This window comes from Symphalangus syndactylus, chromosome 2, assembly GCF_028878055.3.
Source record: "Symphalangus syndactylus isolate Jambi chromosome 2, NHGRI_mSymSyn1-v2.1_pri, whole genome shotgun sequence".
Classification (NCBI taxonomy): domain Eukaryota; kingdom Metazoa; phylum Chordata; class Mammalia; order Primates; family Hylobatidae; genus Symphalangus; species Symphalangus syndactylus.
Window position 1 is genome coordinate 19,677,361 of NC_072424.2, and position 144,179 is coordinate 19,821,539.

Sequence of the window (144,179 nt, forward strand, 5' to 3'; positions counted from 1 at the left end):
CCTCGATGCATACAGTGGTGGTTGGGGTCTGATCACTTAGCTCTGAGAACCAGGTTTCTCATCATGGTGGCAGCTGTGTGCCTAGTGGGCCCTGCTGGATTGGGAAGAGGTCACCAATGGAGGTCGTTAGGAGTAAAAGACGCAAACCAGGAGCTGGCTGCTTCCAGCGCCAGTACCTAGGAGGAGAGCCAGGCTGTGCTCCAGCTTGGGCTCAATGAGACCTAATTGATGCCAGTTGCAGTCCCTGGGACCCAGGTGGTGCCCATTATGCAAAGGAACAAAGCCAGCTCAGTAGACAGTCTGTGCTAGGCAGGGCTTCTGCAGCCAATAGCTTTCCCTGGTAGCATTCTGTGTACGGCCTTCTGTCTGTCCGTCCTGACCTGCATCCATCTTCAGATGGACAGAAGCAGCGCAGATTGGATTGGCTGCGTAGGGTCTACGTACAGGGTGCATGCTGGGCCACTTGGGCTTTGTTTACAGTAGGCCCCAGTCTGAAGGGAGCAGGTCTGGCAGCTTCTAGAAGAGGACTCTCACGCAACTGGCTAGTGTGCTCAGAGCTTTACATAAGGTTATTCTTTCAGTCCTTGAAGGGAATGAGCTCCCAGTTCCAAGTGTTTTCATGCTGTTATTCTCCATTACAGTATACTATTTGCTGTGTTGATTTTGTGTATTTATTTGCTTTCTTTCTCATCTCTTCCCCATTGGGCTTCAAGCTCCATGAAGGTCAAAGTCTTACCTGTCTTTTTCTCCATATCTTCAGCATAATATCATGCAAATAGCAGATGTATAATGAAAAATTTGTTTGGTGTTTTTTGAGATAGAGTCTCATTTTGTCACCCAGGCTTGAGTGCAGTGGTGCAATCTCGGCTCACTGCAAACTCCACCTCCCAGTGTCAAGTGATTCTCCCGCCTCAGCTCCCACAGTAGCTGGGATTACAGCGCGTGCCACCAAGCCCCGCTAATTTTTGTGTTTTTAGTAGAGATGGGGTTTCACCATGTTGGCCAGGCTGGACTCAAACTCCTGACCTCAAGTGATCTGCCTGCCTCTGTCTCCCAAAGTGCTGGGATTATAGGTTTGAGCCACCGTGCCTGGCCTTGTTTGATAAATTCTTGAAGAAAGACATTTTAATTTTTATTTAATAAAGCAAAACTAAAGTTTAGGAATGTTGGGTAACTTACTCATGGTTATACAGCAGTAAATCTTAGAAACTAAATTCTAACTTGGGTTCAACTGACTTTGAAACCTGTGAGGTTTTTCTAAAGCGTGAGGTAGGTACCACCTGTGGTAGGAGAGATAATTTAAGTCATGCACAAGCACATTTAAAAAATATTAAATTATAATGCAAAAGTCATTTCCTTTCCACTTATCTTTCAGTTCTGATTATTTCAAGAAAATACTTTTTCCAAAAAGGAGCAGGCCTCAAGCTCAAGAGCCAGGCTAGCAGATGAGGTTTGGCTGTGAGAGGCAGAAAGCTTAAAAAGAGTGGTATAATAAGATAAAGTATGTTTCTTTCTCGTGTAAATGAACCAGAGGCAGGCAGCCTAGGGTTGGAAAAGCAGTTCTATGATTGTCAGAAACTCCTTCTACTACACTGCTCTGGCACCCATATTAGAATCTACTTTATAGCCCAAGATAGTTGCTGCAGCTCCTGCCATCATGTCTACCTTGTAGCCATAAGGAAGAAGGGGAAATTCCTGCCTTCTTCCTTCAGGACCACTTCCTGGAAGTCATATGCAACAATTCAGTTTATAGTCCTTTAGCCACTAGGAGAATTGAAAACAGAAGGAATGGAGGGAGGAGGAAGGAATGGAGGGAAGAGGAAACAATAATTATGTTCCTATTGCTGTATTAGGAGCCTGGCTTGCACAAGGCCCATGGGCTTGTTGTACTTGGCAGAGTCTCTAGAAGATCAAGAAGTGCTTGGTTGTTGGACCGCCTGTACACTGGGACTTGCCCTGTGGTTCTGGGTCCAAGACTGATGAAGAGAGGAAGTCACTGTACTGGGCCTTGTGGGAGAGGGGCAATTTCCTTTTCTCCCCAGGGTGTATATGTGGGAGGAAGGGCTGCTCCCCTCATTATGCCTCTAAGCCCAGTGAAGGGGGAAGATTGCAAAAGAATCCCTATAGGGCTCAGGTGTACCCTCAGGAAGCAGAGCCTGGTACTCCATCCCAGTCAGATAATGCCCAGGCCCTGGACGTGCTGATCTCTGGATGCGCCGACCTCTGGATGGGCCTCACTGAGCAGGGGAGAAGAGGGCAGAGAGCAGGCTGGGACAGGCACCTGTCCACCCATGTGTGGCCCTGAACATCCATATGTGTGAGTTTCCCAGGTGTCCAAGGTACATGGTGGAAGGTGGCTGCCTCCAGGCAAAAGGACCCCCAAGCAGCAAGAGGTTGTGGGTGTAACTGCCAGTGAAGATAGCTCAGGTGTGTGGTGGAGTGGAGCCAGACTGCTCATGTTAGGGAATTAGGCAATGGAAGGCCCGCCTTGGATCTAGGTGAACTCATGTCTGCATCCCGCAAGGCACCAGCCTCTGGAAGCTGCCCCCAGTAAGGGTTAGCCCTGCAAGCAGCACCCACCAACCCCGAGAAGACTGCAATGTGACAGCTACACTAGGAGACTGCTGTCCTTTATCCTGAATTTCTAGCTCCCAGCTCCTACTCCTAAGAAGCTGGAGAAGAGAAGGAGAGGGTTTTCCCAGAGACAGACCAAGCTTCCCTCCAACCCTAGAGGAGGAAGACAGGAAGGCAGATTGCTTGACCTCGTGCAAAACCCTGTAGCTGCAAGCCCAACTGTGGTGGGGAGGGGGTCACCTTGGAGTCAGATAAGAGATTAGAGTTCTAAACCAGACGGGGCTGAGCTTCAATAAGGAAAAGGATCCGAAAGCTCTGAAATCTGCCCAAGATCTTGTGAAGTGATAGGAAAGCAAGGGTTAACAGAGGCTGGTTCATTCTTTTATTTGCCAAATGTACTTGCCACATACTATGTGTTAGGCACTGCCAGGGGCACAGGTCTCCGCCCTCATCCAGCAGTGGGAGAGACAGATGATGAAAAATAAACACACACTCCAGGGTCAGGGAGTGAAAAGTGCAATGAGGGACTAGGAAGGGCATGGAGGGAGACAGCCACCTTCCCAGGAAGCGATACTGAGCAAGGACTTGAGTGAGCGATACTGAGGGGGGAATTCTTGTGACTGCCTGCAGAAAGACCCAACTGAGGTGGACATCGGCACTTTCTCCCGATTTCCCACTGGAGGTGGCCCACCCAGCCTAGTAGAGTCTCCCTGAGTGTGTCAAAGCTGGCTGGTAATAAGGATCTCAGACTCCCAAACCCGACCCTGGGATTCTGACCCAGTTGCAGGTGTCAAAGCTGGCTGATAATTAGAATCTCAGATTCCCAAATCTAACTCTGGGATTCTGACCCAGTTGCATAGAGGGAAGAGGCAGGAACCTTTCCCCAAACTCCTCATCTGAGTCTGATCATCTGAAAGTCTAAGAACCACTGACTGACTCAATCATCACATCTGCTACTCACTAAGCCCCTGCTAGACCGAGGAGGGAGTTGGAACCATTGGTACTGGGAGCTCTTACTGTGTATCGGGTACTCTATTAAGCACGTTACCTGCATTATCTTTAAAAAAATAAAATCCTTGTGAGAACAGTGAGTACCATTATTCTACCCATTTTTATTTTTATTTTTTAAAAACACAATTAGTACATTGATTATTCTATGCATTTTATAGATGAGGAAACCGAGGCTCAGAGATATTAAATAACTTGTTTGAGATCACAAGCTGGCATATGGTGGAGCCAGGTTCTGACCTGGGCATCAAACTGTGGCCCTGCCCTGTGCCCTGAGATGAGACAGGCATGCACTAAGGAAGGAACCAGCCACCAAGGCAATAAATTCTAGGTGACAAATAGGAGTGGAGCATGCACAACTTAAGATTTCAGAGGACAGAAAGAAGCCGGTGAGGTCTGGATGTTCAGATGTAAGGGCTGGGTCATCTCCAGTGGGGAGCAGAGTGCAGGAAAGGAGAAGCAGACAGAAGATGATGGTCTAGATCCAGAATGTGGAACAGTTGCAGGAGAGAAGCAGAGACCAGAGACCACGTGGGCCCTGGATGGGGAGGTGGAGATAGGGAAACCGACCCAACGTCCCATAGATCATTTTTAAAAAAAAAATATATATATATATATACACACATGGAAATGGACCCTTCTGGTCTTAAAACTTGAAACTTGCATTTGTTTTATCTGAGTTCCTTCCTCAGGAAATGACCTTCAGGCCTCTCAAAAAAAGTATCAGGCCAGGCGCGGTGGCTCACGCCTACAATCCTGGCACTTTGGGAGGCCGAGGCAGGTGGATCACTTGAGGTCAGGAGTTCAAGACCAGCCTGGCCAACATGGTGAAACCCCGTCTCTACTAAAAATACAAAAAAATTAGCCAGGTGTGGTGGCGGGCGCCTGCAATCCAAACTACTCGGGAGGCTGAGGCAGAAGAATAGCTTAAATCCAGAAGGCAGAGGTTGCAGTGAGCCGAGATTGTGCCACTGCACTCCAGCCTGGGCAACAGAGTGAGACTCTGTCTCAAAAAAAAAAAAAAAAGTATCAAAGAACTGAAACTCACCAGATCACCCCATCCAGACAAAAAGACTCCAGGCCCTTCATTCATCATGATTGCTTCCTTCCCCACCTAGTTCCTGTTTTCTTACACATTGTTACATTTATTCCTTGCTGTATAAACCCCTAGTTTTGGTTGGTCTGGGAGATGGATTTGGGCCTGAGCTCCTATCTCCTGGGCTGCAGCACCGGATTAAAGCCTTCTGTCATCTCAATGATTGGCTTTCTGTGTGGCAAGCTACAGGACCTAGACTGAGCCCCTGGTATTTCTGTAACAGTAGTACTTGCTTTGGCTCCCTATGGTAAGAGATAAGGATCCTTGTCCTAGGGTGGAGAGATAAATGGAGTCCGGGGACCAAAATTTTCCTGGAAGCTAATACGAAACACCTAACAAACCAGAGGTTTCATGTTCAACATAGCTAAAGATAGGAACTCAATGCAAAAACCAAAATGGTGAAAGTTCGCTGCCTCTATCTTTGTGGCATCCCCATTGACTGGCACTCAGGGACATGCATCTTCTCTGCCCCCCACCTCCCTTTGCTATGTCTCTGATGATTTGCAGGAGGCTTGGAGGTATGTTTTTCTACCTCCAGCATTCATGAGATCTTGGTAGTCTTATAGTAAACCCTGCTTTCTGCTTCAGTTAGTTTGAATGGTTCTGATCCTTGCAACCAACATATCCCTGTCTAGAACAGAAATAATGGGGGAAAAAGAATAGAAACGACAAATACGGTTTCTGATAGAGGCAAGTTGAGATGCAGGAATGGACTGTATTTGTGGAACTCTACCAGGAAGCTGGGAATTGAGCGATGGTTCTTGAGTGATGCATTAGTTAAGATAACACCATTTGCTGTGGCAGAGAAAGCCTGAAAACCTCAGTGGCTTAACACATGTTTATTTCTTGTTTGTACCACAAACGTGACTATTTGTGTTCAGGCAGCCTTCATCCAGGAAGCACATCTTCCCTTCTTGTGGCTCCTCCCTCCTGTATAACCTTGGAGTCCTCTGCAGTCAACTATGCCTAGGCCAGGCCTGTGGGAAGCATCGTGCCCCAATGTGACAAAGATCCCCTCCACTCACTTGCAATTGACAGTAACAGGTTTTCAGTCACATGATCCCACCAAAATCCAAGGGAGCTGATGCTGTGGAAAATAGTACGGCTATTCCTCAAAAAATTCAATAGAATTACCATCCCAACAATTCTATTTCTAGGTTTCCATCCCCAAAGAATTGAAGACAGGTGTTCAAACAAGTACTTGTACACAAATATGTTTGACATTAGTCACAACAGCTCAAAGATGAAAAGAGCTCAAGTATCCATCAGTGGATGAATGGATAGACAAATTGTGGTCTAGCCATGCAATGGAATATTATTTAGCCATAAAAAGGAATGAAGTGCTGATATATGCTACAACGTGGATAAACCTGGAAAATACGTTAAGTGAAAGAAATCAGGCACAAAAGGCCACATATTGAACAATTTCTTTTATAAGAAATATCCAGAATAGGTCAATCCATACAGACAAAGCAGTTTGGTGGTTGTTAGGGCTTGGGGGGAGGGAGGAATAGGGAGTGATTACTTAATAGGTACAGGCTTTTCAAATCTTGGAGTGATGAAAGTGTTTTGGAAGTTGATATAGGGAGTGGCTGCACAACACTGTGAATATTCTAAATGCCACTGGATGGCCCAATTTAAAATGGCTAATTTCATCTCAATTATTTTTTATTTTTTTATTTTTTGAGACGGAGTCTCACTCTGTTGCCAGGCTGGAGTGCAGTGGCGTGGTCTCGGCTCACTGCAACCTCTGCCTCCCAGGTTCAAGTGATTCTCCTGCTTCAGCCTCCTGAGTAGCTGAGACTACAAGCGTGTGCCACCATGCCCAGCTAATTTTTGCATTTTTAGAGATGCGGTTTCACCATGTTGGCCAGGACGGTCTTGATCTCTTGACCTCATGATCCCCCCGCCTCAGCCTCCCAAAGTGCTGGGATTACAGACGTGAGCCATCCACACCCAGCCTTTTTTTTTTTTTTTTTTTTTTTCCTTTTTGAGATGGAGTTTCACTCTTGTCGTCCAGGCTGGAGTGCAACGGCACGATCTTGGCTGACTACAACCTCCACCTCCCGGGTTCAGGCGATTCTCCTGCCTCAGCCTCCCAAGTGGCTGGGATTACAGGTGCCTGCCACCAGGCCTGGCTAATTTTTTGTATTTTTTTTTTTCTTTTGAGACAGAGTTTCACTCTTGTTGCCCAGGCTGGAGTGCAATGGTGCAATCTCGGCTCACCACAACCTCCGCCTCCCAGATTCAGGCGATTCTCCTGCCTCAGCCTCCTGAGTAGCTGGGAATACAGGCATGTGCCACCAGGCTTGGCTAATTTTGCATTTTTAGTAGAGACAGGGTTTCTCCACGTTGGTCAGGCTGGTCTCGCACTCCCGACCTCAGGTGATCTGCCCTCCTCAGCCTCCCAAAGTGCTAGGATTACAGGTGTGAGCCACCACGCCTGGCAATTTTTTGTATTTTTAGTAGAGACAGGGTTCTGCCATGTCGGCCGGGCTGGTCTTGAACTCCTGACCTCAGGTGATCCACCTGTCTTGGCATCCCAGAGTGCTGGGATTACAGGCATGAGCCACTGCGCCCGGCCAATCTGAATTTTTAAAAATGTTATCCCTGGCTGGACAGCTGCTGTTTCCTAATGATAACCCCACAATCCAGAAGAGGGTCATGTATCTTTGGTGACCAGCTAAATACCTGTATGCACATATCTGCCTCACACTGTCCCCAGAATACAAACCTTCTCCCCAAAGGAAATATCTCAAAGACCTCTTAGGTCATATCCAGCTCAAAGCTGAGGATATGCAGTCCTCTGTTGAGTTTGGATGTGGCTTCTCTTGCTTTGGTGACACATAAACTAAAAGCACAAGTTATCCAAATGACTCCCCACCGCCCCCACCTCCACACCCAGCATACAGAGGCAGAGTAGAAACAGCATGATGGCCCAGCACGGTGGCTCACGCCTGTAATCCCTAAACTTTGGGAGGCCGAGGCAGGCGGGTCACCTGAGGTCAGGAGTTTGAGACCAGCCTGGCCAACATGATGAAACCCTGTCTCTAATAAAAATTCCAAAAATTAGTTGGGCGTGCTGGTGGGCACCTGTAATCCCAGCTACTCAGAAGGCTGAGGCAGAAGAATTGCTTGAACCTGGGAGGCAGAAGTTGCAGTGAGCCGAGACCATGCCACTGCACTCCAGCCTGGGCAACATGAGCAAAACCCTGTCTCAAAAAAAAAAAAAAAGAGAGAGAGAAAGGAAGGAAGGAACAGCATGACTACTGGCTGGGCGCAGTGGCTCATGCCTGTAATCCCAACACTTTGGGAAGCTGAGGCGGATGGATCACTTGAAGTCAGGAGTTCAAGACCAGCCTGGCCAACATTAAGAACCCTGTCTCTACTAAAAATACAAAAATTAGCTGGGTGTGGTGGTGCACACCTGTAGTCCCAGCTACTCGGGAGGCAGAGGCACGAGAATCACTTGAACGGGAGATGGAGTTTGCAGTGAGCCAAGATCGTGCCACTGCACTCCAACTCCAGCCTGGGGGACAGAGTGAGACTCCATCTCAAAAAAAAAAAAAAAAAAAAGAAAAAGAAAAAAGGAAGAGCATGACTACAATACACACTTGAATTCAGAAAGGGAAGAATGGCAGACTGACAGCAGCCCCCGGCTATGGCAATTGTGAGATCCTGCAAGGGCAGGCACTGGGGAGGTGAGACCACTGATGGAGTCCCTCCATTAGACCCCATTCTGATTCCTAGGAGAAGCACCCTGATCCATTGTTCTTGGTGGCACTGACCCCACCCTTTGGGAGATTCCTCCTTGATCATTATTTCTTGGGCCACATCTAAAGTGAGTGCTGGGGAGTTTGCCCCACTTAGAGAGAGCCAACTTCAAGCCTGTGCAATCCATGGGGCCCAAGGATTGTTTAATGCTTGAACAGTCAAAACCTTTCCTAGTTTTGGCTTGTCTTTTCTTTGGCAATGAATTGCCCTCAATAATACAGTGGGCTTCTTACCACACACAAAAAATACATACTGTATTATTTTAGTTATGTTCAAGAATGAGCAAAATTAATCAAAGGTGACATTTTGTGCAATGCCAAGCCCTTTCCCAGAAAGAATCCCTTTGATTGGAATCTTATAGATAAGAAGAGAGAGGCCAGGCGTGGTGGCTTAAGCCTGTAATCTCAGCACTTTCGGAGGCCGAGGTGGGTGGATCACCTGAGGTCAGGAGTTCGAGACCAGCCTCACCAAAATGGTGAAATCCCATCTCTACTAAAAAATACAAAAAATTAGCCTGGCGTGGTGGTGGGTGCCTGTAATCCCAGCTACTCGGGAGGCTGAGGCAGGAGAATTGCTTGAACCTGGGAGGTGGATGTTGCAGTGAACCGAGGTTGCGCCATTGCACTCCTGCCTGGACAACAAGAGTAAAACTCTGTCTCAAAAAAAAAAAAAGAGAGAGAGAGAGAGATTCAGAGGGACTAAGTGACTTGCCTAAAGTCACATAGCCAGTTTGAGCAGAGGCAGAACTGGAACCCACATCTCCATATTTACAGCCCAGGGCGTTCTTTCACTCTTGGCTGTAGCAGGGAGTGTATAGACACAGGAGTTACCAAATGCAGCTTTTTCTTTTAGTGCTTTTAATTAGCGCATATGAAATACACTGCCAATCTAATTTAATTATAATTAGGTAACCAGAAGGCTGATTATGTTGTAAATTTAGATTAAAGAGCTGTTGTTTTCAATTAGGCTTGATTGTAAAGTGCTTTGACACTTTTCCCAGCCTCAAGGAAAGTTCATAATTTCCCACTTATTTACTTTGATTTTGCCCAGGTCTGGGGTGGTAATAACTGGACTCAAGTTCCCAGGGCATCACTAGTGTGGTACAGATTTAGACCTGGTACATATCTTGGTGGCAGGGGTCCCCAGATGCTGCTGGGCTGTTTGGTCAGGTGTTTTCAGCTGCCTGTAATGGAGGATCCAACTGAAAATGGCTCAGTCCTCGAGAGGACTTAACATCTAACATAATAAGAAGCATGGAGATAAGGGAGTTCCAGGGTTGGTTAACCTGCATTCATAATGTCCTTAAGGACCTGGACTCATTCCATCTTCCTGCTCTGCCAACTTCGGCATGTTGGCTTCTATCCTCACACTAGTTGCTGACTGGTCGTATGATGGTTCCTGCAGCCCCAAGCTTTCCCGTCCCCACAAGAAGAGAACATTCCTTCTTGTACCCCTTCAGCTTCTGGTAGACTTCTCATGACTCTTTGGCCACGATTGCAGCACAGACCTGTTCTTAAGTCAATCACTCTGCCTAAGGAATCACCATGATTGGCTTGAGCAAATCAAGATTCATCTTGTAGAGTCTTTCCTGGAGATCATGGTTGCCTGATGCCTGCCAGCAAATCCACAGGGGCCATAGGGACAGGGAGTAGCTGTTGCTAGGCTGCCAACTGTCCACACCTGGAACTAGTGTGGCCACATCCTCAGCAGGTCTGAGTGAGCCAAGCCCAAGTCTGCAATATAATCAGAGAAATCCAGCTGCAAATAATTGCTTCTTAACTCTCCATCAGATATCTGCCATCTCTATGCTTCATACGGCTGTTGGCAAGAAAGCCAAAGTCTGTAAAATATTTGAAGAGATTTATTCTGAGCCAGGTGTAAGGACCATGACTCATAACATAGTCTTAGAGGTCTTGAGAACATGCGTCCAAAGCAGTTGGGTTATAGCTTGGTTTTATACCCTTTAGGGAGACATAAGACATCATCAATCAATACATGTAAGGTATACATTGGTTCTGCCAAGAAAGGTGGGACAACGCAAAGTTGGGGGTTTACAGGTGGATTCAAAGATTTTCTGATTGGCTTGAGAGAGCTATGTTATTATCTAAAGACTTGGAATCAATAGAAAGTAGTTTCTGGGTTAAGATAAACGGTTGTGGAGACCAAGGTTCTTATTATGTAGATGAAGTCTCATAGGTGGCAGCCCTTAGAGGGAATAGATGGCAAGAGTTTTCTATTCAGACCCTTAAAAGGTGCTGGCCTCTCAGCCAGTCTCTTTGGGATCAGAAGAAGTCCTGAAAAGGGAAGGGGACTCTCTATAGAAAGTAAATTTTTCCCACAAGACAGATATTTGCCAGGCTGTATCAGATTATGTCAAATACATATATTTTGGGGTAAAATACTTTGAATTTTTTCAGGGCCTGCTATCTGTAATGCGATGCTGTACTGGAGTCAGGTGGGGATTTGGTATCTTATTGCTACAGTCTGTTCTGACTGTCTTCAGATCTCTGTTTTAATGTTAATGCTGGTCAGTTGTGCCTGATATGCCAAGGGGAGGAGAGTATAATGAGGCATGTTCAACTCCCTGTTCCCAACATGGCCGAACTAGTTTTTCAGGTTTCTTTGAAATCCCCTTGGCTGAGAGGAGGGGTCCATTCAATTTGGTTGTGGGGCTTAGAATTGTATTTTCGGTTTACAGGGATAAGCTTTAGCATTGCTTTCAGGTAGTGTTGGCAGTATAAGCCATAGTTAGGTGGGGAAAAAGGATGGTAAAAAGAGGAGAAAGAGAGGAACTTCTAAAGATGAAGAAGGAGGTTAGCTGATGGGAAGAAGAGAGAAGTACAAATGGCTAGGGAGTGGCCAAGCCCTCCCACACCCACCTCCATTGTCTCTGGGGAATATTGAGAGAGGTGCCTCTCGGAAAGAGGGTATCAGGAAGAAGGAGACAGGCCCTCAGCACCTCAGAGAACTCTCCCAGTAGTTCTCAGAGGTAAGTGTTATCTGTCTGACCTAAATGCTATTGTCCTATTGCCCCAGGCTGGCTCCGGAACTGACCATCCTCCTGCTGGCCAGCCATCTTCGTTTCTCCAGGGCATGTGCATCCCTCTGGGCCATCTGTGGACACCTCCAGAATGGAGTGTGGGGGACACCTACTTACATTCCAGCTCCTCCTACCTCTCACCGTGGGACTTTCCTTATGCTCTCTTAGCCTTAGCTTCCTCAGCTGTAAAATCTCTACCCCATAGGGTTCTAGTGAGGATTAAATAAGATAATCCATAGAAAATGCTTAGCGCAGTGTCTCACATGCAGTTGTTAGAAAAAAATTTTTGGTGCCACCAAAGAAATAGTGCTCGAACATAAATTTAATTTTCTTAGCAAGGCAATTTTTACTTCTATAGAAGGGTGTGACTTGCGGATGGAGCAATGGCGAGAGCATGCCTGAACAATGGAGGGGAAGGGGTTCTTATTCCTGATGCAGGTAGCCCCTACTGCTGTGTCGTTCCCCTCTTGGCTAGGGTTGGACCACACAGTCTAAGCTAATTCCGACTGGCTATTTTAAAGAGAGTAGGGGTACAAGTCTGAGTGATGGGGTGAGTAGCTTTGGCGGGAAAGACGGTTAGGGAACAGGTAACTAAAGGTGACTTAGGTCAGACAGGTGACCAGGGGTGACTCAGGTGAAAGCAGGTGACCAGGCTGGGTGCAGTGGCTCACACCTGTAATCCTAGCACTTTGGGAGGCCGAGGCAGGCGGATCACGAGGTCAGGAGATAGAGACCATCCTGGCTAACACGGTGAAACCCCGTCTCTACTAAAAATACACAAAATTAGCTGGGCGTGGTAGCGGGCACCTGCAGTCCAAGCTACTTGGGAGACTGAGGCAGGAGAATGGTGTGAACCTGGGAGGCGGAGCTTGCAGTGAGCTGAGATGGGGCCACTGCACTCCAGCCTGGGTGACAGAGTGAGACTCCATCTCAAAAAAAAAAAAAAAAAAAAAGCAGGTGACCAGGATGAGTCAGGACGGAGCAGGTGACCAGGGGAACAGATGTGAACTACTGATTAAAACTGGTGGAAAAAGTTGTTTACTGAAACTATGAGGAAGTTAAACTTTAAAATGAAGGACAAAGAACAGGGGAGCTGAGCATACTGATACATTAGTTCCTTGGAGAGGATCTCGGAACTCATTGTACTTAACAATTTACAGGCTAAACCCTTTGAAGAGGAATTTATTATATCCTACACAGTTAACATGCAGTGAATGTTTGCCATTATTATCACTGTTAGTAGTAGCCTTAATATTACTGATATAGTCATGCACCACATAAAGGATGTTTTGGTCCACAATGGACCACGTGTGATGGGAGTCTCAAAAGATTATAATGGAGCTGAAAAATTCCTGTCACCTGATGTCTTCATGATCCTGACCCTGTGTAGGCCCAGCTAATGTGTGTTTGTGTCTTAGTTTTTAACAAAGTTTAAAAAGTAAAAAATAAATAATTTTCAAAATAGAAAAAAGCTTATAGGATATAAGGAAGGAAAATATTTTTGTATAGCTGGACAACGTGTGTTTTAAGCTAAGTGTTATTACAAAAGAGTCAAAAAGTTAAAAAATTAAAAAGCTTAGAAAGTAGAAAAGTTAAAGTAAGCTAAGGTTAACTTATTGGAGAAAGAAATGTTTAAAAATAAATTTAGTGTAAGTGTACTGTGTTTGTAAAGTCTACAGTAGTGCACTGCAGTGTCCTAGGCCTTCACAGTCACTCACCACTCACTCACCGACTCACCCAGAGCAACTTCCAGCCCTGTAAGCTCCATTCATGGTAAGTGCCCTTTGCAAGTATACCATTTTTATCTTTTATACCATATTTTTTTGCTGTACCTTTTCAATGTTTAGATATGTTTAGATCCACAACATGTTCCAATTGCCTACAGTACTCAGTACAGTCACATGCTGTGCAGGTTTGTTGCCTGGGAGCAACAGGCTATGCCATATAGCCTAGGTTTGTAGTAGGCTGTGCCGTTGAGGTTTGTATAAATACACTCTGTGATGTTCCCACAACAACAACATTGCCTAACAACCCGTTTCTCAGAATGCATTACCATCATTAAGCAACGCATGACTGTATTATTAGGCATGGTGCTCTTTTCCACATGGAAAAGCTGTATAATGCTGTCGCCATCCTCACCCTCAGGCTCCTCAGTGTTGGTTTGAAGGGGAGCTCTAGTCTAGAGGAAAGGCAGCCCAGGCTGGATGCAAAAGCCCCTGGTATGGGCCAGGCACCCAGTAGCTGTACAACAGCTATCAGATGCCTTCCCTGACTTAGCATTATACAACCATGTCAATGACCATCCCATTTTCAAACCTTGAGGATGATGCTTAAACTCTCACCTCGGAGATATTGAATCTCTGATGACTGCACAGGAAGGCCTCTGTTTCCTTACAAAACATGCCTCTCAAAATGTTGGGACAACTGAACGGTTCTCATAAAGCTAAAAATATTATAAAATCCTCAATTACAATTGTCTTTTCCAACAGTCCTTGATAGTACTTTGTTGCCTTTTGAACTTAATTTTGTTCTTTACTTTGCAATTAAACACATGAATGAATGGCTGAAGTCCCGTGAATGACAGATAGAGATTAGAATGCCTGCTTGCCTCCTCCTAATGGTTTCTATCTGTGTCTAAATTGGATTAACTTTATAGCTTTTTTTCCTTAATCACTGTTATCAGATCATCCAGTTTTCCATTTTCTACTCATTTTTATAAAGTAATGAGGCAAAACATGCAATTTTTATAAACATATAATATTGACCAGATATAGAGAGGGTTGCTGCCAAAACTGACTTGTGGACTAGCAGGAAGCACCTCCATGCTAAAGCTGATGTTTGGATTTGGAGTATGAAAGGCAATTAGAGGTATGATGTATGAAATAGCTGATTGTGCGTGAAACAAGTGAAGTGGAGACTCATTTGTATCTGCTGCCTCTTAAATATGACAAGATAGATACCAACTCCTCCTGGATGATTATTGTGGCCTTCAAAAGGCACCCTGGCCTCTACCCAGGGTTAATCCATTGAGAGTGTTGGTGCCAAGATCGAAGAACCAGGTGTCTTGTTGCTCACAGCTGCCAACCTCAGATCTGCGTATGGCACCTGGCAGTGATGGCTGACAGTGGAGATCCAATCCTGCATTTCAGTGCCAGGAAGGGCCCCCCTTGCAGGCCACAGCTAAACTGTGTTAGGCCCAGGTACCCTCTTCCTCTAAGACTCCATTGGGATTGGACACCCTGGACCACTCAATGATGTTTCATCACCCAAAGTACAAGCAATGACTTTTTTTTTTGAGACGGAGTCTCGCTCTGTCGCCCAGGCTGGAGTGCAGTGGCGCAATCTCAGCTCACTGCAAGCTCCGCCTCCCTAGTTCACGCCATTCTCTTGCCTCAGCCTCTCCGAGTAGCTGGGACTACAGGCGCCCGCCACCACGCCTGGCTAATTTTTTGTATTTTTAGTAGAGACGGGGTTTCACCGTGGTCTCGATCTCCTGACCTCATGATCCGCCCGCCTCAGCCTCCCAAAGTGCTGGGATTACAAGCGTGAGCCACCGCGCCCGGCTGAAGCAGTGACTTTTAATACACTTCTGGTTTTTTTTTTTTTCCTGAGATGAACTTTCCCTCTTGTCGCCCAGCCTGGAGTGCAATGGCGTGATCTCCGCTCATTGCAACCTCTGCCTCCCGGGTTCAAGCAATTCTCCTGCCTCAGCTTCCCAAGTAGCTGGGATTACAGGCATTTGCCACCATACCCAGCTAATTTTTGTATTTTTGGTGGAGACAGGGTTTCACCATGTTGGTCAGGCTGGTCTTGAACTCCTGACCTCAGGTGATCCACCTGCCTCGGCCTCGCAAAGTGCTGGAATTACAGGCATGAGCCACTGCGCCTGGCAGCACATTCTTTGATGTATTTTTCGCTTGAAATATTCCCTGCGGGTTCTTGCCTTAACTTGAGCTATTCTCTGAGCACTGCGTCCCTTGTGACCTCTGAAGGGCACACTGTTTTCTCAAGTCCTATATTCCTCTGATAGGGAGGTGGTGTTGGTGTCTTCCTTGTTCCCACACTGCTTCCATTTCAATCCTTCCCTTCCCTCTCCACTGAGGCTCCCACCATTGAAGTTTTCCACCTCACCTCCTCATGGGAACAATCTCCTCGTCATTATCAACCGCCTCCCCCCTTTTTTTTTTCAGATAGAGTCTCACTCCGTCTCCTGGGCTAGAGTGCAGTGGTGCGATCTCAGCCCACTGCAACCTCTGCCTCCAGTATTCAGACGATTCTCCTGCCTCAACCTCATGAGTAGCTGGGATTACAGGCGTGCGCCATCGCGCCCAGCTAGTTTTTGTATTTTTTGGTAGGTATGGGTTTTCGCCATGTTGGCCAGGCTGGTCTCAAACTCCTGATCTGAAGTAATCTGCTCACCGTGGCCTCCCAAAGTGTGAGATTACAGGCATGAGCCACCGCGCCCAGCCAACCTCCTCTCTTTTGTTCCTGGATGGCCTTAATCTCCATGCCAAATCCTGCCATCATTCATTCTCTTGAAGGAAACGTTAACATCCCCATGGACGGCCCTTCCAGTCCTCTGGCCTCTTGCCTCCCTGGCCTCCTCACCAGGCCTAATTCTAACATTTGCAGCAAGAGTGCAAAATGACTCATTTGTATGTCTAAATATTTAAATGTTATTCATACAGCTAACTGCTAAGTACCACACTTCCTATCCTCCTTCCTTGACAAACATACCTTCAGATGATAACAAAATAAAAAATGCATGTAAAGCTATGGTAAAATAACAAGGATGACTGAATGGAACTATTATTATGTATGTCTGGGTGTTCTTTTGATGGACTGGCAACATGTGGATGAGTAATAAAAAACACACATAACTCATAAATTATATGTATTTTATGAAAGTTAATTTTCTTGCCTTCTTTTAAGTAAGTTACCAATTATGTTGTTATAATCAAGACTTTTACATAATTTGTGTTCTATGGAGAGTAATGACAAATTAGGCAACCTTTCTGGGGACATTATGGTTCTTAGGGTGTTTTTCATTAATTTGAAAATGCAGAAACTATGTTCTGCTGAGGTCAGAGCAACTGGAATTGTCAATTAAGTTCTTAAAGCCATACTTAGATGGGAAATGAACTATAAATTTAATGTATCATGCTCAAACATTTTAATGGGGTTAGGATGTATATAATCAATCACTGTCACAGAAAATAGTACAAAATATTCTAATTTCATTATATAAATTTCTTTTTTTTTTTTTTTTGAGATGAAGTCTCGCTCTGTTGCCCAGGCTGGAGTGCAGTGGCGCAATCTCGGCTCACTGCAAGCTCTGCCTCCTGGGTTCACGCCATTCTCCTGCCTCAGCCTCCCGAGTAGCTGGGACTACAGGCGCCCGCCATCACGCCTGGCTAATTTTTTGTATTTTTAGTAGAGACGGGGTTTCACCATGTTAGCCAGGATGGTCTCGATCTCCTGACCTTGTGATCCGCCTGTCTTGGCCTCCCAAAGTGCTGGGTTTACAGACGTGAGCCACCGTGCCCGGCCTCATTATATGAATTTCTATCACTAATATGAGTTTCACTATCTCCAAGCAACATCAAGATCAGTACAGTACTTTTAAGTATTTTCCTTTCAAATTCTTTAATGCTGGGATGTAATAAGAAAATTGACACAGCAGCATGTTATTCAATTTATTAAAATCTTTTCCCAGATTGTATCCTGATCTAAAATGGCCAAAAATAATCTCCAAAGAAATTAAAGGAAATTTTTGGAAAATCATACATTAATTTTCTTCATGGTCATACAAACATGTTTGTTTCCTTTTGAATTTTCTTTAAAAATTAAAAAAAATCATTCAAAAAGTAAAATAGACAAACTTAACTCTAGTTTTCTATGGTAAGTGACAGTTCGCACCAAGTAACTGTGGATAGTGCAAATACGAAAGTAATTTCATTTTCCACTGAAGACCACAATTCACTCATATTTGAACATCATTTATTGTTTCACTGAACTCTTCCAGTACGTCTCATCTCTCTTGTCTAAATTAAATTGCTTTAACACAGCGAGTAGCTCCAGGACCCTGCATGAGAACACAAAAATGGTCACTTGGTGCAACTGGGAAATGATATTTTGCTGTGCAAGAATCTATTGCATCAATGCCAACTGGAAAGGATTTGAGAAGTTAATTAGTTTTCTCTCTCAGTTAAGTGCTTCTGTTGTTCAGATCCTCTCTGCACTCTGAAGCAGTTTCTCTCATTTGTATGACACCACCCAGAAACCTTCACGGCCTCCAGATGTGGTTGCTTTCTGATCTGAGGACCAAGAGTGCAGAGAAGCACTTAATGGGAGTTGCGTGTCGTGAGGCACGAGAGTGAATGTGTAGAGTGTGGTTACACTGTGCCAGCTCTGAGCACAGAATACCAATGCCTGTATGCCCTTGGTAAATTTACTGTGTGTAGCATGCAAAGGGCACATACAGAGTCCTTTAAAATGTGGGGCCCATGGCAGTGGCCTCTTTTGAGGTGAGGTCTCCTCCCACCCAGGGACTTTCGCTTCCACTGCATCTTGGCCAACCACTCCCAAGGTCCCACTATACCTGTCTATGTTTCTGGTTGCAAACAACAGAAACCAATGCCAGTTAACTAAAGTAGAAGAGGAATTTATTGGAAGGACGTCGAGTAGCGCACAGAATCAACAAGAAGTTTGAGGAAACTGGCCTAGAACACAGACAGAAAGCAAGGAAAGCTGGGCAGTTGAGAATACAGCTGAGGTCACGCCAGAGGGGCAGCTTGGTTAACACATTGCCTCTAGTCCTGCCCTTACTGTGAAACCTGTACTCTGCAGATGTCATGAATCATTTCCAGTGATTCCCATGGTTTTGTGTTACTCTCTTCAGACTCAAATACCTTGGCAGAAAGATCTGGTTGGCTGAGCACAGCATGTGTGCCCTTGCTCTTGATAGTGGCGTATGGGGAGAGGGAATGTCTGGCACCCTTTAGCTTCCTGCACCATAGTAGGTGGGGACTTGCCTCTCACCAAAGCAAACAAATGTGAATGTGTACAAACAGGAAGCAAATCAGGCACTTGACAGCCAAACAAAAACAAAGGTCAATGTCTGCTATTCCCACTGTAGGTCTTGTCACCAGCAGCAACTGCATTACCTTTGAAATCATGAATTCAGCCTACTGTTGGGTTATGACCCATCCTGCTAGTTTCTTGCTTAAGGACAGATGTCCCTTGCAATAGCTCTTCAACCCCATGGACACCTCTCATCCATGAAAAACTCTACCTTCTCTCTACCCATCTGCTCCATCTGTCTTTACTTTCTTATTCAGCTTGGAGTCCATGGCTGATTCATCATTTCCATTGCTCACTGAACTTTCCTTCCCTTACATGCATCTGATAAATTCCCAGCTTTGAATAGAATGTGATGCTCTATCCTGGTGTATACCAGAGTGAGGCATCTTTGAAACCTTTCTTTCCCTGGTCCTCAATGTCGAATCCACCATCAAGAACTGTCCATTCTAATGTCAAAATCTGTAGCCTACTGGTTCTCTCTATATCCACTGCCATCCTTCTAGTCCAAGCCACCATCATCTCTTGCCTGAAATATTTCCACAATTCTCCAGTTAGTCTCTGTTTTCACTCTTTTCTTTCCTACAGGCCACTCTCCTCAAGGCAGTTAGATGTCCTTATCAAATGTAAGTCACATCCTATGCCACTTCTCTACCTCCTTTCCATTCAAACAGAAACACTAAATTCTCAACATGCCTTACGAGGACCTGCATAACCCAGCCATGTCCTGCCTTTCCGCGTATGCCATTCCCATCCACTCCCTTTCACGCTACTGCAGTCTCATTGCCTTTCTTTCAGTTTAGAGATGATGTCAAACATCTTCCTTGTGTTCTCACTTCTGCCTGGAATGCTCTCTTCCTAACTTGTCTGGCTCTCTTCTACCCATCCTTTCATCTTAGCAGAAATACTCTTTTTCAGAGAGGTTCTCCTTGATCCCCCAAAGTAAAAGAATTCTCTCTGTAATGGCCAGTCATGGCATTCTTTCCTAGCCTTTGTCATGCTTTGGCTCATGTGGTTGTTCAGTGCTTGATACCCCCATGGAATGGAAACTCCATGAGGAGCAGAGTGCTTTTTGTTTGTTTATTTATTTATTTATTTATTTATTAATTTTTTTTTTTTGAGACAGGTCTCACTCTGTCACCCAGGCTGGAGTGCAGTGGTGTGATCTTGGCTCACTGCAGCCTCCCCCTCTGAACTCAAGTGATTCTCCCACCTCAGTCTCCTGAGTAGCTGGGACTACAGGAGCACTCCACCATGCCCAGCTAATTTTTATATTTTTCATAGAGACAGGGTTTCACCATGTTGCCCAAGCTGGTCTTGAACTCCTGGGCTCAAGTGATTCTCCTGCCTCAGGCTCTCAAAGTGTCAGGTTTATAGGTGTGAGCCATGCACCCAGCTATCTATTTACTCTTATAGCCCCTGCACAGTACCTGAACACAGAAATATTGGTGAATGACTGAGTGAAAGGGACAGGACTGCAATGAAGTGTCAACATAACTCCCCGTCTCTTGCCTGCTTATTTTCCCCCAACCTCCTTCAGCCTCAAGTCATTTCCTTCAGCTCCTAAATTCATCAGGTTTATGAGAGAATCTGCATCGTTTCCTCTGTTTCCCTGCTAGGATGGAATTTAGAATTCACATGTTAAGACGTAAAAGGAAGGAATAAAATCGAACATGGAAAGAAATACTGAATACAGAATACTCCCCCGAGTGGCTACCCATCTTCACTGTAATCAGTAATCTCAGTGTGCAACTGTTGGGGCTTGAGTTTACACGGCAATAATCCTCTTACCTCTTATCAAGATCATTCCAATAGCTTTGCAGCTAGACTTCCAACTGCATTATGCATTCACAAATTATTTCTTTGTCAATGCTGTATTGGTACAATTCTAATCTCCTAGGGATTAAACACAAGTATTCATTCTTCTTTATCCTAATATAGTTTATCTCCATCAAAGTTGAGTTTTTATGTTTTCCATGCTAATTCCTTTGTGTAATTAATAGTCCATTTAAAATGAATAGCAATTAAGAGAAAACACCTATATGTCTGTATGTTGTCTACTACAGTCTTTTCTGATTCAATGAGTTCTTGACTACTTAGAAGAGGCATGTATAATTTTTGGATTTTTCTCATATATTTTTTCTCCTCTTCTTTCCTCTTATTCACTTCTAAGCAATTTCATCCTTTACTAACAATGCCACAAATGCCAGGCTGGTATGATAGATGAAAAGATGTAAAAACTGCAATAATACTTTCTCTTAGGGACAAATGTATCACATAGTACATGCTATGCTGTCAGAGTTGACTAAAGAAAAAAAGTCTTTTCAGCCAGGCACCATGGGCCACACCTGTAATACCAGCACTTTGAGAGGACAAGGTGAGCCCAGGAGTTTGAGACCACCCTGGGCAACGTGATGAAACTTCATCTCTACAAAAATTACAAAACTTAGCTGGGCATGGTGGTGCACACCTGTAGTCCCAGCTACTTGAGAGGCTGTGGTGGGAGGATTGCTTGAGCTTGGGGGGTCAAAACTGCAGTGAGCCATGATCATGCCACTGCACTCCAGCCTGGGCAACAGAGCAAGACCTTATCTCAAAAATAGAAACGTCTTTTGATATAAAATAGGATTTCAAGTAGATTTAAGTTAGTCATACACTTATTCATTAAAAAGTATTGAACAATTACAAATAAATATTGTTTGGGAAAGTGACAATGTATTTAAAGCAATACAAAGACTAATTCTTAGTGACCAAGTCTCTGTACCCCCACCCCCCATGTTTTAACTATTTTAGACAATTGGCCACGTGGCATTTCATAATTAAACAAACATGGATTATGTCTTTCTTATTTTTATTTTTATTTTTTTTTAAGATGGAGTATCACTGTCTCCCAGGCTGGAGTGCAGCAGCATGATCTCGGCTTACTGCAACCTCTGTCTCCCAGGTTCAAGTGATTCTTCTGCCTCAGCCTCCCAAGTAGCTGGTGAGAGGTGACAGCGTGCTGGCAGCCCTCACAGCTCTCACTCGCTCTTGGTGCATCCTCTGCCTGGGCTCCCACTTTGGCGGCACTTGAGGAGCCCTTCAGCCCACTGCTGCACTGTGGGAGTCCCCTTCCTGGGCTGGCCAAGGCCGGAGCTGGCTTCCTCAGCTTGCGGGGAGGTGTGGAGGGGGAGGCGTGGGCGGGAACCGGGGCTGCATGCGGTGCTTGTGGGCCAGAGCGAGTTCTGGGTAGGTGTGGGCTTGGTGGGCCCCGCACTCAGAGCGGCCAGCCGGCCCTGCTGGCCCCAGGCAGTGAGGGCTTAGCACCTGGGCCAGCGGCGGTGGAGGGTGTGCTGGGTCCCCTAGCAGTGCCGGCCCACGGGCGCTGCGCTCGATTTCTCGCCAGGCCTTAGGTGCCTTCCCAGGGCAGGGCTCGGGACCTGCAGCCCGCCATGCCTGAGCCTCCCCCGCCCACCCCGCCACCTCCATGGGCTCCTGTGCAGCCCCAGCCTCCCTGATGAGCACCGCCCCCTGCTCCACAGCTCCCAGTCCCATTGACCACCCAAGGGGCTGAGGAGTGTGGGCACAGGGCGCGGGACTGGCAGGCAGCTCCACCTGCAGCCCCGGTGCGGGATCCACTGGGTGAAGCCAGCTGGGCCCCTGAGTCTGGTGGGGACTTGGAGAACCTTTATGTCTAGCTAAGGGATTGTAAATACACCAATCAGCACCCTGTGTCTAGCTCAGGGTTTGTGAATGCACCAATCGACACTCTGTATCTAGCTAGTCTGGTGGGGACTTGGAGAACCTTTATGTCTAGCTAAGGGATTATAAATACACCAGTCGGCACTCTGTATCTAGCTCAAGGTTTGTAAACACACCAATCAGCACCCTGTATCTAGCTCAGGGTTTGTGAATGCACCAATTGACACTCTGTGTCTAGCTCATCTGGTGGGGACTTGGAGAGCCTTTGTGTTGACACTCTGTATCTAGCTAACCTACTGGGGACAGGGAGAACCTTTGTGTCTAGCTCAGGGATTGTAAACACACCAATCAGCACCCTGTCAAAACAGACCACTCAGCTCTCTGTAAAATGGACCAATCAGCAGGATGTGGGTAGGGCCAGATAAGAAAATAAAAGCAGGCTGCTGGAGCCAGCAGTGGCAAACCGTTCGGGTCCCCTTCCACACTGTGGAAGCTTTGTTCTTTCACTCTTTGCAATATATCTTGCAGCTGCTCACTCTTTGGGTCCACACTGCCTTTATGAGCTGTAACACTCAGCGTGAAGGTCTGCAGCTTCACTCCTGAGCCAGCGAGACCACGAACCCACCAGAAGGAAGAAACTCTGAACACATCCAAACATCAGAAGGAACAAACTCCAGACGCGCCACCTTAAGAGCTGTAACACTCACTGCGAGGGTCCGTGGCTTCATTCTTGAAGTCAGTGAGACCAAGAACCTACCAATTCCAGACACACTGGGATTACAGGTATGTGCCGCCACGTCCAGCTATTTTTTGTATTTTTAGTAGAGACAGGGTTTCACCATGTTGGCCAGGCTGGTTTTGAACTCCTGACCTCAGGTGATCCGCCTTGGCCTCCCAAAGTGCTGGGATTACAGATATGAGACACTGTGCCTGGCCGGTTATGTCTTTCTTGATTCTAATCAGTACATACATAATTTTGCATAGACATATTGATTAGGGAGGCATTTATGAAGGGCAGGTAGTGGAGAGGCTGGGGTAAGGTTAGGTAATAGGAGTTCTAGGGGATTCCATACTTCAGCTTATAATGGAATTGTAGCCTACCCAGCACTTATTTAAACCTTCCCGATTGACTCCAATATTTGTTCTTCTATCCACTCCTTCCCCTCTCAGCCAATGTACTTAGGGAGAAGCTGATCCCATGCTGAGTTCCAGGAATGGGCCTCATTTTCCAGTAAAGGGCTCTGGAATCCAGGTCTAAGTGCCATGTGATTGGTTTAGGAATGGACCAATGAGACACTGTGAGGAACTTTCCTGAGGGCTTCTGGGAATTTTCTCATAATAGAAAGCTACCAGAATTCACAGGCCCTTTTCATCTTGACTTTCTTGTCCATAGACATGAGGCCAGGGGCTGTGGCAGGCATTTTGTAGGCAGCCTAAGGGTGAAGCATGCACAAGACAGAACAGGACAAAGAACACCACAGAGAAGGAGAGCTCAGTAATGGCTGAGCCCTGCCTCACCTCCACCATTCCTAGACCTTCTCAGTCTCTTAGCCAATGAACAGCCTTGATTTTAAAGCAATTTTTATTTGAGTTTTTGCTTCTGGAAGCCAAAACAAACATTTTAACCTATGGAATCCCAATTTATACTTCCATAACGTTTTTATTTGTTAATCTCTAAGTTTCAGAATTCTTTTCTGATTATAAAAATAATACGTACTTATTGTAGAGAACCGAGAAAACATTGAAAGATATAAAGAACATTAAGACCATCCATAAGCTCATTATCCCTAGATAACTGCTATTGAGTTTTGAGTTAGTTTCCTCTTTATGTATCCAAACTTACACAGGAATTTTACACATACATTTATCCTGCTTTAATGAAATTCACAGCCTAGTGGGAAATAGAAACAAACAAACAAAAACCAAACAAATAGATGAATATCTGCGACTATGGAAGGTCATAGTAACTACTAACCTGTGTTCACTGTTTTTCGGTAAATGTTGCTAATAATGTTATACCCCATCTCCACAACCCAGAACAAATCAAAGGTTTTATGTTAATAACTATTAAAATATAATACGCTCTAAAGTATAACAATGTCTCATAATGCCACAAAATCAACCAGTTACCAATATGTTCATTTGGTTTCCCTTCAGTAGGATTTCTTATAGAAAACTGTCCCGTCAGTGACTGGTTTCGCTCAACTGTCATTAGGTCTTGTCACAGTAGTTTAATTACAGCAAAAATGAGTGTCTTATATTGATCATTTTGACAACACACACACAAAAGGTTCAGTATTCATCAGTGTGCCGGATAAAAACCCTTGGAGCAGGGCCCTCAAGAGGATGGAAGTTATATTGCTATGATAGTACCAAGCCCATCAGTTCTAAATGTTTTCTACTTTCTATTATGATTTTATGACCCATGAGTTAATTGGAATAGTGGGAATATGGGGCTTACCAGTTACCTTTTGGTTATTGATTTTTAACTTACCTATATAGTGACCAGAAAATGTGGTTACTATGATATAAATCCTTAGATATGTAGAGACTTGCTTTATGACACAGTATGTTCAATTTTTGTAAATGTTTAGCATATTCTTGAAAGGAGTGTGTATTCTATGGTCATTAAGGCAATATTCTACACGTATATATTAGATTAAGCTTGGTAATTGTGTTATTCAACTTTTCCAGTCCCTTAAAGATTTTTTTGGTCCCCTCGATCTATGTATTAGTTTCCTGTAATCAGCTGCTTAACAAATTATCACAATACGTGGCTTAAAAAAACCGACATGAATTCTCAGTTCTGGAATCTAGAAGTCTGAAATCAAGATGTTGGCAGGGTCACACTCTCTCCAGAGGCTCAAGAGGAAAATTTGTCTCTTCCAGCTTTGGGTGCTGTCAGCATTCCTTGACTTGGGAATTCCATCACTCCAATCTCTGCTTCTGTGGTTACATTACCTCCTCTTCTTCTCCTCTTCTACCTCTCTTTTATAAGGACACCTGTCATTGGATTGATGGCCTACCTGGATAATCCAGGATGATCTTCTCATCTCAAGAACTTTAAGTACATCTGCAAACGCCCTTTTTCCAAATAAGGTCATACTCGCAAGTTCTAGGAATTAGGATATGGACATATCTTGTGGGAGGCCGTATTCAACTCACTGCAATTAGGGAGTGAAAAATCACCTACTCTGATGGTAGATTTCTCTGTCTTCTTATACTTCTGTTCATTTTTGCTTCATATATTTTGTGGCCATATAGTCGCTATGATATAAATCCTTAGATATGTAAAGACTTGCTTTATGACACAGTATGTTAGAGACACTTTTTTGACTCTATCTTCCCTGTATATTGGACTTTTTTTTTTTAATGTAAAGACCCTTCTTTATCTCATCGCACTCACCCACCCATCTACTTAGAGTCTGTTGATGATAAACCATTAGTTGTTTGTCTGAAACGGAATTTTCCTTCCTTCTGCCTCTCTTTTGCCACACAAGTAATTCTAAGGTTTTATGTTCTCCCCTTCAGCATACCACTTAATTCTCTTTTCCTTTTTTTTTTGGAGACAGTCTCACTCTGTCACCCAGGCTGGAGTGCAGTGGTGCGATCTCGGCTCACTGCGACCTTGACCTCCAGGGCTCAAGTGATCCACCTCAGCCTCCAGAGTAGCTGGCACCACAGGCACACACCACCATGCCAGGCTAATTTTGCTTTTAGAGGCGGGGTCTTGTTATGTTGGTCTGGCTGGTCTCAAATTCCTGGGCCCAAGCGGGCCTCCCATCTCAGTCTCCTCAAGTGGTGGAATTACAGACGTTAGCCACTGCGCCCAGCTCGCGTTTTTTTTTTTTTTTTTTTGAGATGGAGTCTTGCTCTGTTGCCCAGGCTGGAGTGCAGTGGCGCGATTTCGGCTCACTGCAACCTCTTCCTCCCGGGTTCAAGCAATTCTGCCTCAGCCTCCCGAGTAGCTAGCTGGGACAACAGGCACGTGCCACCACGCCCGGCTAACTTTTTTGTATTTTTAGTAGAAACGGGGTTTCCCGTGTTAGCCAGGATGGTGTCGATTTCCTGACCTCGTGATCCGCCCGCCTGGGCCTCCCGAAGTGCTGGGATTACAGGCGTGAGCCACCGCGCCCGGCCTGAGCCGGCATTTTTAAAAATTGGGTTGCTGGCCTTAGTGCATACAAGCGTAAAGGAATTTTAAAAACACGCATGAATAACTCAAACGCATTTCTTTTTTGCGCCATCCTGCTATGTGTGATTCGGTTTTTATTCTCGGTTTTGTGCGTTTGTGTCGCGACGGCTGGAGACCGACCCAAGAGCAGTCGGACCACGGGCCGCCCAGGCCGGTCTCATCGGTTTACAACCTGCGACCCCGGGGCCTCTTGTGGTCTCGTATCTCCGTCCCAAGCAAAAGCCGGGGCTCTCAGAAGTGCGAAGGCCCGGTAGACTTGGAGGATGCGAGAAAAACACCTCCAATAACTCTGGCCAGTCTACAGCTACTGCCAAGACTGCTCCGCGCGCGTCTTCAGGAGCCGGCGAGCTCCTCGTCGTCATGGTAACCAGATTGCGAACGCGCGTGCGCAAGACAAACGCCTTTGTCACGTGAGGCCGGGCCGGGGGCGGGGCCGGCGAATGCCCGTCCGGACCCGTCGCGCCTCCCTTGTCAGCTCCCTGCCAGCCGAGGCGGGGCGAACCTCTGCCCTGTTGCGTGGGAGTGACTCACAGCTCCCGCCCCTTTTGGCTCCGCTTTCTCGCGGCCGGTCTCTCGCACCACGTGCCCTCCTGGCCGCGCCCCCAGCTGCCCTTTCCAACTGCCTGTTGGAAGCCGCGGTAAAATGTCGTGAGGAGCGCCGCTGCTTTACGGCTGCCTCTCCCAGACTAGAGCCCCGGAGCGCCCACCGCCGTCAGCCGCGTCTCCTAGCTAGTCGGCCCCGCGGAGAGCGAGGGACCCTGCTTACCGCAGCCCTCTCCGTTGCGCCCATTCCTGCCCCCGGCGATGTAAGCTCGGGGAGGCAGCGGTGCCCGCTGGCCCGGGGTTGAGACGGGCGGCAGGTGCCTGTGAGGCGGGCGGGTGCCGGGGACCAGCAGGATGGAGGAAAGCATGGAAGAGGAGGAGGGGGGCAGCTACGAGGCGATGATGGACGATCAGAACCACAACAACTGGGAGGCTGCGGTGGACGGCTTCCGGCAGCCCCTGCCACCTCCGCCGCCCCCCTCGTCGATCCCGGCCCCTGCCCGAGAGCCTCCAGGGGGGCAGCTGCTGGCGGTGCCCGCGGTCTCCGTGGACAGGAAAGGCCCCAAGGAGGGGCTCCCGATGGGGCCGCCGCCACCGCCGGAGGCTAATGGGGTCATCATGATGTTGAAGAGCTGCGACGCGGCCGCCGCCGTGGCCAAGGCGGCCCCCGCCCCCACCGCCAGCTCCACCATCAACATCAACACCTCCACCTCCAAGTTCTGTGAGTCCAGCCTTTCCCTGCAGCCTTGGCTTTTCTCCACCTCACTCGGACGCCGAATCCACCCCCTCTTGGAGAAAGCTCCGCTTCCTTTGTTTCAGGCCTCGGTCTTTCCTCTTCTCCCCGTCCGCCTTCGCCTCCCTGCCTCCCTCCCCCTCACCGTCCCCTCCCCCTCATTTGGTGTCTGCGGCCAGCGCCTGAGCGGCCCTGGCTTCTTGTATTACCTGGCCTAGAGAGGCAGCCTGGTACACACGGAGCCCCAAGTTCTGTCAACGCGATCCCTATCACAACTGGCAGTCTCTCAACATTGGGAAGCTCTTTTCGCACCCGTCTTCTCTTGAAGTTTCACCCTCAAAGTGAGGGGAAAATAAGGCTGCCTGAGTCTCCTTAGGGAAAGGCCTTCAGTCTTTTGCAGCCACAGAGAGAAAAGAAATCTGGCAACTTGTGTTCTTGTGCTTTTGGCCAGGCTGTGTTAAACAAATAAGGAATTTGAAAGTTGACCTGTATCTACACCTTGTTCCTCCTCTTCTGTGTTACACTTTTGCATCCTGCTAGGGAAATGATGAGTTGCTTTCCGATGCAGTGGCAGCTCCGACATCGTCTTGAAGCTAATAATGCATAAAATCACTTTTCAGCGCTCACACTCATAAGAATAAGCCTTTCAGGATGGGTTATGTCTTGTGTCCAAACCCAAGATTGGGTTACATGTTGAACTTTATGTTAGTGGTCTGTCTTAACGCTCAATTGCACGCATTAAGATTTAAGACCAAAATCTGTTTCGTAATCCGAAACTGCCTCTGACCAGGATGTATGTATGCTTCCATAGCTAGGAAAAGAATGTGCTTTTACTTTGGTTTGTGTGTGTGTGTGTGTGTGTGTGTGTGGTGGTGGTGGTGATAGGATGTTGAAAATGAATGTGACCATCACAGCCCAGGTTTTTCTCTCCTATTATTAACTGCAAGTTTTGAATGGCATCTGGTAAAGCAACTGGAGAGTTCATTTCTAGCTACTAATTTTATCAAGCTGTACTTGTCCAGTTAGCTGTGCAGAGAAAATATTTGCCTTGATGCAGCTAGTCGGAATCTTACACACTGTATGTGGGAACAGCGCGTAATTTTATTTGCCTCAAGATATTGCCTTAGTCAAAGACATTGATATGTAGGTTTGGTAAGATTATATACGCTTTTTCTCCTTATGCATGATAATCATGTTTATATTGTATAGTTTGTGTGTTGAAGGCTGTGTTGTGGAACCAGACCTTCTGTAGAGTGGCAGAATGACTTCACCTGAGTCATGAAGGAAGATTGCCTTAGTAAAGTTCATTTGAAGAGTTCAAAAAAAAAAAGCATAAAGTTAGAAACAGAAATCAGTAAAATTGAGAACAAAAGGATTTGTCACACCAAAAGATTATTTTTGTGGAAAGATTAGTAAGCTAGGCAGACTTCTGATCTAATCGACAAGAAAAAAAGATGCAAATAAATGAAAAATGGAAAATAACTACAAATATCAGATTAAAAAGAGAACGTTATGAACTTAGGCTGATGAATTTGAAAGCCTAAATGAAAAATATAGTTCTTAGAAAACTAGTAAATGTGAAAATTGGTATCAGAAGAAATATCTTGAACTAATAAACTGAAATGGTAAAGATCTTCCTTTTTAGAAGCTCTGGATCCAGATACGCTGATGAGTTCCATCATACTTTAACACTGAATTCTGTTTGCAAGTTGCCCTGGAAAATAGTGAGAAAAAATACCAAGTTCATTTTATGAGGCTTGTGAAATCTTGATTCTAAAACAGATAAGGGCGTGTAAGAAGAGAAAATTATAGGTCTGTTTTACTTAGCATAGAAATGAAAATACTGCAGAAAAAATACTCGCTCATCAAATCCAACAGTGTGTTATAGAGTCCTGATCCATAGAGTTAGTCCTAGAGATGTAAGCATGGTTTAACATCCACTTATCTAATTTAGCTCATTAATAGACTAAAGGAAAAAAATTACGATTATCTCAATTGGTGCCATGAAATCATTCAACTAGATCCAGCAGCTATTTATGATAAAAACTCTTGGTAACCTAGGAGTACAAGATAACTAGATAAAGGTTATTACCAAAAACCTTCAGTAAATAATAATACTTAATGGAGAAATTTTAGATACATATACTTTAAGATCCGTAACAAGATAAGGATGCTCCTGTCATCACTACTGTTTAGAATTGTAGGAAGGTCCTGGCTAACATTATAAGGAGCAAAAAAAAAAGGTATAAAGATTGTAAGGGAAGCAATAAAGGTTATTATTTGCAGATAATATGATCACCTACCTAGATGAACCATTAAAATCCAGAGAAAACTTAGAACTAGTAAGAGTTTAGCAGGATTGCTGGATTTAAGATAAACTTATAAAAATTTGATAGCATTTACTTAACTAGTGATAACTAGTAAAGATAATCAAAAGTAAATACTATATGCAATAATAGCAACAAAACTCTAAAATCTCTAGGAATTAACCCGTGAATACGCAAGATCTTTAAAAAGGAAACTTTAAAACGTGAAAAAGAAACTAGAGGATAATCTAAATAAATGGTACTATTTTCCTTGCTCTTGGATCAAATTACTTATAAGAATACTAATTTTCTGCATTTTATAAATTCAGTTTAAAGGACGTCAAAATTACATTTGGTTTGACAAACTCAATAGCCTAAGTCTAAAATTTATATGGTGGGTGGGATAAAGTTTGTGAATAACTAAATCAATCTTAAAGATTTGTTAGGGGATGGGAGGCTTGCCTTATTAGAAGTTAAGATGTCAAGGCTGTAGTAAAGTGGTGTAAGTACGAGAACAGAAAAATAGACCAAGGAAACAAATTGGAGGGCAGAGACTTACCTAGATACATGTATAAAAGTTGGGAACTTTTTAAGTGGCGTCATAAACCACTGGAGAAAGGAGTCATATGTTGTTAGGGAGAGTGACTCACTATATAGAGAAAAAATAAATTTAATATCATAAATGGATAGACTCTAAATGAATTAAAGACCTAAATGTGAAAAGAAAAACTAAAGTTAATATTATTGAAAATGTTAAGCTCTTTCCCTAGGGACAGGGAAGTACTTTTTAAAGCTTCAAAAGCTTATAAAGGTGAAAAATTAATTATTTTGATTGTATGAAAATTATTCATTTGGCAAAAGATGAAAGAATGAGAGAAGATATTTACAGTGCCTAAAATTAACAAGGGATGATGATCTGACTAGACAAGGGACTACTTACTATACATCAACAACAAGAGGGCAGCAACTTCTGTAGAAAAATACGCAAAGGATATTAATAAGTAGCTTATAGAATAGGAAACCCTAACAAGCATAAGAGATGAATTTATTAATATTCAGAGACATGCATATTAAAATAGTAATGGAAAAGAGTATAATTGGATTATTTGTAAAACAAAAGATAAATGCTTGAGGTGATGGTACCGCATTTACCCTGATGGGATTATTACACATTGTATGCCTGTATCAAAATATCCCATATACCTCATAAAAATATATGCCTACTATATACCCGAAAAATTAAAGAATAAAATAGTAACGGAATGTCTTTTTCCACCTGTTAGGTTGACAAAAATTAGAAAGCTGAATGAATAGTGCCAAGTGCAGTGGGGATATGGTAATATAGGAAAACTTATACTTGCTTGTGGGAATAACAGTGTAGTGGACTTGTGAGATGTTGAGATGCCCGAAGTCTCTGTGGACCAGATAATGAAAGATAGCTGCTGTATTAGTGTATCCCTCAGCTATGGCAGTGAAGGTATACTTTAGACTGTAAGGTGAAAACAGCTTCTGTTGGTTTCTAGTTTTGGGACAGAGATAAAAAGCATTTGTTATCTTGATGGATACATGGTAGGTGCCAGGGATGGTGTTGATTTGTCACAGTGAAGAGACCATGTCTGGAACAGCAACTAAAATTGGAGTCACTCTGGATTTGATTGATGATAATCCACAGTCATGCTCCAAGACTCATCTCTTTTGCTCTGGCCAAACAGGCCCATGAAATCGGAATGTCATAATTATCACCATTCCTTTTTTTTTTTTTTTTAAAGACAGAGTCTCGCTCTGTCGCCAGGCTGGAGTGCCGTGGCGCAGTCTCAGCTCACTGCAACCTCTGCCTCTCGGATTCAAGCAATTCTCCTGCCTCAGCCTCCTGAGTATCTGGGATTACAGGGGTGTGCCACCACACCCGGCTAATTTTTGTATTTTTAGTAGAGATGGGTTTCACCATGTTGGTCAGGCTGATCTCAAACTCCTGACCTCAGGTCATCCACCTGCCTTGGCCTCCCAAAGTGCTGGGATTACAGGCGTGAGCCACCACGCCTGGCCCTCCGTTCTTAAAGTCTTTGACATTGATAGTGTTTTCTGTAGTTCCCACAGAGATGTGTTGTTTGTTGCTTCGAGTTTATTACTTTGGTAGGAAAGGGTGCATCTAGCCCTTCCTATGTTGATATTCCTGACTTCACAGGTTAGGGAACTATGAACTAGTGTTCAGAACTGGGGGAGTTACAGTGTTACTACGGGTCCACCAGCCCTACTGTGAGATGGATTGAGGCCAAAACACCATTTATGTGACGTCCATAAGCCCCTGATCTGCCTGGTTTACCATAGTGACATTCCTGTCTCTTAGGGTTCGTATTGGCTTAGATCCAGTGTTTATTAATCCTTGAAAAGTCTCAGTGATTTCCATTTCCCAAATGTACTATCTCCCTAATGAATACCTGCATGTTCTATTGGAAAAGGCTAGGAGGAAGACTTTAATTATTCCGGGTTCTTCCTCAGTGGAACTCATCCTCTTCTTTATCCCAGCATTTCTGTGTCTGTGAATAGGCTCATTATGGGTTTTAGGTGAGGTTACATGGCTCTCCATTATGCCACTTAAGTGAGACCTCTGTTTAATATACCTAGAGTTTTTCTTTTCTGTCCATTATAACAGATCAAGTAATACCCCAGTATATTGCCTTTGTTTTCCTAAGGATGTCATGGTTAGCCACCATGAGGGAGATCCAAGCCACCAGAAATCCAAGCCATTCTGCTAATCACTCTGGCCCTGCTGCCTCTTTAGATAATCCTGCCCACTTTATATCTGGAAGTTATTTCTACTTTGTCACTCTGGAAGTAGAACTATTCCACTGAAATCAGGGAACCTCTTTTAATGGCAATATTGCCCATCTTTAACCCAGAATTACAAGGGACAACCACCACAGCATTTTTTTCAGTAATTATATTTAATTATTTATATATTTCTCGGTTGGTGAAGGACCTTCTCAGAGCACAGTTTAGGGAGTAAGAATGGGTTAGAACATGACAAATTTATATTCCTTTCTTCATATGTCTGGACTCATTTCTCCATGTTCTAAGGAATTTCTGTTCTGACTGCCTCCTCCCTCCTCCTAACTCTTCTTCCTTTTCCTTTCCTCCTTTTTCTCTGTGTCCATTTTCTTCCTCCACACCTCTTCTCCTCCTCCTCCATTCAATATAGTATACCCATTTTAGGTGTGCAGTTTGATGCATTTTAACCCATGTCACCGTCTGGTGTGGAATTTGATTTTACCCTACTAATAGCTAAAAGGTAGCCTATTACTATTACAGGTTGACTATCCTTCATCCGAAATGCTTGGGACCACAAGTGTTTTGGATTTCAGAATTTTTTTGGATTTTGGAATATTTGCATTATACCAAATGATTAAGCATCCCAAATCCAAAAATTCAAAATCCAAAATTTTCCAATGAACATTTCCTTTAAGCATCATATTGGTGCTGAAAAAGTTTCAGATTTTGGATTTTTGGATTTAGGATTCTCAACTTGTATTACCGGGTACTGACATAAGCTGGGGGACTCCTGGGTGAGAGATGAAGGAATTTATTTTTCTTATCATAGCACACAGCATGAGAATTGCTATATTTACATAGTTTCCCCTTCCCCCAAGTCCCAAGAGGGTGACATACTATGGCCAAGATGGATGCTCTCAGTGGTTTTGTGTTGCAGCTGAAGAACATCAATCTTGGGGAATCCACTACTTATATAGAAAGCAGTGATCAAGCCTGCTCTTTGTCTAGAGGGAGATGTTATCTCGTCTTTCAAGGTTACCAGGTACAGAATGGCCCAGGTTCAAGAGTGATTGGTCATGGCCTTGCATTCCTGGCACACTCAGTAAGACATGTCGGAGTGCGTGAGGCCCCACGGAGGACTGTCTGTCCAGCGGTAACCACCACAACAACCAAGAGAACATTTCTGTCACCCTGAAATACTTCCCTATGTCTCTCTCTCTCTCTTTTTTTTTTTTGGAGACAGGATCTCACTCTGTTGCCTGGGCTGGAGTGCAGTGGCACGATGTCGGCTCATTGCAACATCTGGCTCCCGGGTTCAAGTGATTCTCCCACCTCAGCCTCCCGAGCAGCTGGGATTACAGGCACACACCACCACGCCTAGCTAATTTTTGTGTTTTTAGTAGGGATGGGGTTTCACCATGTTGGCCAAGCTGGTCTTGAACTCCTGGCCTCAAGTGATCTATCTGCCTCGGACTCCGAGTGCTGGGATTACAGTTGTAAACTACCATGCTCCGCCTTCCCTGTGTCTCTTTGCAGTCAGTTAACCCTGCCTGCTTCCTCCAGCCCCAAGCATTCCTACTGATCTGCTTTCTGTCACTGTATGATTTCATTTATATGAAATCATACAGTGTGTATTGTTTTGTGCTTGGCTTGTTTCTTCTTATTCTGTTCTTGAGATTCTTCCATGTTCTCACATATATCAGTTACTTATTCTTTTTTCTGGCTGAGGAGTAGTTTTTTGTTTTTTTTTTTTTTGATATCCAAAGTAGTCTTTTTTTTTTTTATTTACCAAAAAATCATTAATTTGTTGGTCATTAGGTTGATCATTTAGGTGGTCTCCGGTTTTGGCTGTTATGAACCCAGCTGCTGTAAACAACCATGTACAAGGTTTGGTGTGGGTAAAGGTTTCATACAAGTGGAATTCCTTGCTTATATATTATTGACATGTTTATGAGAAACTGCCAAACAATTCTTTAGGGTGGTTGCACCATTTTACACTCCCATCAGCTGTATATGACAGCTCCAGTTGCTCCACTTACTTAATTGGTGCTTGTATTGGTTAGGCGCTGCATTCTTGGTATCATCAGTCTTTTAAAGTTTAGCCTTTCTAGAGCATCGGTCCCCACCAGGGACCAGTTGCGTGGAAGAGACAATTTTTCTGTGGACTAGGGGATGGTTTTGGGATGAAATTGTTCCACCTCGGATCATCAGGTCTTAGAGTCTCGCAACCTAGCTCCCTTGCGTTATAGGGTTGGTGCTCCTTTGAGAATCTAATTCCTGCGCTGATCTGACAGGAGGTGGAGCTCAGGTGGTAATGCTCACTGGCCCACTGCTCACCTCCTGCGGTGTGGCCTGGTTCCTTACAGGCCACCTACCGGTTCCTGCTGCCTGGGGTTGGGGACCCCTGGTCTAGAGGATAAGTAGTATCTCTTTGTGTATTTATTTTGCATTCCTCTTTTACATGTGCCTTTGGCTTTTTCATGTGATCATTTGCTTGCCTTATAATTTTGTTTGTGATAATCCGCTCACATCTTTTCCTCATTTCTTTTGTTGTTTGTCTTAATATGTTTAAAGAATTCACTGTAAATTTTGGATACAAGTTTTGTCAGACAACTATTATTACTGTTTTCTCTCTCTGGCTTGTCTTTTTTTTCCCTAACGGTGTCTTCTGAAGAGTAGATGTTTTTCAGTTGTGATGATGTCTAAACTGTTAGTTTTTTCTTCTCTGGCTGTTTTTTTTTGTATCCTAAGAAATATTTGCCTACCCCAAAGTCAAGATATTATCTGTATTTTTTCATAGCAGTTTTATGGTTTTAGCTTTTACGTTTAGGTCTGTGATCTGAATTATGAGTTGATGTCTGCATAGTGTGAGATAAGGATCGAGGCTCCTTTTATTCCATATGGATATCCAATTGTGTTGGCACTATTTGTTGAAAAGACTGTCCTTTTCTTACTGAGTTACTTTGGCAACTTTGTCAGAAATAACTGACCATGTATGTATATGGGCATCAGTTCTATTTCATTAATCTTATTTAGTCCATCAGATTTAGCATTGTTGCATATCTTCTTGATGAATTGACTGTTTATCATGATGGAATGTCTGTCTTTATCCTTGTTAATATTGCTTACCCTAAAGATTCCTTTTTTTTTTTTTTTTTTTGAGACAGTATCTCGCTCTGTTGCCCAGGCTGGAGTGCAAGTGGCGCAATCTCGGCTCACTGCAAGCTCCGCCTCCTGGGTTCACACCATTCTCCTGCCTCAGCCTCCTGAGTAGCTGGGACTACAGGCGCCTGCCACCATGCCCAGCTAATTTTTTTTTCTTTTGTATTTTTTTAGTAGAGACAGGGTTTCACCGTATTAGCAAGGATGGTCTCGATCTCCTGACCTTGTGATCCACTCACCTCGGCCTCCCAAAGTGCTGGGATTACAGGCATGAGCCACCATTCCCAGCCAAGACTACTTTTACTTGTAGGCATTCCCCGTTTTTTTTTAAGGATTATTGTTTGCATAATGTATCTTTTACCATCATTTTACGTTTAACTTATTTGTGTAAAGTACATTTCTTGTAGATAGCATATGGTTGGATCTTGCTTTTTTAAAATCCAGTCTGACAACCTCTGCTACCATTGTGTTTAATGTAGTTACCAATATGGTAGGGTTTAAATCATATTGTCTTGCACTTTTGTTTACTCTTTGTCCATCTGTTATTTAAAAAATATTCCTCTTTTCCTGTCTTCTTTTTTTTTTTTTTGAGACGGAGTCTCTCTCTGTCACCCAGGCTGGAGTGCAGTGGCATGATCTCAGCTCATTGCAACCTCCGCCTCCCAGGTTCAAGTGATTCCCTTCCTCAGCCTCCTGAGTAGCTGGGATTACAGTCATGCACCACCACACCCAATTAATTTTTGTATTTTTAGTAGAGATGAGGTTTCTCCATGTTGGCCAGGCTGGTCTTGAACTCCTGACCTCAGGTGATCCGCCTGCCTCGGCCTCCCAAAGTGCTAGGATTACAGGCGTGAGCCACTGTGCCCAGCCCTTTTCCTGTCTTCTTTTTTGGTATTTTTATGATTCAGTTTTGTCTCCAGTTTGGCTTATTAGCATGGTTGTTTTGCTCTTTGGGGGTTACTCTAGGATTTATGATTATGAAAGTTTAACTTATAACAGTTTACCTTCAAATAGTATTGGACTACTTTACTTATAATGTAAAAATCTAATAGCAGTATACTTCCATTTATCCACTCCTGTCCTTTATGCTATTGTTGTACATTTTACTTTGATATATGTCATAATTCCCCAAATACACTGTCATTAATTTTGCTCAAAACAGTCACTTATCTTTTTTAAAAGTTGGAATGAGCTGGGCGTGGTGGCTCATGCCTGCAATCCCAGCACTTTGGGAGGCTGAGGTGGGTGAATCACGAGGTCAGTAGTTTGAGACCAGCCTGGCCAACGTGGTGAAACCCCGTCCGCACTAAAAATACAAAAATTAGCCGGGTGTAGTGCTGTGCACCTATAATCCCAGCTACTCAGGAGGGTGAGGCAGGAGAATTGCTTGAACCCGGGAGGTGGTGGTTGCAGTGAGCTGAGATCGCACCATTGCACTCCAAGCTGGGTGACATGACGAGAATCTGTTCCCGCCCTGGCCCCCCAAAAAAACTTGGAATGAAATTTATGTAACACACAATTAACTATTTTAAAGTGAATAATTCAGTGGCATTTAGTACATGCCTTGTGTTGTGCAACTACCTCTCTCTATCTAGTTCCAAAACATTTTCATCAACCCAAAATAACATTCCATACCCATTAAGCAATTAGTCCCATTTCCTCACTTCTCCCTGCCCCTGGCATCCACCAATTTGCTTTCTGTCTCTATGGGTTTGCCTATTCCAGATCTTTGTTTTTTTTTTGTTTGTTTTTGTTTTTGTTTTGAGATGGAGTTTTGTTCTTGTTGCCCAGGCTGGAGTGCAATGGTGCGATCTCAGCTCACCGCACCCTCCACCTTCCGGGCTCAAGCGATTCTCCTGCCCCAGCCTCCTGAGTAGCTGGAACTACAAGCATGCGCCACCATGCCCAGCTAACTTTGTATTTTTAGTAGAGACGGGGTTTCTGCCATGTTGGCCAGGGTGGTCTCGAACTCCTGACCTCAGGTGATCCACCCTCCTTGGCCTCCCAAAGTGCTAGGATTACAGGTGTGAGCCACAGCGCCCGGCCTCCTGATCTTTCATATGAATGGAATCATACTGAGATTTCTTTGAAATAATAATAAACTGGAATGTAAGTCTTTTGGATTTACCCAGATAGTTACCATTTCTGTCCCTCTTCTTTCCTTTGTGTAGATGGAAGTTTCCACCTCTTATTTTTCTTCCCTCTTTAGAACTTCCTTTAATATTTCTTATAATGTAGTTCTGTTGGCCTTCAATTTGTTCAGCTTTTGTCTGCAGAAATCTTTATCTTCATTTTCTAAGGATATTTGCTGGATATAGAATTCTAGATATACAGCCTTTTTTTTTCTTCTATAAGCACTTTAAAGAGTGTTTCCATTGTCTTCTGACCTGCATTGTTTCTTTTTTCTTTTTTTTTGGAGAGAGAGTTTCGCTCTTGTTGCCCAGGCTGGAGTACAGTGGCGCAATCTCAGCTCACTGCAACCTCCACCTCCTGGGTTCAAGCGATTCTCCTGCCTCAGCCTCCCGAATAGCTAGGACTACAGGCATACGCCACCATGGCCGGCTAATTTTTGTATTTTTAGTAGCGACAGGGTTTCACCATGTTGGCCAGGCTGGTCTCGAACTCCTGACCTTGGGTGAGCCACTGCATCTGCCTTATTGTTTCTTTAATAAATGTTGTCTGTATAGTCTTATCTTTGTTTCTCTCTACATAATATGTCCCTTTTTTTTTTCTGGATACTTTCAAAATTTTTACTTTATCTTAAGTTTTCAGCAATTTTTTACGTTCTTTTTTAGTGTTTATTTTTTGGATTTGTGGGGTTTTAGAATTTGTCGAATTTGGAAAATTATTCATTATTTTTTGTCAGAACCGCTCTGCCACTAGTTACACATATGTTATAACACTTGTTATTGTACCATGAGTCACTGAGGTTCTGTTCATTTTCTTAAAGATTTTTTTTTTTTTTTTTTTACTCTCCGTGCTTTAGTTTGGAAAAGTTTTAATGCTATATCTTCACGCTCACTAATGTTTTCTTTTTTGGTATCTAAGCTGCTGTTAATCCTGCTCTTAAATCAGGCTGACAGTCCAGGTTTCAGTTAACCAAGCCAACTGTTAGAACTGTACCCAGTTTCTTGAAGTAGTATAGTGAATAAAGAATCTCTAGTAAGTGTATTCCTTTTAATGACTTGTTGCGTCGAAAGTTCTTTCTTCATTATTCAGCACCCTCACAATCCATGCCCACCTGTATTCCCAGGTTTCTGCCAGTATAGTGTATTAAAAGTCTTATAGTTCTTCTGGAATGTAAGCTGTCTCCTATTTATTTAGGTTTGGTACTTGTTCCCTTGGGAAATCTGATTCTAGTTAGAGATCTAGAGACAGTGAGTTCTGCTTAGAGAGAATCTTTTTTGTGAGGTTTCAGGTAATATCATGGCAGGGTCTTCAGTCAAGTAAAGTTAGTCTCATGTTGGGAGGAGGGATGTGTAAGCAGGGTTTCGTGAGGTCAGGGTTTTCAGATTGATCATACTCCACCAAACTGGCCCCATTTGTGCTGGGATTACAGGAGTGAGCCACTGTTCCTGGCCAAACTTCAGTATCTTATTGGGGATCTTGTCTTGCTATTTTTTGACCTGCATCATATAAAATGACGTTGATCAAACTGTAAGAGAAAGGCATTTTAATGTTTACTTAAGGCCCAGTCCCAAATCTCTAAAGAAAATGAATATGGTTTATTTACTGTAAACTCTGTAGACCATATGTATTCATATTGTAAACTGTTAAGCACTATATAGAAGTTGATTGTTAATATCCTTTTATGGTATGTCTTGACAGGGCAAACTGGCTTTCCATTTTTCTTCCTGCTTTTGTGGACATTTGGTTATTAAACTCTATAGATAAAGTTGAATAGATCTGTAATATGTAGTTGCAGGTATGCTGATTCATCATCTGAATGGCATTTTATTAAGTGTTTATTGTATGCCAAAGTAATATTTTAGCCTCTGGTAATGAAGAGACACAGTTTAATGTGGGAGATGATAGAAAGATAATTATGATACATTATGATTAAATGCTATAATAAAGTTATGTATTTAGTAGCATTCAGGAAAGAGAGTCTTTATAAAAATGAATTGAAGTTGGCCAGGAGGCTGGGGGTGGGGATGGGGAAGCTGGACTGGAAGAGACTTCCTTGCAGAGGGGCGGCCTCTGCCAGAGACCCAGAATTGAAATTATTTTTGGAATACAGAGTGTGAGGAGAGAGTGGCACAAATTAAACATGGATAGATACAAAAGGCTAGATAGTGAAGGACCATGTTAGAGGAAGGATTTTCTTCTGTAGTAATGGGAGGTTTTAAGGGAGACATTTGTCTTAGTGTGTTAATTTAGAGCGGAGAGAGAATGGAGGCCTAGAGGTCAGTTAGGGTGTTAGAATTTCTGTAGTCTAGACAAGAGATGGAGACTTGAACAAATAAAAATTTAAAAGGAGGTTTCAATTTGGAGATAGTTAGGGACTAGAATCTACAAAATTTGGGGGGTGAGGGAAGGAAGATGAAGATTAAAGATTGCTGGTTTGGATGATGGGTAGCTGTCAGTGCCTTTGACCCAGATGTGGAAGGAGTAAAGGTGTGAAGTGAGGGTGTGTGTGTGTGTGTGTGTGTGTGTCTGTCTGTCTGTCTGTCTCTTTTAAGGTGTCTATGAAACAGTCAGGTAGAGAGGTCCAGAGGCAGTTGGTAAATTCTGAATTTTCTCATTTCATATGACTTAGAATATTGGAGATACTCTGAAACAAAATTTTACCCTGAAACAAAAATTTAATTTCAATAGATTTGCTTTTCCATTTCTGAGGATTTGAGATGCACCAAACTCTTTGTACTTAAAAAACAAAAACAGTACTTTGTTCTTATTAAAATAATACAGGTTTAAAATTTTAAAACTCAAATTATGCAAAAAGACACATAATGAAAATCAGTGGTTCCTTTCCCTACCCCTTCCCATTCCTGGACCCGTTACTCAAAGTCAGTCATTTAATTACGATTCATTCAGCTGTTTCCTCTGGTATTAGCCACACATTTCAATGTGGTGATATTGCTACTGCTTAATTTATCATTTTTATATTACCTATTGACTTCCAGGATTTAGTTCTCTTATACCTCTAACATACCTTACCTTTCTAATTCTTTTACTGTCACAGTTTTGTTTCTTTGTTTTGTTTTGTTTTTTTGAGATGGAATCTTGCACTGTCACCCAGGCTGGAGTGCAGTGGTGTGATCTCGGATCACTGCAACCTCCTCCTCCCGAGTTCAAGCGATCCTCCCACCTCAGTCTCCTGAGTAGCTGGGATTATAGGTGCATGCTACCACACCAGCTAATTTTTTTGTATTTTTAGTAGAGACGGGGTTTCACCATGTTGGCCAGGTTGGTCTCTTAACTCCTGACCTTAGGTGATCGACCTGCCTCGGCTTCCGAAAGCACTGGGATTATAGGCATGAGCCACAGTACCCAGCCGAACTTACTCTTAAAACTTTTCAACAGTTTTGTTAGATTTGCCATGTACCTGTCACTGGTGTTTTTGAAATGCTCAAACAAATCAGGTTTTGTTTTTGTCTATCTTTGAAGGTGTTAGTCCTCTTGTTTCTGTTTATTGCTTAGGGCCAGTGCATAGTTGCCACTCAGGGACTTCCCAGATACTTGGAATGATTGCTTCTTTGTCTTCCTTTTTATTGATGAATTTCTGAGTATGTATATAGAGCATATCTTCTAGTCATTTTCAGAGAGTGTGTGGATAAAATTTCAGGTCTTGGCATATCTAAAAGTGCTGCTTTCACACTTGATTGATAGTTTGGATATAGAATTCTTAACGGAAAATAACTTTTCCTTGGCATTTTAAAAGTATTGCTTCATTAACTTTAAGCACGCTTATTACAATGGAGAAGTCAGGTGCCATTCGTTTTTTCCCCTTGAGAAAATTTCTTAGTTTTTTTTTTTTATATTAATGTGTTAATATTTCTCTCCCTTTACATTTTCTCTAATCTGTTTTCTCTGGAATTATTGGTAGTCAAATGTTGAATTAATGTTTTGATCTTCTAAGTCTGTTAACTGCGTTTTGCTACATCCTCTTTCTCATAAAGCTCTGGGAGATTTCCTTGATGTTGTATTTTTAACACTGACCTTTTTTTTTTTTTTTTTTGAGACGGAGTCTCTGTCACCCAGGCTGGAGTGCAGTGGCGCGATCTTGGCTCACTGCAAACTCCGCCTCCCAGTTCACACCATTCTCTTGCCTCAGCCTCCCGAGTAGCTGGGAATACAGGTGCCTGCCACCATGCCTGGCTAATTTTTTTTGTATTTTTAGTAGAGACCGGGTTTCACCGTGTTAGCCAGGATGGTCTCGATCTCCTGACCTCATGATCCGCTTGCCTTGGCCTCCAAAAGTGCTGGGATTACAGGCGTGAGCCACTGCGCCCAGCCTTTTTTTTTTTTTTTTTTTAAGAGCACTTGGATTGCTTCTTTTTTATGACACTGTTTTTAATTTTTATCTTACCTTCCTGAAGATAGTAATTATAGTTTTTAAACAAGTTCTGTTCTCTGGATTATCTTTGTTTTTAGCTTTTCAAATTTTGTTTTGATCTCTCTTGTCTGAGACTTTCTACAAATCTTTGGTGATTCTTAGTTGTCTATCCATATTTAAAAGTGAAAAGATAATTGCTAGCTCTGTGTTTATAATGGGCCTTGTCAGATTTAAGTATTGGCCTTCATGTTAGGTTGATTGAATGCAGAGCTGCTATTTTGTTGAGGAACTGCCAAATATTAGTATGTGAACGTCTTTTCTCTGGGACTGTTTCGTTTCTCTAGAGAAGGATCTTCCATTCTGAGAGAATGGCAGAATGGATAGGTGTGGGGGGGTGGGGGGAAGTAAAGTATATTTTTCCTGGAGCATAGCATTCTGGAATGAAAGAAGTGTGGGGCTAGATGTTTGAGCATTTCTTACGCTTACTTCTGCTTAATCTGCCAGTTCTGTGCTTCTCACTCCCTCACGGTCCTGCCCTGCATGTTTCTAGGTCTCAGAGTCCTAAGCCTTTGTCTCTCAGTTTCTCCACAGAATAATCCTTCTCTTTTCTTTTTACTGTTGAGTCTGCAGACTTTTCTATCGCATCTCCCACCCATTTCCAAAAATGCCTGTTCATGGTATTATGTCCTCAAGTCCTGACCTTCTCAGGGGCCTACAGGGCAAGGTTTGTTTACCCACCATTGGTATCCACCTCAGCACCTGACTCAAGCTACTACTTCGAGGTTCAGACTCTACTGGGCATAATGCCAAGGAGAGATTGACTTATTTAAATCTTGGAAGACACCATGAAATTTTAAAACTGTGGTAGACCTGCAATTAGCATAGTTTACACCTGTGTAATCTTAGTTGAACAAATACTTTTCTGTTTTGAATTTTGAGTACTTTGAATTTTATGAGATTTTGGATTAGGTGGAGTTGGAGCCAAAATGGATGTCTTGGTAGCTCTTGAACTTTTCGTATATGTGTGTATGTCGTAACATGTCCGTTTTAGGAACTGTGTCACAGACTCCTATGTGATGTTGTAGAACAGTGTTGTATAGTAACTATTCTAAAGGAACATAGATCTCAATCTGCTGGTAGGCCACTGCAGCTAGGTTTTTTTAAGATAGTAGTGATGAAGGAAGTTTCTACTATTTTATTACATTTCCTGTAATTGAAAACTGTGTAGATTTCTAAGCAGTAAAACAGTAACTCTGTGTTTGCTCTACAAGTTTTACAGTGTTTTGGCGGATAAGGCACTTCATTTGAAGCAAGGCAAAGGAGGTTTTATACAGCTGGTATGTTACAAGGCTTATTTGGACCAAAATATTGTCTTCTTATGGGGTGGGGAGCACAGAACCCTTAGAGTGTGTTAATGAGAACTTAGATAAAATAAAAATAAGACATCAGTGTCATCTGGTTGTTGTCATCTGAATGTAATGATATACTGAGGAGTGACTAACTCATGATCACAGTAGACATTTTAAATTGTCCATAGTGTTTAAATTGAATTTTGCAAACTACAAACCCTAAAATTTAGAAACTTCCTAAACAAATACCTAAAAGATACAACTTTTAAAAGGCTTTAACCTACTTTAGAAATAATTGCTGGCCTCTTGTACTGACAAATCAAAATATACCTGAGTAGATGGTACAGGTTTTTTTTTCCCCTCATAATAAGGAACAGGATATGTTAAAGTACCGTCATGCTTTGCTTAACAACAGGGATACACTCTGATAATTGTTTTGTTAGGCGATTTTGTACACTGTGGGAACATCATAGGGTATACTTACACAAACCTAGGTGGTATAGCCCACTATACACTTAGGCTATATAGGATATAGCCTACTGCTTTTAGGCTACAAACCTATATGATATGTACAACATGCTACTGTACTGAATACTGTATGCAACTGTAACATAATATTTGTATATTTAAACACAGAAAAGGTACAGTAAAAGCATGGTATAAAAAATAAAAAAACGGTACGCTTGTATAGGCCACCTATCATGATTGGAACTTGCAAGACTGGAAGTTGTGTGGGTGAGTGGCATGAGTGAATGTGAAGGCCTTTCTGTATATTGCTCTAGACTTTAAAAACACTGTACACTTAGGTTTTACTAAATTTATTTAAAAATTGCTTCTGGCCAGATGCTGTGGCTCACGTGTGTAATCCCAGCACTTTGGGAGGCCGAGACAGGCAGATCATTTGAGCCCAGGAGTTTGAGACCAGCCTGGGGAACATGGCAAAACCTCATCTGTAGTCCCAGCTACTCTGGAGGTTGAGTTGGGAGGATCACTTGAGCCCCAGAGGCAGAGGTTGCAGTGAGCTGAGATTGTGCCACTGTACTCCAACCTGGGTGACAGAATGAGAGACCCTGTCTCAAAAAAAATAATAATAATAATTAAATAATCAACCTTAGCTTCCTGTAACTTTTTTACTTTATAAACTTCTTAAGTTTTAAAAAACTTTTTGGCTTCTCTGTAATAACTCTTAGCTTAAAACGTAAACACAGTACAACTATACAAAAATATTTTCTTATCCTGATAAAATTTTTTCTGTTAAAAAAATTTCTGTATGGTTTTTACTTCTTATACTTTCTATGACCATTCCTCTTCTTTATCTACAAGGGCTTCCCTTCCATTCCTCAGGTTATGTTCTTGGCCTTCAGCTGCTCTGAGTCCAACAGTTGGAAGAGCTCAGTCGTCCCCCTGTGCTGGAGGGAGCAGAACATTTTGGTGGAACATTCAGCCAGATTTATTAGATTGTTATTGACAGATGAGCATACTCTAGTGACAAAAAGTCATAATTTTTCTTTTAGATAGCATACATTAACTAGCTCGAGTTAAATAGGTAACAAAGGGCTCTTTTCTCCTTGTCTGTTCTGATTATCTAGTTGCAATTAATTAAAAAGTCATTCATAATTTAGCCTTTTAAATTTGGCTTAATTATTTATTTCATAATTGCCATTACTACATTCTTAAAGAGTCTATTCTAAATGAAGGTGGCTTTTTTGGTGGGGAGAAGGGATATGGAAGAGAAGAATTTTAGTGAATCTTTGGTAGGAAGACAGTTCCTAGCTACCTTTTTAACATTTTGTTTTGATATATTCACACCTTTATTTGACTCTCCAATTCAAGTTGTTGAGAACAGACAAACCATATATTAGCAATTGAGGAAAGAGGAACACCTAAGTGAACCCTGGCTGTCCAGGGCTGCTGAAGCATTAGAGTGGTTTTCAAACTTTAACAGGCTTAAGAATTATCTGGAGGGCTTGTTAAACAGCTTCCTGGGTTCCACCCACCCCTAGAATTTCTGATTCAGCAGATCTGTGTTGGGGCCTGTGTTGGGGCATTTGCAACAAGTTTCCAGGTGATGCTGCTGCTGCTGCTCTGGATCTCACACTTTTGAAGCACTGATAGAAAGTAATGATCAGTCTCTGCAGTAGACCAAGTATGAATTCATAATGCTTACTATAATTCCTGAATTTATTCTTTCCTTATAAAACAAAAAAAATCCTTAAAAGGATTATATAGTAGGGCTAACCTGGTTTGCTTTAGCCTGTGTGAAATCAAATGTGATTTAAGCTTTAATTGCAAAACAGCTAATAAGTAGTATATCTTGCACTGTTTTTCTGTTCAGCATTTATTTTGACTCACTAAGTTAATTCGCTTTACAGATGTTACTGAGTACCTACCATGTGTCATATACTGTTTAGAGTTGGGGCTCTAGCAGTGAATTCCTTCTTCATGGGGCTTACATCTAGTTTGAGGGAGTTTGACAATAAACAAATAATATGTCAAGTTGTTTGGATTAAAAAAGTGTGAGAGTTGAACATATTTATTCTTGCCTGGTATGAATTATAGACCTCTAATGGTTCCCTGTTTATCAGCAACCTGATAATATTTCCTGAATGAAGATTCCAGTTATTCCATGTGTTTCAGACTTTGTTTCATTTTATCTTAGTAAAGGTCAGTTAAACTACTTTCTCAGTGGGGTTTAGACTGTGTGAGCTTGTTATCTTATAAATACGTGTTTCTAGGTTTAAGCCTTGTGGCATGATGTTTTTACATTTTTTTAGTAAGTGTTTTAAAATTTCTTGAATCTCTATGCCTCTAGAGGGCAACACACATTCTGCTCTTCAATAAAGCCCTCACCACTTTTCTTATGCTTGCACCAGGCCTGCTTTACTTATTTATGTTATTAGCATGGCTCCTGTAGGTATTTGTGCCTGTAGTGCCTTCTTTAAATAGCATAAAAAGTAGTTCATTATTTTCAAGCTGAAAATCTAACCTAGATGAAATTTAGTAATTTAATGGTAACTTAACTTTGTTTAGGTTTCATACTTTAATTTTGATTCTTACTTGCTGATATTGCTCATTACATACAGAAAGGGAATTTAGTTAATTATCTAAAAAGTAAAATTCAAGGAATTCTTTAGCTCTTTGGAAGTCTGTATATACTCTCTAGCCATATATAATATACATTGAAAAGACTGGCACAGTACACTGGCACAGCCTCAATATACTGGTGGTGAAATTATGAGTGATTTATATTTCCTTATTTTGCTTATGTATTTTCTAATGCAGGCTTAATACTGAAGTGTAGAAATCAAGAAATAAAAAGTTGAAAAGTATTGTCTAAATAGGCAGCCCTGCAGATCTCCTAAGATCCCGTCATGCTGCTCTGCTCTTAGCATTCCCACTTTAAAGTAGTAAATCAGCTATCTTCTACACATAGCATGAATTTTGGCTACTCTTTTGTGTTTTGTTTTTGAGACAGTCTTGCTTTGTTGTCCAGACTGGAGTACAGGGGTATGAACATGGCTCACTGCAACCTTGACCTTTGGGCTTGAAAGATCCTCCTGCCTCAGTCTCCCAAGTAGCTGAGACCACAGGTGTGCATTACCACGCTCGGCTAATTTTTTTTTTAATTAAGTTTTTGTAGAGGTAAGGTCTTACCATGTTGCCCAGTGTAGTCTTGAACTTCTGGGCTCAGGCGGTGCTCTCGCTTTGGTCTCCCCAAGTGCTGGGATTACAGGCATGAGCCAGCGTGCCTGGCCTACTCTTTCTTTTGGTGAGTGTAAGCTTTTCTATGGGCAAAGTTGAAAGTGATTACATATCTCTAACAAGAGGATCTAGTTTTTAAGTTCAAGATTACACACACACTCTGAGGCTATATGTGTCAGATGTTAAACTGAACAAATAGCTAGGAGTTTTTGTTTTTTAAACCAAGGATTGCGTTGAGATAAACAAGTAAATAACAAATATCTTAAAGTTTCCTGGATTGTCATTTTAAGTGTTGACTGCAGATGGTTATGAAGAACCTTCCTGGAAAGAAAGTTATGTTAGCTAGTATGTAAGGTTACTGAACTGGCTTTCTATTTACTATTCAGGTAACATAGATGTATATTGTATATAATAAATAATATGTGTGGAAATAGAAACATCTTTTTTTTTGTATGTGGAAATAGGGTTTAAGATTCTCTACTGTGACACATGCCTTTTTCAATTTGGTTTTTAAGTCTCTTTTCAAAGATACTTAAAAGCATCAGCAGTCACTGTTTCTGTAGTGAGTCCCCGTTCTGTACTTAGAACTGCAGGACTTACGTTTTGGTTTCTTTTTTCCCTTCTTCATATCTTTGACTTGGTGATTTGCTAAAGTGCGAAGCCTGTGCTTGAGAAGTAGGAGTGCTTCCAGCTGGAGCCATAGCATGTGGTTTATTGAACTAAGCATTTTAGGAGCCCAGAAGATAGGTATGTTAATTACTGGCGTTACTACTTGCAGTTTTCTTTTTGAGCGTGTTATCTAACCTTCAACTCTCAACTTTTGGTGTAGAGAGGTATTTCATGTGGTTTAGGTGGTACACTGGTAAGGGATTCTATAACTCAGAATCACATAGTGAGAATTTAATTTCTTTTTCAGTTTTCTTTGAATCCTAAGGATTACATAAATACAAAGGTCATACACACTTTTCAGTATCAAGTGCAAGAGGGTGACCCTGGGAAGCAGCTCTAGGGGGATTGGGGAAGTGAGGCAGGGAAGGTAATAAGGAAGCCAGTAAGGTAAAGTCACCACTGTAGGCAGCTGGAGCTTAGTACCAGTGGGGAGCTCTGGGAGCCAGTATATCACAGGGGCCTTAGAGTCATCTCACCCAAAAGGAGAGGGAGCTACAGGTGGTAATGACACTGAATCCTCAGTAGTCATTGGGTGAAGGCTGCTCTGGGGTTGTTAATTCTCCCACAATTTCTTACCTGCTTCTCCTGCAAGCAGAGCAAGCTCTGACAGCTGGACAGAACACTGAGAGAAGTAGTCGTAGGGTGTGGATGGGGTAAATGGGTGGGGCACCAACAGTATCTCCTATGCCCACTGGACAGCTAAGGTTTTCGTGCAGTCTTCCTCATTTTAGTAAACGACAACCCCATCCTTCGGTGCTGAAGCCAAAAACTTGGGAGCCACTCTTGACCTTTCTTTCACATCTCACATCTAATCTATCAGCAAATCCTGTTGACTCTATTTTTAAAATATCTTCAAAATCTGACCTCTCCTTATTGTCCTCAGTGCCACCATCTGGGTCAACCCTATATCAGCTCACAGCCTCCAAACTTAGTTTACTCTCAGCACAGCTGCTGGAGTGATCCATATAAAACCTAAGCCAGATCATGTCACTCCTCTGCTCAAAACCCTCCAGAGAGGCCTCTCTACCTTAGAGTCAAAGTCTTTACAACAGCCCATAAGGACCTACATGGTCTGGCCTCTTCCTACTGTTATGTTTGCACACGTGCATGTACAGTTCTTTTTGTCTTTAGCTTTACATTAGTCAAAACACTCCTTTATTCCCCATTCCCTTCAGTGTGGGTTATGTGATTCATTTGTAATTGGGTTCATTTGTTGTGTTTTGCATTCCATCTTTACCACTACAGCCTTGTTGATTTTTTTAAATTTACATAGTAATTTGATATACAGTTCTTTTGGTTTTGACAAATGCGTGAAGTGGTGTATCCCCCACCACAGTTTCATGCAAAACAGTTAATTGCCATAAAAATTCCTCCATGCTACTGCTTTATAGATAATCCTTCTCCCCAACTTCCAGCCCCTGTCGACCACTGATCTGTTTTCCTCCCTATAGTTTTGCCTTTATTAGTATCATGTAAATGGGACTCTTAGAGTATGTTGCCCTTTGGGTCTGGCTTCTTTCACTTAGCAAAATGCATTTAAGATTATGCCATGTTTTGTGAACATTCATCAGTAGTTCATTCCTCAGATGTCCTGTAAAATAAAATTAAATAACAGAAGTGAGTTGATTTAAAGAAAGTATTGAACAAAAATGATATAGATGATACATAGAAAAAAATCTTGAACCTGGATGACTAAGGAGTGGAAATCGATAATGTGATTAAAAGATGCTGGGAAGGCTTTGCTTTACCTGGTATCTCTTACAGTAATGAGCCTTGAGTTCTTGAGGAAGTCACTTAACCACTCTACTTCCTAGTCTGGTAAAATAAACAGTGAAATACCTGGTCTTGTTGTTGTTACTCCTGAGGTAACTGTGGTTCATGACACAGAATATAGGTAGGTTCTTCTGGTAGCTCTTTTTTTAATATTAACATTTCAGTGCTGTGAAGCAACTGTTACCTGGATTTCAAAGCTGTTAGGATCCACTGTACAAATGCTTTGTGGAAACCTGTAGTGTGGGAGTAAGAGCCCGTCTGTAGGAATGAAGTAAGCCTCAGTGCAGGGTGCCAGTTCACTGACTTCTTTTCTGTTGGGCTTATCCAGTTTAAGATAGTAGCAGCCTGAGTTGGAGCAGTAGTAATGATGACGACGTGCTGGTGGTATTGTAAATCTCGGCAAGTTTTACAGCAACCTCTTTGTGATTGCAGCATTTGGACCTGAATCCTCATAGTCCTGTCCTTAGGTACATTTCCTCAAGGATGTCTACAAAGATTGATTGTTGGTGTTGACGATTTCTCCGAATTTTCCTGTGGTTCATTGATAGGCCATTTTGTCACATAATTGGCAGTGTGTATTTGAGGGTCAGAGCGTGTCTGAGACTGCTCCACTGATGATGGAAGCTTACAGGAAACCCAGAAGGAAACCAGTGATGATTGCTTGTTGGGTTGTTATTTTTAAAGGTGGACAGGTTCATACTAACTCCTCTTAAACTCATGATGAATGGCTGCTTAACATTCTTGACTGAGTTGCCTTTTTTGTTTTTAATTGGAATAGGATAGTTAGGTGATAGAGTGTCAGTGTAAAATCAGAAGAGTGAGAGGAATTTGAGAGTGCAAAATGGCTGTGATTTGTGTTTGCTCCACATGTGGCACGTAGTAATATTTATTTTACTTTTTACTTTTAGTAATGAATGTTATAACTATTGAAGATTATAAGAGCACATACTGGCCAAAATTGGATGGTGCCATAGATCAACTTTTAACTCAGAGTCCTGGTGACTATATCCCCATATCCTATGAACAGATATACAGGTAAGTTAAGATTTAATTTGCTTGGGTTTGAAAGGGTATACTGAAGTTCAAGGCGCTTGAATTATGCCTCACACAAACATGTAGAGTGCATAAGATGAGGCTCTGTAAGTGTTTTATGTATTCCACACTTACGGATTGGAGGGTTTGGTTTATACATTTTGATTCAAAAGTGGTTTTCAGATCATGACAGGGTAAGCCTGCCACCTCCACCATACATAATGCAGACACTGTGGAAGTCAGCAATAAAAGCAAGAATGAAGTATCTGGTGTAAAAATCATATTTTTAGTCTCAGAGGGAGACCTTAATCTGTTGGTGTTTATTGACACACAATTCCAACTCTCTTCGGTTATTTTTGTTTCTCAGCTCCTGTTAATGGAAGCAGCAAATTAGGAAGTGGGGTGGGATATGAGATCAGCACAGTGAAAGGAGGAAGTGACAAGTATGTTGTTCCACACAGCTGATGTACAAAGAGGTTGTATTGCAAACACTTCCGTGAGTTAGAAACCTCTCTCTACTGATTATCAATCACTCTCTCTTCCTTATTTTGACATTCATTTAAAAAGAGAGAGAGAGAGAACCTGGTTTATAAATAGTTATCATATTCAGACCTTAGATTCTCACCTACTATTAGATTATCTAGTACTGATTAAATGTGTAGTACACTATTTAGAAGAGCATATTTACAGCAGATAGTACTATCTTTTCCATCTGAACACCGATGGGGGAGGATTAATTTTTTATTTAAAAGTTGTGATTGGTTACTTTTTGAAGGTATGAATTATTGGATCAGTGGATATATATCAAAAGTGTGCTTTAACCTTGGACTGAGTTAAATGCTTTATGATTAACTTGGTTTGTGGGGGTTTTTGTTTGTTTTACAGTTGTGTGTATAAATGTGTATGCCAGCAGCACTCGGAACAGATGTATAGTGATCTGATTAAAAAGATAACTAATCACTTAGAGAGAGTCTCGAAGGAGCTGCAGGTAAAGAACTGATTGTATTGATTTTTGCTTCCTTGGGTTTTCCTGACTGGTTGCAGTTAGCTTTTCTAATACACATTTGGAAGCTTGTTAATTTGATTATAATATAAATTTATAAATGTTTTCTAGATGAATGTTGATAAAATCACATAATTTTTGGAATAGATTATTAATTTGAAAATTTGGTATAAATTGTGGAAATTTTTGGATTAAATATATTTCAGACCTTAGCTGATTGCATTGATTACCATGTCAACATTTCTTTTATTTAAAACCTTATTTTTTTCTGTCAGTGTCAATATTTGGTAACTTTTATGATACAAAAGTATGTGTATATTTTAACTTGTTTTGGAACTCGCATTATCATCTTTGAAGAGTGGTTTGTCTACTAATTTATAATACCTTTCAATATAAACAACTGAAGTAAACACTTTATTGATAAACCTCCTGTAAATAGGCATCATCTCAGCTCTAAAGTCTGGGGCAGGTTGCAGAAAAACTCCTGTTTCAGGGAGCACTTAGCTTGATCCTCCCCCTGCCCACTTCAGTAAACCTTCAGTGCTTGAAAATCAGGTATTATTAAGTTGGTGCAAAAGTAATTGTGGTTTTTGCCATTGAAAATAACGACAGAAACCTCCGTTACTTTTGCACCAACCAAATAATCTTTATACCAGGGCTTGATCCCACTTTGCTTTTGGTATAAAAGTAGAACAATGTCTAGAAAAATCACTCAGCAATCCCAGCACTTTGAGAGGCCGTGACAGGTGGACCATGAAGTCAGGAGATTGAGACCATCCTGGCCAATATGGTGAAACCCCGTCTCTACTAAAATACAAAAAAATTAGCCGGGCGTGGTTGCACACTCCTGTAGTCCCAGCTACTCAGGAGACTGAGGCAGGGAAATCGCTTGAACCCGGGAGGCAGAGGTTGCAGTTAGCCGAGATTGCGCTGCTGCACTCCAGCCTGGTGACAGAGTGAGACTGTGTCTCAAAAAAAAGAAAAGTCACTCAGCAATAGATTACCAGGGTCAATACCACAATTAGGAAGCACCTCAGCAGTTTTGAAATAACCACAGTTTATAGCACATGCTGGGGTGTGCTTTGGGCTTGGATATTGTTCTTCACAACTTGTGGTCTGAGATAGCTTAGTTTTGTTTTGTCTTTTTTTTCCCCAAACAGTTATTGTACTAAGTAGCATTTTGTTTTCTTTTTCAAATGATAGAGCTGTGTTTTGTCATAATCAAATATATACTTTTCTTGTTAGTATAAATTTCTTTCTTCATCTTTTTGCCGCTAACTATAAAATCTTTATTCATTCAACACATATATTTAGTGCTTAGGCATTGTGTATAAATTGTTGATGAAACCCTAGATCTATGCTTTATAGCTTTTGAGTGATTTGCTTTCTAATTCTTCATTCCACCATCTACCTGAATTCCTACCTGAATCCAGTTTATGGACTTTGGGTCTCACTGTGGACTCTGTCACACACTTCTGTTCATTTGCCAGTACCCTAGTCAGGTTCATCATCACTTCTCAACTGTTTTACTGAAATGCTTATCTCAACTGCCTTACTTTATTGATATACCTTAATTTAACCAGTTTTTGATTGATGAATATTTAGGTTACTTCCAGTCTTTGGCTATTACTAACAGTGCTGAAGTGAATAGTCAGTCTTGTAAGTAATGTCGTTTACTAAGTCCATATTGTGGTTTACAGAAGTTGTATCAAGTTGCATTCCCATCAGTTCTGTGTATGTCACAGTGTCTGTTTTCCCTCATCCTACTAATACAGCCTATTATGAAACCAAATAATTTTTAGTTTTGTATTAATATAGTAATGATTCTTATTAATGATTAAAACTTAAATCAGAGTGATATTTCTTTTGATGTTAGTGTTTTTTGTTTTTTTTTTTTTTTTTAATTTTTTTGAGATGGGGGTCTCGCTCTGTCTCCCAGGCTGGAGTGCAGTGGTACAATCATGGCTTACTGCAGCTTTGACCTCCCTGGGCTCAGGTGATCCTCCCATCCCAGCCTCCCCAGTTGCCGGCACTACAGGTGCATGCCACCATGCCTGGCAAATTTTTTATGTTTTTTGCTTTAGAATTGGGGTTTTGCCATGTTGCTCATGCTGGTCTCAAACTCCTGGACTCAAGCGATCTGCCAGCCTCGGCCTCCCAAAGTGCTAGGATTACAGGTGTGAACCACTGTGCTCAGCCTGATGTTAGTATTTTTAAAAGGGGTGATATATGATATAAAACCAGGGAATTTAGTTTGTTTTTAGAATCAATACATGTCCCACTTTGAGTTCAGCAATATGGTCTTATGAAAAGTCTAGCTTCAAAATGATTCCTTTTATAAGATTGTAAAGATTGCAACCATTATTAAATAGCAGCGGGGAGTGGTTTAAAACATGGGGATCCAGGGCTCTGTTTCAGCTCTGTCACTCAGCGTTTGTGTGTTTGCCTCTTTATTAAACATGCTAATATATATCATCTTATAAATTTTCTTGACATTAAAATGAAGTAGATTTACTAAAATATCTTGTTGCTTCACACTAAGGTGTAAGGTATTTTCTCAACATTAAAAGGAAGTAGATTTACTAAAATATCTGTAGTTCTTTACACTAAGGTGTAAGGTATTTTTTCTTCTGCTTCCTGCCTGGCAAATGCTTCTTCATTCTTTTCTTAGGCTTAAACTCATTTGTGTCCATCTGTGTAAAGCCTTCCTGGAACTCCTGCACTCCTCTCAAAACAGAACAGACTATTGGCATTTCTTCTGTGGATCCATAGCATCTCAGCAATAAGAACTCTGTTAGGGCAGTGATTGTGTTACTGTTTCTACTTCCCTGTCTGACTATTTCACAGGCCCTCCCTTGAGGGGGAGGGACTCTATCGTGTTTGTCTTTTTATCCTTAGTGTCTGCCACAATTAGAACTCAGCAAATGTGTTTTGGCTGAATGCTGAGTAACTAAATATGACCTGTACTAATGGAAAGAGTAGCATAATTAGCTTCAGATGACCACTACTCCTGTGCTCTCTAGATTTGTAGGCATTTTATTTATTTGTTCAGTGTGATGTGTGTGGCCTGATGTAATCTTTATTTTATAGAGACCTTAAGGCAGTTTTCATGGGGACAGATCAAGAGACGATGCCAGGCTTTATGAGCCAGAAACATTTTATTTGGATGGAGCATTTTGTTTGCAGCTCTGGTTTTCATAATGAAATATTGTTGTTATGAGCCAAAATAAGAGCGTGGGAGGAGTTGCGTTTGGCAGATAATCAGAAATTTAGTGCTGGAGTTGATAAATCAATGATTTGGACCTACAGGGCGTCAGCCTTAGTCAAGGGCATCAGCCTCAGTCAAGGGCATCTTAAAATAGCTGTGGGTTTGTATAGTTTATATGTCAGAGGGACTTGTTTATTTTTATCCCAAGGCATATCCTCTTGGGGAGATTGAAGAGTATATAAAATAATGTTCCCATATTCTCTAGTTATTTTTGGTGTTGACTTAAAAACTAGAGAACATGGTTTTTAGAGATTTTAGAATAATTTGTTGAATGTAAATATTTTTTACATGACAGCATAATCTAACTTACTGCCTCTTTTTTTTTTTTTTTTTTGAAACACATTTCTTTCATTTTGGAAATAATGACTTTTCTACTTCAGGCACTTTAAAGTTTTTTTTGTTGTGTTGTTAAACTAACAAAACAAATAGCTAAATCCCCTTAGTGTTCTCCTTACTATTATATTTCACTGCATGTATATCTATACATTTTAACTTACTGCTGGATTGTTCAAAATTGTGACAGTATATTTTGCCTTAATATTTTTAAACCAGGCTCTTCTCTCGTCCTTATTAACTCCCCTCTTCTTATTTATTTGTGAGACAGTGTCTCAGTCTGTTACCTAGACTGGAGTGCAGTGGTGTGATCCTGGCTCACTGCAGCCTTGACCTCCTGGGCTCAAATGATCCTCCGGCCTCAGCACCCCCGAGTAGCTGGGACTACAGGTGTGCACCACCATGCCTAGCTAATGTTTATATTTCTTGTAGAGGTGGGGTTTTACCATGTTGCCCAGGCTGGTGTTGAACTTCTGGACTCAAGTGATCTTCCTACCTTGGCCTCCCAAAGTGCTGGTATTACAGACATGGGACACCACTCCCGGCTATTCCTTCTTTAAATGTAATAATGAAATTCTATTTATTTTTATTTTTCTGTATCTCCAGAGCCTCAAAATGTACATTTCCAATTCTGATATTTTCCTCTACCAATGAATGGAAATAGATGACTGTAGAGAGTAAATTGGTTTACCAATTCAGTAAATAATATCCTGAATAGTTTTGGAAAATTCTATGGAAACATTTAGAAATTACCATATTTTTTTGTGAGAGACCAGGACCCTCAGATTAGGACCTACACTTGCCTGTTGGATTTGAATTTCATCTTATAGATACTTCATGCTGAGGTCTAAATCTAAATTCCTCTTCATTCAAATTAGTTTCTTTCTGAGGCTTGGTATTTCATATTCCTCTTAGCTTTTTCTCTCATATTTCTGGGTGCTAGTTAAGGTGGGTGGAATACTATAATATCTCTTGCTCTGTCCTCTTTGATTCCCATTGTTGTCTTCCTCCTCCACGTCGTCATTGGCTCATGCCTGCAGTAGTGGAGTATTCTTTTAATTGGTTTGTCTTCCTGCAGTCTCTTCTTTTGGCTGAACAACCTAAAAACCCTAATTTGATGGACATACTTTCTTGTTCAGAAATCTAAAATACTATTTACTGCTTTCTTCAATTAATCACAGCTGATTTTTTGGTCAGTGTAAAAAAAACTGAGTGGTTTTATTGGTTGCAGGGGTTCCTATTGGGAACCCTAATGTATCCTATTTAAGTATGACTCTGTTGGGTCCGGTAGTGGACATATAATTGATAAGACTAGATAGTGTGGACTGCCCCCGCTGCTGAGAGCAATTACAAAAATTAGACCACAGAACTAACAAAGTGAATTATAGGGCCAGGATCTAAGAGAAGAAGGAAACTCAGATAGAGGAACCTAACATTTGAGCCATTTATCTACCGGGGTCACCTATTTATTCTGGAAAAGGAGGCTAATGAGCTGAGAAATTTAATAGAGCTTTGACACACTTGTGGGGGTTGGGTAATAAATTGGAGTATAAGGCCCATTAAACCTGAAGTACCACATCCCAGGACTAGCAAGAATAAAAAAATAAAGACTAGCCTTCTCAGTTGCTAAAGCCCGATTCCTGATTGGAGTAAGATGGTCTTGATTTGGCCGGGTGCAGTGGCTCATGCCTGTAATCCCAACACTTTGGGAGGCCGAGGAGGGTGGATCACAAGGCCAGGAGTTCAAGACCAGCCTGGCCAAGATGGTGAAACCCTGTCTGTACTAAAAATACAAAAATTTAGCTGGGTGTGGTGGTGGGCGCCTATAATCCCAGCTGCTCAGGAGGCTGAGACAGAGAATTGCTTGAACCCAGGAGGTGGAAGTTGCAGTGGTGCCACTGCACTCCAGCCTGGGCGACAGAGTGAGATTCTGTCTCCCAAAAAGAAAAAAAAAGGTGGTCTTGATTTGCTAGAGCCTCGATTAAGCTTACTAGTAGCAAAAGTAAATTCTGGAGAGATACCATTATCCTAGGCATCAGACTGTTTCCATAGTTTTTCATAAGCAGTATCTGGCACTTAATCAGAAATAACTAGTCATAGTAGGAAATGACGCATCAAACCAGGCGAAATTGTGAAGTACATTTTTAGGCAAGAATTGGGAGAATTCATCACCAGTAGTTTCTTAAACAAATAAAAGTGTTTTTCAGATAGAAAGAAAATGTTCCCAGATGAAAACTTGAAGATTCACATAGGAATGAAGAAGGGAAAAGATAAATATGCACGTGTGGATCAATATAAATGATATAAATGATAATGTCTTCTAGGGTATAAGAATATATATATAAAATATATATAATCAAAACTCCTGACAATAATGTGTAAGGTTGAAGGGGGGAGTGAAGGTTTGAAATGTTCTGAAGCCCTTGCATTGTCCAGGAAATGGTAAAGCACTACTTTATTTTAGACTGTGATGTGATAAGGATACAGTCTGTAGTAAAAAAACATAGTTAACAAGACATAGAGGGGAAAAAAATGAATAATTTTAAAACAAAGAAATCAAGAAAGGATTTTTTAAAAGTACAGATGAGATAAATAGAAAAATAGTAGGATAGTAAACTTCAACATGTCTATTGTTATATGAAATGTTAAAGACTAAGTGCTACATCAGAAAAAGACAATTTCAGACTGGTACTGTTCCTTGTGGAGCAGGGCTACCCCATGGGCAGTGTGTCTAGAGTAGCAGCTCAGAGGCAGTTCTGCACTCATACCTACTTTTAATTATATGCAAATTAAGGGCAGTATGCAGAAATTTCTAGAACGAGGGGGAGGGTGGTAACTTCTGGGTTGTTGGGTTGTTGCCATGGAAAGGGGCAGTAACTTCTGGGTGTTGCCATGGCAGTGGTCAACTGACATGGCACACTGGTGGGCATGTCTTATGGGGAGGTGCTTCTGCCCTGACCTGTTTTTAGCTAGTCCTCCATTTGGTCCTGATGTCCAAGCCCCACCTTTAGAGTAGATTTTTTCCTCCTATTATTAAGTTGAGAACTTTCACCTTTTCATTTAAAGGAAGCATTTACGGCTTCTCTTTGGCATATCTGAATTGCCAACATCATTTTTCTGGCTCTTTGGAGCCATTATTAAGTAAAGTAAGGGTTGTTTGAACATGTGCTGTGATAATCGTGACAGTTGAACTGATAACCGAGATGGCTAAGTGACTGACAGATGGATAGTGTCAACAGTGTACATATGCTGGACAAAGTGCTGATAGATATTTCAGGTGGGATGGAGCTGGATGGTGTTAAGATTTCATCACGTTACTCAGAAGGGCATGCAGTTTAAAACTTAAAAATTGTGGCTGGGCGCTGTGGCTCACGCCTGTAATCCCAGCACTTTGGGAGGCTGAGGCGGGCAGATCACCTGAGGTCGGGAGATCTAGACCAGCCTGACCAACATGGAGAAACCCCATCTCTACTAAAAAAAAAAAAATACAAAATTAGCCGGGCATGGTGGCACATGCCTGTAGTCCCAGCTACTTAGGAGGCTGAGGCAGGAGAATTGCTTGAACCTGGGAGGCGGAGGTTGCAGTGAGCCGAGATCGCACCATTGCACTCTAGCCTGGGTGACAAGAGCGAAACTCCGTCTCAAGGGAAAAAAAAAGAAAGTTGGTTTCTGGAGTTTTCTGTTTAATATTTTCAGACTGTGGTTGACTGGGTAACTTAAATCTCAGAAAGGGAAACTGGATAAGGTGGGGGACTACTATAATGGACAGATGGATATAAAATCTTTTAAAACTGTCTTAAATGACACTTCCTCATTTCATTTTTTCTATGTGTATTTCTGAATCCAGAATCCATTGAAACAATTGTGAGGCATTTTCTCCCCAGGTAATGTTGATACATTTATAGTATATGCTAATGTGTTATCTGAAAGAGAGTATATTTTCACCAAATAAAAATACTCTGGCGTTTTGATATAGTAGTTTTATAGTCAGTGACCCATTAACAGTTCTTTTGTCAGTGCTTTGGAACTCACACTGTACGTTAGCCCCAGTAAACAGTGTTGACACAGAGATTTGGTTCCTAGGCCAGGACAGTAACATTCAAGTGGGAGGATTAGCGCCGGTATTGCTAACCTGCATTCAGGGTCCTGTTGAGGAGAGACCACAGAGACGAAGGTGCTGGGAAATGTTGCAATTTTTATCTCAAATAAGGCAGAATTTACAGTAGTTTAAGTATTTAACTTTTAATTAAAAGGAAGTTAACTGATTACATTTAAACCATTTTAATAAAATTAGAGTAATGATGTCTAACTGTATCTTGGTTTTAAGCAAAATAAGTAAGTTGACTGTCAAATAAATTAATAATGGAAATTAATAGAAACTAAACCATAATCAGCCAACAGTACTTAACTTTGATTCACTATTTATAGACTCCAATTTGCATATAAAATCTTTACTGCCAGATTGCCAATAAACTGAGCTAGTCCCTTGGTGGTTAAAATCAGAGCAAGGATTGCGTTGCTATTTATTTTTTGTCCAGTGGGTGGCAGCATAACTCAACTGGTTATCTTGTGTATGGTCATTTGAAATTTTTTATGCGTTTTAAAGGTTTTAATTTCTAAATCTCTTGTACTACAAAGTGTATCCTAAGAAAACTTTCCTCCTCCAAATACTCGGTTTATTCCTTGCTAAAGTGAATAAGATTTTAGATATTGAGAAAATTGCTTGATGTCCTTTCTTCATAGGTTTCAAATAAAATAAATATCATTGCAACTGGTAAATAGCCCTTTACATGTGTGTTCTACTGAAAATGTTTCTAAGTTATATGGAGATCTATTTTTTTCATCTCTACTAGAACTTAAAGCAGTTGTCATTGCAAACCCAAGAATTTGCCAGGGAGACACCCTAATCCTCAATCATTTAATAGGCTCTCATTCATACTATGATTCTAATAAGTTTACTATCTTCCTTTGAAAGAAAGGATTTTGTTTGCGTTTTCATGTCCCTTCATAGGACTTAACATAATACTAGGCCCAAAAATAGAGATCCAGTAAAAAGTACTTGGTATTAGTTGATTACAAAAACATATTCTGGCTTTACCACTGACATTACCAGAGGCATGTATTTGTTCCAGGTAAAACATCATCCAGAACTTGGAAAATGAGCAGGAGAGTAAAATCACATAAATAGCTATTTGCATTTGCACAGAGTACATTTGCATGGTGTACAGAGTACAATTATGAATTGTATTCTTTTTAAGATATACTTTCTTTGAGACCAAACTGTGTAACTTAAGTTAGAAAAGATAAGGAAAAAGGTTTCCTTTCCAAAATAATAGCAAATAGGTGTAAGTAGTGTAAGTAAGTTAGTGTTTGCTAAGTGTTACATAGAGATAAAGTATGTGGGGAAGTGAGAAGTCAGCGTAGCCTATCTGGCTTCTTTGGATATTTCTCCGTTTAGTAATCCTTGAACCTTTTATAGCTGCTCAGTGGTACCTAGCTAGTTACTTTAAAAGCTAATATTAGATTACAGATTATTTCATATAGATAAGCTAAATGAACCCAGGAACACAGAAGCCAGATTTAATTCAGTTTATTAAGTCCAAATAGTATTTGGAAAATGAAGTCTTATTTTAGAAATAAATCAAGAAAATAATTTCATATAATAGTAGCTTAAGAGGTAGAAGATCTAAGTGAAAAGAGAAATATCTTCTGTCTTAGACTCAGTTGACTTTATTGTAGTTTTCAGTTGAAAACTATGCTTACAGTTTCTATGAGAAGTGTCTAATATGTATGTTACAGCTCTTAAATAGCTCCTGAAGATCAGTTACCTTCTATGTCACTATTTTTTGGATTTTATTCTAATACGGAAATAATATCTGGATAGCAAGAATGAGAATGGAATGTCAGATGTATTTGTCTATTTGGAAAGAAATTCCTTTTTTTTTTTTGGAGACAGAGTTTAGCTCTTGTTGCCCAGGCTGGAGTGCAATGGCACCATCTCGGCTCACCGCAACCTCTGCCTCCCGGATTCAAGCGATTCTCCTGCCTTGGCCTCCTGAGTAGGTGGGATTACAGGCATATGCCACCACACCCGGCTAATTTTATGTTTTTAGTAGAGACGGGATTTCTCCATGTTAGTCAGGCTGGTCTTGAACTCCTGACCTCAGGTGACTTGCCCATCTTGGCTTACCAAAGTGCTGGGATTACAGGTGTGAGCCACCACGCCCGGCCAAGAATTCCATTTTTATGAAGCATCTTTGTCAGCTTCCAGTGCGTAATGGGTGTGCTTCTAGATCCTTGACACATTTGTCCGTGGCAGTATGGTATTGCTCCGGAACGTCATGGAATAAGCTAGACTAAAAGCATATTACCTATTAGTAGTTTTCGCTATAGTTAGTCATCTAAAGGCAAGATTTTTAGAAAAAGAAATTCCCAATTTGATTGAGAAAATAGTATTAAGGATCCTTGAGATGGCATCCAGGTGCATTTGTATGGGATACAAAAATGCCAAAGTTGTACTTATTATAGGAATAAATGTTAAAGGACTTGGAATAAACTATTTGAGAATTTTTAACATTTCCATTTGACTCTTTTAAAAGTAGTTTCCATTGTTCTGCTGAAATTCTCCCATCTTTTTGTTCATGTTATCTGCCTTTTCTACTAGGTCATTGCATATATTAATCATAGTTATTTTAAAGTGTCTATGATAGCTCCTTCATGTGGGACATCTCTGTGCATGTTGAATGTTTAATTCTTGACATAATTCTTGACAGTGGGCTGTGTTTTTGTTTATTTGGTCTTAGTTTTTTATTGAATGTTGGACATTGAATATAAAAAGAACAGTTTAGCTTAAAAAGAACAGTTTCTGCTTAAAATGGGCATGCCTTGGCCGGGCGTGGTGGCTCACGCCTGTAATCCCAGCACTTTGGGAGGCCGTGGCGGGTGGATCATGAGGTCAGGAGATCAAGACCATCCTGGCTAACACGGTGAAACCCTGTCTCTACTAAAAATACAAAAAGTTAGCCAGGCGTGGTGGCGGGCGCCTATAGTCCCAGGTACTTGGGAGGCTGAGGCAGGAGAATGGCGTGAACCCGGGAGGCCGGAGCTTGCAGTGAGCTGAGATCGCGCCACTGCACTCCAGCCTGGGCGACAGAGCGAGACTCCGTCTCAAAAAAAAAATTAAAGAAATAAAAATAAATCTCTTCATGGGCCGTGTGGTCTTTGTCTAGCTCCTGTGCTCAACTCTGCTGGTGCAGATGAAAGCAGCCACACAGATTACATAAAAAATGGGCATTGCTGTGTTCCAAAACAACTGTACTTAATAAAAACAGGGTGTAGATAAGATTTGGCCCACAGGTTCTAGTTTGTTGATCTCTGGTCTAGTGTGCAGGTGAGTTCCCTCCCCCACTCTCCCCTCCCCTGTCCTGCCCCGCACACACCCTGTGGCAACCAAATTTTACCTTGTATCTTTGGGGAACCTTGGGAGTAAGCAAGTTTCCTGTGCTTCCATCAGCAGCAGTATATTTTTGCTTCATAATAGTGTGGAAACCTGGGCATGAGTGGATTTTCTACCATCCTGAAAATGGTTGCTGACCTTTGCTTGTCAGGAGGGCTGGAGGATCACCTGCCTGTCTTCCAATGGTAGACAGTTTTCGCCTAAGGTCAAAGAAGGGTCACCAGGGTGCAGAGTTTCTTACCCCTTCCCTTCAGCAAATGACTTTTGCTTTGAATCTGGGTAGGTTCTAGGGCACAGGCAGTTTTTGTTCATGTCTTTCATTGGCAGTTAATCACCACCTTTTTTGTCATGGAGGACCCCATGATGTGTTCATCTGCTTCTTCAGGTATTCCTGCTTCATCCTCAGGTCTTACTAAGCCCGGCACATCTCGCTATGGAGGATGGCCTCTCAGATTTCTTTCACTGCCCCCAGTCCTTCTCTTGATGACCCAGTGGAAACCCATGGAAAAGAGTTGGAGAGGAGGCGCTGGCGCTGACTGCCCTTGTGTTGAAGCTCCCAGCGATTCTACACTGTTAATTCACACTTGGCCTTTAATGATTCATTACAGTTTCTGTTGTTTGCTTACCTGCTTTTATGACTACCATCACCAACAGAGAAATAGTTCATGTGTCCTTTATTTTCTTTAGAGTAGCTTATCACTCTGAAATTCTTCTCACCTAGTTGGACATTGCAAATGTAAGTTAAAGAAACCTGAGGTGTCTGATGAGCTAAAAAAATTATGATATTTTGGTTAACCAGCTTTTTCTTACCATAAGAGTGGGAGTGATGTTCTTTCACAGCTTTCTGCATTCTAAGCTGAGGTGGAACTTGAGTTATAGTTTAATAACTTTATACTCCCTGAATTTGATACTAGTCAAGAAGCCATTAACTTTTAAGAGAAAAATTCACCTGTAGTCTAACCGTAATGTTAAAATGTTAGTGTATCATATTTTTACTGATTTCAGTGCAGTTTGCAGCTAAATTGTCCTGCAGTAAATGCCTGTGTTACGTGGGTGATTAGTACTGTTTTCTCTTGAATCCTGCAGACTTCCTTCCTGTAGAGCTCTTCTCATTTCTTGGAAGAGGCTTAAGGTGTAGAGGTTCCTAAATGCTTAACAGGTGGGCCAGCTATTTACAGACTTCCTGAAGTTCTCACTAAAAATACACACCTCTGGAAAGTTTCTGAATCAAGACTTTGGAGTGTGGCAAAGGAATCTGCATCATTACCAGTCCCTTCAGGTGATTTGGAGAGAAGCATTCTTTGAGGTCCATTGGTCTATGGAAATGTACCATTGTTCCTGAACCTAGTCTCTCTCTTAAGCAGGGAGTGCAGTGTATCTTATGTTTAAGAATAAGACTGTGGGCTGGGCGCGGTGGCTCACGCCTGTAATCCCAGCACTTTGGGAGGCCGAGGCAGGTGGATCACGAAATCAGGAGATCGAGACCATCCTGGCTAACACGATGAAACCCTGTCTCTACTAAAAATACAAAAAATTAGCCAGGTGTGATGGTGGGCGCCTGTAGCCCCAGGTACTCAGGAGGCTGAGGCAGGAGAATGGCGTCAACCCGGGAGGCGGAGCTTGCAGTGAGCCGAGATGGCGCCACTGCACTCCAGCCTGGGCGACAGAGTGAGACTCTGTTTCAAAAAAGAATAAGTTTGTGTTGTTGCTGATGCCACTCAACATATTTGCACAGCTAGAGTGCTAGTCTGAATTAGAAGTATCCATGCGGACCTGGATAACATAAACAGCAAAGCATAGCCTAAGTATCCAGTGACAAGGGACTGATGAAATAGACAATGATGTGTCCAAACAGTTGTTAAAATTAGGTTATAGGAAGAAATTTGACCAGGGAGAGATGGTGATGATCTGTAGCTGGGTGATAAAATCAGGTTACAAAATAAGCCATATTTGTTTAGAAACAGACACATGCACACAGGAAAAAAAAAAAAAAGAACAAAGATACCAAAATGGTAACAATTTTCTACCATTGTTGGTAGTGGTTGTTTTTCTTTTTTTTTAGAGACAGAGTCTTGCTCTGTTGCCCAAGCTGGAGTGCAGTGGCGCGATCTTGGCTCACTGCAAGCTCCGCCTCCCAGGTTCATGCCATTCTCCTGCCTCAGCCTCCCGAGTAGCTGGGACTACAGGTACCCTCCTCCACTCCTGGCTAATTTTTTGTATTTTTAGTAGAGACGGGGTTTCACCATGTTAGCTAGGATGGTCTCGACCTCCTGACCTTGTGATCTGCCTGCCTCGGCCTCCCAAAGTGCTGGGATTACAGGTGTGAGCCACCGCGCCCGGCCGGTAGTAGTTATTTTTCTATAGTTGCATTTTAAATTTTTAAAAATTTCAATGAACATCTATTACTTCTACAAAGATACATGTTTTGTCATGTTTATTAGGTCCTTCTCTTCCATCCCTTCTTCCTGTCTACTTCATTCTAGCATGCAAAAGTCACTTACTTACTTGAAGACAACCAGAATGCTTTTGTGAAGATAAAAGCACATATTCTTAATTTTTTTCATGTTTCATTTTGGTTGGATGGGGACGAGGATGGGGGTAGGTAGAGGAGGAGGGATATAAATATGAAATTGTAGAACTCATTTGTATTTTACATCTGCATTGTCCAGTTAGTCATGTGTAACTATTACAATTAAAATGAAGTAAATATTTGGTTCCTTAGTTTAATTAATCACATTCCAAGGCTCAATAGCCACACGTGGCCAGTGGTTACCATACTGGACAGTGCAGATATAGAACATTCCCATCATCACAGAAAGTTCCTTCGGGCAGTACCGACCCACATGATAATATATTTAAGTCTGTTGACTAGTAAAATTATTTAAACAAATAATCCTCTTCTAAAATTATTAATATACATCAAATTAGAGTGACTGACCAACAAGCCTTCCTTGTTTAGCTTTGAAAATTAAAGATGACAAGCTTTCTTTCCCCTTCCCTTCTGTGAAGGTGTGGTATGTATATCAAATGTGTCTTTTCCTTTCTTGCTGTAAGGCATTTCTCACACTAGGACCATGTATGTATATGTATATATTTTTAGTGGTATTTCGCAGATTTGACTATTTAAACTGGACACTGAAATTATTTTTTATATAATTATGCATAAGACTATTATCTAGTTCTACCTTTTTAATTTAAAAGTTGTTTTGAAATTATTGTCTATAGCATCTATATGAAGTTACTCAGTGCAACAATCTGGTAACAAAGGATTAGCACCAAGCTATCAATATGACATCTGATTAAATAAATAGTACATTCAAGTGTCTTACAGAAATAGATATTCTTAAAGTGTGTGTGTTTAAGGAGGGTCCCCGAAAGCCTTTCAGAGGGGTCTATAAATAATGATGGATAGATGCTGGTGCCTTAGCATGAATCTTCATTTCCACATGCTTGTGGGGTGAGGAAGCCGTTTTCATTGAGAATGTCCTAGATGAAACAGAGGAAACTATTAATTTTATTAAATTGTGACTTTATACTTTAAAAAATATTTTATGTAAAGAAATGGGACACTGCATACCAGAGTACAATGGCGGTTTTGAGAAAAGGTGCTTATGTTATTGTATGAATTTTGAACTAACCCTGCTTTTCCGCATAGAACACTATTTTCACTTGAAAAAATGACTGACAAACTATGGTTAGACTTTGGTATTTGACAGACATTTTCTCAGAAATTAGTGAACTAAGATTGTCACTTCAAGGAAAATGACTGACAGTATCTGTTGCCAATAATGAAATTTGAGCTTTGAAGTGAAAATTAAAATTTTGGAAAATTTGTATCTACCACTATGACCTTGATAGCTTCCCAATACTTAAAAAGATTTCTGATGAGATAGGTGTTGATACTGTCTCATCAGAGATGTATTTTTTTTATATTGTCTAATGAAATCAACATTGGGAAGATCTGCATAACTCAGAGAATCAGTATTTTCCAAATGACCAGTGTGTGATGTAATAAAATGTATATGGAAAAGATCCATTCAAAGTAGAAGATAGACCAGTGGTTTTTAATGGAATAGAGTACAGAAAATTCATTGATCGCTTCAGAAAATTACACTTCACAACTGATTTCATTGCAGAAGCAGATACGAGAATCCAGCTGTCTTCTATTAAGCTAGGCTCTAAAGAGACTTGCAAAAATGTAAAAACAGTGACACTCCTCTTACTAAATTTTGTTTTGGTAAATAGTTATTTTTCATAAAAATAAGATGGTGATGAGTTTGTTATTGTCATTTTAGAATGAATTAATATGTATTTTTAGAACCTAGTTTTAATTTTTATTATGGTAAATACTCATAGATACAACCTGAATATAAACAAAAAGCTTTTTGGAATCTTGAGTTGTTTTTAGGAATGTAAAGGTTTCCAGAGACCAAAATGTTAGCGAGAACCACTGGAATAAAACTGACTACAAGATACGTTGTTAGGGAAAGTGCAGATGTGTGTGATTATACCTTAGCATTTGTGTATAAAGAGCTATATATATATATATATATATATATATATATAAATGGGACATTTATTTTCTAGTACAGACATGAAGTTCTTCTGGAAGGATATAAAGTATTAGTTGGTTCAGGGAGGAAGGAATGAAAGGAAAACTTACTCTAAACCCATTTGAACTCATTTGAATTTTAAACCAGATGAATGCATTACTCATTATTTAAAAAATATTCTCACACAGCTATATTACAAAACTCAGGGAATCTAGATCTGTTAAGAAAAATTGGAGCAAGTTTGGAGTAATGGTGATGGCAGTGGCGGCCCATCTGGAGTGACTACTGCCATCATGCCGCTGTAGCAGGGAGGCGTCGTGGGTGGGGCTGCATGCTCCATGGAGCCAGCAGGAGCCTCTTCTGAGTTGGGATGGGAGCACACTGGGTGCTGCTGCAGCCACCCAATCCACAGCTGTGGACTCAGGCATTCCTGCATTCTTAGGGGCACAGGAAGGACCCCCTGCCCTCGAAGGCTCAGAAGTGTCTGCTCCTACTGCCTGGCTTCTCCAGGCTATCGGCACCCACTCTGATCTTGGAGCAAAACTGGGGGTGAGCCCAGGTGCTGTCGCAGCCTAGCCAGCTGTGCACACTCTCAGGGCAGTGCTAACACACCAGCCCCCTGCTGCCTCGGCCCCCTCTGGACTTTGGGCACCGACAAGCACAGAAAGGAAGCCGAGGGCTGCTGAGGGCAGCTTGGCGCTGGCCTGCAGGCACCCCTTGGCACCTACAGCCTGGGTGCCATGAATGGCAGCAGGAGGCAGACAGGTTCCTGGGTGGAAGAGGGCGGGTCCCCAGTGAGGCCCCCAACTTCAAGCTAAGGAGGGCCTGAAGGCTGGGGGCCAGGCTGCCAGTCCTACAGACTGGAGTGATAACTTGTGCCTTTTCCAGGCTTGCCTGTGGCTGGCCATGGACCAATGGGCATGTACTTCCTCTCCTCTGGGCCCATAAAAGCCCTGGGCTTACCCAGAGCTGAACAGTTGTTGAGATGACCAGCTGCAGAGAGGAGCCACTCACTTTAGGGCCAGTTTTCTGCTGAGAGCTCTGCAAACAGTGGGACGACCAGCTGCAGAGAGGAGCTACCCTTTCTGCTAGGAGCTGAACACTCGTCCGGACACCCTAGCTGTGGAAAGGAGCTGCTCTTTTCAGGTTTCCTCTGAGCTGTTCTGTTGCTCAGTGAAGCTCCTCTTCGTCTTGCTCCTCCACTTTTCTGCGTACCTTTTCTTCTGGTCGCAGGACAAGAACTCAGGACCCACTGAATGGCGAGGCTAAAAGAGTTGTAACACAAACAGGGCTGAGACATGCCACTTGCTCGCCACATTGCGGGCAAAGAGGAGGAAAGAAGAGCTGTGGCCCTTCAGGAAGGCCCGACCTGGGAGCTCCCTGAGCCAGGGCTGTGACTCCCTCTTTGGGGCCCTTTGGTTCTTGGAGTTTCAAGCTTCCAGGCACCACCATAATTGCCAGTGCCATCTGTGGAAGCTGCTTGTGGTGTGCCTGGTCCAATCAGAGCCTCTCAGAGAGCTGGCACCTGTGCCAGCACCTGGAGCTGCCTGCCCTGCAGCAACAGCCATCATGTCTGACTGTGCGCAGTGGCAGGACCACATGCTCGCTCACACACCCCTTGCCATTCCACACCTGACTTGCCCTTGGCAGGTGTGGGACCCAGGCCAGTAGCGTGAGCCGAGCGCAGCCTGCCAGGTCGAGTGGGCAAAATGAGCCCAGGGGGCCTGAGCAAACCTCAGGTAAAGGCGCCACCGGCCACGGGGGTTTCTGGCCAGAAAAACAACACCCCAAAGATCCTGTAACAATGGTTATTATTTTTCTGGCAGTTTTTTTCTTGTTTTCTTTGGGGAAAAAGCAAAGCTTGCTTGTTTAGGGGTAAAAACTTGAATGTCCAAGCCAAATACTGTCATGTTGAAATAAGGTAAATCAAATAGGTAACAGTTTCCCCAATGGGGCCTAGAGTGTATTGAACTTAAATTTTAAGGAGAAACAATTTGATTAGGTTTTTTTTAAAATGACATTTATTTCTAGGTTCTTTGGAAGGAGATTAGGTTTATTTTAGAAGACTGTTAAAATTTATAGTCCTGTCATTTAAAAGGTTTTGAATAAGGGCTACATGAAATGTACTTTTTTACTCTGTAGAAAAAGCTGTGTGCTGACATTTGATTCAGTACAGAAAGTACTTTTTAATACTCATAGTCTTTTGAGACTGGGGGTTCTTGAACAAGGAATTCAATTTTATTTATTCTGCCTGCTGTAAATGTACTTTTTGATCAATGTTTATACTTTTAACTTTTGGATAAAGTGATCTTTTGTAAAAAGAGAACATTATTTTAATGCAACAGCTTTTAAGATTTTTTTTCACATAATACTTCTAAAATTTATTTCTTTGAATGCCGAAATAACATTTTTAGAGTTCTTCAAAGCAGTTTAGAGGAAGATGTTACATATGATTCTGTTCATTAGTTATAGGTAAAAGTTTGCGGCCGGGCGCAGTGGCTCACGCTTGTAATCCCAGCACTTTGGGAGGCCGAGGCGGGCGGATCATGAGGTCAGGAGATCGAGACCACAGTGAAACCCCGTCTCTACTAAAAAAATACAAAAGAATTAGCTGGGCGTAGTGGCTGGTGCCTGTAGTCCCAGCTACTCGGAGAGGCTGAGGCAGGAGAATGGCGTGAACCCGGGAGGCAGAGCTTGCAGTGAGCCGAGATTGCGCCACTGCACTCCAGCCTGGGTGACACAGCGAGACTCCATCTCAAAAAAAAAAAAAAAAGTTTGCTTATAACATGGAACCATTTTCCTCAAATTCTTTAGTTAACAAAGAATGCTTTTAAAAATGTTATCAGGTCAGATGTGGTGGCTCATGGCTGTAATCCCAGCACTTCGGGATGCCGAAGTGGGTGGATCACTTGAGGTCAGGAGTTCGAGTCCAGCCTGGCCAACATGGTGAAACCCTGTCTCTCCTACAAATACAAAAATTAGCTGGGTGTGGTTGCCCACACCTGTGATCCCAGCTACTCAGCAGGCTGAGACAGAGCAATCCCTTGAACCTGGGATACGGAGGTTGCAGTGAGCCAAGATGACGCCATTGCACTCCAGCCTGGGTGACAGAGCAAGACTCCATCTCAAAAACAAAAATGTTGTTGGATTGTTTTTGAAGCATTAGACCAATGGATAGTTAATTCGGAAAGGAGTTTACTTACTAGTTGCATATACATGTGTAATACTTGACATTTTCAAAATGCAATTTTCTTTGATTTCCTTCATATCTTAGAAGTACCACAGCTAGTATTTTTCCTATTTTGGATATATGGAAATTGAAATTTAGAGGGCAAAATGAATTTCTTAATGTCATACAGCCTTGTTAAGTAGGAATTTAGATTTAAATAATGCTAAATTAGATTTAGAGTCAAAGTTTAGATTTAAACAAGACCCTTTCCTTGCAAAACAATGCATTCTTTATCTACTATGTTCCAGGCACTGTGGTCAGCACCGGAGATACACAGATAAGACACAAATATTGCCCTCCAGGGGCTTGAAGTTAGTGGCAGAGACTACCCAGTGAGGGAAGTGAGTGCAGTGGCCCCACTCAAGGGCCATGTAGTTCAGATATTTTTGAAGGAATGACTAGAAGTTAGCCAGCTTAGTGGGTGCAGAGAGAGATGGTCAGGTAGAAAGAACAGTCAGGGAGGCCTTATGTCTTTTGGGGAGTGCTAGTATTCCCATTGTCAGTCCTGTTCTTTGCTGTGCAACCAGAGGTAGACAGTTGTGCCCTACATTGAGAAGTTTGTAAAAAGGTTTCAGAGTGCCAAAAGAGAATTTAAGTAGATGTAGAAGGCCTTGGATTGATCATGGTTTGAGTTGTAGGTCTTGGGTTTATTCACTGTGGAATTGTAGACAGGTGACTATTTCTGAGCCCAAATCACCTCATCTGTAAAATGGAAATAACATTCAATTTATAGGCAGTTAGAAGGACTAAGAAAAAGAAATGGGCTGGGTGTGGTGGCTCACACCTGTAATCCCAGCCCTTTGGGAGGCTGAGGCAGGAGGGTCACTCGAGCCCAGGAATTTAAGACCAGTCTGGGCAATATAGCAAGACCCCATCTCTACCAAAAAAAAAATCAAACCCCAAACAAATTAGGCAGGCCTAGTGCTGCATACCTGTAGTCCCAGCTAGTTGGGAGGTGGCTGAGTTGGGAGGATTGATCAATTGAGCCTGGGAGGTGGAGGCCGCAGTGAGCTGTAATCATGGTACTGCACTCCAGCCTGGAAGACAGAGCAAGACCTGTCTCAAAATGTACAAAAAATAATAATAATTAAAAAAAAAAGAAATGTGAATAAAAGCACCTAGCGTTCACCAAACCTGTAAGTACTCAGTAATGGAAGATGAATTAGAAGAAGTAAAGACAATTCTTTACACATATATAAGCTTCTAAGTAGAACTCAAATATGAGATGAATCTTATTTGAAAATAGTATCAAAATATTTGGACATTTCTGAAACAGCTTAGCTGAAGTGGTCTTATAATTTCATGTTTAAAAATTTAATATTTAGGAATCCTTCCATGTGCATTTCTTAATATCCTTATTTGAAAGCAAGACTTTATGTGTAAGATGTGTTTGATAAGATGTGTTTGATAAGCTGTGGGGCTGCCACAAGTTAGTTCTTATATAGAATCAGTTTTGTTTGCATTGTGTTTTGTAGCATGCTCATCCCCCAACACTCTGACCCAGAAATGAATTCTTAGTTGGAAGACCTGGATCTATCATTTGGCTAACGGTCTAATCTTAGACAAATTACTGGCCATTTAGGTGTTTCTTTAGTGTTAAAATGGGACCTAATTAATTTAGCTTTAGAGAATAGAATGAAATCATGCATGGATGCACTTCTGTAAACACAGTGTCTTCGACTGGGCTGCCACAACAAAATACAGTTGACTCTTGAACAACACGGGTTTGACCTGCATAGGTCCACTTACCCACGGATTTTCTCCTACCCCTGACACAGCCAGGCCAACCCTTTTCCCACTGTTGGAGATAAGGGTGAAAATCTTTATGATAGTATACTTCCACTTAATGAATAGATATATTTTTTCTTCTTGATGATTTTGTTAATATTTATTCTCCAGCTTACTTTATTGTAAGAATACAGTATAAATGATACATATAATATACAAAATATGTCTTAATTGATGGTTTATGTTATCAGTGAGACTTCTGGTCAACAGGAGGCAATATTGGTAGTTAAATTTGGGGGGACATGAAAAGTTATACACAGATTTTTTTACTGTGTTTTGGGTGTTGGCTCCCCTAACTCTCCGGTTTTTCAAGGGTCAACTGTACTATAGACTGGGTGGCTTAAACAAAGAAATTTGTTTCTCATGGTTCCGGAGGCTAGGAAGTCCAAGACAAAGGTGCTTCCTGTTCGGTTCCGGGTGAGGGCCCTCTTCCTGGCTTGTAAATGGCTGCCTTCTCACTGCAGTCCTCACATGGCCTTTTTTCTGAGCCCTGTGGGAGGAGCGAGAACCTGAGCGTTCTGGTGTTTCTTCATCTAGGGACACTAATCCTATAGGATCAGGGCTCTACCATCGTGACTTCATGTAGCCTTAATTACTTCCTTATTCCTAGTATGGCAGTACTAGGGGTTTAGGGCTTCAGCGTAGGAATTTTCGAGGAACACAGTCTATATTCTATTCGGTCTATATAAAAAAGTTGGAAGTGTTCTCTTTTGATGGTTTTATGATTTGGTATTTTGTAAAAGTGAGTTAATAGAGGAATGTATTGTATTTTACTACTCTACAGAGCTGAAGGTGTGTATGAGTATTTGTGTCCATGCTTTCTAACTAATATTTATAATTAGCTACAGAAGTGGTTTACAACCAAGTTAGCATAGAAATCAGAATATTTCTGTGCTTTAGGTAATTATAAATTTCATTAGCCATTCTAATAGTACATTAAGCCTGTACCACTTAGTTGAATATCCTCCCAACTCATTCCAGGTTCAAATATAGTTTGGTTCTATATAGAATATCCATGTAATTCAATAATAGTTTTTAAAAATCATTTATCGTTGAGTGTATCTTTTTTTTTTTTTTTTTTTGAGACAAAGTTTCACTCTATCACCCAGGCTGGAGTGCAGTGGTATGATCTCGGCTCACTGCAACCTCTGCCTCCAGGTTCAAGTGATTCTCCTGCCTGAGCCTCCCAAGTGGCTAGGATTACAGGCACCTGCCACCCCTACCTGGCTAATTTTTGTATTTTTAGTAGAGATGGGGTTTTACCATGTTGACCAGGCTGGTCTTGAACTCCTGACCTCAAGTGATCCACACACCTTGGCCTCCCAAAATGCTGGGATTACAGGTATGAGCTACCACGCCCAGCCTGAGTGCACCTTTTTATGCAGTAAAAGAAGAAGCCTTTTAATTAATGTGTTGAGGTTACATAGCTTTTAAAGATGGCTAAAGCTCAGTTTTACATGGTAGATTTTGGAACAAAGGTAGAAGTCTTACCTTCGGAGTGTACATGTCTTTTTTTTTTTTTTATTGTGAATCTCAGTATGAATTTTGAATTCCTTCTATTTGTGTTTCAAATTGTGGTGGAAGGTCTTTCCCTGGTTTCCCAGATTGATCACACTTCTGTTCTTTCTCACAGGCCAGCCCTCCAGATCTCTATATTGAAAGATTTAATATAGCTCTTGGACAATATATGGGAGCATTGCAGAGCATTGTGCCTCTTTTCATATATATGGTAAGTTAGAGCTCCTTCCTCCTTCCCAAATACCTAGGTGTATTGTTCAGAGCACAAATAGATGCAGAGAGTTAAGCATGTTCTGTTTTTCTTTTACTACATTTGTGTTAGAAATGGAAATTAAGTTATTTCAGTGATGTGTGATAATTGTTGACATAGAAGAACTTTAATTATTTCCCCTTTTTCTGCTTTGAAATTCCGTAAGTAACAATTGCTGAATAGACAAGTAGGCATTAAGATTAGCAATCACCCACATGAGTACTTATTTTATTTCTGCTATGTGGAAGGCACTGTGTTTGGTTCTAGAAATATAAAGATATATAAGATTTCTTGTCCTCAGAAAGTAAAATGCCAAGTAAATCATTCCATAAAAAATAGAACAGTAAAACATTGCTGCCATTCTGATGATCTGTTTTATTTGGAGAGTTATGCTATGAGTATAATCTGTAGACTGTGACTTTGTTGATCAGCTTCCTCCCTGTTTTAAATATCGAGAGTCATAGAATCTTAATGTTAGTGCTCCTGTTGAATGGAGGAGCCCTTAGAAACCATGATCCCTGTTCTTCTTTATTAGCCTAGTGAATGAGATGTTCAGGTTGATCCTACCTTTTGTAGCATGTAGGTTGCTGTATGTGAATAGCAATCTTAAGAATGTTACTTATTCTCCATAAAATGCACTTAACAAAAACAAAACTACCCCTATTTCTAATTTAGAAGGCACTTTCCAAAGGACCATGTAGTACTTCATGGTTTTCATTTACACTTATTTATTGGTTACTGACAATTTTAATAGTATGAGTTTTCTAGTCAACGTAATGCCAGAGAAACTGGTTTTTGCCTTTTACCAAGAAAGAAATGTATAAAAAGCCTTTTCTTTTGGTTTAAGTGCCAAAACTCCTTTATGAATCATGAAACTAAGGAAAAATATTGTTGATGACATTAGGAATAAGTGCATCTAGGATAGTAGAATTAACTTATTGGGAAGAGTGTAAGCCTGGGAGGTAGCTACATTGTATCATTTTGGTGAAATCCTATCATGGGCTATTGATCAGGAGTGTGTGTTAACTAAATGTCCTGTACTGATAGAGCAAACATTTTATTTCCGTGCGAGCAGACTCCTTATTCTTGCTGTTTTAAAGTTTTCAGCAGAGACCAGGTATGGAAGCAGAGCTGAAAGACAGGGCCTATATGTGGATAAAGGAGTTAAGGGTGGGTGAATAGGTTTCTTGACTTGCATGTCTGCCATTTTAATGGCATTTACCAGTTAAGCATGTTGGCTAGGTGCATTAGTAATAAAAACAAAAGTCTAATTTATCATAATTTTGAATCAAAAGGTAAATAGCTAGTTTATTAAAACAAAAATAGATAAGACAGAAAGGTGATTCACGCTTTTCTGTATTGCCATTGTTGCTTTCTTAAACTTTATGGTAGGATCCTGGGGTTTAAGAGGTCTGTGCCAATTAAGAATAAATGAACTTCAGACTTACTCTTTCATCTAGCAGAATTCAAATAAGGGATCTTAGATTGTAAAGCTTAACTACAGCTTTTCTTATACATTAAGAGCTTGAATTTGCTTTGTAGTTACTTTTGAGAATTTGTTATGTAAATTGTTTTTATTGTCCAGAAGATAGAAATTCTTTGAACTTTGGTACTGCTTTGTTGGAAAAGTATATTAAAGAAAATAGTTTGAAATGTTAACCTACTAGTGCCATAATAAGCAAAGTTTCTTTCGCTATCACAGAAACAAATTTTTAAAAACATTTGTCAAAATTAGTGTCTTTGTTAGAAGTCTGTCTATATGAATATCAAGAAATTGTCATTAAACTAGAAAATAAATTGTAACTACGGTCTTGTTGAAAGTTACAGAGGTCAAATAAATACATTTATTTTTGCTTACAATTTTGGAATTTAACATTACTGTACCTGAGACAAAGTTGAAAAGAGGTGGACTAACTTGAGTTTCTAAGTACTTCTGAAGTTTTCATACTATTTCTTTTTAATGGTTTCTAGTTACTTACAAAGAGTAGAAAGGGTACATTAAAATGCTGTGCATTCAGGTCTTAAATGTCAATAGGACAATATACTAGGAGAGAAAAGCACTATAAATGCAGAAAAATTTATTTTGGGAGTTAAACAGTTATATTATTTTTTATTCTTGAATATAAACTAGAGTCTCAAAGAGATGGCTAATTTATTTCAAAGACTTTAAGGTATACTGCCAAATCAACTTTTGCTCTAAATTTTGATTTAAAAATTTCAGTTGTGAAAATAGCTTGAAATTTTTATTAATTTAAAATGGGGAAAATACTTAGAAATGAAATGTGGAAGACAGCTAACTTAATCTCTTCTGATAAAATTTATGTAGAAAAAAATAACCAGTAAAACTTATAAAAGATAAATAAGAATGAACTTCAGACCTACTCTGAATTTCAACTATCAGAATTCACGTATGAGGCCCTACTGATGTAGGATTTTTTATTTTTGGTCACTTTGCAAGCTGGGGACCCCTGGCTGGCAATGCCCCACCCGGGCCTTGCTCGGCCACGCTTATGTGCCCCAGCTCGCCTGTGTTACAGTTTGTACCCGCATTTGGCGGTTCCCAAGCTCTTGTACTGCACCCAAGAAGAATGAGGATGTGCTGAACATTGGAGGGTGAGGAGGGTGGAGAAGAATTTTATTGAGCAATGAAACAGCTTTCAGCGGAGAGGGGTTGTGGGGGTGGTCTCCCCACCTCCACCTTGTGGCTGGGTCTGAGGCCTTTTATGGACTCAGAATGGGGAGTGCATGCTGATTGGTTTGTGAATATGCAAAAAAGGTTAAAGCAAGGACACCACTCCAAGGTGGGCACAACAGTGTAGGAAACCAATTAGGAAAGGGTAGATATATGTAAAATAGGTGAAGGGTGGGGGTCAATCAGAGGGAAGTATGCCAAACAGGAAGACAAGTTCTCAGTCCCGCTTTCAGGCTTTAAACTGTCTTGGGCCTGGAGGTGGGCTTTCACCGGAGAACCACCCCTGTCTGCCTAGGCATTTGACTGCCTCCTGTCTCTATCACTACCTGATACTAAAATGAATGAGAAGGCTATGGTAATTAATATTGATTGTCATTGGTGGCAGGGATAGACAGATCAAGGGAACAGAGCCCAGAAATAAGCTGAAGTAAATGTAGAAGTTTAGTAGAAAGGTGACATTTCAGATCAGTAAGGAAGGAGTAGATTTTTCCATACCTAATGTTAGGAATTTTTTTTTTTTTTTTCTGTAGAGGTGGGATCTTGGTATGTTATCCAGGCTGGTCTCTAACATCCATCCACCTTGGCCTCCCAAAGTGCTGGAATTACAGGCATGAACCTAAATAGGCATGACCACCTAGCCACTACCTTATTTTTTTATTTTTTATTTTTTTGAGATGGAGTCTTGCTCTGCTGCCCAGGCTGGAATGCAGTGGCCCAATCTCGGCTCACTGCGAGCCCCGCCTCCCAGGTTCACGCCATTCTCCTGTCTCAGCCTCCCAAGTAGCTGGGACTACAGGCACCCGCCACCACACCCAGCTAATTTTTTGTATTTTTAGTAGAGACAGGGTTTTGCCGTGTTAGCCAGGATGATCTCGATCTCCTGACCTTGTGATTCGCCTGCTTCGGCCTCCCAAAGTGCTGGGATTACAGGCGTGAGCCACTGCGCTCGGCCTACCTTATTCTTTATAAAAAATTCTAAATGGAATAAACTTTTAAAAATGAAATGTTAGAGAACTATTATCGAAGAAATCATGCATAGTGTTAGAATGAAAAAAGGACCCAAATCTAGAAGTCATGAAAGAAAATATTAGACTATGACAATACAAAATTTGGAAACCTTTGTATAGTAAAATATTGTAAGCCAAAAGTAAGTGGGAAAAAATGCAAAATTGGAAAAATATAAGACAAAAATTTGCTTTCCGTGATAATCAGCTTTCATGAATTGGAAAAAGATAACCCTAAATTTCTGTTGAAAAATGGACAAAGCATATGAACAGACAGTTCATAGAAAAAAAGATTATAAACATGAAAATATACCCAATATCACAATTTAAGAAATAAAATAACTTTTTTTTCGCTAACTTAGTGAAATTGGAAAGGTTTGATCAATATTCAGTTCTGGTGAATCTATAAAGAAACAAGCTCCTCACACTTTTGGTGGAAATGTAAATTGGTAAAGCCTTTTTGGAAGACTATTTAGCATTATTGTTAGGAGTTTACTATGCAAAAATCTGACTCAAGAATTGTACCTCTAGGAATTTATTATACAAATAAATACATACAAATATATATAAGAATTATGCAGGTTTTAAAAATAGAACATTGAGGAACATTCATATTATCAGTAGGGACTATTATTTAAATAATTTATGGAAGACACAGAAAAATATGCAATTAAAAGTAACACAACTCTGTTTTTTTAGAGAAAAATCTTCAAGATGCAACATTAAATGAAAAAGCAAGGTACAATGCTGTGTTTAATATTTTCACACTAGTATTTTTTTTTTTTTTAGGGGCAAAAAAGCATATCCATGTATACGCAAGGAACGTCCTAGAAAGAATATACAGAAGTTTTCCCAGTGTAGAATGGGACCTTTTGGGAGTGGGTCAGAAGGTCTGCATTGAGAGACTTCTTTCTGTTGCATACTCTTTTGCATGCTTTCTATTTTTTAACCATGTGCATCTTATTTTTATATATTTTTTAAAGAGAGAAAAAAAAAGTGTGTTAAGAATTCAGTGGCTGGGCATAGTGGCTCACATCTGTGATCCCAGCTACTCAGGTGGCTGAAGTGGGAGGCCAGGTGTTTGAGACCAGCCTGGGCAATTGAGTGAAACCCTATCTCCAAAAAAAATTTTTTAAATTAAATTAAGAGAGAATCAGTGAGCAACTTAACATTCCTCTATGTGTTTTCTACTCTTCTGCATTAACGCTTAAATACGAAAAACTTTTTTTGCCGGGCGTGGTGGCTCACACCTGTAATCCCAGCACTTTGGGAGGCAGAGGCTGGTGGATCACCTGAGGTCAGGAGTTTGAGACCAGCCTGACCAATATGATGAAACCCCATCTCTACTAAAAATACAAAAATTAGCTGGGTGTGGTGGCATACGCCTATAATCCAAGCTACTCGGGAGGCTGAAACAGGAGAATCACTTGAACCCGGGAAGCAGAGGTTGCAGTGAGCGGAGATCGCACCATTGCACTCCAGCCTGGGCAACAAGAACAAAACTCTGTCTCAAAAAACAAAACAAAAAAAACCTTTTTTTGACTTGCCAGTAATTCTAGTCAGGATTTCAGCTGCAAGAAACAGAAAACATGATTCAAAGTGATTTAAGTAAATAATGAAGAGTATTATCTCTTATAATAAAACTCCAGAAATAAGGCTCTGTCCAGGGTTGGTTGAATCCGTGGTTCAATAGTATTACTAAGGACTTGATTTTTGGTCTCTCTGCTGTCCGTAACATCTGTTTTATCCTGTTCCCTGTCGCGGGCGTCTTTGTGAAGAGACCACCAACAGGCTTTTGTGTGAGCAATAAAGCTTTTTAATCACCTGGGTGCAGGTGGGCTGAGTCCGAAAAGAGCCAGCGAAGGGAATTGAGGTGGGGCAGTTTTATAGCATTTGCGTAGGTAGTGAAAAATTACAGTCAAAGGGGTTGTTCTGTGGCGGGCAGGGGCAGGGGTCACAAGGTGCTCGGACCAGGAGCTCCGCAGGGAGCTTCTGAGACTCATTGTCCGGGAGAAGGAATTTCACAAGATAATGTCCTCAGTTAAGGCAGAAACTGGCCATTTTCACTTCTTTTGTGATTCTTCAGTTGCTCAGGCCATCTGGATGTATACTTGCAGGCTTGGGCTCAGAGGCTTGACATTCCCCTCATGGTTATAAGATGACTGCAAGAGATTTTTCCCTCACGTCACAATTTCTCTAAGTCTGCTTGGGCTGCCTTGAGTGTCTACCTCTGAACCAAAGGTGGTCCCCAGGGAATGCCAGAAGCTGAATGACTTAATCAGTGAAATTGAGTGTGTGCTGGGGAGTCAACCAGTGCATGTTCACAGCCTGTTTTCAACCCAGATCATTGACAAATGGGGTACTTTTCTTTAGTGTTTCTCCATGTTGTCTTTTGGTGATATATTTTTAAAGGGTGTTCCACACAGTGTGGTTCTACAATGTTTATACATCCCTGTCGTAGTTAATGTTGGATATCTCCCAGTGTTCTTTTGGAGATGTATGGTTCAAAACATTTTTTTATGCTTTCAATTCTGTACCAGAAAGACAAGTAACTAATAGTTGCATGGCTTTTGTTGTTGGATGTTGAGTTTTTCTGTTTTAATTGATGCCTTTATGCATTGTTTTCTAAAACATTTAGTGTTCCAGTTCATTAGACTAATCATTTCCCCAATTAATACACAAAAAAGATTTTATTTTATTTTTCAGAATAAGTTTTACATCGAAACCAAGCTTAACAGAGACTTAAAAGATGACCTTATAAAGCTGTTTACGGAACATGTTGCAGAAAAGCACATTTACAGCCTAATGCGTAAGTAATTCAGCTTATAGGGGTGAGATAACACTAGCAATGATCTTTCCTTTTTTTTTTTTTTTTTTTTGGTCTGAGAGCATTGTCATGTAAATCCCAATGTTAGCATCTTCTGAACCAGGTAGCAGGAAGTGTTGAAGCCCACCTGAGACACTGCGGAATTAAAAATGGGACTTGAAGGTCACCCGGTGAGCTGTGAGCACCTTGACCAGGTCATTGGACAGGGCCCTTGTGTCTGCCCTGAGAACTTGTTGCCCCCCCGCCCCTTTTTCCTGACAGTAGGGAAAGTATTGTTAGGAAGTTCACTTCTAACTTTACTACCAGTAACTCTAGAAGGAATACAGTGTTATTTCTTTGAAATGGTAGTACAGAATCCTCTGATTTTTACTCTAGTGCAGAAACTCTTCTCTAGTCTGGTTCTGTCATTTATTCTCTATTTTAGGCAAACTTCTTTGCCTCTTGTGGCCCTGAGTTTTCTGTCCTGTGAAGTAGGATTTGTAAAATATTTCATGTGCCTGTGTAGATTATTAAGAACATTAAGCTCAGTTCATTTCCCCTCTTCCCATTCTTTTTTTTTTTTTTTTGAGATGGAGTCTTGCTCTGTCACCCAGACTGGAGTGCAGTGGTGCGATCTCGGCTCACTGCAAGCTCTGCCTCCCGGGTTCACGCCATTCTCCTGCCTCAGTCTCCCGAGTAGCTGGGACTACAGGCGCCCACCACCATGCCCGGTTAATTTTTTGTATTTTTAGTAGAGATGGGGTTTCACCATGTTGGCCAGGATGGTCTCGATCTTTTGACCTTGTGATCCACCCGCCTCGGCCTCCCAAAGTGCTGGGATTACAGGCGTGAGCCACTGCGACTGGCCTCTCCTCTTCCCATTCTTGAGTCCTCTTCCCCCTCGCAGTAGGTAGCATCTCATCCTACCTTTCCTGAAAGAATATACTTCTCCAGATGGAGTTAGGAAGTCCCTGTAACCTAATGTCTCAGCATCCTTTTAAAGCTCATATCTTACGTGACACATCAAGTCATTTTTTCGAATGTGGCACATATTTCGGTTGGCAGTATGTATTTTTGCTTTCCTTTGAGCCATAATTAGTGTCCACCACAATGAACTTTTACCAGAATTTACAAAAGAATTGTTCTAAGCTTGACCATAAACTTTTTTTTCATTTTTGATGTTAAATTAAGTGAAGGAATTATCAATCATGGGGCTAGTTTAGAAAGGCAGGGTTTTTTTTTCAAAGAATAGTGTAGTTGAAAATAATATACATTTCATTATTATGTTCCCATTTTTTTTTTTGTAAGCCTGGGAGATGTTTATAAACATCTTTAAACATTGTCTTGGCTGGGTGCAGTGGCTCACGCCTGTAATCCCAGCACTTTGGGAGGCTGAGGCCGGAGGATCACGAGGTCAGGAGATCAAGACCATCCTGGCTAACACGGTGAAACCCCGTCTCTACTGAAAATACAAAAAAAAAAAAAATTAGCCAGGCGTGGTGGCGGGCACCTGTAGTCCCAGCTACTTGGGAGGCTGAGGCAGGAGAATGGCGTGAACCTGGGATGCGGAGCTTGCAGTGAGCCGAGATTGCATCACTGCACTCCAGCCTGGGTGACAGAGCAAGACTCCGTCTCAAAAAAAAAAAAAAAAAAAAAAAAAATTGTCTCATGAGGTATTCCAGGTATTATAACCACTTAAGTATTTCCTGATACTGACATTGTCTTTTTGCTTTCATGACAAGATAGAGCATTTTGAAATCTTGTTAAAATTCTGTAGAGAAATGCTACCATTTGGTAGAAAAAGCCTGTCTAGTTTGTAAACATATTTTTATATTTGCCAGTAATTTGGAAGCTAGTTTTACTGGACGTATGCAAAGAGAATATTCAAGAGAGAATATAGTAGTCCAGATATGGTGAGAGAAAACATAATCATAATCATATTGTCTGGTTTTCAATAAAAATTAAACTTAAAGGTGGATATACCTTTTTATTTCCAAGTAAACAGAAAAGGTCCTTAAGCTTTGGTAAATTGGAAAAAACTGAGTTTATTGGATACTTATTGAGCAGTTGTTAGGCATTGTACTTAGAGAAGTGATGACTGGCCTCATCGGTTTGAGCTTCAGAACAAGGGACAATGTTTAACTGTATTATGTGGGTGATCATCAGAAGGTTTTTAAACACACACGCACTGCTTGTATATTTTACAAATATTTAATTCTCCTAACCCAATAAGATAGGTATAGTCATTACCTCCATTTTATAGATGGAGAAACGGAGACAAAGAGAGGTTAAAGTTTAAACCAGAATAGCACAGCTATTAGTGTTGTTTCTACTTACACATTTTTATATTACCCCTTTACAGCAGCAAAACAAGTAACTACATTCAATTTCTATAACTTTCTACAATCTGATCAGTAATTTCCTTCCCGTGGCTTCAGATAGATCTGGAAAGCTAGTGTTCCATTTATTATTGGTGTATAACAAATCATCAAAAAATACAGTGGCTTAAAACAACAGTCTTTTATTTTGCTCTGCAGTTTGGGAGGGCTTGGGGTGGGGTAGTTATCTCTGCTCTCCTCAGCTGGGGGCTGGGGCTTTCAGTGTGACTCATTCACATGGCTGGTAAGTTGGTGCTAGCTTTTGGTTCCTATGTGTTTCCTTCATGAGTGAGTATCTCAAGATACAGGAAATGGAAACTGCTGGTATCTTAGGTCCTTGACTCAGAAACTGGCACAGTGCCACTTTTGCTGTATTCTGCTGGGCGAACGGTCACAGAGCCAAAATTCCAGGAGAGAGGAATGTATCCCACCTCTTGATAAAAGGCATGTCGGCTGGGCGCGGTGGCTCACACCTGTATTCCCAGCACTTTGGGAGGCTGAGGCAGGCGGATCACTTGAGGTCAGGAGATCGAGACCAGCCTGGTCAACATGGTGAAACCCTGTCTCTACTAAAAATACAAAAATTAGCCAGGTGTGGTGGCACGTGCCTGTAATCCTAGCTACTTGGGAGGCTGAGGCAGGAGAATCGCTTGAATCCAGGAGTCAGAGGTTGCAGTGAGCCAAGATTGCCACTGTGCTCCAGCGTGGCAACAGAGTGAGACTCCGTCTCAAAAAAGAAAAAAAAAGAAAGGCTTGTCAGAAGAATTTGGGAGCCATGTCTTAAAACAACACAAAAATGTAAAATGAACATTGTTAATAAAGAATCAGTTCTTGATTGCCCCATATTATTCATTATTAGTATGTTTCATGAATGAAGACAATGACTTCTTACTGGGAATAAAACTAGTTTTCTATCGGCTCCATGGTATAATCATTTTTATACATATTTGCTTATAAAATAAAGTGGCTTCTATTTTTGGCTGAAAGAAAACTACTAGGATCTATTGTTAATCAAGGTATTTACGTTGTATGTTGGTGATTCTGAGCAAATGTAACAATAAATGTGTAGCATGGGGTTAATTAATGGTAGAAAATTTCCTGGGAAAATATAGTATGTTGACTTTTGCAGCAGCAGATTTATAGTTCAGTTTGCACAGTGTTCTAAATAGTTACGTTTTAATTTTCTTAGGCAGTTCTGCCTTTTAGTTGAAACCATTGTAGTTTGAAATTTTTTGAAGCCAAGAGTATTTTCAGTTTTACGAATTGCTTTTCAAATTAATAAAGGAGAGAGTCTCCTGAACAAACGTGTAGCACTGAGAAATACTTGAAAGAGCAGAGGAGCTTGGTTCTGGTCCCAATTCAGGTATCAAAAGGTGTGTGACTTTCAGCAAGACACTTAACTTCTAATCCTAAAGTCTAGACAGGTTATCTAGTGTTTAAACTATATGGCTTATTGATATCTGTGGGATGATTGTTGTGTATAAGCAAGCATTTCGGTGTTGGTATGGTGGAGTACAGAATTTAGAGTGAAACACAAGTTCTCGAACTTCTTCCGCCTCTAGCTAGCTCTGTGACTTCAGATGAATTATTCAGTGATGGGTTTTTATTTTGGCCTCAGTTTCCTTACTTGTTAAAAATAAAAAGGTAGATGATAAAGCTTGTGAGAATTAAATATATGTAAAGTACCTAGCACTTGCTAAATGCTCAGTACTCTTTCCTCTAAGTTACCACCCCCAAACTCCCATTTCTTTTTCGTTAAAAAGGGGAGATTAACTAGAAAATCTTTTAAGTTTTAAACACTGTCTTCCTAAAATCATTTTATAATTCATGTACATTTTATGTATATATCTTTGTATTTATCATTTCTTTATAGCTGTCAAATTTGACATAGGTGATTTCAGTTACGGTAGGAGTTGTTTGCAAATTTATATACTTGACCACATAATGAATATGTGGTTGAATATGAAGAGTTAGTGGGAGCAAGGCTAATTGGAGGCCAAAATGGTGAAAAGGTTAGGAAGATAGATTAATAAAGAGAGAGAGAACTTTGAAAACCTAACACTTAGAATTTAAATTTTTAAACACTGCATTTTAAAGCAACATGATTTTCTGAAATGCTTAGCATTTGTCTATGCCAAGCTTGTCCAACCCATGGCCTGTGGGCCACACGCGGCCCAGTATGGCTTTGAATGCTGCCCAACACAAATTCGTGAACTTTTTTATTTTTTTAGACGGTGTCTTGCTGTGTTACCCAGGCTGGAGTGCGGTAGCGGGATCTTGGCTCGCTGCAGCCTCCGCATCCCCAGTTCAAGCAATTCTCTGCCTCAGCCTCCTGAGTAGCTGGGATTACAGGCGCCTGCCGCCACGCCCAGCCAATCTTTTTGTATTTTTAGTAGAGACGGGGGTTTCACCAAGTTGGCCAGGCTGGTCTTGAACTCCTGACCTTGTGTTCCACTTGCCTCAGCCTCCCAAAGTGTTGGGATTACAGGCGTGAGCCACCGTGCCCAGCCTGTAAATTTTCGTAAAACGAGTTTTTTTGCAATTTTTTTTTAAGCTCATCAGCTGTCGTTAGTGTATTTTATGTGTGGCCCAAGACAGTTCTTCTTCTAGTGTGGGCCAGGGGAGCCAAAAGATAGGACACCTCTGGTGGTCTATGCCATTCAAAATTGTAACTATCTACTGATGATAAAATTGGAATGATAGACTTGAACAGTGCATCTCTGATGGCCATCATATATATTCAAACATAACTCAAATTGTACGTTTGATACTATAAAATCCTTATTGGCCTAGTAAGATGGCATTTCTCTTTTTAGAAAGGCATGAACAGAACAAAATCAGTTTGTGTGTGATGTTACAAGCCTGGCTTAGGGTAAAATCCTACTAAGTTTTTTGTTGTTATTAGCAAATGCAGGTCTTTGAAATAAATTAAAAATGAATCATTTTAGGTCAGTAGTATCTGTTGTGTTCACTTATCAATGGAATTCACTTGTATTTGTTAGTGATCTAATGTAGAGGAATTATTCTTACTTGTTAAAAACTTTTTTAAAATGTTTGTGTGGCAGTAGATAACCTAACAGAAAACTGTCTCTGTTGTCATGTTCAGAGTCAGGGTCACCAAAGACATGAAAATAAGAAAGAGGAGCCATTATCATCCCTTGCCCTTAGCTCTTGTAAGGAAATAGTAGATGTAGCTATAGCATTTGGGGAAATGAATTTCTGTCTCTGATCACAGTTACCAAATAATTACTAATGGTGTTTTGGGGGAAGGAGAAATGATTGAGGGAGATTATCGTATGATACTTTATTCTCCAAATGTAATGGAAGCACTTTCAACTCACTTATAATGTGTCATTCATGATACATTATACTAGTGCTTTCAGAAAGCTTTACTTACTTTTCAGAACCTCCATGAATTGATTCATTTCCATTAGTGGCCAGCAGACCTTCACGTATTTTAGCTACTGCAGTGGATTAAAAAATAAAATCCTTGGTATATAAACGTTTGATTGGTTTATTGGACTGTTCCTTTCTTACAGTTGTTTATGTTTCGGGAGTCTGGGAGAAACAGTAATAGAGAAATCTTGACAGTCAATACGTGTTACATTCTTTTTAACCTGTTTTCTTATTTCAGCTTTACTTTTAGAAGCCCAGTCAACACCATTTCAGGTCACACCTTCAACTATGGCAAATATTGTGAAAGGCCTGTATACCCTCAGACCAGGTAAACATTTCTCATTTCTGTTGGGATTGGAACTGTTTGTTACAGCCTTTTCCAAGAGGGCAGTGGTTCTGTATGTGTTTTGTGAGGCTTAATGGTACTTGGATTTGCTGGAGCAAAAAAATTGAGTAGATATTCATCATTGTGAAATGTAAACTCAGAGCTCAGTTGGAATGTTCTCTGCTAGTGGAAACCAACTAGTTTGGTTTTTGCAGAACCTGTGAGGGAAATACAAGAAATAAATTGTAGGATACACTTTGGATAAAATTGAATCTCATGTTTGGTCTTAATTTCTCCTTTACTTCCTACCTCACGCTGCACATACTCACAGACATCCACATTCACAACCCCATCTTCTTAGGCCTGTTAAGTAACTTGCAAAGAATCTAGAAGTGTTGGTAAAGTTACAGTCATTTTATAAGGATGTTCTGGGGAGAGAGACAATCACAAGAACCAAAGCAACTACCAAAGATCACTATAGTCAAAAGCATGGTTTTTAAATTATCTTAATGTGTCTTAGAATAAAACATTATAAATTTAAAGGAATCCCAAGGAGCTTTTGTATATATCTTTCTATAAGCCAGAACCTCAAACGTGTCATAGAGTTGTCTAGCAACTTATAAATGTCCATGGGAGAGAGATTACAAAAGTTATCAGGATAGAACGTTGTTCTACAATCTGTAAACACAAGGGATGCTTTTTAGACAGTAATTACCTTTTTGTGAAATTCTTTTGTTGTTTGAAGATTAAACGAAATAAAACATGATATAAAGAGCTTAACGCACAGTACCTGATAACATAATAAGCATGCAAACATTCACTGCTGTTATTACTATCCATTTGAGTTTAATGGTTATTTTAATTAATTGATGGCTTGTTTGCTTAATTAATTTAAACGACCTGTCAGAATTTAGCAAGCTAAAATGGAAACCAAGTGAAAACTGGTACTGGTAGACTGATTTTAGAAATACCTTCTTAGGCCGGGCGTGGTGGCTCACACCTGTAATCCCCAGCACTTCGGGAGGCCGAGGTGGGCAGATCACGAGGTCAGGAGATCCAGACCATCCTGGCTAACACGGTGAAACCCTGTCTCTACTAAAAATACAAAAAAATTAGCTTGTCATGGTGGTGGGTGCCTGTAGTCCCAGCTACTCCCCGAGCTGATGGTACCACTGCACTCCAGCCTGGGTGATAGAGTGAGATTCCGTCAAAAAAACAAACAAAACACTTAGGCTACTTTAAATGATTAATGACATCTAGAGTATTCAAATTTATTAAATTTGGATCTAGGCTTTGAGCTTCACTTTCTATGATTTTTAACAGAAATTACTTGTATAAAGTAGTAAAGATATTTTATTGCATATGTCCAATAAACTGATACTTTTCTGTATCTAGTTTCTCAGAATTTTACAGCAGTGTGATGAAGATGGCTCCTGAAATAGTGTGTGTGTGTACCAGGTTATGAATGATTTTTTTTTTCCTTTGAAAGCATCTAAGTGCAGTATGACAAATTCTGCCTCCCAAGTAGGCAGCTTTATAAGCACTGGCTTTTATCATACGTAACAAAATTGCAAAATAAAGTTTATCACTAAAGGTAGAAAAGTATTGTGAGTACATGTTTATCTAAATGCTATTTTATCCAGGTTCAAGCTCTTGTAATAGGATTTATACTACTTGTAAGGAGAATTCTATATTTGAGAATTGTCCTTTTGAAAAGGTGAATTTTTATCACATACTAACCTTTTGCTGCCCTGCGCATTTTCTGAGATACTTGAAAACATATTTTGACATGTACATGTTTTGCCAGTACCCATTATGTTCCTGCTTTATTAAAGCCATTTTATTCACCTGACAGATTAAGATTAGAATATTTTAAAAGTTGAATTTTGAAAGGAAAAGTTTGTTCCACTGCAGTAGTTCGCAAGTGCTGGTCTTTGTATGACTGCATCTGAGTCACTTAAGAAGGCTTTTTAAACTCTAGATTCCTGGGCTGTAATCCTTGGAGATTCTGATGACTTACTATTTTTGGCATCCATTCTTTAGAAATAGTTCCAGCAATCCTATTCTGCCCGTTTTCATTTCATACACACACTTTGTTTCTTCATTTTGTGGCTGATAGGTTTGACTTTGCCAGCTCTGACTGATTAGTGGTTCTCTGTAGCACTGTATTGAGACTCTTAGTGAAGCCATATTTGAGCTGGACTGGAATGGAAGGAGGGAAACATTTTGCCACGAGTTTCTCCTAAGGGGTGACTGAATGGATTGGTCCATGTATCATTTGCAGTGCTTATTTGCCAACTTTAATTAGCTATTCTCCTGTTAGACGTTTTATTAACTTCTACTTTTTTACTTACCACAGACCAAATGTTCCATAGCATCAAGCGTGGCTTTTTCTGATTTCTAATCATTTACTCAGATTATTGTTTTGAAAGTGATTCAAGAGCATTAATATTTTTATAGTTTTTGACATGTATAGCCAAAATGTTTTCCAAGAGGAAAAATGTGAAAGGGCTAGATTAAAACAATTCAAAATGAATAAGTGTTAATTGAGGACCACCACCAAGGAAGGGAAATAATGGTTTCCCCATGCCCTTGATACAGGTGGGTGTTAATTCTCTTTAATGTTCACTGAATAAAAGGGAGAGAGTATATTTATTTTAGCTTGAATTTTTTTTAATATTAACAGGGCTATTCTGTTTCTATTATTATTATAGGTTCTTTCACTCATTTATCTGGTCTTACTGATCTGTACATATTCGTTATAATAAAGATACTATTTCCTCTTTGTCATATCTGGTGCAAGTGTTTTCCTGTGACTTCTTCACCTTATTTTCTGTAGTCTCCTGAGCTTTTAAAAAATGATTTGATAACCACTTAATTTTTTTTTTTTTTTACTGTTGTTTATATTTGCTGTAATTTAACATGGCTCAAAAAATATTTTCAAAGTACTAACCAGTTACCTCCAGCCTACTTACTAAATGTTCAGTCCTTCCTACCTTTTTTTAAATATGTCTACTTATTATTTGTACTGTTCTATTCTTGGGCTATATATTGTTTTAATTAATGGCTAATAAGGCTGATATTTCCACCAAGTCCCCTCCCACTCAGAATTGTTTGGTAATCACATTCATGTTTTCCTCCATACTTATAATTTTCTATAAGATTTGTTCAAAAATTCCCTGGGGATTTTCACTAAATTCTGTTAAATCAGTAAAATATAAAAATGGCTTTCTTCATTCTTCATACTATAAAATTCTTTTTTTTTTTGTTTTTTTTTTTTGAGATGGAGTCTTGCTCTGTCACCCAGGCTGGAGTGCAGTGGTGCATCTCGGCTCACTGCAAGCTCCGCCTCCCGGGTTCACGCCATTCTCCTCCCTCAGCCTCCTGAGTAGCTGGGACTACAGGTGCCCACCACCATGTCTGGCTAATTTTTTGTATTTTTAGTAGAGATGGGGTTTCACCATGTTAGCCAGGATGGTCTTGATCTCCTGACCTTGTGATCCACCCACCTCAGCCTCCCGAAGTGCTGGGATTATAGGCGTGAGCCACCGCGCCCGGCCTGTAAAATTCTTTTTAGAAGGGAAATTTAACTTTGTATGTTCTTTACCAGAATGGGACTGCACTAATTTTTTCCCCTGCTTTAAATTTGGCTTACTATATATTTTAAAAGAAAACTTTCCGTTTTCCATTTAATTTGATGTGTTTATATGATTTCCTTAATGAATTGTTTCCTTTCCTCACAGAGTGGGTTCAGATGGCTCCAACTCTATTTTCTAAATTTATTCCAAACATTCTCCCTCCGGCGGTGGAATCTGAACTTTCTGAATATGCTGCTCAAGATCAGAAATTTCAAAGAGAACTTATACAGAATGGTTTTACAAGGCAAGTTGTTTTTTTTTCCTTTAGTGGTCAAATATGTCCATTTCCCTAGGCCAGTTTGGCTTGACATGGGAGAAATGGTAAGGTTCTGAGAATGGGAGGTAACTGGCCAAGAGTCTTGCTGCTGCAAGAAGACATTAGCTCCTCGTCTGTAGAAATGTTGAATCTAGGTTTTGATTTTGTGGAAGCTGCTCTTCATTACATACGTTTTGTTTTTGAGATGGAGTCTTGCTCCATTGTCCAGGCTGGAATGCAGTGGCACAATCTCGGCTTACCACAACCTCCACCTCCTGGGTTCAAGCAGTTCTCCTGCCTTAGCCTCCCCAGTAGCTGGGATTACAGGCGTGCGCCACCACCATGCCTGGCTAATTGTTTTGTATTTTTAGTAGAGATGGGTTTCACCATGTTGGCCAGGCTGGTTTCGAACTCCTGACCTCAAGTGATCCGCCTGCCTTGGCCTCCCAAAGTGCTGGGATTATAGGCATGAGCCACCATGCCCGGCTCATACATTTTGAAGAAGAGATTTCTCACTGGGTGAGCAGTTAGGTGGGCAAGCTCCAAGAGCTCTTTTAACTTTGATTTTCTTGTATTAGTCCTGTGCATATGGAAAAACGTTATAGAACTTTTATGATCTGTTATAATGTACTTTTATGACTAACCTAGCATAGAGGCTTTAAATTCTGTATTTCATAGTTCCCCTTTTGCCCTAAATTGTAGTGGTTTCTTCTTAAGTAGGGCATCTCTTTATTTACCTGTCTTGGTTTTGATAATGTTTCTAAAGTTTTTGCACTTAATTATCATGGTCATATCCCAAAAAATCTTGCAGAGTGCATTTTTCAACTAAAATACATTTTTATAAAAGTTTTGTGATTCCCCATGAGAAAATAGCCTTTATCAGCAAATCATTTAAGGGCACAGTAATATCTTGCATTTTTATAATCCTTACTCTTAGCACTTCTATGTATCTTCTCTCATTTGGCTTCCTGACAGGAAGAAAGTTGTGGAAAGGAACACGCTTGAGGTATCTTAGGCATAGTCATGTCTACAAATAGTAGGTTGAGTGTTGACTCACTTATCTTGCTAGAGCTGGGGCTGGGCATTTTTTCGAAGGGTCTGAGGCCAAACTGAATTTCAGAAAAACAAGCCTTTACTAAGGTCACTGTTATGAAGTCTCAGATTAGGGACAAAAGCAGGTTAATTTGTTGGTTCCTGGACTGGTATTTCCTTTTTTCTGTCCTGGTGACATCTGTACTGGTGTGGTAGTGGGGGCAGTGAGTAATCCACTGGTCATTTACCCCATCACTGACAGCTTAACGCTGAAAGGGATCAGTGAAGCTGGGCCTGGGAGACCTGGGGCTTTCTATGGCTAGGGGAAGGAAGGGCCAGTGGGAAATGCTGGAATATAAATAGTTTTTCTCTTTGGTGTCAAGGGATCAGGTATTTCCTCACATTAATTGTAATAAGTTCCAGCAGAAAGAGAGTGGTATTATTTTCATACACAGAATGAGGCCATTTATAAAAAGTATACATTGAGAAGTTTTGCTCCCACCTGTCTCCCTGTGTATCCCACCCCATCAAGTAACCATTTTTGTGATTCCTTCATTTTTAATATAAATACAAGCAAACACAATATATGTCCATATTTGTGTTTCTTATACATTTCATCACGTGTATAGACTAAAACTTAACCAGTCCCCAGTAGATGGCCACGTGAGTTATTTCTAGTCTTTCGTTATAATGGACAGTGCTACAGCGAATCACCTTGTATATGCATTATTTTGTACTTGTTACAGGTATTATTTGGAGGGTGAATTCTCAGAAGTGGGATGGCTGGGTTAAGAATAAATGCAGTTGTAATTTTGATTAATATCGCCAAATTGCCCTCCACAGGGTATTTATGTCATTTTGCATATCCACCAGCAAAGGTGGAAAGTTCCTGTTCTTTATGGCCTTGCATGTACAGTATGTTGTTACACGTTTGTATATTTGCCAACCTAGTAGGTGAAAAATAATTACTCAGAATTGGTTTAATTTGCATTTCTCTTATATGAGTAAGGTTGAGCGTATTTTCATATGTTTGCATTTCTTTTTCTGAAAACTACCTGTCTAAAGTCCTTTGCTTTTCTCTTAGTCTTCTTGATTTCTAGGAAATCTCTATAGTGAAGACATTGATTCTTTATCCAAGATATGACGTATTTTTCTCAATTTGCTTTTGCTTATGGTGGTTTTTTTGTTGTTTTGCTATGCAGAAGTCATGCAGAAGTATCTGATTTTCAGGAGTTTTTTTGGCCATATACGTATTTTGAATTATAGCTATATATTTCCTTAAAATTTTTTGAGTAGCTAGGCCTACAGGCACACCTCCCCCCTTGGCTAACTGTTATAATTTTTTGTAGAGACGGGATCTTCCTGTGTTGCCCAGGCTGATCTCAAACTCCTCGGCTCAAGGGTTCCTCTCGCCTCAGCCTCCGAAAGCACTGGGATTACAGGCATGAGCCACCGTGCCCAGCCAATTTTTTTTTTAGTTTGTTTTGAGGTGTAGTCTCACTCTGTTGCCCAGGCTGGAGTGCAATGGTGTGATCTCGGCTTACTGCAACCTCTGCTTCCTGGGTTGAAGTGATTCTCCTGCCTCAGCCTCCCGAGTAGCTGGGATTACAGGTATGCGCCACCACACCCAGCTAATTTTTATATTTTTAGTAGAGATGGGGTTTCACCATAATGGCCAGGCTGGTCTCAAACTCCTGACCTCAAGTGATACACTTGGCCTCCCAAAGTGCTGGGATTACAGGTGTGAGCCACTGCACCCGGCCCAATATTCTTAAATAAATGCAAAATAATCTGAGTATGATGTTTAGGTTTTTTTCTAGGCTTACCGTAATTCTGAAGTCTTTATACTTTCATACATTCATGTTTTATTTAAACATTTGCTCTTAATTTAGGATGAGTTTATACCTTTAAAAAGAAGACAGGACAGCCTTCTGAAAACTTTTTTGTGAAGCAGTATAGGAATATAGCTCTTGTGAATTTTGAGCATATTGAGTTTGCCTTCCAGAGCAATGCGTGGAATTGCTTAAACGTGCCCATTTTTCTAATCCTAATTTTGGTACTGGAGTAAGAGAACAGGGTGCAGGACTGCTTGGTTTATAGTAGCTCTTATGTCAGATTTGCTTGGGATGAGATGAGTAACTGCCTCTGTAAATAACCTCAGGTTGCATTGCCTCTGCACATGAAGGACTAACATGGCACTATTCAGCCACTGGCCAGTTTGGTTATATTCAGGGAAATGTCTTGGATTTTTGGTATAAATAGGAATTTTTCTCAGTGGAATTATTTTATAAAACTTCTGGCTGGATTTAAATACTAGGCAGTATTCCAAGGGATGATAAAATGTTTTTACAAACTTGGACCATTTTTATAATTAAACTTTATTATACATGTACTATGAAGATTAAACTTTGCCTCATAAAATTATTCTGACAGGTGCTTTGCACAGAGTAAACCCGCCAAAGTGGACGTTCTTATATCTAATTCTGAGCTTACTCATACTGGCCAGGAAGGACGTGCACATGCCACCTTTGGCAGCTCTGATGGAGAGCCTGCCTCTGCTCTTGTGCATGGACCTTCCACATTCTGTCCTGTCCAACATAATGCCTTAATTAGGAATAATATTTTGGAAGAAGTGGTGTCCACTGATACCCCAGAAAAGGAGAATATAGTACAGCCTGTCTTAAGAATTCTGTTTCTGCCTCTTCTTATCTGAGCAGTCATTTTATGGTTTATGCCTAACCAACCACGTGATTCCTGTTCATTGTTATGGGCACTTTTTCATGTAAGATGAACTTAAGTGATGTAGTGATCCTGAGTAGGCAACACACAGCTTTAATGTGATGGCACAGAGTAAGTCTTTGAATTGTTTTAAAATAACGGGAATGTTGTCAAATAAATCCTTTTTTGCAGTTAGTGGATTCTCATTTGAGCTGGAGTTTTTGTGAATTTTAATCGTTAGGTACATGGAAATATAGGGTAGGCTAGAATTAACATATAAGCTAAAAGCAACAGCTTATTTTTATCTCTTACCTACATAATTGAATTGATTGGTGAGGAGTGGAAGTTTGGTATCTGTTGTCAAAGGTAGCGCTACAGAAGATAACTACTAGATCTAAGTAACCAAGGTAAGAACATAGGTCTTTTAGCTGAGCAGGTGACGCCGAAATTTGGGCTTTTTTATTTTGCAGTAAGGGTTTTGAGAGAGCATTCCGGACTTAATCTCTTCAGCAGCCTCTTGCATAAATCACATTGATACTCCTTTTCCTGCCTCCAGTTGTTTTCACATCTGTATTTTTCTCCTGTTATATTTACATGTTCAGTTTTTATTTAACCTTTGAGGAATGGAAATGAAGGTTGTGTCTAAAAGTCGAGGTTCCAGATATAAAATTCTGTCTTCCTTTTTGATCATTAACTTGTTTGTTTCAGAATATTTGGTGAATGCAACTGTGATGATACTAGTGTAAATAACAACGGAAGATACTCACTCGGCTTTGGCTAGGTGTAGTGTTAACTACAGAGGTGTTTAAAAAGTGGCCTGAGGGCCGGCCTGTTAGAGCTCTTTTGGCTGTGGAAGCTAGTTTGTGCTGAATGTGGTGCCTACAGAAAAACCCTTCAGAGGTCATATGGTGTGTACTCTTTCTGCCAGTCAGTTGAGGCTCCTTACCCAGCTTAGCAAGAGGTTTCTGCCCTGGTCCTAAACATAACCAGAGAAAGTAAATGGGAAACTTTATCTGGAAAATTATTCAAAAGCAGGAAATAAATCACCTTGGTTAGCATTTTAATAATTTATCCATGAGACTATTTATAAGTTACTACTTTGTCAATTCAACAAATATTTATTGTCTATACTCTTCTAGGCAGTGGGGTGAACAACACAGGCCAAGTTCCTGTTTTCATGGAACTTATGTTCTGATGTTGGGAGGCAAATAACAAACATGTAAAAAAAAAATAAATAATATTGAGTAATAAGTCCTATGAGTGGACAGTAAGTAGTAAAGTGCTGATGTGCAAGGGACAGCCAGTGAGCCAGGATGGCTGACGTATAGTGAACAGAGGTGGAGAGTGGAGGAAAGTGAGGTGGGAGAGTAGGCTGGAGAATGAGTTGGAATTAATTTTTAACTGTAGTGGGAAACCACTGAAGGGCTTTCATGAGAGGCATGAACTAAGCTATCTTCTACGTGAGATCACTCTGGCTCTCGTCTGGGTTGATAAATAAGGCTCGTGTACTTGTGTAGGGAAGAGAAGACTGTGGCTTAGCTTGGGATCGTAGCAGTGGAGTTGATGAGGAGTGATTGGTTTTGGGACAGAATGCCCCAGAGTGAGGGAAAGAGAGGATGACCAAGGATTTTGGGTTGAGTGATCAAGCTGGAAGATTGAAGAAGGAATGGGGATGGATTGGAGTCAGCATTGTATTCTGGTCATGGTAAACTTGCCAGTGTATATAAATCATCCAAATGGACATGATGATGAGACAGTTGGACCTGTAGATCTGAAGGGTAGAGAGGAAGGCAGAGTTGGAGATGTAGATATGGGAGCCTCTGGCCTGTGGAGAGAGTGTATGATCACCATCCTAGATTACACGTGGAGAAGAAAAGATGACCAGCTACAGAGCGCTGGGCAGAGCCAGCAAAGGAGACCTGAAAAGGATGACAGACAGGGTGAAGTAAGGTCAGGAATGTGTGCTGTGGCATTACCGAAACCTAAAGAATAAAAAATCGTGTTTCAGGAAGAAATCAACTTATAAATGCTGAGGAAGAAAGGCTAGTAGTGATTATTACTACTCATTACCTAGGCATTTGAGTCATTTCTGTTATTGTCTGAGAAGCTGGAGACACAAAAATAGGATTTGTAGGTAGCTTAGGGCCTAGTCAGAACCTCTATTTTCTTAACTCTAAAGTGGAATTAGAACTTTCATAGGTGTTTGAGGATGAGCTGGTTAATACAGGTAAAGGCTCATGTTCTTCCAGCTGCAGAAAGCATAGTGAGGTACATCAGGATTCTAAGATGTTTAATATGTATTTTTAAATAGGTTTGGTTAGAACTGAAATGTCTGCTATACTTTTACTATCAGATATGTTGATCCTTTTCTCCTGTTTTGATGTGAAGTCAGTTTTGTTGACTGCCTCCTCTTTTCTTATCCCCAGAGGTGACCAGTCCCGGAAGAGAGCTGGGGATGAGTTGGCTTATAGTAAGTAATGATGTTCCTTCCCATCTTGATGGTTCTGTGATGTAAAGCAGCCATATTAAATGCACTGTGATAACAGTGCATTGGATTTGATAATACCCATGTTGTTCTCATAAGGCACTGCTCGTAATCAAGGTCAGGATGCTTTGCATGCTGTGGCAGCCCCAGCTGGTAGTGACGGTTCTCAGGGAGTCGGAAAGAAGCCACCAGGTTCTTTAATTTCTACTGGGATGACATCGTAGCCCAGTTCCAGTTCCTTAGGATCTCAGTCCCCTTTTACTTCCCTCCACCCCACATGGTTTTGAGGATTTTTTTTAAGCCTTTTTTGGGGAGTTGGGAGAGGAGTGAGAAATGTGTGTTGAATAAACAGATTCCTGCCATTATCAGATGCTGTCTGCTCTTCATACTTTTTTCCTGTTCTGATGTTTTTTTCAGACAGCTCGTCAGCATGTGCAAGTTCCAGGGGGTACAGATAGTGAATGTATTGAATGTGCTTTCCTTCCTGAAAAGAGGACACACTGGAGCTGCAGAGACTGCATTCAGAGCACAGTGGGGGCTGCACACACTCAGGAGCTCTGTCACAAAGCTGTTCGTGGAAGAGGATGTTGGACTTCTTACTTGGTTTGTAATTTTAAAACAAAACCTAAAAAAAATACAAAAAACAAAAAAAATGTTGCTGCTAGACTTGGGGGTGATTTTGAAATGGGACAATCTTTTAATGAGTTTATCTACAGATTTTGTGAGGAAAAAGCATCTCAGAAAGTGACCATTTCTAAGTGAAATCTGACAGCCAAAATCAGCAGCTTCCTCCAAAAATATAAGAGCAGAAGAATTTTTTTTAAGCACTTGTTTTGTTCATTTGTGGACTTGGCATTTTGGTGTATTGGTTTCACATGTCAGGATCTCTTTTACTTTAAAACCAAGCAGATCATTACAATACAGTATTTTTCACCCACAACCAAAACAACCCCTTTTAAAAGAGTTGGTCTTTGTTTAGCATTAGGAAGTCTTGTTAAAGGAAAATGCTAACTCTGCTTTTGCTAGAACTTTCCCCCATCAGTTCACAACTTTTTTCTACTCCGTGCCTTGAGCTTTGTGCACTTTGCAACTGTGTGACCATGTTGTCAAACTCCTCCTGGAGAAGTGTATGGTATATAAACTCACCCACCAAGATGGCAGGTGTGGCCCTGTAGCAGGATGCTAATTAAGTGGGAAAATAGAAACCTGTTGCACATTAATCAGATTTTCCCCTGGTTCACCAGAGCATATTCATGTTAATGTTGGGGACCAACTCTCATAGAGCATTTCCATTCCCTGTGCCACTTAACACAATGTCTGTCACCAACTGCTATAGTATTGGCAGTACTCTAGTTTAGGGATGGGCGGTACTTTAGCACTGAAGCTTCCCTTAGTATTATTATTGAGAGCTACTTCCTGTGATGCTCTAGGAAGCAGATACAGTTATTAAGTCCAAATACACTCAGTGATGTGGGGTTCCTGATCACTTCATTTTAAATGAATGAGAGAATTACTTAAAAAAAAAAAAGTGTCATTTGAACATTATATTTGAGTGTGATAGGGAAGAAGTAGCACTGCTGTCTTAAGGCTCCCTTCCAGCTGTGGCAAAGCTATTTCTGTTTCTGCACATCCACAGTGCTTTTTAGTCCTTCATAAAAGTCTCTGAAGCTTATTCTAGCTGTTGTTGAAAGCCCAAGAGAAAAATACTTTTCTTCTCAATTTGGCTTGAATCTTAATTGAGCATAGGCTTCTCTACTAGGTGACATCAGACTAATAGTATTTACCTCTTCAGAGAACTTGGGGGGGAAAGAAACATCCCAGGGATGCTGTCACATGTCTGCTCTGCAGGTTTTTCATACAGCTGCCTCTGCCAATTCAGTTTGTTATTTTTTGGGGGGAGTGGTATGGGTAGGAGAGTTAGAAGTGAGATATTGGGAGCAAGTAAGTCACCCAATAATTGAAGTCCTTGATTTGTAAAACTGTTATACAGAGAAGTAAAGATAAAGGTTGTCAGATTTATTTTTTAAAGTACTTAACCAGAGTTGGTGGATTTTGTGGACTTTAATTGGACTCAGTTCCCTCTGTGAGCATCCTGGATTGCATCGATGAACACTGAATTACTTAAGAACATAGGCTCTCACTATGACCTGGATAGTTTAAGTTGCTACACTGGTAACATTCTAGTATCGAGAAGAATTCCATTCATCATGACATTCACATTTTACTTTTCTCAATGGAATGCTTGCTTCAGGCTTACAAATCACACCTAGAACTGAAGTCTGAGTGGTATTAGTTTTTCTGAAAGGAATAAAATTGGAATGTTTCTTTAAATGTGGACAAATTCTTCAGTATCCTAATAATATACCCAAATGCTTTTTCTGGGAGAGAGCATTCTTTTACAAAAGAACTTTCCCTATAAAAGCATCACAGTATAATGTGAATTGGCATTAAAATCTTTGGATGCTTTTGCATTATTAAGTTCATGGAGAAATATATTCCTTTTACTATGTATGTATTAATAAAAAGTGGGCAAAGTAAAGTTTGCAAAATTTAGTTTCTGTAAATTTTTGCACAGTGACTGCAGCTGGCTATGGGTCAGGGCTTAATACAACAAAACCTTGACTTGAAGGCACTATAGAAAGGTTGTACATAGTCTCCCAGTCTACATGTCCTGGCTGTTAATCATCTTGGCCCCTTGAGGCACATCACAGTACGAAGGACCTGTTTAAGTTGAAATAGACTTTGCTTACTTATTGGGATTCTTAAAAATTCTGAGTTTGCAATATGAGAGGAAGTAAGATTTCCTCCCTCTTCCCCTCATTTTATATCGACTGTTTGCCAGAAAATATTTTCTTCTGTTTTATTATATTTTGGTTTTGAGATGGAGTCTCACTCTGTCACCCAGGCTGGGGTGCAGTGGTGCGATCTCAGCTCACTGCAACCTCTGCCTCCTGGGTTCTCCTGCCTTGGCCTCCTGAGTAGCTGGGATTACAGGAGCGTGCCACTACGCCTGGCTACTTTTTGTATTTTGTTTTTAGTAGAGACGGGCCTTCACCATGTTGGTCAGGCTGGTCTCGAACTCCTGACCTCAAGTGATCCACCTGCCTCGGCCTCTCAGAGTGCTGGGATTACAGGTGTGAGCCACTCCACCTGGCCTTTTTTTTTTTTTTTTGTATTCTTGCCAGTACAATATACGGTTTTTCTACCCCAATTACATACTGGCTTTTGTACCACATCACTAAAGGCCCAAATCATTGAAGATAGAAAACTGTACATGCAGGCTGATTGTCTGGTTAGTCAATGGCTGATTTGCTTAAACTGTCTAGTATGTATGTGCAGCCTGAAACTAGCTCCTTAAAAGGAAAGCCGGGTCAGTCATCTTGAAAAAATGACATGTAAAAGTAAATAGATAATTGTTTTGAGAGACGGTACATGTTTTAAAGGTTGGCCTTAAGCTTCAGTAACATTGTCATTTTTTGACCTTTTGTTGTCACAGCTGTACCCTAACCTGACAGGAATTAACTACTGTTTTTTTTGTGGGGCAGAAAGCAAAACCTGGTATTGTGACTTTTATCCTAATAGTTCTTAGGCAAGGTTAGTGAGAAGAAACACAAACCCAGATGCATGCATTGTGCATTATTTTGTAGACAAGTTACTTTTCTTCTGTCCCTTTAACAAATTTGCAGCAATTACCCTCCCTTTGGGGTCTAGAGTGAAAGCTAATTTGTGGGTAGATGAGATTGCAGAAGAATGGATGTCCATGGCTGTGAACACTGCACACTGCACATCCATCTCCAGTGCTCACACCTTTGCAGCTACCACTCCCTGGCTGCGTGCCATGCTGTCGGGTTGCAGATTTGCACACATAAATTCCTCAGGAAGAGTTTGCATGAGCATCACCTCGCAATATTCTGTACTGACCAAACAAGGGATTTGAACGTTTTTCAGCACAAAAGGATAACTTCCGAGTGGTGGTCTGTACGCATACTAGCAAAGGTAATGGTGATCTAGCAAACAAAATTGGTTTCTGCAGTTGGAAGTGAGCAGGAGCACTTGTATTATAGTATTTAAATAATCCTGGTTAATCTCTTTAAGCAGAGTAACCCTTCCAGATTTTGTCTTTTTATTATTAAGGCTGGCTTTATTTTCTTCTACTTTTTCCCCCTGTTTTATAGCAGTTAATTATTTCTGTGATTATTATGCAAGAAGCATTGCCCTTGAGTTAAAATGTTATTGTTTCATAAGCAGCTATTAAAATAACTGAGCATTGTTTTATGAACATACACTAATCTGAGATACTGAAAAGCTTTGCAACTAAAAAGCAAAACAACCTACATTAGTCATCTAGCCATTGTTTGGATGTTTTGAGTTGATTTTTTATGGTGCCTCTTTTAGCTTGGAATATTATATTTACTTTAATCCAAGTCTAGGCCTTTTAAAGGGTCCTTAAAATTAAAGTTCAGAATGTGCATCCCTTTGACACCTATTACAGGTTTATAGGACCTTTTTGTTTGTAATTACCGTTTTCAATACGATTGCATAAATGAAGTTAGCTTTTGTCAGAAGTTAAAATGGAGGTCATAGGAGTTCCTGGAGAAACGGCTCTCCTGTTTCTTTCATTACCCCATTGAAGTTCACCCCAGTTTCTGGCCACAAGAATTTAAGAAAGGAACCCTGTTCTTTTCCAAGGGAAATTATTCCACTCTGTCCCCTCTGTTGATTAAAGTCCCGGACACCTTCCTTCCTCCACTGGCCAAGACCCACCTTGACCCACCTTGAACCTCTTTTCAGAGCTGAGTGGCATGAATACGTGTACTGTTTCTGCTTCTGTTGATGGAGTGGCTGTGGGAGAATTAAAGGAAATGCTAATTTGAGCTTCATTCTTAGGGGAACCTACTATATATTGCATCCCTGCTGGTTGGAAATCATCTTCATCTCTGGACTGCATTGTTTAGAAAAATGTTAATGGCTTACAATTCTGAGAACTTTATAGTGTGGCTCTGGGGTTAAGAATTCTGTGGTTTGAAAAAAAATAAATATTTTGTATTGATTCTCACATGTCATTTCAATGTTGTGACTACGTACTAAATGCAGTAAGACTGGGTATTCTCTTAGAAGAGTGCGTTTTGTTAAACAGATGGCAGTTCACTCTCATTAGTTCTGTTTGTCAATATTACAGCCACGCACTTCAGGATAACTTACTCACATGTGAAGTCATGGGAAGCTATGGCTAGTAACAGGAATGCTTATGAAAAATTTGGAGGACAAGCACAGGCAAGAGGCTTTTGCCACTCACTAGCACAGCCAGAGCAAGGATGAAGCAATGAAGTCCTGTTCCTAGTGGTGCTTGTCAGAAGCCATAGTGAGCTTGGCACAGGGCGTTCTGTACATCTCTTTAATCCAAGAAAAACAAAATGGCGGATGAAACTCCTGTTGACCTGGGATACAAAGCCACTGACTTTGGCTCTTGATCTTTTGGTGGGTTCTGAATCACTCCTTCTGTATTAGGGCATATACTATCACTCTAAAACATTGTGGTAAATGAAATAAATCTTGTACAGATGTCCTTGGCCTTGTTATGTTATAAATCCTGTACAGATGTACTTGGCCTTAATACCTGGTTCACTGGAACTTTGTTATAATATAGAACATTTGATTTTGCTTATAGCATATTAATATTGCCTCCTACGTGACAGCCACACTGAGCACGTCTGTTACACCAGTTACTTAGCCTGCAGAGTGAGTGTTGATCTTGACCTCTGTAACCAGTGCTAAAAAACAGTGTGTAACAATATACATATGGTCATATCTATTCTATATTAATATATAGTATGGATATGGATATCAGTATATTTGTAGTTTTTGTTTTTTAAACACTGTACAGTTTCTTCTGTGGACCTTTAGTCAACTTTTGGACTTAGGTTGTTTTTTTGTTTGCATTTATTGGTACTATGCTTTTTTATAACCCTTTGTGTTTTATTGCTATGAAATTAGTGTCATCCCCTAGGTTATTTGTAACCTTACTGTAAGGTTTTAGTTTCTCTTACTATCTCTGTAGAGGTGTCCTTTCCTACAGTATTGTCAGAATGCCAGTTCTCATCCCTCCCATTTTTTTGACCTTAGCTCTGTTGTGATGTTATCTACTTTTTGGTTATCACATATGGCAGAATTCAGTGACTCTGACAATTTCCATTTTCACTCCCCTGCCCCACAGTTAAGTAGGCTGCCATTTAAACTCTCTCCCTTTTAGCAGGTTTTTACTAAGTACAAACCTTTTCTACTAGAACCAGCTCTGTGTGTATGTGTGTGTGAATTTTATTTCTTCGATTGGCCTGTTTCTCCATTATCTAAAATTCTAAAATACCTTGAATATCAAAAAGCATGATAATAGAGTATCACACATATTAATAGAATCTGAGAGCAACTAGCTTAACTAGTTGTAGTCTTGAGTAGGTTTTTTTTTTTTTTAATCTGTTTTCCTTTATTAAGCCCTCTCCCTCCCTGAATTAAGCCAGAAGGGCATAACAATTCAAAACTTTCTAGTAATGTACCTACATGTCTAATAGTATACCTCAAAATATATAAAGAAAGTGGCTTACACCTGTAATCCCAACACTTTGAGAGGCTGAGGTGGGAAGATTGCTTGAAGCCAGGATTCGAGACCAGCCTGGGCAACACAGACCCCATCTCTCCAAAAATTTTTTTAAATTCGGGCCAGGCATGGTGGCTCATGCCTGTAATCCCAGCACTTTGGGAGGCTGAGGTGGGCGTATCATTTGAGGTCAGGAGTTCAAGACCAGCCTGGCCAACATGGTGAAACTCCGTCTCTACTGAAAATACAAAAATTAGCTGGGCGTGGGGGTGCACACCTGTAATCCCAGCTACTCAGGAGGCTGAGGCAGGAAAATCGCCTGAACCCAGGAGGCAGAGGTTTCAGTGAACCGAGATCGTGCCATTGCACTCCAGCCTGGGTGACAAGAGTGAAACTATCTCAAGCAAAAAAATAAAAATAAAAAAAAAAGTTGGGCCTGTCACAGTGGCTCTCACCTGTAATCTCAATACTTTGGGAGGCTGAGGCAGGTGGATCACTTGAGGCCAGGAGCTCGAGACCAGACTGGCTAACATGGTGAAACCCTGTCTCTACTAAAAATAAAAAATAGAAATAAATTCAAAAATTCTGAATGGATTGTGAGGGGAACGAGCACTACAAGATTCTAACACTTACTGCTAAAGGTAGTGATTAAAACAATGACTTTGGAGTAGGGAAGAATTTCATCAACAAGATAGAAAATGCAAACTATCAATTAATAGATAAGTAATTTGGCTACATCCATCATAAAATTAGGTGTGATGGCATACACCTGTAATCCCAGCTGCTCGGGTGGCTGAGGCACAAGAATCACTTGAACCCAGGAAGTGGAGGTTGCAGTGGGCTAAGATCGCACCACTGGACTCCAGCCTGGGAACAGAATGAGACTCTGTCTCAAAAAAAAAAAAAAAAAAGTTCGGCGTGGTGGTACTTGCTTTTAGTCCTAGCTACTTGGGAGGCTAAGGTGTGAGGCAGGAGGATTGCTTGAGCCCAGGAGTTTGAGGCTGCATTGAGCTATGATGATACCACTGTATTTCAGCTAGGATAACAGAGCGAGACCCTGTCTAGAAAAAAATTTAAAAAGTTAAAAGAAAACTACAAAAAGGAAAAATGAACACACTACAAAGAGAAATAGATCAGTCTACCAACATAATGGGCATTTTCAACATACCCCTCCCAGTAATTAATAGATCTTGCAGAGACTAAATTATGAAGATTATTAAGGACATAGAAGATTTAAATAGTACAGCTAATCAATTTGATCTGACAGATATATACACACATACATAAAAACACATTGTACCCTTCAGTAGGAAAATAAGTTTTTGCAAACCAAATCTAACAGTGTATTCAAAATGTAACAAATGATGACCGAAATGGATTGGTCTCAGGAATATAAGATTGGTTTTTTAATGTAATTAAGAAATGCTGTTTATAATAGGAACAAGAAAAAGTACCTAAGAATAAATTTTAAAATGAGAAAATGATAAAAAAAAAAAAAAAAAACTTAATGGACCTAAATAAATGTAGAGAATATAAGGGATAACACTCAATATTATCTAAATCTCAACTTTTTCTCCAAATTGCAATTCCAAAAAAATTCTCAATGATTTTCACTGTGGAACCTGACAAGTTGATTCTTCGATATAAATGGAAGAGCAAAGGGCCAAGGATATCCAAGACCTTTCTGAATGGATTGTGAGGGGAACTAGCACTACAAGATTCTAACACTTACTGCCAAAGGTAGTGATTAAAACAATGACTTTGGAGTAGGGAAGAATTTCATCAACAAGATAGAAAATGCGAACTATCAATTAATAGATAAGTAATTTGGCTACATCCATCATAAGTACTTATTACCAAACATGCTGTAAAGTGAAAAGAGAAGCCAAATCTGGAATGAGATACAAATATTCATAATATATACATAACTGCTAAAGAGCATCTGAATGCCAATCAGCAATGAAAACAACTCAGGAGAGACGGACCCCAAACACTAGCAGGCATTTCACAGAAGAAACAGAAATGGCCCATAAATGTAAAAAGATGTTCAGCCTCATTAATCATCAGGTAATGCATATTAAAAGCTTAGATACCATTTCCTTGCTGACAACTTGGCAGAAATTATGAGAAGTCTGAAAATAACAATCTGAGAGATAATGACAACAAACCTTCACCTGTTGTTGGCGTGTAAATCTGTACTTCTATTTGGAGAACAGTATTATCTAATGAAATTGAACATAGGCACCTCTTATAGCCCACTGTTGATACTTAGAAAAACTCATGTGCATGTGCACCAAGAAACATATACAGGGATGTTTATAACAGCATTATGTGTACTAATTACAAGGAATGAAGGAGGGAGCCAAATGCCCATCTAGCGTACAGTGAATAAATGAAGTGTATGCTGTGGAATTCTCTAGAGTGATCAAGGTATCATACCACTGTGGGCTCCAACATGGATGCATCTCAGAAATCATCGAGTGAAAGAAGTCAGAATAGAGCCAGCATGGGTACCTTTATGTAAAGTTCAAAATCAGGAAAAACTAAGTATATTGTTTAGGGACTCATACACAAGTAGTAAAGCTATAAAGGAAAGACAGTTATTAACATTCAGGAACACAGTTTCCTCAGGAGAGGGAGGTGGAGGGGAATGAGAACAGAGGGGAGAATGGGGGCTTGGAAGCACTTCATAATATGAACGTTTGGACCATTCTAAACATGCCAGTTCTCTGAATTAATGTATATTCAGTGTAGAGCCAATTCAGATAACCAACAGTATTTATTTATATAATCTAAAAAACTCATGGAAGTATAAACAGATGAAAATAGGAAAATCCCCATTGAAAGTGAAAAAAATGGAAGGAACTTGCTGTACCAAAAAATATATCACTTTCTAAGTGCAATTAAATTAAAAGTTATGCCAGTGTAAACAGACAAGTCAATGGAAAGTAATTTAGAAAATAGAAAAGAACTCAAATTTAGAATTTAGAGTACACTAAAGGCGGCTTTTTGGAATCATGCTGTCCATGGTCAATTATTTTATGAAAGGTGCTGGTATAATTAGAGAACATTAAACTGATTCCTATCATACCATTCACCAAGAGAAATTCCAGATTGTGAATTAAAAAAAAAATTGTTGTAAAAACTAGAAACTAATATTTTTTCTTGGGATTGGAGAAGTTTTTTCTAAGGATACAAGCAATGAAACAAAACCCTATGTAAACTCACTTACCTGCCTTTAATGCTGTAGTGTGCGCACCCCAGCGTGTGTGTGTGTATACAGACATATATATTTTAAAATGTTTAAATTTGAACATGTTACTAATACATATAAAGCAAAAGTAGAAAATCAAAAAGATGAAGTAAAAATGTTTTAAAATATTGTTTGTGGTATTTGTGGTTAATAAACCTTTGCTCTTTCTAAAAAAAATTTTCTTTTAGAGAGAGTCGTGATTAAAAATGCTTGTCATTTTTGAAACTCCTAGTTTTAACACTTTATAAAAACAGTGTTCTTGTCTTAAGGTAAGTTTATTTTCACGCTTGGTTTTAATGACTATTGTAGCTGAATAAGTCACTTCATTAGTTAAGATCTGTGGATCCAAATATGGCTGTGCTTACTGAAAACATTTTTGAGTTCCATCCACCAATTTTGCAAAAGTGTTTGTTGAAATTTTTATCTTTTCCAATGTCAGTAACTTGTTTTTGCTGAATAATTAGGAGTGTTGCATTTTTATTTTTGCTAACAGATGGGTTCAAAACCTGCTGCAACTTATTTTTGAATTTCATTTCCCAAGTTTAAGTGTACACTTTGAAGAGTTTTTATAGGTGATAATTTTTGGCAACACGTTTTCATGAATTCTTGCTTGGTCATCGTTATTATTAAATGTTGTCTTTACCTTGAAGGGTCAGGTTAAATCTATCCATTTAAAAAAATACTTTCTAGGTTGCATATTGATTACAGACACTTGTCACCAGAGGAAAGATCGGCACATTCAAGCCTTTTTATCAATTAAAAAATACTATATTTAAGTTAAGAATTTTGCTATGAGATAACCGGCAAATTTGAGGGTTTAATTTCCTCATCTCATTATAAACTGTTGTGTAAGATAATAAAAATCTTAAGTCCAGTTGGCTTATGGGGCACACAGACAATATTCTGGAAGTGAGTGGTGCCGCTGTTGCTCTCTCTGCAATATGGAGCTCTCAGCACTCCTTGAGGATTCCTCACTGACTGGCATGTGCTGCCTGACCACTTACCATGCAGCCTGTGTGTCTGTTACGTATGGGTAAGGCTTCTTTACTCTTAAAAACATAACTTATGTTTTCTTCCTGTATCTCAGTGGATCACCTTGTTCACTTCCGGAGATCACTGGCTTAAATAATGAGGGAGACTTATCACTTCACAGAAGTCTCAAGGTTGGACAGTTCCAGGGCTGATAAATACAACAGCTAATTGATGTCCAGGACCTGGATTTCTTCCTGCTTTCTGCTCTGCCAGCCTCATTATGTTCACTTTGCCCTCAGTGTTGCTTCCTTCAAGGTCTTTACTTGACTGCTGCAGTTGTCAGAATGACAGCAACCAGTTGAAGCAGAGGGCCTCTGTTCCCCAGCATGTCTCTTTTAAGAGCAGTGAAGCTTTCGTGAAGCCACACCAACCCAGTTCCCTTCAGTTTTCATTGAGGGGCATTGGGATAACTGAGGAGGAGAATGGGACCACCGTGGTCGACTTAGACCAAACAGATCTACCCTCCTGGGGCTGGGACCTGGCTCAAGCTCACACTGGGTTAAGGAGGTGGGGCTGTCTGGGAAAAGCTGGGTCTCAGGATGGTGTAAGGCTGCTAGTGACTCTTGGTTACATGAGTCTACTACATGGGTCTATGACAGCTGCCCATTGGGAGCCTTTGGGAGATGGAAAAACCACACTGACTCCACATCAACTTTGTTTTTACACAACACCAGTCTCCATCTGCTCTTCAGGATGAACCAGTGTGCTTTGCTTTGACAGTCATAGTAGATCATTTCTCCCAGAATCTATGAACAACACAGAATAGTCACCCTCCTGACTAGAATAGCCAGGGAGCTATGATTAAAGAAGACAAAGAGCTTACGTTAGCATAGGCAAAAGAAAAAGTCCCTGTCTGAAAAGGAAAATTTTTTCTTGGGTATGTCCAGATTGACCCGTAACAAAGCTAAGCAGGATGGTGGTATGTAACAAGGTGTTAGGAAGCAAAAATAGGGCCTTGCCTTTTGAGATAGTGTTTGGTGAACAATCTTGTCCCTAAGACAGCTCAGACAGCATTGGGGAAAGGAAATAGATGTCGTCTGAGCACATGTAACACAGTGACAGCTGCTCTTCACTGGATACCTGTCTGCGTGGGAGGTGCTTCACGCACATCTTGAGAGCAATCCAGTGAGGCAGTGACTCGCACCACTCTACAGATGTGAGCAGTTCTGACGACCCCAGTGACTGCCACTCCCACATTCATACCCTTATGTAGTCCCCTCACCTTGAGTGTAGGCTGGACCCAGCAACTTGCTTCTAATGAAAAGAATGTGGCCTAAGTGATGGGCTGTCACTTCTGTGATTAGGTTACAGAAGACTCGTCATTTTGCCTGTGTTCTCTACTCAGCTTTCACTTGACAGGGCCGCTGGGCAAGGAACTGAGGGTGGCATCCAGCCAACAGCTACCAAGGATCTGAGGCCTTCAATCTAAGAGCCCGAGGGGATCTAAATCCTGCTGACAGTCCGAGTGAACTTGGAATGGATGTTGGTCCAGTTGAATCTTGAGATGATTGTGACCCTGGCTGACACCTTGATCATCTGTTTCGGGGTTTTCAGCAGCAAACCCCGAAACAGAGAATTTAGCTAAGCTGTGCCCAGATTCCTGACCCAGGGAAACTGAAATAATTGTGTGGTGTTTTAAGCCACTAAATTTTGTGGGTAATTTGTTACACAGCAATACAACTATTATAAGGTGAAACAGCCCAGATGTCATTTAAAGAACCTGCCCTAAATCACACAATGGAAGATTTGAACCCCCATCTACAAGGTGATTTGTTTTACTGCTCAGTCCTCCCTCTTGGCAGCCTCCAGTACAGGTGAACACTGGACTGTGAGCCTCTGTTAGACCTAGCAGGGCTGTTGTTAAGACCCCACTAATCATACCTCCCCTGGCAGTGGTGGTGAAGCCATCCATGACCATAATAACCTCAGAGAGAGCCTTTTCAGCCAGGGCTCCACGAAGAAAGCTCTGCAGAAAAGGGTGTTTGAATAATTTTTGTCACTTTTCCCAAGGATGGTAAACAGCTGTTAGATGCACAGGAGCGAAATTACATATAATGGATGCCGTAGGGCACCAGGGCCGTTTAACTGGGCAGGCCACCTCAGGCCAGGGCCCAGGAGAGCCCTCATGGGCAGGAGACATGAAGGTACTTGGAGATTCAGAGGTGAAGGGAACAAGCAAGTGGCAGAGCTGGGATATTGATCAGGACTTTGGAGGCAGCACAGTGCAGTTGAAAGAACAGATGCTTCAGACCTGATACCTTTGGGGCCAGATGGCTCCAGGCCCTGTTGAGTTTCTCCCTGGGCAGGTCACTCAGCTCTCTGAGCTTCAGTTTACTCCGCTGTGAAACCGTAGTACTCACGCTTTCACTCATGCTTTCAGTTTTTCCCTGGCTAGATGTTTCCCAGCCTTCAGATCTCAGAATAACAGCAGCTACCACTACTGTAACTACTCACTCCCACAGAGTAGTTACCAAGTGCTTACTGTGTGCCTGGCACTGTACAAAGCACTCTATGTCTATCGTCTCAACTCACAACAGCCTCATTTTCCATTGAGAAAGCTGGAACTAAAAAACATGAACAATCACTGATCCTGAACAATTGCTCACTGTCAGTGGTCGATGTAAGGGCTTCAAGATGTAACCATAACACATGGCCTGGCACAGAGCATGTGCCCAGTGAGTGCCCAATTCCTCCCTATGGCCAGCAGATCACAGTCTGCTGCAGTGTGGCTCAGCTCCCTGGATGGCAGGAGTCCAAGGGCCGTAACTCGGCCTCCTTATGCCCAAACAGTGTCATTCTCAGCAGAGTATGTGGACTGTCTTGAGGGTCTCTGCTGAGGGTGGCTGTGGGCTGTTAGCAGCACTCTCTGTTGGATAGGGCTCCCTAAGCTCTGGGTAGCCTCTGGGCCTGCAGACAGAGCGCAGTCTAGTGCCCCAGCATTTGGGAAGAGCAAGGCCAGACTTTTGGGACACATTGTGGGGAGAGGGACCCAACAGGGCTGTCAAGAGCAAGATCTCTCAGCAGGACCACTGACTCCCTAAGCTAAAATAATGATCCAGAAGACACAGTTCAGTGGTGCATTAGTCCATTTTCACGCTGCTGCCCAAGACTGGGCAATTTACAAAAGAAAGAAGTTTAATTGGACTACAGTTCCATGTGGCTGGGGAAGTCTCACAATCATGGTGAAGGCAAGGAGGAGCACGTCAACGTCTTACATGGATGGCAGCAGGCAAAGAGTTTGTGCAGGGAAACTCCCATTTTTAAAACCATCAGATCTCGGGAGACTCATTCACTATCAGAAGAACAGCACAGGAAAGACCCGCTCCCCTAATTCAGTCACCTTCCACTGGGTCCTTCCCACAACACGGGGGAATTCAAGATTAGATTTGGGTGGGGACACAGCCAGACCATATCAAGTGGCTAATCATCATATGCTGTTCAGAGAGAAGGAGACTCAGGCCAAGGTCAGATATACTTGAGGAGGCCAAATGCTATTGCAGGGAGAACTAATCCTGGAATCGGACCAGAAAGAATTTTGGCTCCACCATTATTAAGTCACTGAGCCACTCTGACTTCCAGTCTCATCTATAAAACAAACAAACTGGCCCATGGTAGTGAACACTGTTGCTTTGGCCTGCTCAGCTGCCATTTGCACTTTATAATTTTCTTGGGGGAGCTGCTTCTCTCTGTTCAATATAGTCCTGGGCGGGGGTGGGTCAGGGGACTGCTGGTGAAGGCGTCCTGCCTTCCTCAGCCAGCAGATGGGAATGTGCCTGAGCCAGTCAGGCCCCTCTCCTGGAGCTGAAATTATGTATGGGGCAATTTGAAGTCCTCAAAAGGCAGGAGCCGACCCTTCCCAAGAACAGAGACACCTGGAGGCGGTGGTGGCTGTCTGATCCTTGCTCTCCCAAAGGCTGCAGCACCTCAATGGCCTTTGCTTTTCACTGTAAGGGGTGAGGGTCAGTGTTTGCCACTTGCAGCCCACATGCCCTAAGACCCCCAGAGGATCCCCTGTGTGTTCTTGCTTTCCATGTAATCCCTTCCTCATAAGTGAAGTCTTCATTAGCTGCTTTGAGCATTTCTAAAACAAAGTGGTAAACAAATGAATACATTTATGAGATGGTGGCTTGCTGGTTTCTTCCCTCTGCATTTTCTCTTTGGAAAAAAAGGGGAAGACTGTCTAGGCTGATCCCCAGTCTAGAGTTCCCGGGGTGGAGTGCCCAGGGACACAGTCCCTAAGAGCCTGTGATGGTTAATATTGTCAACTTGATCGGAATGAAGGTTGAAAGTATTGTTCCTGCAGGTGTCTATGGGGGTGTTGCCAAAGGAGATTAACATTTGAGTCAGTGGACTGGGAGAGGCAGACCCACCCTCAATCTGGGTGGGCAGCATCTAATCAGCTGCCGGCATGGCTAGAATAAAAGCAGGCAGAAAATGTGGGAGGACTCGACTGGCTGAGTCTTCTGGCCTTCATCTTTCTCCCATGCTGAATGCTGCCTTCCCTCAAACATCAGACTCCAAGTTCTTCAGTTTTTGGACTCTTGAACTTGTACCAGTGGTTTGGGGCTCTTAGGCCTTCAGCCACTGACTGAAGGCTGCACTGTTGGCTTCCCTACTTGTGAGGTTTTGGGACTCGGACTGGCTTTCTTGCTTCTCAGATTGCATGCAGACGGCCTATTGTGGGACTTCACCTTGTGATGGTGTGATCCAGTACTCCTTAATAAACTCCCTTTCATATATACATCTATCCTATTAGTCGTGTCTCTCTAGAGAACCCTAACTAATACAGAGCCCTTGATCCCCGATGACCCACCAGCAGAGAAACCCAGGTATCCTCTTACACTGACTGGCATCCCGGGGGTCCTTGCCCAGCTCCAAAGTGAGCTGCATGAACAGGCTCTGGTGAATGAATGCCTCTGCATAGTTTCTGGCACATCTCTCAAAGCCCTGGTCCAAACCTTTTAATGGACTGCAAAACACTGCTGGCCGCATCTCTCCCCCTGCTGACCATTTGTAAATTGTTTTCGCCCTGATGCCTGATGGGGTGAAAAATGCATTTCCCATATCCAGACTGCAGCAGGTAGATTTCTGCCACCACCGCAGCAGGAGCTCACAGGGCCAACCTGGCAGCTTTGGCCCTGGCCCTCAGCCTGTGAGAGGACTGGTGGCCTTCTGGGAGTGGGTGGGCAGGTGACGGGCCCTGTTTGGGGACCCTTGCCCACACACCACAGGTTCTAATGGCTGGAATGGGCAGGGGCGAGGGTGGTCCTCTGATCACTGGTAACAGGATCTGCTGGAAGGGACCCTCCACTCCCACCCTGCTTCACTGGGTCCTGAGCAGGACACAATTTCAGGCCTCAGTTTTTGTTCTCTAAATGAGGCCCCCACTGAGCAGGTCCTTGCTTTGTGCCTGGCATCTTATTTCTCATGTCCCTGGGGGCAGTGCTGCTGCTCCCTCCATTCTCCATGCCAGGTTTGTTGCTGTGTCCTACTAGGGCTATCTGACTCCAGGGGGACATCGGGTACACTGGTGGCACTGCTAGGTGCTCACCCAGATTGAGGGTGGGTCTGCCTTTCCCAGTTCAGTAACCCAAATGTTAATCTCCTTTGGCAACACCCCCACCCTGAGGACCCCTGTTGTCCTCAGGGCCATCCCCTCTGACACTGCCAACAGCTGTTGCGGCAGCACCATGGCATCTGCCTTCTTGGAGGGCTGCTGCCTCTCTGTCCCCTTCCTCTGAGTGAGACAGAGAGGAGTGAGAGCTGGATGCTGTCACATCATCTTTCCGGAGTTCAGCGTGGGTGCTGATTAGGAGCACAGGCCTCTAAAACTCTGCCTCTGCCTACATAAAGTCTCCATCCCCCACCCATAAGTTGGGGATGCCCTCTACTAGAAATGGGTTAGCACTAACATTACAGAAAATAATAGTAGCTATGATTATTTAGATGACTTGTCTCTTTAAAGGAAAACAGTTATCACTTAGTAAGTATTGAAAAAAACAGCAGTAATTATTACATTGTCTAGCCAAAGCCTGTTCAAGTTCCCTTTTAACTTTCTCTTCTTTGGGCCAAAATTAGATTTGTGTTTTCTTTTAACTCAATAAACAGTCACTGAGCAGCCTCCATGTATTAGATTAGACGATCTCCATGGTAATCTGGAGCGCCTGCATCTGATTAAATCTGTACCCAGGCCTCCGTCCAAGGCTGCGGTCCCTGAAAGGAAGTCCTTGTGGAAAAACAGTAGCTTTCAATTACTGAGTGTTTCTGTCGTCAGGCTTGCGCTAAGCACTTTATATACAAATTGGCATTTAATGACCAAAACAGTCCCATGGTGGGGCTACTAATCCTGTTTTACAAATGGGATAAGTGGAGTTCAGAGAAATCCAGTAATTTATCCAAAGTCCCTCAGGTACCAAGCGGACAGAGCTAGGTCCAACTCGGGTCTGACCCCGAGGCTGTGCCTTTTTCTCCCAGGCCACACTGCAGACCCCAGGGAGTGGCACAGTGGGAATGAGACTCTGAGCCACTTCTGCATTTTAGCCCGTTAACAGGAAGCGAACATCTACCCCCAAAATGCTGCTCAGACTGGCTCATTGGGCAGCTTCCTCTGATGAGCTGAAATGCTGTTGCTCTGCGGCCACCCTGGGAGTCTCATTCTGGTCTAATGGGCTCTGATGGGCAGTTAAAGATGTGACAGATAAAGCAGAGAATGAGTTAGCACCTAACGGACGACAATGGGGGCAGGCAGCCTCTTCCTAAGCAGAGTCTGGTGGGGACGGCGAGCTACATGATGGAAGGGCTCTGTCCCCAACCTGGGAGGGGTTGGGATACTTAGGTCAGGGAGCAGAGTTGGAGCTAGAGTTCCACCCTCCTCTTCCTCATCTGCTCAGAAACGGAGTAATGAGAACATAAATTCAGCCCCAAGGAATCAAGAAGGACCTGAGAGGCAAACACTGAACAGCCAGTGCCATCTCATGCCCCACCCCACAGCTACCCCAAGAAGTAGGTACCCTGATTATTCTGTTTTCAGACAAGGAGTTGAGGCTCAGAGAGGGACCCGGGGTTACACAGCCAGTAGGTGGCAGAACCAAGATGGCCAGACCCCAATCACAGCCCCACCTGAAACTAGACTCCAGCCTAGGAGCCTTGTTTCCTCCTGAAGACCCCCCTGGACTGAGACCCCACCACCTGGAGTGCATCTACTGTGCTGGCTAAAAGAGCTGCCTGCTGGAAGCCCAGGTTCCCTGACGGGTAGCTGATCTCCATCTTGCTGCAGAAGTCCAGGGCCTCATGTCGGCCGCCTCCCACAAATCCAGGTCTGGCCAGTGCCCCCCCGCCCCCACTCTCAGCAACAGCAGCATTTCCTAGAGCTGTGCCCCAGGTCCTGACGTTCCCTGGCTGGGGGCCCTTGGCCAACAGACTGCCCTTCTGTTTTCTCATTGGCAAGAAGGGGGCATCCCTGAACATCAGTGTGCTGAACTGTCACTAAGGGAGCTATAGTCAGTAATGCACCTTTTACCCTCCCACCCCTCCCTACCTCCCTGAGATTCTGAGTCTGCAGGTCTGGAGCAGGGCCCAGAAACCTGCATTTCAGCCTCATGCTCCAGGTGACTCGGCTGTGCATGGTGGGCCCACCACACGTGGGGACAGGTGGGCTAGATTAGGTCTCAGGTTCTAATTTCTATATTGCATGAAAGTTGTCAATCAAAATGGAATCTCTTGTGTTAAAAACACAAGAAAGCCGGGGAAGTTCATGAAGAAAGTGTTCTCACACTTGGATGCCTTGGATACAAAAAGTATCACAAAAGCCTGCAAACCCACAACCTTGCACAAAGCCTATCACAACCTTACACAACAAATACTTCTACAAGGACATCTGCCTAGCAACTGCCTGTCCAAAATAACGTCACCTTTGTTATTGATCTTAGTAGCCAAGGATAATTATTTCAAAACAATTATATAATCCTTCTCATTGTACCTTTAAAAACCTTTGTCTTCCTCTGCCTGTCTGAATACACACACCATTTATTATGGCATGTATATTCCCATTGCAGTGCTATATTCCCAAATAACAATTTTCTTTTTTTTTTTTTTTTTTTTGAGACAGTTTTACTGTTGTTGCCCAGGCTGGAGTGCAATGGCACAATCTCACCACAATCTCCACCTCCCAGGTTCAAGCGATTCTCCTGCGTCAGCCTCCCGAGTAGCTGGGATTACAGGCATGCGCCACCACCCCAGCTAATTTTGTATTTTTAGCAGAGACAGGGTTTCTCCATGTTGGTCAGGCTGGTCTTGAACTCCCGACCTCAGGTGATCCACCCGCCTCAGCCTCCCAAAGTGCTGGGATTACAGGCATGAGCCACCTCACCCAGCCCAAATAACCATTTTCTTTTGGAGGGCCTCTCTTTTATTTAGGTTGACAGTTGGCTAATTGGGGATAATTCTAAAGTCATCTTTCAACTTTTCTCATCTTAGGGCTAAAATTAAAATTCCAATTTAGTGGGGCCTTGTATTTAATTCTGCCGCTACTCCCTGAGCTCCTGTGATGGCATGTGACCTGGAGTGGGAGCTGCTGGGACACACAGTCAGGGGTCCTTGTCCTCCTGGAGGTTCACAAAATAGAGTTCTTGGTGGCAACTCAGAGCCCTCGAAGTAGGTCCAGAGGTCAGGGACACAGGTCTTTTCTGGAATTCGTGCTGCTTTTCCCCATGAGTGCCTCAGCCTCCTGGAGGAATCCTGTCCAAGGCACCCTCTTCTCCGGCCGAAGCTAAGACAGGGACGTCACATCACGGTGGCTGATTAGTCCTGGGGAACCTGCCATCTGCTGGTTCAGTCAGGGTGGAGAGATTACTTAGCTAGATGGCCATGTGGTAGGGGGCTTTGGAATGGAGCCCCTAGAATCCTCTGCAATCAGGGTCTCAGATTAATGGACATAAACAAGATCATTGATTTCCTCAAATAAGTGGATTTTGAATGGCTCCTCTGGTAACCATGCCTGGTCCCATTCATCCTCAGGGGAGGAAGATTCAGCTTGGTGGGATCAGGGTCTTGCCTGGATATTTTACAATCTGTGAGAATAGGATGTAGCCTGAGGAGGGGTGTCATTTACAGGGCTCCACTGGCCCCTTGTATGAGGCTAGGCCCTAAGCAGAAGTAAGGCAGATCCGGAGTAGATACTTAGGCTGTGAGTGGGCAACGCAGGCCCCGAAGTTCCAGGGCAGTGGGCTGAACAGGAGGGCAGGGCTGATCACCAGGGGCCTTGAATGCCAGAAGCAGTGGCTCCCACTCATTTGAGGACAACATGAGGATTGCCCGCGGACCACTGCCCAGGAAGTGTCCTAAGGTGGTTTGAGGGCCTGGTGTGAAGGAGGGCCCTGGCTGGGAGTCAGGAGACTTTGGGCAGGACTCGGGGCCTTTCTGGGTGAGTACCCCACGTGCTACCCTCTACGCAGCCTACTCCTGGGCAAGAATGCTGTTGGGCTTGACAGCCTGTCTCTGTCATTTACCTTTGACTAATGGTTCAGAGTCTCCTGGAGTGTAGGACCTTCCAGATGTCAGCTTTATTTTTTTATTTTTACTTATTTATTTTTTTGAGATGGAGTCTCACTCTGCTGCCCAGGCTGGAGTGCAGTGGCACGATCTCAGCTCACTGCAACCTCCACCTCCTGGGTTCAAGCGATTCTCCTGCCTCAGCCTCCCAAGTAACTGGGACTACAGGTGCCTGCCACCACGCCCGGCGAATTTTTGTATATTTAGTAGAGATAGGGTTTCAACCATGTTGTTCAGGCTGGTCTCGAACTCCTGACCTCATGATCCGCCCGCCTCGGCCTCCCAACATGCTGGGATTATAGGTGTGAGTCACCACGCCCAGCCTATTTTTTTAATTTTTTTATATTTGAGATAGAGTCTTGTTTTTGTTGCCCAGGCTGGAGTGCAATAGCACAATCTCAGCTCACTGCAACCTTTGCCTCCTGGGTTCAAGCAATTCTCCTGCCTCAGCCTCCTGAGTAGCTAGGATTACAGGTGCCCCCCACCACGTCCAGCTAATTTTTGTATTTTTAGTAGAGGTGAGGTTGCACCATGTTGGCCAGGCTGGTCTCGAACTCCTGAGCTTGTGATCCACCTGCCTTGGCCTCCCAAAGTGCTGGGATTACAGGTATGAACCACCACGCCCGGCCAGCTTTATTGCCTCTAGAGCTGTGCTATCAAAATACAGTAGCCACATGTAGCTGTTGACAATTCATGAAAATTAAATGAAATTCAGTTCCTCAGTTGCATTAACTGCATTTCAAGATAATAGCCTGTGTGGCCAGTGGCTACCATACTGGACAGTACAGCTCTAGAACATTCCCATTTCCACATCAATTTCTATTAGACAGCACAGCTCTAGAGCCTTGATCCAATGATTCTCTCTACTTTTCTGTATTAAGTTTTTCCAAATTAGAAGAAAAAGATCTTTGATTCATTATCAGGCAGAAGGCAGGACAAACACAGTGAACATAATGTCTCCTAAAAATGTCAAAAGGTCCTCAGCCTCCATCAATATTAGAGAAATGCAAATTAACCATCCCAAGATCTATAGTTCGCCTATATGATTGGGAAAAAACAAAGTTTGATGCACACTCTGTTGGAGGAGCCGTGGGTAGCCCACACCACCAGCTGCTCCGAGGTCTCTCCAGAGACACACCGCTGACCTAGTACACAGAATGAGGGCAGAGCGATGCCAAAGCAGCTGGGTGGGAACCAGTCTTCCCAAGTGGAATCCTCCTCCTCATCCTCATGACAGCAGCCACCCTCTCTTGAGCATGATGTGAAGCTCTCTCTTTGCAGGCATGATCTCATTTCACCCTCCCAGTGGCTCTGTGAGGCTCAGCAAGGTTAGGCCTTGGTCCAATGTCACACAGCCAGCAAGCATAGATGCCAACCCATGTGCTTCCACTCTAGAGCTCACAGCCATTGAGTTAGTTGTTCGTGCAACAATTATTTCTTCAGGGTCTGTTTTGTGCCAGGTACCATCCTTGCAACCAATGGGGGTCTCTAAAGCTTCCAAGTAGAGATCCAGGGCTCCAGTATCAGTCATACCCCACCCTTCTGGTGCCAGTCCCCTGGGAGGCTGACAGTGTTGGCAGAGAGGTAAACGCCACCACCTCAGCTTGTGGAACACGAGGGATGAATGGTCTTCCAAAAACCTCCCATCAGGCCCAGGCAGGTGAAATTGCAAGGGAAGAGCTCATCACCACCTGCAGCTGCCCTCTGAGAAAGGCTGCCAGAGTCAGGAAAACCATCAAGGGGGGTGGTGGTCTGACTCCTGCAGAGAGGAGGGCGTGGCTTCTCAGCCATGCCTGGTAAGGATTCTAGGTCTCCCTGGCATGATTCAGGCTCTTGCTAGTAGGGCTACCTTAGTACTCACAGGGGCCTAATCTGATGCTTCCATCCTCCCCCCGGAACCCCAGAATCTGCTTCCTCTTGCCGAGCTCAAACGGAGATGCAGAACACCTTCCCTGGGGTGCCAGGAGACACGTGTTCCCCAGAGCAGGTTTTTCCAACTCAGGATCCTCCCATCTCTCCCTTTCCATTGAAGGATTCTTAGCTGCCATTCAGAACAGAGACTATCATGAGGTCCATAGCACCAGGCACATTGAAATATTTAATTAAAATTACATTAGACTTCATGAACCCTCACCCCATGCTCAGGACAGGTGAGTACAGGCAGTGTCTGGTCATTTCCATTTCCCCATCTCTTTTCTGGGAGACCTGTAGTCCAGAGAACAGAATCTCAAATTGAGGTCTTTTCACATACAAATGGAGAAACTGAAGCTCAGAGCAGAATAGTGACTAGCTCAGGATTACATAGCAGCCCAGTGAGAGAATCAGACTTCCTGATTCCTTGTCTAGAATGATTCTCTGGAACTCAAGGTAGAGATGATCTGGGACTTGAGTTACTATCTGGACCAGGGAGAATTAGAGGTCTGCTGAGAAGTCTGCAGAACCTTGACACAGGAGAAAGTGGAAGAAATTGATCAATAGCAATCAGTTTTTACTGCTCAGCAATCAAAGGATAAGAGAGATGTTATCAACTGTTGGAAGATGAGGCCCCTGCCTGCAAATCTGTGGGTAGATGTTCACACTGCATCTCCAGGGTGATTTGCTACATTTTTTTTTAATTTAATCTTTTGTACAATGAGGACACTTGGACACAGGAAGGGGAACATCACTGGGGACTGTTGTGGGGTCGGGGGAGGGGGGAGGGATAGCATTAGGAGATATACCTAATGCTAAATGATGAGTTAATGGGTGCAGCACACCAACATGGCACGTGTAGACGTATGTAACAAATCTGCACGTTGTGCACATGTACCCTAAAACTTAAAGTATAATAATATTAAAAAAATCTTTTGTACAGAAATCATTCACATAGTTTCAAATGTTAAAAGTATAAAAAAGTATATAGGGAAAATTCTCATCCTACCTCTGTCTCTCATCTGTCCAGAATCTTACCTTTCTTTTGCCCACAGGTAACCAATCACGTTAAATAGCTTCTTGTATCCTTCCAGATTATACTTATGTAAATACAATGTGCAAATACGAATGTAAATCCTAACTTATCCCCCTCTATAGACTGTCCTTCACTTTGCTTGGACATTTCTTCCCTGCAGTGCAGAGAGCATGTCATTCTTTTTCTCAGCTGCATAGTAGTCCGTTCAACTAGTGCCCTATTAATTACCATTTAGGTGGTTTCTAATCTTTGGCCAATGTAGGTATCCTGTAATGAAAATCCTGTGTATATGCCATGTGGAACATGAGCCAGTTGATCTCTAGGATTAATTCCCAAAAGTGGAATCTTAGAGTAAAATAACATATGGATCTAAGATTTGGCTTGTGATTGCCAAATTGCCCTCCTTAGAAGCAATATCAATCAATTTAGACTCCCACTGCTATGTACAGGAGGGCCTGTCTACCCAAAACCCCACCAACAGTGTGTGTTATTAAACTTTCAGGTTGGAGGAAGGTGGTGGGGGGGAAATGGCAGAAAGGAGGCAGGATTAACTTGCAGCTCCCACCCAGACAGACAGAGCAGTGTGTGGAGACTCACATCATCAACCTCCAAGAACTACCACAGGAACATACCAGGAAAGCCGAGAGAATCCGCAGTCTGCTTGCTTTCTCAGCTGACGGGTTTGTGGCCTGGGGCAAGTTCTCAGCCCTGCTCATTGGCTGCCTGGAAATAAATTCAGTGCTGGTGGGGGGACACAGTGGGAATGAGACCAGCCTTTTGGGCTGCGGGCTGCGTGGGAGCTGGATGAGGCATGTGGCTGCTGGCTCTCCCCCGCTTCCCTGGCAACGTGTGTGATGCAGCAGAGGCAGCCAGAATCGCCCTGGGAACATCATTCCATTGGCCTAGGAACCACACCCCATCTCCCATAGCAGCCACAGCAAGCCCTGCCCAGGGAGGGTCTGAGCTCAGACACACCTAACCCTGCCCCAATCTGATGGTCTTTCTCTACCTGCCCTGGTAGCCAAAGATAAAGAACATAAACTCTTGGGAGCTCTACAGCCCTGCCTACCACCTGAGAAACCTGAATACTTATCCAAAGGTGACCCTAGGGCAAGCTTGTATCCTCCCCATAAACCACAGCTGATGAGCTCTTGAAAGCACTACCTCCTGGCTGGAAGCCAACCAACATAAAACCAGCACACTAAACAAAAATAAAGCCAAGGATCTTCAGAGCCTACTTCACTTCCTGGCTACCTTCACTGGAGCAAGTGTTTGTATATCCATGGCTATATCCGACCTGAAGACGGATCACATCACAGGACTCTTTGCAGACACATCACAGGACTCTTTGCAGACACTCCCCAGTACCAGCCCAGAACCCAGTAGCTCTGCTGGGTGGCTAGATCCAGAAGAGAAATAACAATCACTGCAGCTTGGCTCTCAGGAAGCCCCATCCCTAGGGGAAGGGGGAGAACACCACATCAAGAGAGCACCCTGTGGGACAAAAGAATCTGAACAGCAGCCCTTGAATTCCAGATTTTCCCTCTGACACAGTCTTACCCAAATGAGAAGGAACCAGAAAAACAATTCTGGTAATACGACAAAACAGTGTTCTTTAACACCCCCAAAAGATCACACTAGCTCACCAGCAATGGGTCCAAACCAAGAAGAAACCTCTGAATTGCCAGAAAAAGAATTCAGAAGGTCAATTATTAAACTAATCAAGGAGGCACCAGAGTAGGGTGAAGTCCAACTTAAATTTAAAAAAAAAAAATGACACAGAATATGGATGGAAAAATCTCCAGTGAAATAGGTAGCATAAATAAATAATCACAACTTCTGGAAACGGACTCCACTTAAAGAAATGCAAAATGCACTGGAAAGTCTCAGCAGTAGAATCCAACAAGTAGAAGAAAGAACTTCAGAGCTCAAAGAAGACTTTCGAATTAATCCAATCAGACAAAGAAAAAAGAATAATTAAAAAATGAACAAGGCTTCCAAGAAATTTGGGATTATGTTAAACAGCCAAACCTAAGAATATGTGGTGTTCCTGAGGAAGAAGAGAAACCTAAAAGTTTGGAAATCATATTTAAGGGAATAATTGAGGAAAACTTCCCTGGCCTTGTTAGAGATCTAGACATCCAAATACAAGAAGCTTAAAGTACACCTGGGAAATTCATTGCAAAAAGATCATCACCTAGGCACATAGTCATCAAGTTATCTAAAGTCGAGATGATGGAAAGAATCTTAAGAGCTGTGAGGCAAAAGCATCAGGTAATTTATAAAGGAAAACCTATCAGATCACAGCGGACTTCACAGAAAAAACCCTACGAGCTAGAAGGGATTGGGGTCCTATCTTTAGCCTCCTGAAACAAAACAATTATTAGCCAAGAATTTTGTATCCAGTGAAACTAAGCTTCATAAAGGAAGGAAAGATACAAATGCTGACAGAATTTGCCCCCACCAACCCAGCACTACAAGAACTGCTAAAAGGAGCTCTAACTCTTGAAAGAAATCCTCAAAATACACCAAAGTAGAATCTCCTTAAAGCATAAATCTTACAGGCCCTATAAAACATAACATAATGAAAAAAAAAATCCAAAGTATTCAGGCAACAAATAGCATGATGAATAGAAAAGTACCTCGCATCTCAATACTAATATTGAATGTAAATTGTGTAAATGCTCCACTTAAAAGATACAGAATGACAGAATGGATGAGAATTCACCAAGTATCTGCTGTCTTCAAGAGACTCACCTGACACATAAGGATTCACATAAACTTAAGATAAAGGGGTGGAAAAAGATATTCCATGCAAATGAACACCAAAAGTGAATGTAGCTATTCTTATATCAGACAAAACAAACTTTACAGCAACAGCAGTTAAAAAAGACAAGGAAGAACATTATATAATTATAAAAAGACTAGTGCAACAGGATAATATCACATTCCTAAGTATATATGCACCTAACCCTGGAGCTCCTAAATTTTTATTTTTTAATTTAATTTAATTTTTTTTTTTTGAGACAGAGTCTTGCTGTCACCCAGGCTGGAGTGCGGTGGCATGATCTCAGCTCACTACAACCTCCACCTCCCAGGTTCAAGTGATTCTCCTGCCTCAGCCTCCCGAATAGCTGGGATTATAGGTACCTGCCACCACGCCCAGCTAATTTTTTGTATTTTTAGTAGAGATGGGATTTCACTGTGTTAGCCAGGATGGTCTTGATCTCCTGACCTTGTGATCTGCCTGCCTTGGCCTCCTAAAGTGCTGGGATTAAAGACGTGAGCCACTGTGCCTGGCTGGAGCTCCCAGATTTTTAAAACAATTGCTAATAGACCTAAGAAATGAGGTAGAGAGCAACACAATAATAATGGGGGATTTCAGTACCCCACCGACAGCACTAGGCAGGTCATTAAGACAGAATGTTAACAAAGAAACAATGGTCTTTATATACCCTAGAACAAATGGAATTAACAGATATTTACAGAGCATTCTACCCAACAACTGCAGTATATACATTCTTTTCTTCAGCACATGGAACATTCTCCAAGATAGACCATATGATAGGCCACAAAACAAGTCTCAACACATTTAAGAAAATTGAAATTATATCAAGTATTCTCTCCACAGTGGAATTGGGAATAACTTCTAAAAGGAACCCTCAAAACCATGCAAATACATGGAAATTAAATAACCTGCACCTGAATGATCATTGTATCAACAATGAAGTGAAGATGGAAATTTAAAAATTCTTTGAACTGAACAGTGATAGTGACACAATCTATCAAAACTCTGGGATACAGCAAAAGCAGTGCTAAGAGGAAAGTTTATAGCATTAAATACCCACATCAAAGAGTTTGAAAGAGCAAAAATAGAAAATCTAAGGTCACACCTCAGGGAACTAGAGAAACAACCAAACCCAAACCCAGCAGAAGAAAAGAAATAAGATCAGAGCAGAACTAAATTAAATTAAAACAAACAGATTTTAGAATTGTGGCGGATGGGAGGCAGGACTAGATTGCAGCTCTGGACAGAGCAGCATGCGGAGGCTTGCACTGAATTTTAGCTCCAGATTGACTGCAAGAACAAACCAGCAATCCTGAGAGGACCCACAGACCTTCTGAAGGAAGCAGACTGCTCCTGCAGGACCCATGGAGACACTGCAAATACTGAGAGTGCCCCAACTGTAGAAGTGGGAAAGGGAGACTCTCCTTTCCCAAACACAACTCCTCTACTGGAGAAGCCGAAGATCTGTTGGCAAGAGAAGTTTCCAACTTTACTTGGAGCTAAATTAAGTTAGAGAACCGAGCCAAGTGAAATACAGGGGTAGAGGAAGCAACAGAAAGGCCCTGGGAGCTTGCTGGGTCCCCAAGCAGCTCATCCCTGCTGGCACCACAGGGATCCATCAGGAGGGTGGCCAGAGGAGCACCAGGTAAAACTCCACAGCGTGAAGGAATTCTTTGGCTGAACTTTGTAACCATTTGAACCGGGCGAGAAGCCTCCAGGCCAGAACTGGGGGGAGGGTGTGAATCCTGCTTGCAGACTTCACAGGCAGGGGAAGAACTAAAGTCCTTTTCTTTCGCAGCTGGGAGGCAGAAAGCCTTGGGCAAGTTTTCAAGCCCGTCTTGCCCTCTGCTTAGAAATAGACTCAGGGCTATTGCTGGGGGGGGCACGGTGGGAGTGAGACCGGCCCTTCAGTTTGTGTGGGAGCTGGGTGAGGCCTGTGAACTGCTGGCTTTCCCCCACTTCCCTGACAACCTGCATCACTCAGCAGAGGCAGCCATAATCCTCTGAGGTACACAACTCCAGTGACCTGGGAATCTCAATCCCGTCTCCCACAGCAGCTGCAGCAAGACCTGCCCAAGGAGAGTCTGAGCTTAGACATGCCTATCCCCACCCCACTTGATGGTCCTTCCCTATCCACCTTGGTAGGGAAAGACAAAGGGCATATAATCTTGGGAGTTCTAGGGCCTCACCCACTGCCAGTCCCTCTCCACACTACTACAGCTGATGCTTTCTGGAAAGCTTCACCTCCTGGCAGGAGGCCAACCAGCACAAAAATAGAGCATTAAACCACCAAAGCTAAGGACTCTCACGGAGTCCATTGCACTCTCTGCCACCTCCACCAGAACAGGCACTGGTGGCTGAGAGACCCTTAGACAGTTCACATCACAGGACTCTGTGCAGACAACCCCCACTACCAGCCCAGATCCCAGTAGACTCGCTGGGTGGCTAGACCCAGAAGAGAGATAACAATCACTGCAGTTCAGCTTACAGGAAGTCACATCCACAGGAAAAGGGAGAGAGTCTACAGCAAAGGAACACCCCATGGTACAAAAAAATCTGAACAGCAGCCTTCAGCCCTAGACCTTCCCCCTGACAGGGCCTACTCAAATGATAAGGAACCAGAAAACCAACTCTGGTAATATGACAAAACAAGGCTTGTCAGCGCCCCCTAAAAATCACATTAGTTCACCAGCAGTGGATCCAAACCAAGAAGAAATCCCTGATTTACCTGAAAAAGAATTCCATAGGTTAGTTATTAAGCTAATTAGGGAGGGACCAGAGAAAGGCAAAGCCCAATGCAAGGAAATCCCCCCAAAAATGATATAAGAAGTGAAGGGAGAAATATTCAAGGAAATAGATAGCTTAAAGAAAAAACAATAAAAAATTAAGGAAACTTTGGGCACATTTTTAGAAATGCAAAATGCTCTGGAAAGTCTCAGCAATAGAATTGAACAAGTAGAAGAAAGAAATTCAGAGCTCGAAGACAAGGTCTTCAAATTAACCCAATCCAACAAAGACAAAGAAAAAAGAATAAGAAAATATGAACAAAGCCTGCAAGAAGTCTGAGATTATGTTAAATAACCAAACCTAAGAATAATCAACATCCCTGAGGAAAAAGACAATTTTAAAAGCTTGGAAAACATATTTGGGAGAATAATTGAAGAAAACTTCCTTGGCCTTGCTAGAGACCTAGACATGTGATACAAGAAACACAAAGAACACCTGGGAAATTCATTGCAAAAAGATATTTGCCTAAGCACATTGTCATCAGGTTATCCAAAGTTAAGACGAAGGAAATAATCTTAAGAGCTGTGAGACAGAAGCACCAGGTAACCTATAAAGGAAAATCTATCAGATTAACAGAGATTTCTCAGCAGAAACCCAACAAGCTAGAAGGGATTGGGGCCCTATCTTTAGCCTCCTCAAACAAAACAATTATCAGCCAAGAATTTTGTATCCAGTGAAACTAAACATCATATTATGAAGGAAATATACAGTCATTTTTAGACAAACAAATGCTGAGGAAATTTGCCATTACCAAGCCACCAGTATAAGAACTGCTAAAAGGAGCTCTAAATCTTGAAAGAAATCCTGGAAACACATCAAAACAGAGCCTCTTTAAAGCATAAATCACACAGGAACTATAAAACAAAAATACAAATTAAAAAGCTGGATCCCTTCCTTACACCTTTTACAAAAATTAATTCAAGATGGATTAAAGACTTAAATGTTAGACCTAAAACCATTAAAATCCTACAAGAAAACCTAGGCAATACCATTCAGGACATAGGCATGGGCAAGGACTTCATGTCTAAAACACCAAAAGCAATGGCAACAAAAGCCAAAATTGACAAATGGGATCTAATTAAACTAAAGAGCTTCTGCACAGCAAAAGAAACTACCATCAGAGTGAACAGGCAACCTACAGAATGGGAGAAAATTTTTGCAACCTACTCATCTGACAAAGGGCTAATATCCAGAATCTACAATGAACTCAAACAAAGTTACAAGAAAAAAACAAACAACCCCATCAAAAAGTGGGCAAAGGAAATGAACAGACACTTCTCAAAAGAAGACATTTATGCAGCCAAAAAACACATGAAGAAATGTTCATCATCACTGGCCATCAGAGAAATGCAAATCAAAACCACAGTGAGATACCATCTCACACCAGTTAGAATGGCCATCATTAAAAAAGCAGGAAACAACAGGTGCTGGAGAGGATGTGGAGAAATAGGAACACTTTTACACTGTTGGTGGGACTGTAAACTAGTTCAACCATTGTGGAAGTCAGTGTGGCAATTCCTCAGGGATCTAGAACTAGAAATACCATTTGACCCAGCCATCCCATTACTGGGTATATACCCAAAGGACTATAAATCATGCTGCTATAAAGACACATGCACACGTATGTTTATTGCAGCACTATCCACAATAGCAAAGAGTTGGAACCAACCCAAATGTCCAACAACGATAGACTGGATTAAGAAAATGTGGCACATATACACCATGGAATACTATGCAGCCATAAAAAATGATGAGTTCATGTCCTTTGTAGGGACATGGATGAAACTGGAAAACATCATTCTCAGTAAACTATCGCAAGGACAAAAAACCAAACACTGCATGTTCTCACTCATAGGTGGGAATTGAACAATGAGAACTCATGGACACAGGAAGGGGAACATCACACTCCGGGGACTGTTGTGGGGTTGGGGGAGGGGAAAGGGACAGCATTAGGAGATAAACCTAATGCTAAATGACGAGTTAATGGGTGCAGGAAATCAACATGGCACATGGATACATATGTAACAAACCTGCACATTGTGCACATGTACCCTAAACCTAAAGTATAATAAAAAAAATAAATAAATAAAAGAAAAAAAAATAAAAAAATAAAAAGCAAAAACAAAAAACCCAAAGTACACAGGCAATAAAGAGCATGATGAATGCAACGGTACCTCACATTTCAATACTAACATTGAATGTAAATGGCCTAAATACAGAACCTCAGAATGGATAAGAACTGTCTGCTGCCTTCAGGAGACTCACCTAACACATAAGGACTCACATAAACTTAAAGGGGTGGAAAAAGGCAATTCATGCAAATAGACACCAAAAGCAAGCAGGGGTAGCTATACTTAGACAAAACAAACTAAAGCAACAGCATTTAAAAGAGACAAAGAGGGACATTACATAATGGTAAAAGGCCTTGTCCAACAGGAAAATATCACAATCCTAAACATATATATACACCTAACACTGGAGCTCCCAGTGTTAGGTGTATATATAGACCTAAGAAATGAGATAGCAACACAATGGTAGTGGGGGATTTCAATACTCCACTGACGGCACTAGACAGGTCATCAAGACAGAAAGTCAACAGAGAAACAATGGATTTAAACTATACCTTGGAACAAATTAACTTAACAGATATACACAGAACATTTCATCCAACAACTGCAGAATATACATTCTATTCAACAACATATGGAACTTTCTCCAAGATAGACCATATGATAGGCCATAAAATGAGCTTTAATAAATTTAAGAAAATTGAAATTATATCAAGCACTCTTTCAGACCACAGTGGAATAAAACCGGAAATCAACTCCAAAAGGAACCTTCAAAACCAGGCAAATCTATGGAAATTAAATAACCTGTTCCTGAATGAGCATTGGGTCAAAAACAAAATCAAGATGGAAATTAATTCTTCAAACTGAATTACAATAATGACACAACCTATCAAAACCTCTGGGATACAACTAAGGCGGTGCTAAGAGGAAAAAGTTCATAGCCCTAAACGCCTACATCAAAAAGTCTGAAAGAGCACAGACAGACAATCCAAAGTCACACTTCAAGGAACTAGAGAAACAAGAACAAAGCAAACCCTAACCCAAACCCAAACCCAGCAGAAGAAAAGAAATAACCAAGATCAGAGAAGAACTAAATGAAAATGAAACAAAATAAATACAAAGATAAATGAAATCAAAAACTGGTTCTTTGAAAAGATAAATAAAATGTATAGATTATTAGCAAGACTAACCAAGAAAAGAAGGGAGAAAGTCCAAATAACCTTACTGAGAAAAGAAACAGGAGATATTACAACTGACACCACTGAAATACAAAAGATCATTCAAGGCTACTGTGAACACCCAAAGCACATAAACTAGAAAACCTAGAAGAGATGGACAAATTCCTAGAAAAATACAACACTCCTAGCTTAAATCAGGGAGAACTAGATACCCTGAACAGACCAATAACAGGCACTGAGATTGAAATGGTAAGTAAAAAATTACCAACAACAAAAAAGTCCAAGACCAGATGGATTCACAGCAGAATTCTACCAAACATTCAAAGAATTGGTACCAATCCTTTTCACACCTTTCCACAAGACAGAGAAAGAAGGAACCCTCCCTAATTCATTCTGTGAAGCCAGCATCACCCTAATACCAAAACCAGGAAAGGACACAACCAAAAAAGAAAACTACAGACCGATATCCTTGATGAACATAGATGCTAAAATCCTTAACAAAATACTAGCTAACCACATCCAACAACATATCAAAAAGATAATCCACTATGATCAAGTGGGTTTCATACCAGGGATGCAGGGATGGTTTAACATACACAAGTCAATAAATGTGATACACCACATAAACAGAATTAAAAACAAAAATCACATGATCATCTCAATAGATGTAGAAAACACATTTGACAAAATCCAGCATCCCTTTGTGATTAAAACCCTCAGCAAAATTGACATACAAGGGACATACCTTAAGGCAATAAAAGCCATCTATGACAAACCCACAGCCAGCATAATACTGAATAGGGAAAAGTTGAAAGAATTCCCTTTGAGAACAGGAACAAGACAAGGATGCCCACTCTCACCACTCCTCTTCAACATTGCACTGGAAGTCCTAGCCACAGCAATCAGACAAGAGAAAGAAAGGGCATCCAAATTGGTAAAGAGGAAGTCAAACTGTTCTTGTTTGTTGACAATATGATCGTTTACCTTGAAAACCCTAAGGACTCATCCAGAAAGCTCCTAGAACTGATAAAAGAATTCAGCAAACTTTCTGGATACAAGATTAATGTACACAAATCAGTAGCTCTTCTATACACCAACGGCGACTGCACGGAGAATCAAGTCAAGAACTCAACCCCCTTTACAATAGCTGCAAAACAACAACAACACTACCACCACCAAAACCAAAACCAAAAAAAACTTAGGAATATACCTAACAAAGGAGTTGAAAGACCTCTACAAGGAAAACTATAAAACACCACTGAAAGAAATCACAGATGACACAGACAAATGGAAACACATCCCATGCTCATGGATAGGTGGAATCAATGTTGTGAAACTGACCATACTGCCAAAAGCAATATACAAATTCAATGCAATCCCCATCAAAATACCAGCATTCTTCATAGAGTTAGAAAAAACAATTCAAAATTCATATGGAACCAAAAAAGAGCCCACATAGCCAAAGCAAGACAAAGCAAAATGAACAAGTCTAGAGACATCACACTACCTGATTTCAAACTATACTATAAGGCCATAGTCACCAAAACAGCATGGTACTGGTATAAAAATAGGCACATAGACCAACGGAACAGAATAGAGAACCCAGAAATAAACCCAAATACTTACAGCCAACTGATCTTCAACAAAGCAAACAAAAATAAAGTGGAGAAAGGACACCCTTTTCAACAAATGGTGCTGGGATAATTGGCTAGCCACAAGTAGAAGAATGAAACTGGATCCTCATCTCTCACCTTATACAAAAATCAACTCAAGGTAGATTAAGGACTTAAACCTAAGACGTGAAACTATACAAACCCTAGAAGATAACATTGGAAAAATCTTTCTAGACATTGGCTTAAGCAAGGATTTCATGACCAAGAACCCAAAAGCATATGCAATAAAAACAAAGAAATAGGAGCTAATTAAACTAAAAAGTTTTTGCACAGCAAAAGGAACAGTCAGCAGAGTAAAAAGACAACCCACAGAATGGGAGCAAATCCTCACAATCTATACTAATCTGACAAAGGACTAATATCCAGAATCTACAATGAACTCAAATCAGTAAGAAAAAAAACAATCCTGTCAAAAAGTGGCCTAAGGACATGAATAGACAATTCTCAAAAGAAGATATACAGTGGCCGACAAACATGAAAATATGCTCAACATCACTAATGATCAGGGAAATGCAAATCAAAACCACAATGCGATACCAAGTTACTCCTGCAAGAATGGCCATAAGCTATCAAAAAACAGTAGATGTTGGCATGAATGTGGTGATCAAAGAACACCTCTACCCTGCTGGTGGGAATGTAAACTAGTACAGCTGCTATGGAAAACAGTGTGGAGATTCCTTAAAGAACTAAAAGTAGAACTACCATTTGATCCAGCAATCCCACTACTGGCTATCTACCCAGAGGAAAAGAAGTTATTATTTGAAAAAGATACTTGCACACACGTGTTTATAGCAGCACAATTCACAACTGCAAAATCGTGGAACCAACCCAAATGCCCATCAATCAACAAGTGGATCAAGACTTTGGTATATATATACATGATGGAATACTACTCAGCCATAAGAAGGAATGAATTAACAGCATTTGCAGTGACCTGGATGAGATTGGAGACTATTATTCTAAGTGAAGTAACTCAGGAATATCAAACAATATATGTTCTCACTGATATGTAGGAGTTAAGCTATGAGGACATAAAGGAATAAGAATGATATAATTGACTTTGGGGACTTGAGGGGAAGAGTGGAAGGGGGACAAGGGATAAAAGACTACAAATATGGTGCAGTGCATATAGCTCAGGTGATGGGTGCACCAACATCTCGCAAATCACCACTAAAGAACTTACTCATGTAACCAAATACCACCTGTACCCCAATAGCTTATGCAAAAATAAAAATATAAAAATTTTAAAAAAGAAAAGAATGTAGATACCTAGAATTCATCCTGCAAAATCTGATTTGTAGGTCTAGAATGGGACAGGAATCTGCATTTTGTCAAACAAAAAATCATTTATTAGCAAAAAGAGAAACAAAAAACAATACAAAAGATAAATGAAACAAAAAGCTGGTTGTTTGAAAAGATCAGTACAATTGATAGATCATTAGCAAGATTAATCAAGAAAAGAGAGAAGATCCAAATAAGCTCAATTAGAAACAAAATGGTCTGTTGGTGTGCATCCCACCTTCCAAGTGAAGATATGCCAGATGATTTGGTGGCTGGCAAGATGGCCAAATAGGAACAGCTCCAGTCTGCAGCTCCCAGTGAGATCAACACAGAAGGTGGGTGATTTCTGCATTTCCAACTGAGGTACCCGGCTCATCTCATTGGGACTGGTTAGACAGTGGGTGCAGCCCATGGAGGGCAAGCCAAAGCAGGGTGGGGCGTTGCCTCACCCGGGAAGTGCACGGGGTCGGGAAACTCCCACCCCTAGCCAAGGGAAGCTGTGAGGGATTGTGCCGTGAGGAATGGTGCATTACATCCCAGATACTATGCTTTTCCCCTGCTCTTTGCAACCCGCAAACCAGGAGATTCCCTTGGGTGCCTACACCACCAGGGCTCTGGGTTTCAAGCACAAAACTGGGTGGCTGTTTGGGCAGACACCAAGCTAGCTGCAGGAGTTTTTTCTTTTTTTTTTTTCATACCCCAGTGACACCTGGAACACCAGCAAGATAGAACTGTTCACTCCCCTGGAAATGGGGCTAAAGCCAGGGGAGCCACCTGGTCTACTTCAGTGGATTCCACCCCCATGGAGCCCAGCAAGCTAAGATCCACTGGCTTGAAATTCTCACTGCCAGAACAGCAGTCTGAAGTCAACCTGGGATGCTCAAGCTTGGAAGAGGGAGGGGCGTCCGCCATTACTGAGGCTTGAGTAGGTGGTTTTCCCCTCACAGTGTAAACAGTGCTGCCAGGAAGTTCAAACTGGGCAGAGCCCACCACAGTGCTGCAAAGCTGCTGTAGCCAGACTGCCTCTCTAGATTTCTCCTCTCTGGGCAGGGCATCTCTGAAAGGAAGGCAGAAGCCCCAGTCAGGGACCTATAGATAAAACTCCCATCTCCCTGGGATAAAGCATCTGGGGGAAAGGGCAGCTGTGGGTGCAGCTTCAGCAGGCTTAAACATTCCTGCCTGCCAGCTCTGAAGAGAGCACTGAATCTCCCAGCACAGTGCTCAAGCTCTGCGAAGGGACAGACTGCCTCCAAGTGGGTCCCTAACCCCCGTGCCTCCTGACTGGGAGAAAACTCCCAGCTGGGGTCGACAGACACCTCATACAGGAGAGCTCCAGCTGGTATCTGGTGGGTGCCCCTCTGGGACAAAGCTTCCAGAGGAAAGAACAGGCAGCAATCTTTGCTATTCTGCAGCCTCCACTAGTGATACCCAGGCAAACAGGGTCTGGAGTGGACCTCCAGCAAACTCCAGCAGACCTGCAGCAGAGGGGCCCATTAGAAGGAAAACTAACAGAAATGAACAGTATCAACATCAACAAAAACAACATCCACACAAAAACACCATCCGAAGGTCACCAACATCAAAGACCAAAGTTTGATAAATCCATGAAGCGGAGGAAAAACCAGCACCAAAAGACTGAAAATTCCCAAAAGAAGAACACCTCTACTCCAAAGGATCACAACTCCTCACCAGCAAGGGAACAAATCTGGATGGAGAATGAGTTTGATGAATTGACAGAAGCAGGCTTTAGAAGGTTGGTAATAACAAACTCCTCTCAGCTAAAGGAGCGTGTTCTAACCAAATGCAAGGAAGCTAAGAACATTGAAAAAAGGTTAGAGGAATTGCCAACTAGAATAACCAGTTTAGAGAAGAACATAAATTACTTGATGGAGCTGAAAAACACAGCAGAAGAACTTCGTGAAGCATACACAAGTATCAATAGCCAAATCGATAAAGTGGAAGACAGGATTATCAGAGATTGAAGATCAACTTAATGAAATAAAATGTGAAGACAAGATTAGAGAAAAAGAATGACAAGGAATGAACAAAGCCTCTAAGAAATATAGGACTATGTGAAAAGACCAAACCAATGTTTGATTGGTATACCTGAAAGTGACAGGGAGAATGGAACCAAGTTGGAAAGCACTCTTCAGGACATTATCCAGGAGAACTTTTCCAGCCTAGCAATTCAGGCCAACATTGAAATTCAGGAAATAAAGGGACCACCACAAAGATAATTCTCGAGAAGAGCAACCCTAAGACACATAATTTTCAGATTCACTAAGGTTGAAATAAAGGAAAAAATGTTAAGGGCAGCCAGAGAGAAAGGTCAGGTTACCCACAAAGGGAGGCCCATCAGACTAACAGCAGATCTCTCTGCAGAAACCCTACAAGCCAGAAGAGAGTAGGGGCCAATATTCAACATTCTTAAAGAAAAGACTTTTCAACCCAGAATTTCATATCCAGCCAAACTAAGCTTCATAAGCAAAGGAGAAATAAAATCCTTTACAGACAAGCAAATGCTGAGAGATTCTGTCACCACCAGGCCTGCCTTGCAAGAGCTCCTGAAGGAAGCACTAAATATGGAAAGGAAAAACTGGTACCAGCCACTGCAAAAACATACCAAGTTGTAAAGACCATCAGCACTATGAAGAAACTGCATCAACTAATGGGCAAAATAACCAGCTAGCATCATAATGTCAGGATCAAATTCACACATAACAATATCAACCTTAAATGTAAATGGGCTAAATGCCCCAATTAAAAGACACAGACTGGCAAACTGGATAAAGAGTCAAGACCCATCAGTGAGCTGTATTCAGGAGACCCATCTCACATGCAAAGACACACATAGGCTCAAAATAAAGGGATGGAGGAATATTTACCAAGCAAATGGAAAGAAAAAAAAAAGCAGGGGTTGCAATCCTAGCCTCTGATAAAACAGACCTTAAAACAACAAAGATAAAAAAAAAAAGAGACAAACAAGGGCATTACATAATGGTAAAGGGATCAATGCAACAAGAAGAGCTAACGATCCTAAATATACACGCACCCAATACAGGAGCACCCAGATTTATCAAGCAAGTTCTTAGAGACCTACAAGGAGACTTAGGCTCCCACACAATAATTGTGGGAGACTTTAACACCCCACTGTCAATATTAGACAGATCAACGAGACAGAAAATTAACAAGCATATTCAGGACTTGAACTCAGCTCTGGACCAAGCAGAGCTAATAGACATCTACAGAACTCTCCAGCCCAAATCAACAGAATATACCTTCTTTTCAGTGCCATATTGCACTTATTCTAAAATTGACCACATCATTGGAAGTAAAACACTCCTCAGCAAATGCAAAAGAACAGAAATCATAACAAACAATCTCTCAGACCACGGTGCAATTAAATTAGAACTCAGGATTAAGAAACTCACTCAAAACCACACAACTACATGGAAACTGAACAGTCTGCTCCTGAATGACTACTGGGTGAATAACAAAATTAAGACAGAAATAAATAGGTTCTTTGAAACCAATGAGAACAAAGACACAACATACCAGAATCTCTGAAACACATTTAAAGCAGGGTATAGAGGGAAATTTATAGCACTAAATGCCCACAAGAGAAAGCAGGAAAGATCTAAAATCAACATCCTAACATCACAATTAAAAGAACTACAGATGTAAGAGCAAACAAATTCAAAAGCTAGCAGAAGACAAGAAATAACTAAGACCAGAGCAGAACTGAAGAAGATAGAGATGCAAAAAAACCTTCAAAAAAATCAATGAATCCAGGAGCTGGTGTTTTGAAAAGATCAACAAAATAGACTGCTAGCAAGACCAATAAAGAAGAAAAGAGAGAAGAATCAAATAGACACAATAAAAAATTATAAAGGGGATGTCACCACTGATCCCACAGAAACACCAACTACCATCAGAAAATACATATAAACACCTCTACGCAAATAAACTAGAAAATCTGGAAGAAATGGATAAATTCCTGAACACATACACCCTCCCAAGACTAAACCAGGAAGAAGTCAAATCCCTGAGTAGACCAATAACAAGTTCTGAAATTGAGGCAGTAATTAATAGCCTACCAGTCAAAAACAGCCCAGGACCAGATGGATTCACAGCTGAATTCTACCAGAGGTACAAAGAGGAGCTGGTACCATTCCTTCTGAAACTATTCCAAACAATCGAAAAACAGGGACTCGTCCCTAACTCATTTTATGAGGCCAGCATCATCCTGATACCAAAACCTGGCAGAGAAAAAACAAAAAAAGAAAATTTCAGGCCAATATTCCTGATGAACATCGATGCAAAAATCCTCAATAAAATACTGGCAAACTGAATCCAGCAACACATCAAAAAGCTTATCTACCACGATCAAGTTGGCTTCATCCCTGGATGCAAGGCTGATTCAACATATGCAAATCAATAAACGTAATCCATCACACAAATAGAACCAATGACAAAAACCACATGATTATCTCAATAGATACAGAAAAGGTCTTTTATAAAATTCAACAGCCCTTCAAGCTAAAAACTCAATAAACTAGGTATTGATGGAACATATCTCAAAATAATAAGGACTATTTATGACAAACCCACTGCCAATATGACACTAAATAAGCAAAAGCTGGAAGCCTTCCCTTTGAAAATTGGCACAGGACAAGGATGCTGTCTCTCACCACTCCTATTCAACATAGTATTGGGAGTTCTGGCCAGGGCAATCAAGCAAGAGAAAGAAATAAAGGCTATTCAAATAGGAAGAGAGGAAGTAAAATTGCCTCTATTTGCAGATGATATGATTGTATATTTAGAAAATCCCATCTCTCAGCCCAAAATCTCCTTCAGCTGACAAGCAACTTCAGCAAAGTCTCAGGATACAAAACCAATGTGCAAAAATCACAAACATTCCTATACACCAATAATAGAGAGCCAAATCATGAGAACTCCCATTCACAATTGCTACAAAGAGAATAAAATACCTAGGAATCCAACTTACAAGGGATGTGAAGGACCTCTTCAAGAAGAACTACAAACCACTGCTGAAGGAAATAAGAGAGGACACAAATGGAAAAACATTCCATGCTCATGGATAGGAAGAATCAATATCATGAAAATGGCCATACTGCCCAAAGTAATTTATAGATTCAATGCTATCCCCATGAAACTACCATTGACTTTCTTCACAGAATTAGAAAAAACTACTTTAAATTTCATATGGAACGAAAAAAGAGCCATAAAGCCAAGAAAATCCTAAGCAAAAAGAACAAAGCTCACACTACCTGACTTCAAACTATACTACAAGGCTACAGTAACCAAAACAGCATGGTACTGGTACCAAAACAGATATATAGACCAATGGTACAGAACAGAGGCCTCAGAAATAACGCCACACATCTACAACCATCTGATCTTTGACAAACCTGACAAAAACTAGCAATGGGGAAAAGATTCCCTATTTAATAAGTGGTGTTGGGAAAACTGGCTAGCCATATGCAGAAAACTGAAACTGGACCCCTTCCTTACACCTTATACAAAAATTAACTCAAGATGGATTAAAGACTTAAACATAAGACCTAAAACCATAAAAACCCTAGAAGAAAACCTGTGCAATACCATTCAGGACATAAGGCATGGGCAAAGACTTCATGACTAAAACACCAAAAGCAATGGCAACAAAAGCCAAAATTGACAAACAGGATTTAATTAAACCAGAGCTTCTACATAGCAAAGGAAACTATCATCAGAGTGAACAGGCAACCTACAGAATGGGAGAAAATTTTTGCAATCTATCCATCTGACAAGGGGCTAATATCCAGAATCTACAAAGAATTTAAACAAATTTACAAGAAAAAAACAAACCCATCAAAAAGTGGGCAAAGGATATGAACAGATGCTTCTCAAAAGAAGACATTTATGTGGCCAAAAAACATTTGAAAAAAAGCTCATCACTGGTCATTAGAGATGTGTGAATCAAAACCACAAGGAGATACCATATCATGCCCATTAGAATGGTGATCATTAAAAAATCAGGAAACATCAGATGCTGGAGAGGATGTGGAGAAATAGGAACGCTTTTACACTGTTGGTGGAGTGTAGATTACTACATTGTGGAAGACAGTGTGGCGATTCCTCAAGGATCTAGAACCAGAAATACCATCTGTCTCAGCACTGACATTATTGGGTATATACCCAAAGGATTATAAATCATTCTACTATAAAGATACATGCACACACATGTTTATTGCAGCACTATTCACAATAGCAAAGACTTGAAACCAACACAAATGCCCATCGATGATAGACTGGATAAAGAAAATGTGGCACATATACATCATGGAATGCCATGCAGCCATAAAAAAGGGATGCATTCATGTCCTTTGTAGGGATATGGATGAAGTTGGAAACCATCATTCTCAGCAAAGTAACACAGGAACAGAAAACCAAACATTGCATGTTTGGATAGCATTAGGAGAAATACCTAATGTAGATGATGAGTTGATGGGTGCAGCAAACCACCATGGCACATGTATACCTATGTAACAAGCCTGTACGTTCTGCACATGTATCCCAGAACTTAAAGTATAATTTAAAAAAAAAGGAAGATATTACAACCAATACCACAGAAATACAAAAGATCATTCAAGGCTACTATGAACACCTTTACATGTATTAACTAGAAATCATAGAGGAGATGGATAAATTCCTGGAAATACACAACCTTTGTAGATTAAACAGGAAGAAATAGAAACTCTGAACAGACTAATAACAAGTAGTGAGATTGAAATAATTGTTACCAAGAAAAAAAGTCCAGGACCAGATGGATTCACAGCTGAATTCTATCAGGCATTCAAAGAAGAATTGGTACCAATCCTATTGACACTATTCCATGAGATAGAGAAAGAGGGAATCCTCCTTAAATCATTCTATGAAGCCAATATCACCCTAATACCAAAACCAGGAAAGGATATAACAAAAAAAGAAAAACACAGGCTAATATCTGTATCACAGATGCAAAAATCCTCAACAAAATACTAACTGAATCCAACAGCATATCAAAAGGATAATCCACCATGATTAAGTGGGTTTCATAACAAGGGTGCAGGGATGATTTAACATCTGCAAGTCAATAAATGTGATACACCATATAAACAGAATTAAAAAGAAAAATCACATGATCTCAATAGATGCAGAAAAAGCATTTGACAAAATCCAGCCTCCCTTTATGATTGAAACGTTAGCAAAATTGGCATAAAAGGGACATAGCTTAAGGTAATAAAAGCCATCTATGACAAACCCACAGCCAACATCATACTGAATAAAGAAAAGTTGAAAGCATTCCCAGTGAGAACTGGAACAAGACAAGGATGCCCACTTTCACCACTTCTATTCAACATAGTACTGGAAGTCCTAGCCAGAACAGACAGACAAGAGAAAGAAAGGGCATCCAAGTGGGTAAAGACAAAGTCAAACTGTTGCTGTTTGCTGATGACATGATTGTATACCTAGAAAACCCTAAAGACTCATCCAAAAAGCTCCTAAAACTGGTAAATGAATTCTGCCCAATTTCAGAATACAAAATTAATATACACAAATCAGTAGCTGTGTTTTACACCAACAGTGACCAAGCTGAGAATCAAATCAAGAACTCAACCCTTTTTACAATAGCTTCAAGAAAATAAAATATCAAGAAATATACTTAACCAAGGAGGTAAAAGACCTCTATAGGGAAAACTACAAAACATTGCTGAAAGAAATTGACACATGATGTTGTTCCATTGACACAAACAAATGGACACACATCCCATGCTCATTAATGGGTAGAATTAATATTGTGAAAATAACCATACTGCCAAAAACATTCTACAAATTCAATGCAAATTCTCCTCAAAATAGCACCATCATTCTTCACAGAACTAGAAAAAGCAATCCTAATATGCATATGCAACCAAAAAAGAGTCCACATAGTCAAAGCAAGACTAAGCAAAAAGAACATATCTGGAGGCATCACATTAGCCAACTTCAAACTATACTGTAAGGCCATAATCACCAAAACAGCATGGTATTGGTATAAAAATGGGCATAGAGGCCAATGGAACAGAATAGAGAACTCAGATATAAAGCTAAATACTTAGTCAACTGATCTTCAACCAAGCAAACAAAAACAAAGTGGGGGAAAGGACACCCTATTCTACAAATGGTGCTGGGATAATTGGCAAGCCACATGTAGAAGAATGAAACTGGATCCTCATCTCTCACCTTATGCAAAAAGCAACTCAAGATGGATCAAAGACTTAAATCTAAGACCTGAAACCATAAAAATTCTAAAACATTAGAAAAACTCTGCTATTCTAAAAAATAAATAAATAAGCAGTCGTTAATGGTCAGGGGCACATCCCTCCCACTGGCATCATTCCTACCCCACAAGGGGAAAGTGAGATCTTCCAGTTAGGAGCAATTTGGTGAAACCGGTGGCTAGAGCTGGAATAACTGTCTGCATGGCTGCACTGTGGTATCAGAGTGAAGAAAAGAAGTCAGGATAGTATGGCGGGCACAGTTGCAAGTTGAGTCTTTCCATGAGACAATGTGGGGAGAATTCTCCCTACTAGGTTTAGATAGATCAATGTGCCAAAGTTAAAGAAAAAAATCCAAATAATCAGCAGTTCAAACACTATTGAATTTCAAACTTCTCCCACCGAGACAGCTCAAATAGCAGTAACAATCTAGATCTTCCAGGAAGTGAAGGTAGAGCCCCTGGCATTCCTCCTGAGAGCCCTGTGTTAGGCCCTAGAAGTATCTGCTGCTGCTGCAGTTGCTGCTGTTGCTCCATTTGCAACTTCTCAGTCTCAAAGACAAGGGGAAGAACCAGGATCATAAAGGAAGTGGTCCCAGTCCACAAGGCTGCCCTGGAAAACCTGTACATTTTTTGAGCTACAAAGAGGAAGAGATCAAAAGTGGCTCCAGCCACGGACCAGATCCTCTCTGGAAACATCTCCGTTAGGCCCCATAGTCTCTCCCGCAGGGTCTCCTCCAGCTCCTCCTCAGTCTTCACGGCTTTGCCTTTCGGGAGCAATTCATCCAGGGACGTCCGAGGATGGGGGTTTCCCCTGCGCTGACAGCAGCCACGGCGGCAGCCATGTAGTCATGTAGTCTGTATTTTTAAAAGCCCCAAGGTAATTCTGATATAGGCTGGAGCTTGAGAAGCAGAGCTTGAAGAGCATTCAGAATCTTGGCTTTGAGTCCCAGCTGGTGGGATGGAGGCTCTAAGCTCCTACTCTTTCCCCTGGTCCTCATTACAGCCCCTTCTTCTAGCCCCAGCAGCTTCCCTCTTGCCCCGGCTGCCCTGTGATCTCTGCTTGGACAGGGCTCTCTTGCCCAGACCAATTGCCCTGAGATGGTCCAAGAAGTAAGTGGTCAGTGAAGGCTGGCCCTGCCTCTGTCCCCACTGGGTCGCTTCTGCAACTGTTATCCTCCCAGCAGTTAGCCCCATGCAAAGTGTGAACTGACACGCCACTCAGTTGCTTTGAAAGGGCAAGCATCTCCGTGGCTGTCAGCTTGTGACTGTCAGCTTTAGGTGACAGAAATCAGGCTCCAGTGAGAGCATCTGCCAGAGCTTGGAAATTCAAGGTCCCCAAGGGAATGAAAGAAGAGGGAGAAGATGAAGACATTTAGACAAGCGTGGCTGCTGGCCCTCCCAGCAGTCAGGCCCTGCATCCACACTGACATCACCTGGGGAACTTCACAACACCTGGACACCTGGACGGACCTCATCCCAGGCCAACAGAGAACCCCTGGAGTGGGGGCCTGAATGCTGACCATTTCTCAAGAGCTGGGGTGATGCAAATATGATTGCTTTAACTTAGCACTTCTCAAACTTGAAGGACAGTAGGGATCTCTGGGGATCTTGTTGAAATGCAGGGCCTGATTCAGTGGGTCTGGGGTGGAGACTACATTTCTGCATTCCAACAAAGCTCACCAATTACGTTGCCAAATGACCATTTTGTCTATGTAACCAGATTTCTTGTTCGATTTGGTAAGCACAATATTTAGATTATTAAAGGGAAATTCATGCTTGCTTAAGAAACTTTACTAGCAGAAAGTCAGTTGCCAGCAATTCATCTGAGAATTTGAGTTTATGCTAACTTTTCATGTAAGATATTTACGTGAAAGTTTACATGTAAGATATTTCAATTCAGCCGGCCAGCCCTTGGGGGGAACATGACCACATAGGTAGGTCTTTGGGTGAGGCCCCAACTGTCCCAGAACCTCCCAAATTCATCAGGCTCTGCCGTCACCTCTTTTACATTTGGAGGATCTGCTACTAAAAGTGTTTGAAAACTAGATCTTTGTATCCAAATGGTGCATTTGACATTTGGGAAACATGAGGCTCAGAGAAGTTAAGCACATTGCCTGAGGTTGCACAGCCTAGGCCATCAGCCCAGAGAGATGCTGTAGACCCTGTGGTGCCAACTCAGGCAGACCCAAGCCCATGGCTCAGCAGCCCCTGATGCCCCAGGCTTACCTTCCTGGTGGTGGGATTGCCCAGCTGACAGCCCAGAGAGTGCCCAGACTGAAGGCAGTGCCTGGAGGAGTTTGGAGTCAGCACCCTCAGTTCCCCCCTACAACCTGGACTGTCCATGGACTGTCTCCCTCTGAGGCTTCCCTGGTCCCATCTCCCTCTCTCTTAGCAGTGGCAACAAAGGCTACTTGTTTAATCTTAGGTTTACTGAGGGCTTTAGAGGCCAGAGAACAGATGCCTGTGCCTGCCAGTCATCTTCCACCTTGTTCTGGAAAGGAGCAATCCTCCTGTGGCCATGAATGACCATTGTGTTGGAACCAAGGTAGCAGCAACATCATCAAAGTTGCAGTGAAGGCAGCAGCTGAGAATACCAGGTATGAGCAACTCAGCCCTCACCTGGAGGACAAGCATGCACTCCTGTAAGGCTGGACTGTCCCTACCTTGTCCTGGGGGAAGCCACCTTAGCAGGGGCAGGAAGTATCCTGCAGTGGGGAGGGAAAGAGAAGGGAGAGAAGGGAAGGGGTATGGGGATGAAATGCCTATCCCAGAGCCCATTTGCAGTGACTGACCGGTGAGACTCAAACACTGCCCCAGAAACCAGGAGGAGGATTATCTCTGCAGCCTTCCCGAGCACCTGTAGATCCCCAGTGCTACTTGTGACCTATTAGACCTATCTATTCTAGAGCTTGAGGGTAGGACATGCCTTCAGAAGTTCATCTGCCCAAGCTTCTGCCTTTAGGTGGGCTGGTGACTTTCATGTTCATTGCACAGATGAGGCAACTGAATCCTAAGAGGTGAGTCAGTGGAGGAAGAAAGCCCTGAACCTGGCCCCCCGCTTTCTGATTCAAGGATGGACTGTGTCCCTAGGTGTCTTTCCCATATGACCTTTCCTCCCTTCCTCTGGTCTCCCAGTGGGGAACAGCCTGGACAGGACAGGTGTCAAGGGCTAAACAAAGCCAGGGAAATTGGAGTGGAAATGACCAGGAAGCTTCTGTGGGGGATTTTGAGGACAGAGCAACTGCTGGGGTATGGGGCTGAACTCAGGCCTGCAGGGTTGGAGAGGTCCTGCTGAGGAGATTTAGCTGAGGGCTCCCAGCAGTCTTGGGGGTGAGCAGGGGCAGGCATGATCACAGCCCAGTTGTGGGAGGCTGGGAACCTTTCAGGTGGGCACTCTGTCTTGGCATGAGGCCTCAAGGGATGCACAAAGACCCATACCAGAAGAGGCTAGCTGATGCTGCTGTGCCCTCTGAGGGTTAACAGTATGGGTGGGGACTCCTCCCTGCCATGACCATTGACCCAATCTGTTGTGGGAAGTCAGGGACCCTGAACAGAGGGACTGGCTGAAGCCATGGCAGAAGAACGTGGATTGTGAAGATTTCATGGACATTT

At 41.7% G+C, this 144,179-nt stretch overlaps 1 protein-coding gene and 1 pseudogene across 2 annotated transcripts; one reads left to right on the forward strand and one right to left on the reverse strand.

Moving 5' to 3' along the window:
- The first annotated feature begins 26,921 nt into the window (after nucleotides 1-26,921).
- CACUL1 (CDK2 associated cullin domain 1) lies at nucleotides 26,922-102,169 on the forward strand. Of its 2 annotated transcripts, none has more exons than XM_055247626.2 (9): nucleotides 26,922-27,712; nucleotides 50,862-50,988; nucleotides 51,871-51,973; nucleotides 74,249-74,344; nucleotides 80,786-80,888; nucleotides 86,898-86,987; nucleotides 90,728-90,866; nucleotides 97,055-97,098; nucleotides 97,531-102,169. In XM_055247626.2, exons 1-9 carry the CDS (start codon nucleotides 27,346-27,348, stop codon nucleotides 97,569-97,571), a joined length of 1,110 nt encoding a protein of 369 aa, XP_055103601.1. In that variant the 5' UTR covers nucleotides 26,922-27,345; the 3' UTR covers nucleotides 97,572-102,169. The 2 variants fall into 2 exon arrangements, with proteins under 2 accessions (XP_055103601.1, XP_055103591.2); XM_055247616.2 differs by lacking the exon at nucleotides 97,531-102,169 and adding an exon at nucleotides 97,213-97,481 and having other exon boundaries at nucleotides 27,346-27,712.
- A 38,773-nt stretch (nucleotides 102,170-140,942) lies between these two features.
- LOC129461964 (mitochondrial import receptor subunit TOM22 homolog) lies at nucleotides 140,943-141,409 on the reverse strand (annotated as a pseudogene).
- Nucleotides 141,410-144,179: the final 2,770 nt, after the last annotated feature.

Bases quoted from the DNA above. Each gene is read 5' to 3' on its own strand.
- CACUL1 (XM_055247616.2), top strand. From the start codon at position 27,346: ATGGAGGAAAGCATGGAAGAGGAGGAGGGGGGCAGCTACGAGGCGATG. The intron at 50,989-51,870 runs GTAAGTTAAGAT...TTTGTTTTACAG, and splicing joins TCCTATGAACAGATATACAG to TTGTGTGTATAAATGTGTAT. The intron at 86,988-90,727 runs GTAAACATTTCT...CTTTCCTCACAG, and splicing joins CCTGTATACCCTCAGACCAG to AGTGGGTTCAGATGGCTCCA.